Source organism: Staurois parvus, unplaced genomic scaffold (assembly GCF_062004578.1).
Source record: "Staurois parvus isolate SC_StPar_1 unplaced genomic scaffold, SC_StPar_1.0 ptg001352l, whole genome shotgun sequence".
Classification (NCBI taxonomy): domain Eukaryota; kingdom Metazoa; phylum Chordata; class Amphibia; order Anura; family Ranidae; genus Staurois; species Staurois parvus.
Genome location: NW_028319148.1, coordinates 1,139,982 through 1,274,098, shown reverse-complemented (window position 1 = coordinate 1,274,098; position 134,117 = coordinate 1,139,982). Strand labels below are relative to the sequence as shown.

Here is a 134,117-nt window from a genome sequence, read left to right as displayed (position 1 = left end):
TGGAGCTCCGTTACCCTGGAATGATCACACGACACTCTAAGGCTGGTTGCAACTCACATAAGGGCGGCTTTAGGCTCCGCTCTCTGTTTTATTAAAAATACACACATGCCCCCCACATGAATAAAGTCAAACCCTCCCACCGAACAATACAATGGGGATTGCCTATACAGAGGATATACATTCCAATTGGAGCATAGCCTTTGCTATTATCTATCACTGGTCCTCCCCCATGAACCTTCTGAGGTCAGCAGACTTCCTCCCCTTCCCCCCTATGAGCCATCTGAGGTCATATTTCCTGTCCTACTAGCTTCTATTGGTATGTAAAATTCTCTGCACAAGCACTCCCTAAAAATATCAGTCTGTACCTGGATGGGCCCGATACGATCTTTATTAAAACACATCCATCCAAAGTACAGTTCAGATTAGTAATGGGTTGTAAGATATGCATAAGCCTACACGTGGAGTTCACACCGCTTGCGCATTGCGTTATGAAGCCCACGTGGTACCATGCTGCTGATATGTGGATACAGGCCCGCGTGCTACTGACAGCAGCATTCGCATGGAATGCCGTGGTGGTATACATGCCGGTCTATAAGCGCAGATCTGCCATCTCATCCATTACCAAGCTGAGTACTGTAATACATACATTGTACATGCGCATGGCCCAATTGCAGCCTTCAGAGCTTTAATTAAGCCACACGAGAGACATATGAATAACACGAATATATGACACATTTAAAGTTCGACCAACAATACAAAATTTCCATGACAGGTCCAGTACATATGTCACATTTACCAGCCCCTTCCTTTCCTGAATGAACACAATGAGTGATCGATACCCATTGCTCACTATGTTAATTCATAACTGAAGCATAGTAAACTGTTTTGGTTTTTTTTTGGGGGGGGGGGAGGGGGCCCTGTCAGGTTACCTCTTGTTCTGGAGACAACTCTAAAATTTTGCATTTCCCCTCATTTTGTTTCAGTACAAATTGAAGGGTGAATCTCTCAAATTGGAAAACCTGAGTGAACTAGAGCGTCTAACCCTCCACAACTCTACCCAAAACTAGAAATAAAGTTTTGCATAGATATAAACATTAGGTTTTTAAAAATGCTTGGTGATAATGCATGCTAGATATCATGGGCAGCACAGTGGCTAAATGGTTAGCACTTCTCCCTGGCAGTACTAGGGTCAGTGTTTCGAATCCCAACCACAGCACCACCTGCCTAGAGTTTGCATGTTCTCCCTGTGCCTGCGTGGGTTTCCTTCGGGTACTCCGGTTTCCTCCCACCCTCCAAAGACATGTTGGTAGGTGAATTGGCTTCTGTCTAAATTGTCCCTAGTATGTGTATGTATGAATGGGAGTTAGGGATCATAGATTGTACGCCCCTTGAGGGTTAGGGACTGATGTGAATGTGCAATATATATACTTCTAGATTGTAAGCTCGAAAGAGCAGGGCCCTCAATCCCCTCATGTTTTGCGTTGTATTGGTATTGTTCTGTCACATGTTCTGTCCCCCTTTGTAATGTACAGCGCTGAGAGAACTATTGGCGCTTTATAAATACTGTATAATAATAATAATAATATATGTAAAGCAATGACAAATAAAAGCAGCACAAGCAAGATTGTAAGCTCTAACGAGCCGGGCCCTTTGTTTCCTCTTGTACCAAATTGTATTGTAACTGTAATGTCTGCCTTCATTTTGTAAAGCTCTGCGCAAACTGTTGGCGCTATATAAATCCTGTATAATAATAATATATAAATCCTGTATAATAATAATAGCAAAGTGATAAAGTCAGGTGACAAAACACGTGTCAGGGTCAAGCCATACAACATATTCTGTAATGAAGCATCCACCTTCCATCCCCCACCGGAAGTGACGTATTGCTCGCGAGGAGGATCGGGTGAGACACGTGCTCCATATGATATACAGATACCCATTGTGGATATTTTGGCATGTTTTCATTTATTTTATGTGAGTGCAATACTTTCTATCCAATAAATGTTTTTTAGTGGATTCACGCTATGAGTTTCCTTTCACATCTTTCCCGGATTACGGAGTGTAATAGTTTGGAGGATGTCCCGCCATCATATCAGTCTGTAATTGATGAAGGGCTGGTTGATTGATGATCTGTACTACGCTGACACTCACCACAAATGCTATTACCTATCAGGTTTGGATGGGCCACGGTATCTGGTGAGTGCCACTGATTGGGGGAGGTTTTCCTCTGGAGCACGTGGCGATATCTGAGTGCATTTTATGCAACCAATCAACGTTACATTGTTCATGTGGTGATCTTGGTGGATCAATTAGGACTTTGTACTTCATCAAAATTTTCATTTTTCAGTTGGTGGACTTATGTCAAATGATTTAAATATTTGTGTATATTTATTGAAGTGTTATATTTCGCGTTATATTTTCACTTTGCTATTGTGTTTTATTTATTTATTTATTTTTTGCGCTGCTTTTATTTGTCATTGTTTCATGAGGTGATTATTGGATTATTCACTATTAGGGCAGCTGCATGCTTACACATTTTATGCACTCATTTATTTATTTAGGTGAGTAATTTATTGTGCACTTTCTCAGGTGTTAGGTTTTATATATATTCACATCACATTTGCTGGGTGAATATACGTTTTTTTATATATATGTAAAGTGCTGCATAAATTGATGGCACTATATAAATACCTGAAATAAATAAGGAATGCCTGATATGATAAAGTGGTTAATGCATTTTGAAAGCTTTCACCTTCACAAAGTTAAGTCAGCCAATAAAGGGTATTGCTAAACTCCAAACTTTATCCTGTTATTTATTATTCTGCTAAATATAAACCATTAGGCCTTGTTATATCATGGGTGTAAAGAACATGGAACATTGACACTTGTATCGCATTGCTGAAGTTCTCCAAATGCTTTTCAAAGTCAATGCTTCTACTTCACACTGGGAGCAAACTGTGCAGTACATATTTAAAATTTGCAGAAAATTTGCACCTCTTTGCATCATTTGCAGTTGCTTTACGTTGATTTTGAGTTTGGCAGTTATTGGCAACTTTCAAAGATTGCCAAATGCCTCAATTCAAGTCAATGGAAGCATGCTATAAAGCATAATTTAAAAAATAGCTTACAAATAAATGACAAATGACCTATCGATTACTAAAGACTATCTTCTGCAGTAAGTGGAAGCCTCATACTGGTTCTTGCTCGCATCAAGCATGGTCTTTGTATTTCCAGCCAAGCATTAAAAGTTGCCACTCTTAGGGCTTAGTCATATATTCCCTATACTGCCACCCCTCTGAAAAGCAATTCTTGCTGAATCACATTTTGAGAGCATTTGACAGGCAGAGAGCAAATGATATGTCAACTCTTCACGACCTGCTGTAGCCCTCCAAATACTTATTCACTATGCCACAACTGCATGTATTGCATATGGTTGCAGGGCTGTTTTAGTGCATTCACTTGAATAGGTCATGTTCGGAGGCAGTAGAGCCCGCTGAATGCAATATGTTATTTCATTTTTTCAGCACCCATAAAGCAAAGTATTGTAGCTGTAGTATGGGTAGAACCCTTAGTGAATGTTCATAAAGTGACAGTTCGCGCTAGGGTGCCAATCACAGCTGTAGATTACTTCAATAGTCAGTGATGTGCCCAAAAATGTGGTAAAAATACGCACTCACCAGATACATATTATAAATACGCATGTATTATGTATAATCAGAGGTCCCCTTTAAGGATGGATGATGTAAGCCAGGTACGGAATCTCCTCCCTCTGGATGGTGTACAGCCCAACGGATATCTCCTTGATACTCAAGGAACTAATCCTGCCAGAGGTCCCCTTTAAAGATGGATGGGTGTTTGCAGCCTGAGATGGAAGCTCCCTCCTCTGGGTCCTGTGGGATACTGCAGCTAACTTCCAGGGTGGGCTCTGCAAATTAATTAGCTTTTCACCCAGCACCAGGCTCCCACAGCTGCTGGTGGAAAAGAAAGAGAGTGAGAGAGAGCCTTGATCTTCAGTCAGCCTAGGCTGACTAATCTCTAAAACCATTTTTGATTAACACCCATTAATCAATTAACCCAGAGAAACTAACAAATGTTCAAAATAACCAAATTCTTAATGATTTCCTACCAGTGTATGGCCAGCATAAGTCTCTGGGAGCCAATAGGATACATTCGGCACTGTCAAAATGTCCTTCTTCCATTGGGTTGTTTGATCCATAATCATCTTTACCACCAAAGTAGATAATTTGACACCATAGTGTTATGGAATTACTGGGAACTCAAACCACTGCAAGGAATGTTCCTTCTATTGTCACCTCTCTATCCAGGATTGCCCCCATCTTCAGATCGGGGAATCTTCAAACAAAATAAAAGGGTGTAGAGTGCAGTACCAAAAACTTTTTATTAAACATTAAAACAAGTGCATACCCACAATGGCCGTAGATAAAATCTTTGATGTACATAGACCCAAGTGGCAAGGTGGCCCTTGATTTGAGATGAAATTCACACAACTCTGACATCAATCAGACTTGCCGGCTGATGCGTTTCAAGGGACAAGCCCCCTTCTTCAGAGCAAAACTAGTCTGTGTACCTCATCTCTTTAAATATAACTCCTCCCATAAAGGGAAGGGGATTATCAATGTACAAGAGACCAAGGGACCAGCCCCCAGCATTCAGATCAATCATAATCCATATATTTTTCAATATTGCATAACTCATGCATTCTTCAAGTTATAAATACATAAAAAAAAGAATAATATAATCTAAAGAATGTTAATAATACTCCCTCATTGATGCCACAGATACATAGTTACATAGTTAGTCTGGCTGAAAAAAGACAAAAGATCATCCAGTTCAACCATTAAAGAAAAAAAAAGTTATAATCCTATCCCCACAGTTGATCCAGAGGAAGGCAAAAAAACAGCAAAGCATGATTCAATTTGCTCCTTCCTGATCCCCCGAGAGACAATCGGATATTCCCTGGATCAACTTTACCTATAAATGTTATATCCAGTTATATTCTGTGTATCTAAGAAAGAATCCAGGACTTTTTTAAAGCAATCCACTGAGCTGGCCAGAACCAACTCTTGAGGGAGTCTATTCCACATTTTCACAGCTCTCACTGTAAAGAAAACTTTCCATGTTTGGAGATTAAATCTCTTTTCCTCCAGACGTAAAGAGTGCCCCCTTGTCCTCTGTGATGACCTCAGGGTGAATAGCTCTACACCGAGTTCACTATATGAACCACTGTACTATTTGATACATACTGTATGTTACTGATTGCATGAAAATATACAATAGGTAGAGTGGACTGAGTCCCCTCAGTCACTCTCCAGTTCCAGTTCCTGGTTCAAGTTATTCCACAAGGGCAGGATATACTACACACTCCATGTGTAGGTCTTTTTTTGTGCATGTGTAGCACACCCAGTGCTTCTGACATTCGGCCAATGAAAGTTTTATAAATAGACCATTGGACAGCCTTTCCTACTCTAAAAACTTTTGTAAGGAGTTGAGGCTATAAATACACTCTAAGGCTTTTGAAATTTACAAATGCAGCAATTTAGAAAATGGATAAAAGGTTCAGCACTGGGAAACACTTTTTGAAAGATAAATAGTGCATTTTGTATACAACTATATAGATCAGAACAAAATGAGGGACAAATGAGGCAGAAAGAGGGACAGAGGGTCCTTTTTCCAAATCAGGGACAGTCCCTCGAAATCAGGGACAGTTGGGAGGTATGTCCTCACCACTTAATTTAAACCCATGATTGCCATGCAGTGCACATGATTGCGACAAGGTAGTACGGCAATTAGAGGTTTAAACAAGGTGTGAGGAGACGACACTGTGCCTGGTGATCTCTAATTCCTCCCATGTTGTTCAGGTAGATCTCCTCCTCTTTTGGGTTGCCTACCCCTGGTATAAAGTATTGTAAACACTGGACAACATTTTTGTGAAACGGTCTGATAGCCATTAATTGATATTGAAATAAAGCTTATGATCAACTCATGTGGGACGTGCCTTTCAGGACCTAGTTTCTTGGCATTTTAGCCTCCTTTTAAGGCTAATAGACATCTTCAAAAGGTTGAGGAATTTTCTTGGCCAAACTAAAAACACCATTGCCAGGTTAGTGTCCTCCAACAGGGAAATAAAGCACTGCTTCCAAGGACAATTCTTACAAAATTGTCTAGGTCTTATGAACTAGAACCATATATCAGGAAAAGAAGAGAAGTACCCACGTTATTTTGGAGGGTCCAGGAGACAGAACCAACAAGAGCCAAGGGGTCAACCAAGCCACCAGCATACCTCGACCAGCTGCAAACAGCTAAAATGACCCTGGCAGGTAAACAAACGATATCTCTGTATAAGAGAGCAAATATTTACATCTTTTTCTGTCCATGCTGCTTAACACTGCTCCATTGAAGAGAAATCTCTATCTCATTACTACAGAAGTCATGTGAGGGCCAGTTGGAGAATCCACTGAGATTAACCCCCAGAAATATTTGTTTCTCAGAAAACCTAAAGTACAACTAAAGATAACATGTTTTTATAAATGTTGGATAGAGTAAGTTTCGGTTACAACCCCTGTCACTTTGTGCCATCTGTTTCACCATTGGGGATACTATTATTATTATTATACAGTATTTATAAAGCGCCAACAGTTCGCTCAGCGCTTTACATTACAAAGGGGGACAGAACATGTGACAGAACAATACCAATACAACGCAAAACATGAGGGGATTAAGGGCCCTGCTCTTTCGAGCTTACAATCTAGGAGGGAAGGGATGGTGGCACAGGAGGAGATAGCTGTGGGGGATGGAGTGGTAGGAAGAGTGGAGGAGGTCAGCAAGTTAGCAGGCGATGGGGTAGGCTTCCCTGAAGAGATGGGTTTTCAGGGTGCGCCTAAAGGAGAGGAGAGTAAGTGATAATCTGATGGGTTGGGGCAGGGAGTTCCAGAGAATGGGTGACACCCTGGAGAAGTCCTGGAGGCGGGCATGGGAGGAGGAGACCAGGGAACTAGAGAGAAGGAGGTCTTGTGAGGAGCGGAGTGTGCGTGCTGGGCAGTACTTGGATATTAGGTCAGTGATGTAGTTCGGGGCAGTATGGTGGACAGCTTTGTACGTCAGTGTTAGGATTTTGAATTTGATTCGTTGCGCAATCGGAAGCCAGTGGAGGGATTGGCAGAGGGGGGTGGCGGAAATGGAGCGGTTGGAAAGGTGAATGAGTCTGGCAGCCGTATTCAGGATCGACTAAAGCGGGGATAGCCAGCGGCAAGGCAGATGGGTCTGAGGTTGTTCGGGTCACTGGGGTCCAGGGAGGGCTTTTTAAGTATGTAGGTGATGTGTGCATGTTTCAGAGGGGAGGGGAAAGTGCCGGAGGAGAGGGAGAGATTGAAGATGTGGGTAAGGGAGCGTAGGGTGGAGTGGGAGGGAGGTCGTAGGAGTTGTGAGGGGATAGGGTCGAGGGGGCAGACGGTGAGGCGGGCATCAGAGAGGATCTTGGAGACTTCCTCGATGGTAGTAAGGTCAAAGGTGCGGAGTGTTGGGGGGGCTTCAGTATGAGGAATGTAGGGTGGGGTGGAAGTGGAGGTCAGAGCAGTGGTAGGGACGTGGGAGAGGGGTGATGAGGGGGTAGCTGAGTGAGGGGGAACGGGGTTGGAGGGAGTTTGAGCAGCGAAGAAGTCCCTGCGGGTTATGTCAAGGGGGAGGGGGAATGAGGGGGTAGCTATGTGAGAGGGGACGGGTTGAGAGGGCGTGTGAGTTGCGGCGATGTCCTTGCAAATTGTGTCAATCTTGTTTTTGAAGTGATTGGCAATCTCAAGGGCAGTGAGTGAGGTGCTGGGTGGAGGTGGGGGTGGCAAGAGTAGAGAGTTGAAGGTGGAGAAGAGTCGGCCAGGATTGGAGGAGAGGGCCTTGATGAGGGTCAGGAAGTAGGCTTGTTTGGCTGCGTGGAGGGAGGAGGTGTAGGTGTGGAAGGCAGATTTGTAGTGGATGAAGGCTTGTTGGGATTTGGTTTTGCGCCACAGTCGCTCCAGGGCACGACTGTGTGCCCTTCAGTTCCTGGCCCAGAATCACAACTGGAGAAGAACTCTCTCTAAAGTGAGTAAATCTTTGGTTTTCACCAGAACTGCTGTCAGCATTGGAAGATTTTCCCTCAGTAACTGTTCAAAAGGACAACCCTTGAGATTTTCTGTCACTTTTTCTAATATTGGTAAATATGAAAAAAAGAAGGTGAATCTCTCTAAGAGGAGCACAGAAAACCTGTTCACCTGACACCTTCTCGACTATCCAAAACTAAAAAACTGACTTTATTTATACTTTAAGAAGAAATCTTCTCTTCAGTTGTGTGGTGTTTGGCAGCAAAAGTATTTATTCTCTTTTTCCATAGGGATGTCTTTTTATATTTTTTTGTTACCTGGAATGGCCATTTTAAGCCTAATCAGCTCTAATTAACTCATTTCTTGCCTCCTCCTCAATAGCCATTTCTTTTCTTTTTTTTCAGCTTTTTACTATTCATATGCAGTGAGGAACAGAAGTATTTGAACACCCTGCGATTTTGCAAGTTCTCCCACTTAGAAATCATGGAGGGGTCTGAAATTCACATTGTAGGTGCATTCCCACTCTGAGAGACAGAATTTAAAAAAAAAAATTCAGGAAATCACATTGTATGATTTGTAAAGAATTTATTTGTCTTGCACTGCTGAACATAAGTATTTGAACACCTAAGAAACAGCAAGAATTCTGGCTCTCAAAGACCTGTTACTGTGCCTTTAAAAAGTCCACCTCTACTCCACTCATTAATCTAACTTAGTAGCACCTGTCTGAGCTCTTTAAAGACATCTGTCCACCCCACAGTCAGTCAGACGTCAACTACTACCATGGGCAAGACCAAAGACACCAGAGACAAAATCGTGGACCTTCACAAGGCTGGAAAGGGCTACGGGGCAATTGCCAAGCAGCTTGGTGAAAATAGATCAACTGTTGGAGCAATTGTTAGAAAATGGAAGAGGCTAAAGACGACTGTCAGTCTCCCTCGGACTGGGGCTCCATGCAAGATCTCACCTCATGGGGTATCACTGATGATAAGAAAGGTGAGGAATCAGCCCAGAACTACAAGGGAGGAGCTGGTCAATGACATGAAGAGAGCTGGGACCACAGTTTCAAAGGTCACTGTCGGTAGAACACTACGCCCTCATGGTTTCAAATCATGCATTGCAAGTTAGGTTCCCCTGCTCAAGTCATCACATGTCCAGGCCCATCTGAAGTTTGTCAATGACCATCTGGATGATCCAGAGGAGGCATGGGAGAAAGTCATGTGGTCAGATGAGACCAAAGTAGAACTTTTTGGTCTAAACTTCACTCGTCGTGTTTGGAGGAAAAAGAAGGACGAGTTGCATCCTAAGAACACCATCCCTACTGTGAAGCATGGGGGTGGTAACATCATGCTTTGTGGGTGCTTTTCTGCGAAGGGGACAGGACAACTGCACTGTATTAAGGAGAGGATGAATGGGGCCATTTATTGTGAGATTTTGAGCAACAACCTCCTTCCCTCAGTCAGAGCACTGAAGATGGGTCGTGACCGGGTCTTCCAATATGACAACGACCCGAAGCACACAGCCAGGATAACCAAGGAGTGGTTCCGTAAGAAGCATATCAAGGTTCTGGAGTGGCCTAGCCAGTCTCCAGACCTAAATCCAATAGAACATCTTTGGAGGGAGCTGAAACTCTGTGCTGCTCAGCGACAGCCCCGAAACCTGACAGATCTAGAGATCCGTGTGGAGGAGGGGGCCAAAATCCCTGTTGCAGTGCAAACCTGGTCAAAAACTACAGGAAACGTTTGACCTCTGTAATTGCAAACAAAGGCTTCTGTACCAAATATTAACACTGATTTTCTCAGGTGTTCAAATACTTCTGTTCAGCAGTGCAAGACAAATACATTCTTTACAAATCATACAATGGGATTTCCTGAATTTTTTTTAAATTCTGTCTCTCAGAGTGGGAATGCACCTACAATGTGAATGTCAGACCCCTCCATGATTTCTAAGTGGGAAAACTTGCAAAATCGCAGGCTGTTCAAATACTTCTGTTCCTCACTGTATATTCTTTTGCTGTTCTAATACTTTTTCATTTGTTTGCTTTTATATCATGTGCAGTAAAAAAAAAAGTGTTAAGCTGTCTATAAACTAGTACAGTAGAAGTTAGTTAGAAAAGTTTTGTTTGTAGAACGCTCGTTCAAATTTCTAATTGTTAGTGAAATCAAAACGATGTTCACTTTCTGACCTCAGTGACAAGGAAATTTGAAGGAGCAGAATGGAAAATGTTTCTTGGTAAAGTGAAAATCATCCCCTGTCATTTAGCAAAAATAAATGACGGTTTTGACAAGGATGTAGTGTTGAAAAAATGTTTTCAGTCTTATAGGTTACTATTATTACAGCTTATTAGTATTGCAACTTTATTTTATTTTTTTTTAAAATAACAATTTTTATTGATTTTCAAAAATATACAAACAGTATGTTTAAGAAAAAAAAAGGATAAAAGAAAACAAGCAAAACAGAAAGGTACATCGATGGCAAAACTGCGTAAGGACAGGACCAACAAAAACATAAAATAACAGTGTGAAGGTTATCAGGACCTTACATTTTGGGCCGGCATAGAGGAAATGAAGGTATCCCATGGGAGCCAAATCATCTCAAACACAGCAAACGAACAATTATGTAGTGCAGTCAAGTATTCCATCTGTCTAACATCAGCAATAAGTTTGTACAGAATCGACATTGAAGGAGGGGTAGAAGACAACCAACACATAGGAATGCTTCTTCTAGCCGCGGTCAGAACATGTACAGCAAGTTTTCCGGATGGTTTAGGTAGACCCGGAAATGGTAGACCTAGCAAAAAATGTAGTGGATCAAGTGGGAGAGAGGTACGCATTAGTGATTGTAACAGGGAGAGAACATCTTTCCAGAAAGGAGTAATGGAGCTGCATGTCCAAAAGATATGATAGAGAGAACCCTGGTCTCCACCACAGCGCCAGCAGGCAGGAGAAGCATTCGGATTATAAGCATGAAGAACTTCAGGTGTTTTGTACCATAACATCATAAGCTTGTATATATTTTCCTTAAAAACCACACAAACAGAAGATCTAGATGCATTTTCCCAAATTTTCTTCCACGTTAAAAGATCAATATCACAATGTACGAATTGAGACCACCTACGCATGTAAAGGTGAGTGTCATTGGATAATGAGGGGGCATCTAGAAGTAGTTTATATGTGTTAGAAATAATACCCCTTTGGTGGGGACCCTGCATACATAAACGTTCAAAGGAAGTAGGCTTCCCCAGGGTTAATGAGGGTGATAAGGTGGAAAAGAAGTGGCGTATTTGAAGGTAAATATATAGGTGTTGAGAAGGTAGAAGAGCTTTTTTCTGGAGATCTGGGAATGAGTGTAACTTACGAGTCACCGGGTGTACCAAGTGACGCAATTGAAAAAGGTTAGCTACTACCCAAAGAGACATCCGGGACATGGCCATATTATCTGGAAGATTAGGGTTATGGAGGATATTTGTCAGTGGGGAGCAATCAGAGGCCAGTGTAAATTTAGCCTTACATTTCTGCCAAACAGCCAGAGAAAAGTGCATGGGACCAAGGAGTAGGTGGCGAAAAGAAGAGACATCCACTGCTGAGGTCGACCAAAGGAGGGAGCATGGATGAGCCGGAGACAATTGCAAAGATTCGATCTCAGCCCACGTGTTGGGAGGATAGTGAGTAGACCATGACATGAGAAAACGAAGATGAGTGGCATAGTAGTATGTTATTATATCCGGTGCCCCCAAGCCCCCCCTAGAACACGGAGAAAGCAAAACAGAACGTGCAATCCTGTGCCGCTTGTTGTGCCAAATAAAATGCAGGAAAGATTTCTAGAGGGAGTGAAGTTTGGACATAGGAACGGGAACGGGGAGAGTCGCAAACAGGTATAACAGTTTGGGTAACACGGTCATTTTTAGTACGTTAATGCGTCCGAGAAAAGAAATGGGCAGGGCATCCCAGTGTTTCAAAGAGCGAGAAATTGCTATAAATAATGGGGGGAAATTGGCCTCGTATATGGATTGGTAAGAGGAAGTCAGATTAGTACCTAAATATTTTAAAGAGTGGGTGCACCACCGGTAGGGAAAGGCTTCCTGAAGCGAGGATAAAACGCCAGAAGGGACATGTATCGGGAGTGCCTCAGTTTTAGACGTGTTAACTTTGTAGCCAGATATGGCCCCAAATTGTTTCAAGGTCTTATGCAAAATCGGTAGGGAGGTATGGGGACTCACAAGCGTGAGGAGGATGTCATCAGCAAACAGCGATAATTTGTATTCATGGTTATGGGATCGTATCCCGCGAATATCCGGATTCGACCTGATGGCGATGGCTAATGGTTCCAGACAAAGAATGAACAGTAAAGGAGAGAGTGGGCAACCCTGACGTGTACCATTTGACATCTGAAAGGGGAGTGAAAAAAAAGAGGCTAATCTGACCTCGAAAAGGGGGAAGAATAAAAGGGCCTTCAAGGCTGCTACAAATGGACCCCTGAAACCAAATCTTTCCAAGACCATGAACATGTAAGGCCAACTTAAACGGTCAAAAGCTTTTTGAGCATCTAAACTTAATAATATAGCGGGAGTGGAGGATCGGTTAACCAAATCTACCAGATCAATGGATCGCCTGGTGTTATCTGCAGCGTGTCTGGCAGGTACAAAGCCCACTTGGTCCCTATGTATGAGTTTGGAAATAATTCCAGACAGTCGGTTGGCCAAGATTTTAGTGAAAATCTTGTAATCGGAATTAAGTAGAGCAATGGGGCGGTAGTTGTCTACTATAGAGTGATCTTTATCGGGTTTGGGGATAACCGAGATATATGCTCGGGAGAATTCAGTCTGGGGTGTGACCCCCTTGAAAAGATCTCGATAAAAGGAGAGGAGATGAGGAGCCAGGATACCAATAAAAGATTTATAGTAGGAGTAGGGCAATCCGTCCGGTCCCGGGGCTTTACCAGAGGGAAGATGTTTAATTGTGTCAAACAATTTCTCTGGCGTAATATCAGCGTTAAGGGTGGCAATGTCTGAGGGTGAAAGACTCGGAAGTGACAGGGGGTCAAAAAAATTATCAAAAGATAACTGTGTGAGGGGCGGGTGAAGGTCTGGGGTCAAACAGTTATAAAGATTCTTATAGTATGAGCCAAAAAGGGATGCCATGACCTGAGGGTCATAGGTAGGGCTTCCATTCGGTTGGATTAAAAGATCAGGCATCGTGGAAGGAGACTGAGCTTTGAGTCGATTGACTAACATACGATGAGGTTTGTTGGAAAATTCGTAAAATTTTTGCTTAACCCATAGGAGGGATTGCGCAGACTTACTAGAGTCAAGAGTTTTAATTCGGTCACGTAGAGATGTTACCTTCCGGAGCCCAGAAATGGACGGCTTGGCCAACAACCGTCGTTCTGCCAAAGATAGTTGATGGATAAGAAAAGCCCTAGCACTCGCTGAGGATTTTTTTAAACGAGAACCCATAGAAATACAGAGTCCTCGAAATACCGCCTTATGAGCCTCCCATAGGGTTGAGGAAGAAGCTACGGAGCCAACATTGTGGGTGAAATAGGTATCAAGTCCCCGTGACAGTTCATCCCTAAGATGTTCTGTGGAAAGAAAGGTCTCATTAAGGCGCCAATGACATGGTTTGGGTATAACAGGAGGGAAAAAAAGGTTTAAAGTCAGAGAGGCATGGTCAGACCAGGTAATGGGGTTGATTTCAGAGGAGACCAGGAGTGGAAGAAGTGGGGCAGAGATAAAAAAATGATCTAGGCGGGAAAAACTACGGTGAGGGGTGGAGTAGAAAGTAAATTGTTTATGGAGGGGGTGTTTAATCCGCCAGGCGTCGAAGAGACGATGCTCCCTTATCAGTCTACGGAAAGATTTTGAAGAGGAGCACTGCCGCTTCGAGGGTGTGGACTCGAAAAGAACTTTCCTGTCTTTATGGGGGGAAAAAACCAAATTGAAATCACCCCCAACAATCACATGCGAAATGGAAAAGGAATCTAAGTTGGCGAGTGTTTGTGAAAGAAATTGCAATTGACCCGAATTTGGGGCATACAGATTCAACAAAACAAGGGGAGTGTCACCAAGCATACATTCCAAAATAATAAAGCGACCCTGTTGGTCAACCCTGGAGGAAACAACCCGAAGGGAGCAGTGTGACCTAATAAAAATTGCCACCCCAGCCTTTCCGGAAGGATCAAAGGCCGAATAGGCTTGGGAAAAAAATCTCGAGGCAAAACGGAAGGAGCCAGTTGATTTGAAATGGGTCTCCTGGACAAAAATAATGTCTGCTCCTGAGGATCGAAATTCCCGCAAAGCCATCCAACGTTTTTGAATGGAATTGAGACCCTTGACGTTATATGACAAAAACCTCAAAGCCATTATAAAATAATAATGAAATAAGCACATGTATTAGCATGAGAAACGAATAATATACCATCGATGTAAAAGAATGGAGAACAAAAAACATTAAACTAACACAAGAAAAAACAAACACAGTAGTTGACATAAGTATCCGCAAGGATATAAACTTGGGAGCAACAATTTGGCCCAAGTCGTCTAGGCCTATGGCTAGACAAAATCGGGAGCAACACGACAACCAAGACATCAGGAAGATCGCCAAACCCGGCCAGAAAAAACAAAAGTGAAAAAAAAAAACACCCAACAATGGTTCGGCCGGCCAGAAATGAAAAACCTGTGGAAAAAAACATGTATAAACCAGGAGAGAAGGATCGGCACCGAATTCACATCGGAGAATCACCCCAGGGAATCATCAGACAGGCGGATCAGTTGTCCGAGGATGTCGTGGACGTTGTGGGGTACGTGAGAGCCTCCTCCGGCCTCTGCGGACTGGAGTCCAGATCTTGTTGGGGGTGGCAGATGGACGGGCTGGAGTGGGTGGCAGAGGGGTCACGTCATCTGACAAAGGTGGAAGTCCCAGGCGCTTAAAAAAAGAATCCGTCTCATGAAGATCACGGAGCACAACTTGAGTATTGTCCCTAGTTACGATCAGCCTGAAGGGGAACCCCCACCGATAAAGGACACGGTGTTGCTGAAGGTGTGAGGTGATCGGCTTCAGAGCTCGCCGCTTGGCCAGGGTAATCGGGGACAGATCGCAGAAGAGTTGAAGTCTGTCACCTTTAAATTCCAGAGATGGCTTGTGGCGAACTGCTGATAAGGCTTCCTTGCTTTGAAAAAAATGGAAGCGAACAATGACGTTGCGAGGTCTGGTGCCTTCAACAGGTTTTGGGCCCAGGAGCGATGAGCCCTGTCCATACGCCAATCCGCTTCTGGAACCAAGGGAGCAGTTGCGGTGAAAAAGGATAATAGGTGACGGTGTAATTGTGCATCATCAATAGATTCGGACATACCGCGTATACGGATATTTTGGCGCCGTTCCCTGTTTTCCAAATCCTCTTGTTGGAGCTGCATTTGGGACATGGAATGTTTCAAATACGCGTTGTCCTCTTCCAGAACATGAACGTATTGCACCAAATTATCAAACTCATTTTCCAATTTATCCGTGCGGTCTCCAATCTGCGCTATTTCCCCTCTGAGATCCAACGCCAGTTTTCCAATTTCAGTGGAAATGGATGCGGTGATATTGCGTAAGAATATTTGCAATTTATCATCTAGCGCTGAAATTGTGAGAGATGATGATGTGACGGCGTGCTGGGAAATCTGGGTGGAGGGGTGTTGATTCCCTGAGGCAGGGTGAACTATTGCCCCCCCAGTTATAATCTGGGGATCATGATCCTCCATCTGGGGCTGGATCAGGGCAGAGGCAGGCAGAGGAGCTGTGATGCTGGAGGATGCAGTACCCTCCGTGACCACCGGGGGTCCGGGATCGCTCCCTGGGTTCCTGGACATGCCAGAGGCCGGGGATTGCGGCCTGGATAAGAACCGCCAGAGCTGTGACGGCCGTGGATCCTGCAGCTGCGGGGGAGGGGGGCTTCCAGCGCCCTATCTTCCCCATAGAGGACTCGTTCTGGTGCCGTGCCGGGTGCAGAGGGTGTATGACTCACCCGGAGCTGAAGGAAAGCAGTGGCGCGTGGCGGGTGAGTCCGCGCTGGCCGGGGATGAGCGGAGCTCAGGGACTACACAGCCGCCATCGTCCCTGGTCGCGCATGCGCCTTCTTTTATTTATTTGATTTATTATTTTATGTATTACAGAGGTAATACTTACTTATTTACCACTTGCCCTCCTGAGGATTTACCCCCCTTCCTGACAAGGCTTTTTTTTTGCTATTCGGCGCTGCACTATTTCAACTGGTAATTGCGCGGTCATGCAATGCTGTACCCAAACTAAATTTATGTCCTTTTTTTTCACACAAACAGAGCTTTCTTTTGGTGGTATTTGATCACCTGTGCGCTTTTTATTTTTTGTGCTATAAACAAAAAAAATCAAAAAGGGCATGGATAGCGTCACTAACAAAACATCTAATAAACCAAAAATATGACAAATCTTAATGAAAAAGCAGCTAAAACCTCACCCTCAAATGAGGTAAAAAGTGACAAAAAAATAGAAAAAAAGGTAGCGCTCTAACCAAATAATCAATAATCATAAAAAACCATCATCAAATAATAATAAAAAAATATATATACATAAAAAGTGAAAAAAGTGTATAAAAAAAACAAAATATAATCTCAGTTGCCAGTATAAACTTATTTAATCAAACCAATAAATAATCCAGTGTCATAATAAAAATATAAAATTTATATGAATTTAAAAAAAACAATAAAAACATCAAAAAAGTGTCCAATAATAGTGTCCTTTAGATATAAAAAATATATACATGAAAAAAATCTTTTTATAAATCAATCAAATTCCGATGTGCAATATAATAAAGAAGGCGTAAAACTTAAAGTTCAGTGCTCCAAACGTATTAATACGCAAAACACCGTGAAAAATCCACCACCAGATGAATTAAATCAACTCACCAGAGAAAAATGCCGGTCAAATTATAAACCAGCACACACGCTTTCACACTGGGAGCAACGATCTGCAGATTGATAGCCGGCAATAGGGAGGCGATTCAGTGAATATTAATATCTTCTTGACAGAAAACTCATAAAGGAAGAGAAAGGGAAACTAATAGTGTAAAATCGTACGACAACCTTATTCATAAAAACAGTCCATGTGTTACACTCACATTCCATAGTGTCAAAGCCGACACTAGCTTAATCAGCGTATCTAACACAAATAAAAAAAATCGTGCTTCGGTGTCAGCTGACGCCGACAACTCGCTGTGCGTGGTGACGTCACTCCAAAGCTCCACCCTACATGTTTCGTCACTTGACGTCCTCACGGAGTGGAAGGACATGAGTCACCAAACATCAGCAATTTATACCCCACACGATATAAAGTATGGAGGTAAAATAACCCAGGAAAAATATATTATATTCTTTGCAACCTAACAGCTACATTCTAATTCACTAATAATGCCTCAACAACAATACGAAAAATAAAAAACTACTATTAATACAAAATAAAATATTTAAAGGGCCAATGCATGTTAAAGAAGGACTCCAATCTCACAACAAGCGCTATAAACCAGCAGCCGATGTTGAAACCGGATTTCAACCATCACATATCACAAATTATACAATATCCAAATCAAATTCCAACAATAATTATAAAACAATATACATATAAAAAATATATATGAACATATAAACATAATCAATAAAATTAGCATATGAATATGCATACTAAATAACACAGCGCAATGGTTTAGGTACATTGGTTCACTCCATCAATACACTAAAGCATAACTCCGCAAAATGCAAAAGTTTTGACAGAGGAAACAAACATACCCAACTACAATCTCAACAGTGGTATATTAAACTAGAAAGCACAGAGAGGTAAGTGAGCGCTAAAAACAACTGAGCTGCTGAAAACACCAAAAAGGTACCAAAAAGACCTCCAAAGCATCAATATAAAAATGGGTGCAGCGCTAAATGCATAACATAATACGAAGTGTCAAAGTGCAAAAATCACAGATAAAATTAATGATGAATATATATATAAATATTCAATTCAAAATAAAGTGACCAGTGATGTGTAACAAAGTGATATTGTAACAACAATAAAGTGACTTAGTGGCAATTTTCAATCTCCAAAGTAGAGATGTACAGAAGATCCAATGACGATCTTCAATTGCTGGTGATCTATAACATCTAACCAATAGTATGGTGATGTGTCCCGTAATGTAAAGATTGCGCACTCACCAGATGCGCAATCAAATAGCGCATTTAGAGATAATACTCTCAGTAGATCAACTGGAGACCCCTTTAAAGGTAAGTATGCAAATTTTAGGATTATTTTATTATATTTTATATAGTTTTTAATTTTTATTTTCATTTTATTTTTAATATTTTTTAATAAAGTTTATTAATTTATTCCATTTAATATTTTTAGAAATTAGGAGTTTATATATATATATTTTTATCCATCTGACCGTTTATTATTCATCATTATATATTTTTTTTTTTTTATACTGTATATATTGATATTGACCATTTTGATATTTATCATTATTATTTAAATGTCTATGCCAGTATTCTCACCAGTTTTATAGATTATTATTTGACTTGTTTGTCTCTATATAACTTTGTACGCATCCACTTTGATGCAGGATTTACTGATTGATGTATATTTATATGTAAGGCGTTTTATATACTTAGCCTTACATATTTAGGTACCTGGGATCCAGCGCGCATGCACTGTGGTTATTCCCCATGGGTAATCTATTTAAGTGGAGATATAATGCCCCCATTAATACTATAAATAGTATTCTTGCTTACTTTATCCAATCAAGCGCTGAGTAAATTGACGGCGCTATATAAGAACCTGTAATAAATAAATAAATAAATCGATGTGGATTGTAACCTGTTTTGGGCGATTAATATACATATTTTCTTCCTGGTGATCTATATGGCACTGACTTTGTTATCCTACGTGGAAATGGCACCAGCGCGTGCGCCGATGGATATGATTATGTGCAATAGCACGAAACGCGTCATGGAGGAGCTACAACGTTGTGACGTCACACCGCTGGCACCACGTGGGTCCCGGCGGCCATCTTGGATTTCTACACATGGTCAGTGTTTTTTGTTTTGCATCTGCGATATTTGCAATAAATATACATCATTTAAGCAGTATTACACTTTTGGCCTCCTCTTTTTGGGCTGTTCATGAGCTTTCACAACCCACAGAGCTGCATTAGGAGAACCGCAGAGCCATTGCTGACAGCAGAGGAAGCAGTGAGGGAACTCTAGACCAGACCATACTTACCTTTAATGGGCCTCCAGTTGATCTACTGAGAGTTTTATCTCTAAATGCGCTATTTGATTGCGCATCTGGTGAGTGCGCAATCTTTACATTACCGGACATCATTGGATCTACTGTACATCACTTTTTGGACATTGAAATAATTATACTAGCACTTTATTAAGCACCATTGGTCAGTACATAGTGACAAAGTTAAATGTTGCCACTAAGTCACTTTATTTTTGTTACAATATCACTTTGTTACACATCACTGGTCACTTTATTTTGAATTGAATATTTATATATATATATATATTCATCATTAATTTTATCTGTGATTTTTGCACTTTGACACTTCGTATTATGTTATGCATTTAGCGCTGCACCCATTTTTATATTGATGCTTTGGAGGGTCTTTTTGGTGTTTTCAGCAGCTCAGTTGTTTTTAGCGCTAACTTACCTCTCTGTGCTTTCTAGTTTAATATACCACTGTTGAGATTGTAGTTGGATATGTTTGTTTCCTCCGTTAGAACTTTTGCATTTTGAGGAGTTGTTCTTTAGTATTTTGATGGAGTGAACCAATGTACCTAAACCATTGCGCTGTGTTATTTAGTATGCATATTCATATGCTAATTTTATTGATTATGTTTATATGTTCATATATATTTTTTATATGTATATTGTTTTATAATTATTGTTGGAATTTGTTTTGGATATTGTATAATTTGTGATATGTGATGGTTGGAGTCCGGTTTCAACATCAGCTGCTGGTTTATAGCGCTTGTTGTGAGATCGGAGTCCTTCTTTAACATGCATTGGCCCTTTTAAATATTTTATTTTGGTTAATAGTTAATATTAATAGTAGTTTTTTATTTTTCATATTGTTGTTGAGGCATTATTAGTGAATTAGAATGTAGCTGTTAGGTTGCAAAGAATATAATATATTTTTCCTGGGCTATATTACCTTCACACTTTATATTGTGTGGGGTATAAATTGCCGGTGTTTGGTGACTTATGTCCCGCACCGTGAGGACGTCAAGTGACGAAACATGTAGGGTGGAGCCTTGGAGTGACGTCACCACGCACAGTGAGTTGGCGTCAGCTGACACCAAAGCGGGCTTTTTTTAATTTGTGCTGGATATGCTGATTAGGCTAGTGTCGGCTTTGACACTACGGAATGTGAGTGTAACACATGGACTGTTTTTATAAATAAGGTTGTCATACGATTTTACGCTATTAGTTTCCCTCTCTCTTCCTTTATGAGTTTTATGTCAAGAAGATATTAATATTCACTGAATCGCCTCCCTATTGCCGGCTATCAATCTGCAGATCGTTGCTCCCAGAGCGAAAGCGCGTGTGCCGGTTTATAATTTGACCGGCATGTTGCTCTGGTGAGTTGCTTTAATTTAACTGATGGTGGATTTTTCACAGTGTTTTACGTATTAATAAATAATTATGACACTGGATTATTTATTGGTTTGATGAAATATGTTTATACGGGCAATGAAGATTATATTTTAGTTTTTGATACACTTTTTGTGTATATTTTTTTTATTATTATTTGATGATGGTTTTTTATGACTATTTATTATTTGGTTAGAGCGCTACTCTTTTTTCTTTTTTCTGTCACTTTTACCTCATTTGAGGGTGAGGTTTTAGCTGCCTTTTCATTAAGATTTATCATATTTTTGGTTTATTAGGTGTTTTGTTAGTAGCGCTATCCATACCCTTTTCTAATTTTTTTGTTTATAGCACAAGAAATAAAAATCGCACAGGTGATCAAATACCACCAAAAGAAAGCTCTATTTGTGTGAAAAAAGGACATAAATTTTGTTTGGGTACAGCATTGCATGACCGCGCAATTACCAGTTGAAATAGTGCAGTGCCGAATAGCAATAAAAAGACTTGTCAGGAAGGGGGGGGGGTAAATCCTCAGGAGGGCAAGTGGTTAATAAGTATTACCCCTGTAATACATAAAATAATAAATTATAATAATTTAAGTCATAATATCATAATAATAAGCTTTATCTCAATATTAATTAATGGCTTTCAGACCATTTCACAAAAATGCTGTCCAGATTGTACAATACTTTATACCAGAGGTAGGCAACCCAAAAGAGGAGGAGATCTACCTGAACAACGTGGGTCGGAATTAGAGATCACCAGGCACAGTGTCGTCTCCTCACACCTTGTTTAAACCTCTAATTGCCGTACTACCTGGTCGCAATCACACGCACTGCATGGCAATCATGGGTTTAAATTAGGTGGTGAGGACATACCTCCCAACTTTCCCTGATTTGGAACAAGGACCCTCTGTCCCTCTTTCCGCCTCATTTGTCCCTCATTTTGGTCTGATCTATATAGTTGTATACAAAATGTACTATTTATCTTTCAAAAAGTGTTTCCCAGTGCTAAACCTTTCATCCATTTTCTAAATTGCTGCATTTGTAAATTTCAAAAGCCAGTATAAAGGAACAGTAGAGGTAAAAAAGAAAAACCCACTTGTGAGTTTAGCTGATATAAGAGGTGGAGTGCAGTTGGTATCATTCGGCATGGGGCAGGAGCCGGCACTGCAAAGGAGGCATCGGCTTACGCAATTCTTGCTCCTGACTACAGCTTCGACTTTATAAGTAGTTCCTCTGCATTGCACTCTGTTTGATGCTCTGGGATGGCGGGTCAGCAAAACCAGACCGCGATCTACCAGTCACCTGGCCACAATCTACTGGTAGATTGGGATCTATGGGTTGCTGACCCCCGCTGTATACCCCTAATGGCTAAGCTGAAAGGTTCCTTTGGTGAAATTTATGTAGTATATACAGTTGTGTTCAAAATAATAGCAGTCAGACATCACTAACCTGATCAATCACTGTTTTTTGGTAGAAATTATATTTCTACATGGCAAATAATTTACTAGCAGGTGTAGTAGAGTAATAGAAATCCAACAGACCCAACAGTCATGACATGCATGCTGCTGATTCTGTGTCATTGAATCACTAATTGAAAGGGGCATGTTCAAAATAATAGCAGTGTGGAGTTCTATTAGTGAGGTCATTCATTCTTTGAAAAACAGGTGGCAATTATTGCCCTTATTTAAGGAAGGAAGGCAGCAAATGTTGTACATGCTGGTTACAGTGCATTTCTCTCTGATATTCTGAGGAAAATGGGTCGTTCCAGACATTGTTCAGAAGAATAGCGTACCTTGATTATAAAGTTGATTGGAGAGGGGAAAACATATAAAGAAGTGCAGAAAATGATCGGCTGCTCAGCTAAAATGATCACAAATGCTTTAAAATGGCAACCAAAACCTGAAAGACGTGGAAGAAAGTGAAAAACTACCATTGGAATGGATAGAATAGCCAAAATGGCGCGGACTCAGCCAACAATCAGCTCCAGGAAGATGAAAGAAGGTGTGACGTTACCTGTGAGTTACAATTAGAAGATGCCTATGTGAAGCCAAGCTATCTGCAAGAAGCCCCCGCAAAGTCCCACAGTTGGAAAAAAGACATGCTGAAGAGGTTACAATTTGCCAAAGAGCACATTGACTGGCCTAAAGAGAAATGGCGCAACATTTTGTGGACTGATGAAAGTAATATTGTTCTTTTTGGGTCTAGTGGCCGGAGACAGTTTGTCAGACGACCCCCAAACACTGAACTCAAGCCACAGTACACTGTAAAGACAGTGAAGCATGGTGGTGCAAGCATCATGATATGGGGATGTTTCTCATACTACGGTCTTGGGCCTATTTATCGCATACCAGGGATCATAGATCAGTTTGAATACTTGAAGAGGTCATGCTGCCTTATGCCGAAGAGGAAATGCCCTTGAAATGGGTGTTCCAACAAGACAACGACCCCAAACACACCAGTAAACGTGCAACATCTTGGTTCCAGACCAACAAGATTGACGTTATGGAGTGGCCAGCCCAATCCCCGGATCTTAATCCAAGAGAAAACTTGTGGGGTGACATCAAAAATTTCTGAGGCAAAACCAAGAAATAGAGAAGAACTGTGGAATGTAGTCCAATCATCCTGGGCTGGAATACCTGATCACAGGGGCCAGAAGTTGGGTGACTCCATGCAACACAGATGTACAGCAGTTCTCAGAAACAGTGCGACTACAACCAAATATTCATGAAGTCATTCAAAGGAAAGCAAAATCTTCAAACATTTCTCAGTTTATATAGTGAATGTTTGAGTTTGTAAAGAAGAATACAAACACTGCTATTTTTTTTAACAGTCTAATATTCACTTTTTTTCCATTTTTTAGAGGAACAACACAAATTTGATCTATTTTCTTCATGTTTTGATTTGGAATGGAATGTGTAGTGTTCCCAATGCATTTGTGTGGATGGAAATAAAAGCTATTAGAAGGATTTTGAGCTTTATTCACTTTTTTCAACACACTGCTATTATTTTGAACACAACTGTATATGAAGCTCCCTTTCAAAATGATTGACATTGCAATGGTTCACCTCCTTGTGTACAGATGTACAGTACATCGGTTCCATGACTCAAGCTGGCTGGAATGCTGTTGCTGTAATTTATATATATCCATCTTTAACTTTTTATATGACCTTCACTCTCTTTCTCTTGCTTAATTTATGGATGTTCACAGATGCCTTAGAGTGTATTTATAGCCTCAACTCCTTTAAAAAGTTTTTAGAGTAGGAAAGGCTGTCCAATGGTCTATGTATAAAAATTTCATTGGCCGAATGTCAGCAGCACTGGGTGTGCTACACATGCACAAAAAAAGACCTACACAGGGAGTGTGTAGTATATCCTGCCCTTGTGAAATAACTTGAACCAAGAACTGGAACAGGAACTGGAGAGCGACTGATGGGACTCAGTCCACTCTGTCTATTGTACTGTATATATTTTCATGCAATACAGTATGTATCAAATAGTACAGTGGTTCATATAGTGAACTCGGTGTAGAGCTAATCACCCTGAGGTCATCACAGAGGACAAGGGGGCGCTCTTTACGTCTGGAGGAAGAGATTTAATCTCCAAACACGGAAAGGTTTCTTCACAGTGAGAGCTGTGAAAATGTGGAATAGACTCCCTCAAGAGTTGGTTCTGGCCAGCTCAGTGGATTGCTTTAAAAAAGTCCTGGATTCTTTCTTAGATACACAGAATATAACTGGATATAACATTTATAGGTAAAGTTGATCCAGGGAATATCCGATTGCCTCTCGGGGGATCAGGAAGGAATTTTTTTTCCTGAAGGAGCAAATTGGATCATGCTTTGCTGGGGGTTTTTTTGCCTTCCTCTGGATCAACTGTGGGTATTGGATTATAAATTTTTTTTTTTTTTGCTTTAATGGTTGAACTGGATGATCTTTTGTCTTTTTTCAGCCAGACTAACAATGTAACTATGTATCTGTGGCATCAATGAGGGAGTATTATTAACATTATTCTTTAGGTTATATTATTCTTTTTTTATGTATTTATAACTTGAAGAATGCATGAGTTATGCAATGTTGAAAAATATATGGATTATGATTGATCTGAATGCTGGGGGCTGGTCCCTTGGTCTCTTGTACGTTGATCTTCCCCTTCCCTTTATGGGAGGAGTTATATTTAAAGAGATGAGGTACACAGACTAGTTTTGCTCTGAAGAAGGGGGCTTGTCCCTTGAAACACATCAGCCGGAAAGTCTGATTGATGTCAGAGTTGTGTGACATTCATCTCAAAATAGAGGGCCACCTTGCCACTTGGGTCTATGTATATCACTGATTTTATCTACGGCCATTGTGAGTATGCACTCATTTTAATTTTTAATAAAAAGTTTTTGGTATTGCACTAGGCCTCTATGCCAGAGGGGTGGCAGTATAGGGCATATATGACTAAGCCCTAAGAGTGGCAACTTTTAATGCTTGGCTGGAAATACAAAGACCACGCTTGATGTGAGCAAGAACCAGTATGAGGCTTCCACTTACTGCAGAAGATAGTCTTTAGTAATCGGTGGGTCATTTGTAATTTATTTGTAACCTCTTTTTTTAAATTATGCTTTATAGCATGCTTCCATTGACTTGAATTGAGGCATTTGGAAATTTTGAAAGTTGACAATAACTGCCAAACTCAAAATCAACGTAAAGCAAATGCAAATGATGCAAAGAGATGCAAAGAGGTGCAAGTTTTCTGCAAATTTTAAATATGTACTACAGTTTGCTCCCAGTGTGAAGTAGAAGCATTGACTTTGAAAAGCATTTGGAGAACTTCAACAATGCGACACAAGTATATAATAAAAGAGTGAGCGCTAATCCAAGAAAGCAGCTAAGCACTCTAAGTAACCAATAAATACTTGAACAGAGTAATATCAACAAAAGTGCAGCGCTAAATAAAAAGTCAGAAAAATGTCCACTGTGAGTCTGATTCATAAAAACGTGCCAGATGACAAGTATAAATCAATGGTGGTGATCCTTGAAGAAAAGCAGAAATGCGCACTCACCAGAAGACAGATATAAGTAAGCGGTATGTATCAAAGCCCATGGATCCTCAATCGAGGAGAAAATTGGTCTGGTCAGAATGGGTTGATCTTCCCTCAAGGATGCAGAGCTTATCCAAAAACAGATCCAGGTAGCCAGATGTCTCCTACAGCTGGATGGACGGAAGGGGTCACCTGCTTACCGGGGGTCTTCCTCCTCTTGGTGAATGCCTGAATTCTTGGTAAAAGACTGCAAAAAGGTATTCTTCTCAGGGAGTCAGGGAAGGACGCCCATAGTGTAGTATTCATAGAATCAATTGCTTTATTAAGGACAATAATATCAACTGTGAAAGACATGTATCATCCAGGTGTAAAGGTTAAACTAACCCTAGAAGATAGAATGATGGCTGCCGGGCCTCCACGTGGCTCCGGCGGTGTAGCGTCTCGACGTCCAGGCTCCTCCTAAAGGAGAATATGAATATATTGTATGGCTTGACCCTGACATGTGTTTTGTCACCTGACTTTATCACTTTGCTATTGTGTTTTATAAAAAATTTTTTTGTGCTGCTTTTATTTGTCATTGCTTTACATATATATTGCACATTCACATCAGTCCCTGACCCTCAAGGGGTGTACAATCTAAGGTCCCTAACTCATATTTATACATACACATACTGGGGACAATTTAGACAGGAGCCAATTAACATACCAGCATGTCTTTGGAATGTGGGAGGAAACCAGAGTACCTAGATGAAACCCATGAGAACATGCAAACTCCAGGCAGGTGGTGCCATGGTTGGGATTCGAAACAGTGACCCTAGTACTGCCAGGCAGAAGTGCTAACTATTTAGCCACTGTGCTGCCCACAATATCAAGCATGTATCAGAACCAAGCATTTTTAAAAACCTAATGTTTATCTTTATGCAAAACTTTATTTATAGTTTTGGGTAGAGTTGTGGAGGGTTAGACACTCTAGTTCACTCAGGTTTTCCAATTTGGGAGATTCACCCTTCGATTTGTACTAAAACAAAATGAGGGGAAATGAAAAATTTTAGAGTTGTCTCCAGAGCAAGAGGTAAGGGGAAATCTTCTGATGGGAACCTGGTGGGGGTTTTAACCTTTCCCTATTACAGTATATCCAAACCTAGAAAAAGATGTCAGGACATAAAAGTGGTCACAGTCTCCAAACGTTTTACTCTGATTGATGGCAGACAAGGTGAAACACCAGTATTGTGGAGATTAAAGAGATACAGGTGGAAAACCCAAGGAAGGCTCCATGATGTAATGGCTAATAAGAAAGGTTGGCATTTAAAAAAAACAAAAAAACATATGTTTCTTTTTACTTTGTCTGCTGATGGTAGGATACTCAATTATCATGAAGTTGTTCATGTACTTTTTCTGGGGAACTGGCTAGTCAAGTGTAGCGCTACCTTTTTGAGGGCCGCTGTGTTTCTGAGGTCCCTTAAGCTCCGCACAGCCAGGCAACACACATTTTCCACACTTGTTTCCACAGTCAGTGAACAGTCCATGAGCTTGTTTTTTGTTATTTTATTATGGGAAATAACTTTGATAAGATAATAGGGATTACAGGACGCCCAACTTGACTGAATCAATGCATGGGGAAAACTTCCTTCCCATTTACAGAAACAGATCCTGGACTGTTTCTCCTTGAATGCGGTCAGTCATTACAGATCTGTAGCAACTGCCCCTTATGGGATAGGGCAGGGCTGCTGTTAGAAATCACGGGGCCCAATACAGTCAACCTGACAGGGCCAGGTGGAGAGGAGAAGAAGCCGGCTATCAGCTGGCTGTAATTGCCCCCCCCTGCTGTGCCAATCACCCTCCCTGCCCACATCTGGCTGCCTGGGCCCTGCCCACCCAGCTGCCTGGGCCCCCCTGCTGGCCTGGGCCCCATACAGGAGGACTGGTGGTACCCCCTTATCCACGGCCCTGGGATAGGGTCTCGCAGCCTCTCTGAAAATTAGTTTAGATTGTTGCAGCTACATGCAGAGATGTTTCTTCTCCCCTGTAGAACTGCTCCCAGCTCCACAGCCTGCAGACACTACCAGCCCTCCTGGCTGCTCTGAAGATCAAGGACAAGGATAAAGGGTTAAAGTGGAACTCCACCCAAAAGAGGAAGTTCCGCTTTAAGCCTTTGTCCCCCGCTCCCCCTTAAGGATTGGCACCTTTGGGGAGCGGGGGGGGAGAGCGGGTATCCGAATTTGACAGGTACCCACTTCTGTTGTGATCACCTAGGCGATCGGAACCGGAAAGTGTCCTCCTACCCTCCCTCCCCGTAGTCTTCTGGGACACGTGACAGGTCCAAGAAGACTACGGGGCCATTCACAAAGCACAGCGCTTCTCGCACATGCACAGGGGGCACCCAGCTGTGAAGCTGCAAGCTGTCACAGCCGGATGCCCACACTGAAGTTGCCAGTGCAGGGGGAAAGAAGACGGTCAGTGAAACCAGCGGTGGTGAGGACACAGTTGAACCGAGGGACAGGTAAGTGGCTGTACTTTAGAAGTCAGTAGCTACAGTTTTTGTAGCTGCTGACTTTTATTTTCTTTTTCCAGGTGGAACTCCGCTTTAAGCACAGCGCTTTCCTTTAAAAGCTTGCTACATGTGATTCCCTGTGTGTGCTGATGTACTCACTCTGTCCTCCTTGCTCCCAGGCATTGATCCTGTTCATACCGTGATGCTGAAATGACCCTCTTGAACTAGCCTGAGCCCAGCCTGGAGGCCAGCCCCCCTAGACCTAGGGGACCCCTTCCAGGCCACCTACAGCCTCCTCAGCACTCCATTTTCCAGCATGGATCTCTCATATTTATTTTACAAGAAAAATCAAAGGTAAACCTAGACATTAGTAAAGTCACACCAGAGTTCAAAAGTAATCAGTACCTATGAAGATGATCCAAGAAGTCATTTTTGAAAGTATTTGTAGGTATCATGCTAGCATGCTATCAGTTCCTCCACCCTCATCATTCGGCAAACTGCTCTGGAATAGTCAGATACTGTGCCAGTGTTAAGTGGTCCTGCCAAAAGGGATGAGGTACAGGTTGGCAATGGCAATTAACAGTTGCATCATTAGGGGTCACCATGGGGAGCTGCTCTACCTTGGAAGGCATATGGATGTAGGGACAATGGGGGCCATAGTGGTCATCATTGTGCCCATAACAGTGCATGAATAGGGGTGATAGTTTCTGCCCACTCCTCTACCATAGCCCAGAGTCTTTTTGTTTGGTCCCTGCCCATCAATGCCCTCTTGCACAGTGTATTGATGTGATAATGGTGGGATTAAGGCTGTAGGATGGGACTAGAGCTGGGTGACAGGCTTCTCCTGGAGGCACTTCCTATGGAATGGAACCGACCTGTTTTTCAAATACATGAGTTTCACAGTTAACAAAGTATACATAAAAAGCTAAAATACACAGCACTGTTTCTACGATACATATGTTCTTATAAAAAAGGATATATTCCGTTTTGTTGGATTCCAGACAAATAAAAAAAACAAAACTGCAAAAAGTCCTGTGATTTGATAAAATCACATCAATATAATCAATAAAAGTACTGGTATATTTTGCCAGAATTTACTATTTTTTCTTATATTTCTAAAATAACATTATTTACTGAAAGTATGTTATCAATCTAAAGCACTATATGTTCCCATTAAACAATGTCAAGGTTGACAAAAAAAAAGAAGCAATTGTTGTATCAATTTGATTTTCCTCATCAGGTGGATCACTTGTTGGTTTTAGCTCTTCCATATACACAGCCCAGGGTCAGTAGAATGACAGCGAAGAAGAACTTTACAGCCACATATGCTGCTAGTATTAAAGTTTCTTGACCATTACTGGACATCAAAGGTGTTTCTGTAATCAAAGGTGGTTCTGTAAAATATTGAGTAAAACAATGAGGATGCATGAATATATAGTTGATCCACATACAATATAGTCAGGTCATATTCAAACTCAATTTTCACAAAAATAATAATGTAACACATAGAATATAGAAAAGTGATGGCAGAAAAAGACAAAGTGGTCCATGGAGTCTGCCCTTTTTTGTGTGTGTGTGTGTATTTTTTTTTTCTGGGAGGGAGGGTTTTGGGTTTTTTCTTTTTTTTAACATTTTTGTCTGAGTATAGTTTGTCCCAAGCATGTTTGAAGCTATTTACTGTTGACTGGCTCACTACCTCTTCTGGAAGTCTATTCCAAGCATCAACTGCTCTTTCAGTAACATAATACTTTCCGAGATTAGTTTTGAACTTTCCTCCAGTTAGTTTTAGGTCATGTCTCCGTGTTCTTCATTTTGATTTTGTGTTGGAAATCCTGCCCTCCTGAACCTTATTCACCCCCTTGATGTATTTAAGGGTTTCAGCCATGTCTCCCCTTTCCCTTCTTTCCTCCAGACTGGACATGTTAAGTTCCTGAAGTCCCTCTTGATATATTTTATCCCCAGACCTTTCACCATTTTTGTTACCCTTCTCTGAACTCGTTCTATCTTATCAATATCTTTTTGTAAGTGAGGTCTAACTAAAGATCTATATAGAGGAATCAGGACCTCCTTCCTCCTGCTGGTGACCCCTCTAGTGATATAAAGATCTATATACAGGAATCAGGACCTCCTTCCTCCTGCTGGTGACCCCTCTAGTGATATAAAGATCTATATACAGGAATCAGGACCTCCTTCCTCCTGCTGGTGACCACTCTAGTGATAACTAAAGATCTATATAGAGGAATCATGACCTCCTTCCTCCTGTTGGTGATCCCTCTAGTGATATAAAGATCTATATAGGGGAATCAGGACCTCCTTCCTACTGCCGGTGACCCCTCTAGTGATATAAAGATCTATATACAGGAATCAGGACCTCCTTCCTCCTGCTGGTGACCCCTCTAGTGATATAAAGATCTATATGGAGGAATCAGGACCTCCTTCCTCCTGCTGGTGACCCCTCTAGTGATATAAAGATCTATATAGAGGAATCAGGACCTCCTTCCTCCTGCTGGTGACCACTCTAGTGATAACTAAAGATCTATATAGAGGAATCAGGACCTCCTTCCTCCTGTTGGTGATCCCTCTAGTGATATAAAGATCTATATAGGGGAATCAGGACCTCTTTCCTCCTGCCGGTGAACCCACTAGTGATATAAAGATCTATATAGGGGAATCAGGACCTCCTTCCTCCTGCCGGTGAACCCTCTAGTGATATAAAGATCTACATAGAGGAATCAGGACCTCCTTCCTCCTGCTGGTGATCCCTCTAGTGATAACTAAAGATCTATATAGAGGAATCAGGACCTCCTTCCTCCTGCTGGTGACCCCTCTGGTGATATAAAGATCTATATAGAGGAATCAGGACCTCCTTCCTCCTGCCGATGATCCATCTAGTGATATAAAGATCTACATAGAGGAATCAGGACCTCCTGCTGGTGACCCCTCTAGTGATATAAAGATCTATATAAAGGAATCAGGACCTCCTTCCTCCTGCCGGTGACCCCTCTAGTGATATAAAGATCTACATAGAGGAATCGGGACCTCCTTCTTTCTGCTGGTGACCCCTCTAGTGATATAAAGATCTATATAGAGGAATCAGGACCTCCTTCCTCCTGCTGGTGACCCCTCTGGTGATGCATCCAAGAATTCTATTCGCTTTCCCCACTGTCTAGCCACACTGTTTGCTCATTTACAAATCATCTGAAATGAGTACCCCCAAATCCTTTTCCTCTGTAGTGCTGGCCAACAATGTACCCCCAATGTTGTTCTCTCCCAAGTGATTCTTTTTCCCTAGGTGCGTTATTTTACAATTAGAAACATTGAACTGCAATTTCCACGTTTTTGACCAATCTTCCAGCAATGCCAAATCATATTTCATGTTACAGACACCTTCAGGGATATCAACCCTGTTGCACACCTTTGTGTCACCAGCAAAAAAACATCCCTTACCCAACAAACCTCTAGTTATATCACTTAGATATAGATTAAATAATATTTAATTCCTTTTGGGATAAAGGTTTTACATGAATAAATAAAAACTGATCATTGTCAGTGTTGTATGGTTTTTCTCATCCCTATAACAGCCCTCTGCAGGAGAGCTTGTTGTTTTGAAAAACAACAGACTTACTGGCTGGATCACCAGGTGAAAAAAGCCTAAAAAAGAAAACAAATGCAGCCATCACATCTAAGAATTGGTAAGCTGCAATATAACAAATGTTTGTTTTTAGGTTTAATACGGATTTAACTCTATAACAATAAAATCAATTAGACATCTACTAGGGAATTTGAGATTCTCATAATAGCCACTGTAGATGGGTACATTTGAAAAATACTAAGAAAACTCCTTACCAGTTTGTTAAGTCCTCTAGCATCTAAAATTAAATATTGGTTTTGGTCGGATCAGTGCTTACAAAAGAATGTATAGTGGTTTATATACAGGATTTTCTAACCTTAGTTACTAATGTCTGGATTAAGAAAAAAAGGCAAAAAAAGACTTTGAAAGATTGCATGTGAAAATACAGAGATTTTTTTTAGAGATTTTAGAGATTTTGTTATGCTTCCTAGACTCTACTTATCTGCTTTGATAAAAAAAAAAAAGCATGTTGTTCACAAATATCAATACCTCTAGTCAAAGCAGTAACTCTTCCCACCTTCTTCAAGCCTGTCTCCTAAGACAACTATGTATGAACTTTCAATCAGACAGAGATTGTTCACATGGAAAAAAATCAGTATTTTTTGCTAGAAAATAACTTTGAACCCCAAACATTATATATTTTTTAAAGCAGACACCCTGGTGAATAAAATGGTGGGTGCTGCAATTTTTTATGTCACATAGTACTCGCACAGCGATTTTTCAAACGCAATTTTTTTTTTAAAATACACTTTTTTACTTTTAATGCACAAAAACACAATATATTGGCCAATTATTTGGTAAGATATTGTCATTGTCATATATTCTTTTTTTTTTAAATCTGGAGTCTATCAGACTTTAGATATCGCCTCTGCCCTTACATGATCTAATCTCACCAGGATCGGTGTGATCAGATGCTTTCCCAATTTACAAATGGCGCTGTTTATATCCTGCGAAACTGAAGTGATGAAATGCTCGTAGCTTCCAATTTCTTAGACTATAGAGATGATTGGCACCACTCTGGCCTCCAATCAGCTCTATGGTCAGCTGGCAGAAACACTGGCTGCATTCTCAGGATCCCCCAATGGCACAGGACTGCCCGAGAAGGCCATGGAAGGCAGAGCGGGAGGGGGAGGGGGAGGGGGGAGCATCTTCTCCAGCTGCTTCTAAAAGCAATTCTGAAATTAATTAGCAACTAGGACTGCTTTTAGATGAAAGCCGATCACCGGCTGAAAAAAACAGCTGCAGGCATCATCCTGGTATAACCACTCAAAGTCCAGTGATGTACCAGTACGTTGCTGGTCCTTGTTGGGTGTACATGCTCTTTTTTTTTAATGTGGCTGAATGAAAAAATGAGAAGAAATCTCTGCCAGAAAAAGTGTGTGGTATGCCCACCATTAGAATATACCACCCTACATCCACCCGCTTCTAATGTGCCAAAAAATATTATAAAATATATATAGGGGCCATCCACCCTCTGGTCACCCCAGGCCCCAATGCTTAGGCATTTATGCTCTTTTTTTAACTGCGGATGAAAAATCTCATCCAACTGCGCTGCCCACACCTATTTATGTATATTCTGAGAGGAAGACCCTGTTGCTGTCAGAACAAACAAGTCGGTGCTCCAGCAGAATGACATCCTCATTTCTAAGGCAGGCTTTTTCCCCCTTTCTAAGATGGGTATTTACAAGCAGTTGGGGGAAAGCCCTGGTGATAAGGTCGCACGGTGCCACATGCCCCAATTCCAAGTTTGTACAAATGTCTAAATAGTGGCACGCTTGAATAAAAATTGTCCTAGTATAAGTGGTACCCCATATGAAAAAAGGATGACACCAAGTCCCAAACTATCTTGTCACTATTCCCCATGTAGTCTGGGCATCCGGGGGGCTCCAAGTGACTATCTTTTCCCTCGTAAATCCAAAACTTATATGTATAACCTGTTGCCCTCTCACAGGTCTTATACATCTTGACCCCATATCTGGCACGCTTGCTGGGGAGAAATTGAATGGAAGGCGGCCAGAAAAATTAGTGAGGGAATCATCAACGCAGATGTTTTGCTGGTGAGTATAGACATCTGCAAATTTTTGGTTAAAGTGATTTACAAGGGGATGAATTTTGTGGAGCCGGTCAAATTCAGGGTAAACTCGAGGACGACAGAGTGTGCTGTCGTTGAAATGCATAAAACACATTATATTCTCATATCTATGTCTGGCTATGGCAGCAGAGAACACGGGCATATGATGAATCGAGTCTGTGGACCAATACAACGGCAATTCAGTATTTTAGTAATGCCCATGTGGAGGGTAAGGCCCAAAAAAACTTTAAATTCGGAAACCGTAATGGGTTTCCATGCGAATGGTCTGGCAAGGTTTGAATTTGTGTTGGCGGCAATAAATTGTTGTGCATATAAATTGCTTTGATCTACAATCAACGCATACAGATATTCCGTGAACAACAGCTCCAAAAAAATCAAGGGGAGTATTTAAATTTTCTGTTTCCACCTGAATTCCGGTTTGGGCAGTGAATGGGGGAAGTACAGGTGCTGCAGAATTTGTGGGCTGCCAATCGGGATTTGCAAGCACATCCAGGACACTAGGTGCTCTATGGGCCTGTGTGCGAATGCTCGGTGGCTTCGGGACACTACTTGTGCTCGCCACCGCACCAGCTTGTACTGCACTTATGGGACTGGCCACGGAGCACTTGGCTATCAGGGACTGCTTGAACCGCTACCAATAATTTACCGGCAAGTGCTAACAGAGATCAGGTCTGATTCTGCCAACACTGCCGTTTTGTGTGCAATGTATTAAGTGACAGGGACCTACTGACACTGCACTTGCTGGGGGAGAAGGGGGGGGTAAGCGTAGGGGCTAAACGCAGGTGCTGGCAGGTGCCGGGGCTGATCCCGCTAATGCTGCATTTTTGGGGACACTATACTAATGTGAATGTAGGTATAGTGCTCATCTGATCAAAGATATTGATCCGTTCAGACACTATACTAGCAATGGAGGTTTATTGTGTATGAGTGTCTTCCTGGCAATCAAGGGGTTAAATGTGATTACTGGTGTACTGACGGGCAATCTGACGCTATCTGAGACGGGCGCAAAAAACGCGGGTGCACGAATGCTTACTACGTGTGAAATCTGTGAATGATCACAGAGGTCACATGGTACAAGGCTATTCACAACAGCCTTGTACCATGTGACAAGCTTTGACCAATCACAGCTCTCACAGTATTTCTCAATGGCTGCAAGAATGCAGCCAAAGAGAAGGAGAAATGATTGCTTTTACAGCCTTTATGGGTGTAAAAGCAATCAGTGTAAAAAAAAAATCTTCATCACCCCTCAAAAGTAGTACAGTGTCACTATGGTGATACTGTACTGCTAGGGTGATGGTATGTTAACCTCCTTAGCGGTTTTCCCGAGTGTAGCTCGGGGTAAAATTTCTATACCAAGAGCGGTAACCCTGAGCTACACTCGGGCTTACCATGTGGTGTTGCTCAGGGGGTCCCTGCAGCACTTACCTTGTCCTTCGCTCCCGCGATGCGTCCCCTGCAGCGTCCCCGGCCATCTCCTCCGGCCGATGCCGGCATCCGGCTTCCGTGTTCCGGTCCCTGTGACGTCGGGACGTACGGGAAATTTGAAATTTTTAAAAAATTTCGTTTTTGCTGTCATTGCTGTTTCAATGCATTTCACATACATTTTGTCCCGAGTGCTTTGTCCTGCGTCCTGCCTGCATTTTGACTGTTCTTTCTGCCTGGAAACTTAGAAAAGTCCATGGCGTCCAAAAAGCGTCCCTTTACGTCAAAAGCAGTTTTAGAACAGCGATAGTAAATTAGAACCACTTGCAGAATTGAGTGATAATGATTCGTGGGGAAATTCGTCATCAGACACTGAAAACGATTTTGCGACTTTGCTCAGCGAATTTGCCTCTGCATTTCAAATTTCAGTGTTTTTGGTTTGATTATATTATTGAATTAAATTTATTATTATATTATTATTTTTTATGATTATTTATTAAATGATAATTTATGATTTTGTGTTTCAAGTTTTATCATACCCGGAATGTTTACTAGACTCTTGTTCGTACAGATTTCAGTGAGTTATTCCTAAAAATTACAGGCCTACAATAAAAAACTACATATTTACATGCAAAAAAATGGTACCGCTTTCAGCACAAAAAATCGGAAAGAATCATACCGCTGAGGAGGTTAAAGAAAAGAAAAACATAAATAATAATATAAAAATTAAATACAAATGTAAAAAAAATTTTGAAAAATTATAATTTTTGGCTATAAACTAATTTGGGTTATTTTTTTTACTAAAAAGATAACTGAATACATTTTGACCAAGATTTATGAAGAAAGATTATTTATTTGCAAACTTTTGAAAGAAAAGCACTTTTTTCCAAAATTCTTGGACTTTTTCTTTTATATAGCAGAAAAAATAAAAATCCCAGTGGTGAATAAATCCTACCAAAATAAAGTTTTGTCTAAAAAAAAATTCACATGGGTACAGTGTTGCATGACCGCGCAATTGTCATTCAAAGTGTGATAGCACTGAAAGCTGAAAATTGGCCTGGACTCGAAGGTGGCGAAAGGGTCCGGACTTGAAGTGGTTAAATCAGAGAGAAAGGGGTTGATTTACTAAAACTGGAGGGGTTTTTTTTTGTCAAAGCTTAATTGAACAAGCTGGTTGGCTACCATCCATGACTGCATCCGATTTTGCACTCTCCATCTTAAGTAAATCAGCCCCAAAGAGTCTGAAAGCAAACAGCTTTTTCTGTGTTTAGAAAAACTATAATGTTCATTTGGAGCACGACTGAGCCATGGTAAACCAATGATTTTATTTAAATGGATTGTAAGCTCCAAGGATCAGGGCCCTCCTAACCCCCTTGTATTGAACTGTATTGTTGCTGTATTGTCTCCCGTTATATTGTAAAGCACTGAGCAAACTGTTGGCGCTATATAAATCCTGTATAATAATAATAAATGAGTCCTGTATAATAATAATATATAAATCCTGTATAATAATAATAATATATAAATCCTGTATAATAATATATAAATCCTGTATAATATTAATATATAAATCCTGTATAATAATAATAATATATAAATCCTGTATAATAATAATATATAAATCCTGTATAATAATAATATATAAATCCTGCATAATAATAATGTTTAAAAAAACGTATAGATGTAATAAAACTTAGAATAAAACTGACCAAACCCATTAAAGCTTCGCTTTAAAGCAATTTTGCAAAAACCTTCATAAAAATGAACAAGCCCTGTACTAGAAAATTGTTTATTGTTACACTTAATGATTAGTTTCAGATGTATAGTGAAATTAAGAATTCCCCCGATACCCCTTACCTTTACCACTGATGATAAGTCTGGTTCCTCCTCCGTACCTAACTTTATCTTCATATTTGTTGTCACCTGCACACAGCTTGACCACCACAAAGCAGTGAAATGAAGTATTGTCTGTCTTTTTCACATCCTTTATCATTAGATCAGTCATTCCTGCTATGTTTGTCCGATGTCTATATGCAGAATGGACCATTTCCCGGTAGGGGTGGTAGGCGTACGGTCCGGTTACATTCCCCACCCTCCAGTATACATTGACCCGCACAACATCTCTCTCTGTAAACCGACCACTAGGAAGGGTGTAGGAGCAGGTAAGGATCACTGAATGTCCTTCTTGTACTGGGATTTCATTAGCTGGCTGATTCCAAGATGGCTGATGATCTAGAAGAAAAAAAAGATTTCAAAAATTTTCTCTAATACAAAAAAAAAAAAAGAAGAGGAACCAATCCACATACACTCACCGGCCACTTTATTAGGTCCACCTTGCTATTATCAGGTTGGACCCCCTTTTGCCTTCAGAACTGCCTTCATTCTTCATGGCATAGATTCACCAAGGTGTTGGAAACATTCCTCAGAGATTTTGGTTCTGATTGACATGGGTCACTGTTGCCTTTCTATCATCTTGAACCAGTCTGCCCATTCTCCTCTGACCTCTGACATCAACAAGGCATTTTCCTCCACACAACTGCCGCTTACTGGATATTTCTCTTTTTCGGACTATTCTCGGTAAACCCTAGAGATGGTTGTGTGTGAAAATCCCAGTAGATCGGCAGTTTTTTTAAATACTCAGCGCAGCCCATCTGACACCAACAACCATGCCACGTTCAGTCACTTATGTTTTATGTCATATGCATGTAACACCCTGCTAAAATGCAAGCTGCAGGATGTTAAGAGAAACACAGGATGGCAGTGTCCTGCAATTCAGTGGCACTCACACTCTGTAGAACAGCCCCATGGGTCTTGTATGCTGAATCGTGGGACTTTGCTGGGGAGCAATGTATCAGAGGACTACATTTCCCAGAAGAGCTGGTGTGTGGGAGGTGGAATTTAGATACAGAGGCCTGGGAAACTTGATAGGAAGTGAGAGGGGAGAGAGCTGGAGAGCAGAAGTGGAGAGAGAGTTGTGTTGACTGCCGGAGTACCGGACTAGGCTGCAGAGCTAGAAAAGTAAGGAGTTGTTGACTGCCAGCCTTGACACCCTGTTCAGCAAGATATTCTGTCAGCAGGTGACCTGGAGTGCAGTGCCCAGACAGAACGCTGCAAGTATGTCCGGAGAACCTGTGGAGGCCCCCATCCACAGAGAGTGAGAGACAGGTGGGATCTGAGTGATGCCACAGATTGGGTGAGAGACCCATACACCAGCCAAACAAGAGAACACTGACATTCCTGCAAAATCTGCTACTTTCCTGCATACAGTTGCGGCAATTTCATTTAGTTAGCATGTGCTGCTGACTAGTTCCCCTGGCTGCCTCTGTTGAACACATTTACAGCATAGTTCAATCATCAGAGCTGACCACAGTGCACACCTTCTGCAGGCCAATCCATATAATTTCTCTTAACCATTGTCCTACCCTCTTAAATACATATCTATTACCACTGCTACTAGTCATTTCATTCCAGAAAAGAGTTGCCCATTGCCAGCAAGTGCTTCTGATAACTTTTGACACCCTTTCTGCCTAGAATTTGAAAATTACTTAGTGCATTAAAGGAACTCCACCCAAATTAGGTTCCACTTAAACAGATAGTTGTTGTCCTTCCTTCTTCTTGTATTAATTTTTTGAGGGACTGTCACCTTCATTTCTTCCTACTTAAAAGGTCTGGATCGCTGTAGCGCACCAACTGGGCCCCAACAAGCACGGAGAATATTCCTCACTGCATTTAAAGGGACATTGACTACCCTAATTAAAGAGCTCTTTCCTATCTCAGATTTAAACCTGGCCATCAGATCCTGTGGAGACAAAATGAGCTAGTTCAAACTTTGATAGTGTCCTTGCTCACTAGGGACTTGAAATACCTCAGGTTTGGAGGTTTTGGGTTAACATCTGAATAGCAGGCCTGCCAACACTGATTGAGGTTTTGCTGTATGAGTTGTTTTCTTTGCTTAGAGTTGCTAAAAGTGAGGATTGCCAATACATACACATGCAGTATATCACATTTTGCTGTTTGATCGAGCCTATAGTCTTTTAATATAAACATATCAGTTCACTTCAATCTGTGTTTGAGTCTAATTTCATGTGATAGTTTACTCTGGTCAGAAGAGTACTGTGGTGTTAGCAGGGATAGGCTTTCATAAAGGGGTCCAGAGCAATAGAGAACCTGAAAATAACTCAGCGACTCCTAAGGGGGTAGTGCTACATGCAAGTAAGTGTTAATTGGTTTTCAATTGGCTGGAGTTTCCAAGACTTTTTACTCATACAAGGCATTCCTCATCTACCGGCACAGTCTACCATTAAAGTGCCACTTGGTTGTGGTTGATCCCCAGGCCAAATTGCCAGTCTTCCCCTAGAAGCACTTGGTATCATTGGGTATCATTGGCTCCTGAGGGTTTCAGAAGCTCTTTTCAAATATGCAATAAATTAACCCTCATTAGCCTCTTGGCTAACAGTTGCTTCCTTCCTTCTGAAATGCTAATTGAATGGCAGTTATGTTGACTCCCTTGCTTTAAGTCCTAATTTACAGGCATTTAGATAAAGACTTCTGACTTTCCTGACCTGCCTACCTATTCAGGGAGTCATTGACTTGGAAACGACTAAAGGCAATGGGTGAGCACAACAGCAAGTATTTCAGATGGAACTCGGGAAGGACAGGCTCCATATTTCTTTTAGTACACACTGACCTTAAAGTGTTCTTCCAGTCAAACTGTATGTGTTTTGGATAAAACGGGAAAAGATTAGATTTTGTCCTCACTTCCTGTACTGCCTACAGCGCTATTACCAGACTGGGAGTGACAGAAAATCTGCAGCAGGAATATTAACAAGAACAAGAAATACAAATCTCTTAATCTACAATAGAATCAATCAGTGCCACACACTGAAATATTCCTTGTCCAAAGTAAGGTTTTGTTCCAAACATCAACTGGACACAACATTCAGCTGCTGGTCTTGGTAACAATCGTTGTTACCCAAATCAGCAGTTGAATGTTACCGAGTTCCTCTTTTTACAAAATACCACCTTCAAATTATATGTTATTCCAAGTTCGCTTGAACGGTCCTCTTTATTTCACATGCCCTGATGAAGAAGGTGATATGTAACCCTTAAGAAAGGCTCTCATACATTGTATCCAAATGATGTTTAGAATAAAACCTTGGACCCTAATATTTCAGAGAGGCTGTCAGGACCTGTATCTGAACCCAGGATTATTGCTGTGCCTAGTAGTACCACTTCTTGCAGAGCCACCTGAGATGCTGGAGGGCTACCTGTCTGATCCTTTAGACAATTCTGCCTTGTACTTTGTTGTTTTTGAACCTTGAATCCTTTACTCCTCCCATGAACATCCTAATTGCACTTCTTGCTTGCCAGATTGTTATGCTCTCTCCAGCCAATATCTCATTCTTGTCACCCCTGCTACCGTCTGTATCTTTGCTACCACTCGCTACCAACTTTAGCTTGTTCCTCAACTGTACTTTTGCTTGATCCCAACCTGCAACCATTTGTCACTGACCTTGGCTTGATCCTTGAGTATGTTTCCACTTGATCCTAACCTGTTACTGGCGTCTGGCTTGTTACTGACTATGCTTCTTCTTGATCCCTACATGCTACATCTGCAACCGACCTCCAGCTTGCTCAGATCTTGGTGGGGCTATCCTGAGGACTGTGATCTGGCACTAGCACACAGCACAACCAATTTACACCATCAGCAGCTCTGGGGAATAGCTAGTTCTTAGACCCCACACCTCAAGTGACTTTGAGTGATCTGCTTATGTATTTATCCTGCTGGTCCATGGGAGCCTCTCTACTGCTATAACTACTGGTCTCCAAGCCTGACCCTTGATTGTGACAGTGACGCTTTGATTCTAGATACAATATAGTCTTCACACCCCAAGGTTATTGTGTTCCTTCCTCAGGGCACAGTAGCTGCCCACTCATCCCCTTTATTACCATGATGCCCTACAGTGTCAGCACTACATACATTTTGAGTAACAAAGTGTCAATCACCATTATTTTAAGGTTTCAGCACTACTGCTCCAAGAAATACAAATCTGAGAGAGGTTCTAACCTACCTCTACTTTACTAAAGTACTTTTATTCTGTCTATGTTCCTGTTTGAGAGTTCCCCTCACTTCCTGTCCAGTGAAATGTTTTCAGCAAAATCTCTCTAAATGAGACTAAAGACCTGGCAAGGGTCCTCATCCTTCCACACTCTGTTGAAAACAATGAAAAGAGTTTTGGCTGCACATACACTTTAATCAGAGATTAGAAATAGAAGTTGAGTGTTCTGCATTTGTACCTGCAACAAGCAGCCTTGTAAATTGTTTGCTTTCCAGTGCTGCTCTTGTGGTAGAGGTAGATGTAGAGATGACACAGCAATAACTTATCTGATCATATAAATCAATTCTTTGAATATGCAATGAGACGTCTTGAGTGAAATTGACCAAAGAGAACCGGCCACGTTGAGCTGCAGTATTCCATTCGTATATGCGTGTATCAGCACAGTAATTCTTTTCTATGTCAGGATAATACCAGGTGACCTTTCTAATATTCGAGGTGTCCTTGGAGTAATAACACGGGATGATGACCTCTTCACCTGAAACAGCCATCACTTCATCCAGCTGGGTGACATATTCTGTATCTAAACAAAGAGAAAGAGATAGCGGGGTAAGTATGTATATGTATGTATCGGGGTCTAAACTGAGAGGATTACATTTTTGTAAATAGCAGTGTCTACCCAGAGATTGCTGAAGGAGTCCTGGGATTGGTACCTGTGGAGGGAGAGCGGCTAGCTCCAAGTTCCAGTTATCCTTTCCTGCCGAGAGGTGGGCAAACCAAAGTTGACAGAATTAAATTTGTTCACTTTCATGAACTACCTGTAATAAAAGGGGGAGCATGCTTAAAGTATAACTAAGGGGCAAACTTTTATTTTAGTTTTTGGAGAGAGTGTAGAGGGTTTAGAACCCATGTCAGATTCTTTTGCTGTCTGTGGCCCCGTTAACACGATTCACCCTCTCTATTTCCTGTTTTCCATTATCACTGAGAGTGAATGAAAGTAAAAGAAAATTTGGGGCTGACACCAGAACAGTAATAGGGAAAATCTTCCAATGGGGACACTGGCAACCTTGGTGACACTTCGGGATTCCCTCACTTTGGAGGGATTTCCTCTCACTTTCTGTTATGGCCATGGGACAGGAAGTGAAGGGAGATTTTTCTTATGGGACACATATGGGGAAGAAAAATAGAGGGTTTATAACCCACCCTTACTCTATCCAAAATGCAAAAAACAAAAAAAAATTGCATTTAGTTCTACTTTAATATTCTACTGGCCCGTTTGTGGAAATAGAGAGAGGAAGGGATATAATACAGTGCCGACATCCCTAACAAATACAAGGGGGGGAAAGTACTCTTTTCTAATGGAACTTTAACGGCACAATTTACTTGTATGATAAATTTCAACAATTCAAAAGAGATTTTGTATAAAAACAATATGAAAAGTTTTACAATCTTCAAAAATAAATATAAAGCTACAATACATATTGCGGCGGTGACACCAGAGATGGTATTGCAAATCTAATTATGGATCATGCATGGTTCGCACTTGATGCGTTTCGAGATCAACAAAAATCGCTTCTTCAGAAGTGCTCAAGAAGAAATGGCCTCTATAACAAAGATATATATATCAATATACATGACACAATCAAATTATTGTAAACAATTTGATACTTTACAATATGGTTATACACTTACATGATTCCATGTGAGGTAAAAACCACCAGGAAATATTATTATTATTATACAGGATTTATATATTATTATTATACAGGATTTATATATTATTATTATTATACAGGATTTATATATTATTATTATTATACAGGATTTATATAGCGCCAACAGTTTGCTCAGCGCTTTACAATATAACGGGAGACAATACAGCAACAATACAGTTCAATACAAGAGGGATAGGAGGGCCTGATCCTGGGAGCTTACAATCTAGGAGGGAGGGGCTAGTGGTACAAAAGGTAATAACTGTGGGGGATGGACTGGTTGGAAGAGTAGAAGATTCCATTATTAGCTGAGGGCAGGATAGGCTTCCCTGAAGAGATAGGTTTTCAGAGATCGCCTAAAAGTGTTCTTAAAGTGTTATAAATGGATTTATACGTTATTGTTAATGTTTTGAATTTTATCCGTTGGGTAATGGGAAGCCAGTGGAGGGATTGGCAGAGAGGGATGGAGAACACTGAGTGGAGGCCAGTGGAGGGATTGGCAGAGAGGGGTGGAGGACACTGAGTGGAGGCCAGTGGAGGGATTGGCAGAGAGGGATGGAGGACACTGAGTGGAGGCCAGTGGAGGGATTGGCAGAGAGGGGTGGAGGACACTGAGTGGAGGCCAGTGGAGGGATTGGCAGAGAGGGATGGAGGACACTGAGTGGAGGCCAGTGGAGGGATTGGCAGAGAGGGATGGAGGACACTGAGTGGAGGCCAGTAGAGGGATTGGCAGAGAGGGATGGAGGACACTGAGTGGAGGCCAGTGGAGGGATTGGCAGAGAGGGGTTGCTGATACAGAATGGTTAGTAAGGTGGATAAGTCTGGCAGCAGCATTCATGATAGACTGAAGAGGGGATAGCCTGCGATGAGGTAGGCCAATGAGGAGGGAGTTGCAATAGTCAAGGCGAGATACAACAAGGGAGTGAATAAGGTACTTAGTGAACAAGAACAAATTGTTATGTGAAAACAGCCACGGATGTCTCATATATCTCAGGCAAAATGAAATGAAACAAAAATTAATAAAGAAAAAAATGAGACCAGTGGATGAAAAATGCCATCCAAACACCTCCTGTAGGGGCCCCGCCCAAATGCACCGTCAACAAGATTACCTGCTGGTACTGATAGGGCAGTGCTGCAATGTGAATAATAAAAAGCAATATTATTGTCAATTGGATATCATAAACCCTCGAGAAATTTTAAGTTTAATCTCCATAGCGGTCTGATTATGTCCATATTTCTGTGCTCAAAGCGGTACATTCTTTTGCATGGAAATATGTATTTTTTTTATTGTAGGCCTGTAATTTTTAGGAATAACTCACTGAAATCTGTCCGAACAAGAGTCTAGTAAACATCCCGGGTATGATAAAATTTGAAACACAAAATCATAAATTCTAATTTAATAAATAATCATAAAAAATAATAATAATAAATTTACTTCAATAATATAATCAAACCAAAAACACTGAAATTTGAAATATAGCGCCATGGTCACACATCACTGAGCAAAGTCGCAGAATCGTTTTCAGTGTCTGATGAGGAATTTCCCCCACGAATCATTATCACTCAATTCTGCAAGTGGTTCTGATTTACTATCGCTGTTCTCTAGCCGGTCTAAAACCAATTTTGACCTAAAGGGACACTTTTTGGACGTCATGGACGTTTCTCAGTTTCCAGGCAATAAGAACAGTAAAAATGTAGGCAGGGCGCCGGACAAAGCACTCGGGACAAATGTATGTGAAACGGTTTGATACAGGAATGTTATACTATGTGATTTTAGTGTATTTAGTGAATGTCACTTTTTGCCATTTTCAAATTTCCCGCCGTTCCGTCCCTGTATGTCCTGACGATGCAGGGGTCAGAACCCAGAAGACAGATGCCGGCATCGGCCAGAGGACATTGCCGGGGACACTGCAGGAGGGACATCGCGGGAGCGCAGGACAAGGTAAGAGAAGAACAGATCCTGGAGCAGCGCCGCATGGTATGCCCGAGTTTAGCTCGGGGTTACTGCTTCTGGTACTGAAACTTGACCCCGAGCTACACTCGGGGATACCTCCAGGGAGGTTAAAAACTAAACGTACCTACTATGAGTGTGATTTTTAATTTTTGATAATAATTTTTTTAATTATTAACAGTTTGTTTTCTGTTTTTTTTTATCACTACTATAATGGTTTGCACACATTTTCTTTTTTAGGTATATTGCCCCATATTGGGCTGTCTTTCACATCTCAATCCTGATTTTTATCAGGTCATCAACACTTTCTCACGCAAATTCCTTCTGGTCATTGCTTCACACTCAATAGTAGGTGCATTTAGTTTTTAAACTTAAAATTTCTTGAGGGTTTATGATATCCAATTGATATTAAATATTGCTTTTTATTATTCACATTGCAGCACTGCCCTATCAGTACCAACCAGCAGGTAATCTTGTTGACGGTGCATTTGGGCGGGGCCCCTTCAGGAGGCAATTGGGGGGCATTTTTCATCCACTGGTCTCAGTTTATTTCTTTATTAATTTTTGTTTCATCATTTTTTGCCTGAGATATATGAGAAATCCGTGGCTGTGTTCACATAACAATTTGTTTTTAATATCTCCTGGCGGTTTTTACCTCACATGGAATCATGTAAGTGTATAACCATATTGTAAAGTATCAAATTGTTTACAATAATTTGATTGTGTCATGTATATTGATATATATATGTTTGTTATAGACGCCATGCCTTCTTGAGCACTTCTGAAGAAGCGATTTTTGTTAATCTCAAAATGTGTCAACTGTGAACCATGCATGATCCACGATTAGATTTGCAATACCATCTCTAGTGACACCGTCGCAATATGTATTGTAGCATTATATTTATTTTTGAAGATTGTAAAAATAAAAATAAAATTTCATATTGTTTTTATAAAAAAAATCTCTTTTGAATTGTTGAAATTTATCATACAAGTAAATTGTGCCGTTAAAGTCCCACCAAAAAAGAAGACTTTTCCCCCTTGCATTTGTGGAAATATCTAAAAGGGATTTCCGGCAAGAAGAATCGCGATCAGAAATGCGCATGCGCGCAGGAATGCGCGATCGCGCACGTGCACACAAACGGCGAAGATTGGCGCCAGACAGCCTATTTAAGGAGTGCCTCTGCTCATGTTCAGTGCTGACTGGTCTTCAGCTCCCCCGTGTCCTGCTTGTTTCTGTATGATTCCTTTGTTGCTGACCCGGCTTGTTCCTCACCTGACTCTGATTGCTCTCCTGATACTGGTTCCTGACTTCGGCTCTGCTCCTGACCTTGGCTTTTCTTTCTGATTCTGTACCGTGCTGCCCGACTGTTGATAACCCTGGCTATTCCATGACATTGTTCCAGTCTCTTGTCCTCACTACCTGCCTTGCTCTGGTGCATGCCTGGCAATCTACAAAACCTGCTCTGCCTACTACTACTGTGCTGAAATCAGAGGATCATCAGCCTTCCAAGGTCATTATCTGCAGGAGCTGCAAACAACAACTACTGGCGCTCTTGTTCCCCTGGGTCTTAGACTCCCTCTGTTCCAACTCCAGTGGGGTCAGGGCTAGTGACACAAGTGAGGCCAACCTCGTCATTTCAGTCTCCCATCAGGTACGTGACAATATCACATCATTCACTGCTCTATGACTGCTGCAGTTATTCTATGAGTTGAATACCTGTTTCCTGCACTGCATTAGTTCTTGTGGTGATGTACGGGCTGGCGGGAGAAATCAAACCCGGCGTATGGTGGCAGATTAGGTATTCCACACAGTGGGTAGAGTGGAATACGTGCAGCCACCAGGGAAGCATTGCAACAAATAGACCACTGGATAAGTAAGTGCATTCCCCCTTCTTTTATTACGGGTATGTCATTCTGTATAAGTGACCCTTTACTGACAGGATGACTTTAAAACATCGGTTTGTGAAGGATTTCTATTGGAAGTGGCCATCCTAGATTTAGTGGATCCTGAGGACAGCCATGGGCCTAGTGTTCCTCCACATGCTAATGACAGGAAATAGATAGATAGATAGATAGATAGATAGATAGATAAATAGATGGATAGATAGATAGACCGACCAATCAGCCATAATATTATTACCAATGACAGGTTGTCACGTACCTGAATAGTGAGCCTGACGTGAAGAGGCAGGCTTCCCGTCCAACTCCGGCTCAAGTACTGCTGATGGTGAGACAGCGGTCACATGGGCATGGTAGGGTATGAGTGCCTGTGATCAGTCCAGTAATAGCTGATGAGTTGTAGGCAGGGAGCAGGGTTCTGATGTAGCCGTGCAGGATTGATGGATGGATACTCAAGCGCAGGGTGCTGAGGATGCAGGGTCAGATGAGCCGGGTTCGGTATTGGTCATGCAGATCAGGCTTACAGTGGCAGGAGAAAGAATAGTCAGGTCACAGGCCAGGTCCGCAATGGAGGATCAATCAGACAGGAGAGGAGACAGAAGAATAATCCAAAGACAAGCCAGAGGTCAGGGCAGGAAGCAATCAAGCGGAGGTCAGGAACAGACTGGTTCGGTATCAGGAGACAATCACAGGAATCAAGGAACAAGAGCAGGGAAAATACCATACGGCAATGGGACAACTACTGCAGTCAGTTTAAATAGCCCTTTTGGCACCAGCATTAGTGACAGGCGCGTCCCTTTATGTGCGAGTGCACGTGTGCGCGCCAATATCTAAGTGCCTGCACATCTGTTCTGCTCGCAAGGACTCTGCGCATGCACATATTTGTGCGCCGTGGAACTTCACCTGCACTATGGGCAGTCCTTTCCTGACACAGGTAAAGTGAATAAAATTGATTATCTCAGTACAATGGCACCTGAAAATGGGTGGAATGCAGTATATTAGGCAGCAAGTGAACATACTGTCCCTGAAGGTGATGTGCTGAAAGCAGAAAAAATGGGCAAATTAAAGATATGAGCATTTCTGATAAGGGCCAAACTAATGGCTAGATGAGTGGTTCAGAACGACTCTAAAACTGCAGCTCTTGTGGGATGTTCCGGGTCTTTAGTGGTCAGGACTAACCAAAAGTGGTCCAAGGAAGGAAAACCAATGAACTGGAGACAGGGTCATGGGAGGACAAGGATCATTGCTGCACATAAGGAGTGAAGGCTGGCCTGTGTAGTCCGATCCAATAGAAGGGCTACTGTAGCTCAGATTGCTGAAAACGTTAATACTGGTTCTGATAGAAAGGTGTCAGAACACACAGTGCATCACAGTTTGTTGTATAAGGGGCTGTGTAGCCACAGAACTGGGTGCCCATGCTTACCCATGTCCACTGGAAGTGGACCATGAAGCAATGGAAGAAGGTGGTCTGGTCAGATGAATCATGTTTTCTTTTACATCATGTGGATGGGAAAGCGATGGCACCAGGATGCAGTATGGGAAGAAGGCAAGTTGGCGGAGGCAGATACCACAGCGTAGAGAGAGCAAAGCTTCAGAGGTCTAGTGGAGTCCATGCTTCAATGGGTCAGGACTGTTTTGGCTGCAAAAGGGGGACCTGCTCAATATTTAGTGGATGGTCATAATGTTATGGCCAATCAGTGTAGATAGATAGTTTAGATATTTACCTGGAAAGTGCAGAAGAGTACCATGTATATTGTTCTTAAATACGTAATAATATCTAATACTGTATAGCTGGCAGCAAAATCTTTGTCCATCTGTTGATTTCAATCCCATAAATGTAATAAATTCAGTCTGATTTCTGTTGGGATCCTTCTCTCTGTAGAGTCTTCCCTTATATTCCTCTGTAACGTTTCCAGAAGGCAAAATGATTCTCTCAGCAGATGAACAATAATCTCCATTTGTCTTCCCCCAAATGACGCGTATGTCTTCATCTGGTTTCCCAGGGTTGGGGTATGAACATGGAATGGTAACAGATCCTCCAGACTGTACTGTACGAGTTTGCATCTGATAAACACACCCGGGAGATCCTGTGATCCCTAAAATGTGCAGACAAGGTGATTTATTGTCAAAACTTTACAAAGGATATATATATATTTTAGAATGATTTCCTAGACATCCTAGAAGAGATCAGCTTGATGTAAATAATCTCATGATAATGTGTAAAACCCTTTACCAGGAGAAATATTTGCTTAGTAAATACTCGATCTTGACTACCTGCTCTGCAATGCTACACGATGGGGTTCTTATACTAAAACTGAAGCAAAATCTGATGCAGCTTTGCATGGGAGCCAATCAGATTCTAATTTTAGCTTGTTCAATTAAGCTTTGACAAAAACCCTGAAAGCTGATTGGTTTCTATGCAGAGCTGCACCGGATTTTGCACTCTACATTTTAGTAAATCAACCCAAGTAACTGTTTCACTGCTCCAAAATTTAGATGATGGAATTCCATAGCAAAATGTTGATGCCCCCCACCCCCAGCAAGCTGGTAGTGTCAAATGTCATGAGTATTAACATAAAACACATGCCTAAATCGAGAACCAATATGGAGATACAGTACACCGATTAGCCATCGCACTATGACCACCCACCGTAACATTATGATTACCCATCTAGTATTGAGTAGGCCCCCCTCCTTTTCCACCAAAACAGCCCTGACCTGTTGAGGCATGGGCTCCACTAGACCTGTGAAGGTATGCTGGGGTATCTACCACCAAGCTGTAAGTAGATCTTTTACGTACGGTGGGGCCTCCATTGGTTTTTCTTCACATCTCACAGATGCTCGATTGGATTACGATCTGGAGAATTTGGAGGACAAGTCAACATCTCAAACAACTTCCATTGCTCTCTTGTTCAGTCCTGATGCACACGTGCCCATTGTAAGCCCTTATGTCTGTGGACAGGGGTCAGCATGAGCATCCTGATTGGTGTGCAGCTATGCAGCCCCATACACAACAAACTGCAAAGCACTGTGTTTTCTGGTAGCTTTCTATCAAAATCAGCAGAAATTTGAGTTACAGTAGCTCTGTTGATCATTGCATGGGCCAGCCTTTGCTCCCCACATGCATTAATGAGCATTGGCCACCCATGACCCTGTTGCTGGTTCACCAGATTTCCTTCCTTGGACCACTTTTAATCAGTCCTGACCATTGCAAATTGGGAACATCCCACAAGAGCTGCACTTTTGGAGTTGCTCTGACCCAGTCATTCTGCCATTACAGTTTGGCCCTTGCCAAAGTCACTCGAATCCTTACGCTTTCCAATTTTTTATGCTTTCATCAAATCAACTTCAGGGGATAACATGTTCACTTGCTGCCTAACATATCTCACCACTTTCAGGTACCATCGTCATGAGATAATCAATGTTATTCTCTTTACCTGTCAGTGGCCATATGGCTGATCGGTGAAAGTTGTTGGGGAAGAGCAGCAGTACAGGGAATTTTTCATTTTAACTTACAGTAGTATAGAACCATCAGCATTTTTAGTTTAACACATTGAGCACAATAAACTAAACACTTACTAAAATTCTCACCTCAGCACTTGCAGTTTACAACTTTCTATGTTGCTGGCTCCTGCTCTCTCAGTGCTTCCTCCCTGAACTTCTGCACTTCACAGGAAAGACTTAACAGTTTGCAGTGCAGTCTCCAGCCAGTCTGTGAGTTTGGAGAAGGAAGGTGAGGGGTAGTTAGGAGCAGGGGAATGCATTGTCATCCTAGGCTATGGGTCTGTGCATTTCCACTGATATACACAGTGTAGAGAGATACAACTCTAGTCCGTTCATGCAAGGGTGGCTCCATACGTTGCTGCAAGAGACAGGAGCCACCCTGAAGCAAGAAACCTGGGCCAGTGATCATGGCACCAGTTTAATCTGGAATATAGGCAAGGATTAAAAGATGAGGCTGCATACTCAGTAAGTGATTAACTCAGCTGCTGAAAGTTCTTAAAAATTGAGAGTGGAATATCTTTTACGAAGCAGCATGGATGACCATCCCCTCCTCAAAAAACTCCACTCTCTTGGCCTCTGAAACTCTGCTCTCTCCTGGTTCTCCTCCTATCTATCGCAGCGCTCCTTCAGCCTTACCTATAAATCAGTCTCCTCCTCTCCACTTCCTTTTTCTGTAGGATCCCTCAAGGTTCTGTCCTTGGACCCCTTCTCTTCTCCATCTACACCTCCTCCGTTGGTTACTTGATAAACTCCCATGGCTTTAAGTACCATCTCTATGCTGATGACACACAAATCTATCTTTCTACCCCTCACCTCATCCCTTCAGTCTCCTCTCGCATTACTAACCTACTAAGCGACATATCGGCATGGATGTCACTCCACTTCCTCAAACTCAATCTTTCTAAAACTGAGCTCTTAGTATTCCCTCCAGCCCGTGCCCCCTCCCCCGATTTCTCCATCAAGATCAATAACACACCCATCAGTCCCTCCCCTCATGCCAGGGTACTAGGTGTAATCCTAGACTCTCATCTGTACTTTCACCCCCAAATCCAATCGCTGTCCAAATCTTGTAGACTTCACCTCCGCAACATCTCCAAGATACGGCTGTTCCTAACCTCGGAAACCACTAAGCAACTTATTCACTCCCTGGTTTTATCTCGCCTTGACTATTGTAACTCCCTCCTCACTGGCCGACCTCATTGCAGGCTATCCCCTCTTCAGTCTATCATGAATGCTGCTGCCATACTCATTCACCTTACTAACTGTTCCGTATCTGTCACCCCTCTTTGCCAATCCCTCCACTGGCCTCCACTCAGTGTCCTCCATCCCTCTCTGCCAATCCCTCCACTGGCCTCCACTCAGTGTCCTCCACCCCTCTCTGCCAATCCTTCCACTGGCCTCCACTCAGTGTCCTCCATCCCTCTCTGCCAATCCCTCCACTGGCCTCCACTCAGTGTCCTCCACCCCTCTCTGCCAATTCCTCCACTGGCCTCCACTCAGTGTCCTCCACCCCTCTCTGCCAATCCCTCTACTGGCTTCCCATTGCCCAATGGATAAAATTCAAAGCATTAACAATAACATATAAAGCCATTTATAACTCTGCCCCAAATTACATCACCGATCTTGTCTCCAAATATCACCCAAACCGTCCTCTCCGCTCCTCCCACTACCTCCTGCTCTCTAGCTCCCTTGTCTCCTCCTCCCATGCTTCAGGGAAGCCTATCATGCCTTCAGCTAATAATGGAATCTTCTATTCCTCCTATCAGTCCATCCCCTACAGTTATTACCTTTTGTACCACTTGCCCCTCCCTCTTAGATTGTAAGCTCCCAGGATCAGGGTCCTCCTATCCCTCTTGTATTGAACTGTATTGTTGCTGTATTGTCTCCCTTTATTTTGTAAAGCTCTGAGCAAACTGTTGGCGCTATATAAATCCTGTATAATAATATATAAATCCTGTATAATAATAATAATATATAAATCCTGTATAATAATAATAATATATAAATCCTGTATAATAATAATAATATATAAATCCTGTGTAATAATAATAATAATAATGACTGCCAGGATTCTTTAATATGATTAAATAATTAATTGTTAATGCTCCTACACACTAGGGATGAGCCATACTGCCTGGGTTCTCCTCAAACAGGGTTCAGTGAACTTCAAAGAAGTTTGGACGTCAAACCCGAACCCCATTGAAATCAATGAGAGTCAAATCTTTCAAATCAGAAATGTCAATTTTCTGAGCCGATAGGCAAAAGGCTGTCAATAACACTGCATGGGGGAGGGGGTGCATTGCCTGGGGAACATGTACCAGTGCAAAATACAAATATAGTAAAATTTCCATTTGGTCGGGAACAGTGATCTTTTTGTAAAGTGCCGACATTTACAAAGGAAACATGGTTTTGAATTGCCAGCAAGTGACATTTCCTGTCTTGCAATTATTTAAAAAAACTCACAGACTTCTACAAAGGTCCCCCAAAATATTGGTGCATCAGCAATGTAATTTAATTTTCCGGCATTTTAAACTGTATTGTTATCTTTGTAAACATCACTTTTGCTGTGGTACATCCTACAGCAAGAATTGAAAAAATCCTGGTCTGGTATAAATGTTAGGGGAATCCATGCCAAAACAAAAAGTGTGAGGACTCCCTAAAAAAGACCAAGCATGCAGCCTGGCTGGCTATGTAAAGGTAGGGGGGGGGGGGGGGGGTTGGGGTGAACCATACCAGGCCACATGCCCTCAACATGGGGTGTGTCTTGCCAGGTGGGACTCCTTGCGCCTGGCAAAGCACCTTGTACTTACTGGCCAGTGGTTGTGTAGGTCTGCTGGCAGGGGCTTACCAGAATCTGGAAGCCCCCTTAAAAATAAGGTAGCTCCTAGATACCCTCCTCCACATTTATAAGTAATGGTAACATAGTACCCCTACTCATTCAAAAAAAATGTAACCTAGAAATAAAGACACCCAAAAGTCCTTTATTTAAAAAATATATTTCCCCAAATTGTCTCTTGTTGTAAATCCAGCATCAGTTATGAAATAAAAACCTCATATGCACAGCTCACGATTCTGACAATACTCGCAGAGCTGTCATCAGCTATAAAAAGGGAAGTGGCAAGGATAGTAGTATAGTATGGCCATAATCATCATCCAAAATGGAATAGATTATATAAAAGAGGCCAACGGGCTGCTCTCTGATCACAATACATATCAGAAATTAAACTACAACCCTTTACCATCTATTTCCAATGAAGCCGCGGTCCTTATTAATTCAGCATTGGAGAATAACATTATTACAAACATGGAGGCTTCTTTTTTGAGAAAGGATTTTTACCAGAACCCCCTACTTTTACCGCCTCCCAAAAATGCATAAGGATCTAAAACATATACAAATTGCTGTAGCGCTCATACATAAAATATGAATAAATAATCATAAAAAATACACAGTGATAAATAAATATAAATATATAGTGACCTGATCCCCACTGGGACCTTAAAGTTACAAAAACAGTGGGTGGAAAACTAAAAAATCATGGTCCCAAAATGGACCCAATGTGGTAAATCTACACACAAAGTGCTCACAAATACCCAGATCCTTAATTAGGATCAGTTGCTGAACACAGCCTAGCAATCAACTAAAATAAGTGACACATACAAGTGATCCCAGCACTGGGGGATGTATCTTCTAAATACAGTGAATAGTGCTCAGTGAAAAAAACACCAAAAATTCCCCACATAACATAGAACATCACAATCTCCTCCCCATAACATATACCTCAAAATAAAATCCCAAAATATTTTCTAAAAATCGTATAATGAAATATACAAATAACCACATCTAATGTAAAATGAAAAAAAGTCCAACACAAAATGTGCGTATAAACCCAGTGTTCCACAGATATTTAAAAGGGGTCCAAGGGTGATCCCAAAAGCGGTTTGGCCCATTGGGTCACGGTAAGGAGGTGAGGAGGCCATTCATCCATTTTTTGGATTCATCCCCAGCGGCTGCAATGCACATCCACAGCACCACCTGCATGTTTTAAATATCTGTGGAACACTGGGTTTATATGCACATTTTGTGTTGGACTTTTTTTCATTTTACATTAAATGTGGTTATTTGTATATTTCATTATACGATTTTTAGAAAATATTTTGGGATTTTATTTTGAGGTATATGTTATGGGGAGGAGATTGTGATGTTCTATGTTATGTGGGAATTTTTGGACTGTTTTTTTCACTGAGCACTATTCACTGTATTTAGAAGATACATCCCCCAGTGCTGGGATTACTTGTATGTGTCACTTATTTTAGTTGATTGCTAGGCTGTGTTCAGCAACTGATCCTTATTAAGGATCTGGGTATTTGTGAGCACTTTGTGTGTAGATTTACCACATTGGGTCCATTTTGGGACCATGATTTTTAAGTTTTCCACCCACTGTTTTTGTCACTTTAAGGTCCCAGTGGGGATCAGGTCACTATATATTTATATTTATTTATCACTGTGTATTTTTCATGATTATTTATTCATATTTTATGTATGAGCGCTACACCGATTTGTATATGTTTTAGCACTATCCACTTATAAGTATTAAGTTGTGGGTGTCAGCAGCCATCATTTTGATTTGTTTTTCACTTCCTAACGCAGGAGTTTTATACCAGCTATTTACATAAGGATCTACACAATCCCCATTGTGGCAGCTATGGACAGCATCACCAGTGGTTTCTGAATATATGTAGACTATTTTTTACAACCACTGGCCCAAAACCTACCGTCGTATATCAGAGACGGTATACACCTTTTAGATATGCTTCTGCCCTATAGTTGGGAACCCACATACTTATGGGTTTCGTTGGATGTCACGTCCCTATATACATCCATCCCCCATGAGGTAGGCTTCTAAGCTGTCCAACATTTCCTAGCAGAAGACCCCCTGATGAACCCTCGACAAGCTCAGTTCATCCTGGAAGCCACCCAGTTCCGCATCCGCAGGTGCAGGACTCTTTTTTGGTCTGCACTGGAATCGGATTGCATTGGTATTCACACCTATGCGATCCGATTCTGCACATCACACCGCATTTTGCGAATCTATTTCGGGGTGTTGTTAACTTAGCATACACACCCGCAGCGGTTCGCGTGAACGGTGTGAAATTTGCACAGAAACCGCTGCGAATTCCGCACCGCAACAGTGTGAACCGAGGCTTAGTGTGAATCTGTGCTTTGTCCACGCAGGATTGATTTATCCCTTTATCATTTCCCTATTATAGTTATATATTTATTTCAGAAAAAGAAATACCGAAAGTATACCTATTAAATATAATTCTTTGATAAATGATGAATATTATACAGGATTTACTGTATACAGCGCCAACAGTTTACGCAGTGCTTTACAACACAAGGGCAGCCAGTACAGTTACAATACAATGGAATACAGGAGGAATCAGAGGGCCTGGCTCAGTAGAGCTTACAATCCAAGACAGGGGCGGACTGACCATTTGGAAAATTGGGCACTGCCCGAGGGACGGGGTCAGTAAGGGGCCCCATGAGATGCCTCTGGTACCATTTTCATAGGCTTTTTTGAGTTTGGGCAAGGACACAGGGGCCCCATGATCCCCTATTGCCCAGGGGCCCCATAAGTTGTCAGTCTGCCCCTGTTCCAAGAGGGATAGATAAACGTTTCGAGGCTGTAGGCTGTATTGCACTTGTGGCAGGTCACACTTCTGGGAAGATGAGAAATTTGCAGACGTCACAGCTTCTTTTTATTTGCTGCAAACCCCAAATTCTGCCAATCATATAATTATGTGCCTCTACTATGGGGGATCTCAAAATTTGTATAGTTATGGTCCACAAAATATTGGGGTGCCGTGACGTGGCTCTGTGGCTTACGTATGTATTTGCAAATGTGTGCTAACTAAACCCCTGTTTTTAACACACACTGTTAGACAGGGTAATTCGGTTGTTGGCAAGCTGGCTGGCAAGTTGAGCTGGGAACTTTTACTTCCCTTTTTGTTGACATGTGTTGCCCATCCATGTGTCCCTTGCTGCAATAGCCAGTTATAGACTGGGGCAGTGGTCATTTTTTGTACTGTTCAATCATGATATCTCCAGTATACACACTGACACACACACACTTGCTAGTAATAATAAGTTCCAACATTAAAATGTATCCAGTTGTAGCACTTACCTAGAAAGGACAGACTGATCAAGGCGAAGAGTCTCATCGCTCCTTCCATGGTGCAGTAACTGGACAGCAGAGGATGTGTTGTCACTGCTGTATGGTCTGAGTGTATTTTAGTTTAAAGGAAGAGGAAGTGAAGATATATGAAAAATTGTTTTACAGATTGATTTTTTTTTAGATCACAGAAAGCTGATAACATTTAGGTTTCAGTTTAGTGCACAAGACAAGGGCATGAACACTGAAAATGTTCTTAGCCCAAAAAAGAAAACTAATGCAGCCAACATGGTAATCTGCAATATATTAAATATTTGTTCTTTTGTTTAGATATTCTTTAGCACAGGGATCTATTAATGAATGTGCACAGGGCCCCTTCATACATCATACAAATACCTTGGACTACAGAACTACATACTCAAAGAAGCATTGGGAAATGTAAGACTTGCATGTGTAGTCAGATAAAGGAAATCTTCAAATAAGCTCAATACTCTGGCAAGGTGGCTCCCACATATGAAGGCTTTCCTCCATGGCCACCCAACAGAAGCTCAAACCATAGAAGTACAGGAAGAGGCACCAACCAAAAGCAGATGAAAGAGTCCAAGATAAAATCATATAAAAACAACCAACACAGTTCAGGAACAAAACTCCTCCTCCTTCATCAGGGCTCAACATAGGATACAACTTGGCCGGAGAGAACAGGAACTTCACAGATCTGTAATAGAACCAGTATTGGCCTCTCCACATGGAGGAACATGGAGGAACAACTTGACAGCAGTTGATGAGCAGTATGCCACTGAGACCCTAAAAGCCTGGTACACGCTACTAATTTTTTTTCCTTCAACCCAGCGGGCTGAACAAAAAAAAAACTGACAGCTCAGGAGGAACCGCTGTACTAAGTATCTGATGTTAGTATAGCAATCTGTGTATTGTGTTCTGACAGGGGAGATGCCCCCCCCCCCCCACCAGAACACTCTGGTCAGCGGTCTTGGCCATCAGCTGAGAAGCCTGATTGGTAGACATTTTTCGATCTTGCCCCATTCAGCCGGCTTCTGTCAGACTGGCTGCCGTGCACACGCGCCAAATGTCTGCTGGTTTCCATTGAACTGGCCGATGCCGGTGTAGGGGGGCAAAGCAATCAATATACACTTATTGCGATTTTGTTTACCAAAAACATGTAGCAGAATACATTTTGCCCTAAATTTATGATGAAATTTTAGTTTTTTGGATATTTTTTATGACAGAAATGAGAATATATTGGGGGTTTTTTTTTCAAAATTTCCAGTCTTATTTTCTTTATAGCGCAAAAAGTGAAAAGCGCACAGGTGATCAAATACCACCAAAAGAAAGCTCTATTTGTGAGAAAGAACACAAATTTCGTTTGGGTACAGCATTGCATGACAGCGCAATTACCAGTTGAAATAGTGCAGCGCCGAATAGCAATAAAAAGCCTTGTCAGGAAGGGGGGTAAATCCTCAGGAGGGCAAGTGGTTAATAAGTAAGTATTACCCCTGTAATAAATAAAATATTAAATCAAATAAATAAAAGAAAGTTGCAATACTAATAAGCTGTGATAATAGTAAACTAAAAGACTAAAAACATTTTTTCAATACTACATCCTTGTCAAAACCATCATTTAATTTTGGTAAATGACAAGGGATGATTTTCACTTTACCAAGAAACATTTTCTATTCTGCTCCTTCAAATTTCAAAATTAGAGCGCTACCTTTTTTTCTATTTTCTATAAACAATAAAAGACCAAACATTTTGAAAAAAAACTATATTTTTTACTTTCGGTTATAAAAAATATATAGTAAACTCAAGGTCAGTCATAAATTTAGGCCAAAATGTATTCTGCTCCATGTTTTTGGTAAAAAAAATCCCAATAAGTGTATATTGATTGCTTTGTGTGAAAGTTATAGCGTCTACAAACTATGGTATAGATAATGGAATTTACACCATTTTGTGCTATACAGCGCTGCGCTACTTTAACTGGTAATTGCGCGGTCATGCAATGCTGTACCCAAACAAAATTTATGTTCTTTATTTCACACAAATAGAGCTTTCTTCTGGTGGTATTTTATCACCTGTGCGCTTTTCATTTTTTTCCGCTATAAACAAAATAAGACTGGAAATTTTGAAAAAAAAAACCAATATTTTCTCATTTCTGTCATAAAGAATATCAAAAAAACTCAAATTTCATCATAAATTTAGGGCAAAATGTATGCTGCTACATGTTTTTGGTAAAAAAATCCCAATAAGTGTATATTGATTGCTTTGTGTGAAAGTTATAGCGTCTACAAACTATGGTACAGATAATGGAATTTATACAGCTTTACTTTCTGACTGCCCAACACATTTCTTGAGCTGCTAAAATACCAGGACAGTACAAAGACCCCCAAATGACCCCTTTTCGTAAAGTAGACACCCTAAGCTATCTGCTGAGAGGAATATTGAGTCCATGAAAGATTTATTTTTTTCCACAAGTTTTTGGAATATGACAAAAAATGTTGTCACTTAAATGATATATTGCTCACACAAGCCATGGGTATATGTGGAATTACACCACAAAATACATTCTGCTACTTCAACAGAGTATGGGGATACCACATGTATGAGACTTTTTAGGAGCCTAGCCACATACAGGAGCCTGAAATCCAATGACTACTTTGAAAGCCTGAAGGTGCGTAACTTCCTCATTTCACTTCTTCACTACCTATCACATTTTCGGAGGCCATGAAATGCCAGGATAGCACCAACCCCACCCAATGACTTTTTGGAAAGCAGACACCCCAAGGAATTTGATAAGAAACATAATGAGTATTTTGCAGATCTAATTTTTTCTCGCAAGGTTTTTAAATATATATATATAAAAAAAAGAAAAAATATGTTTTTGCGTTCTTTCTTCATTTTCCAAAAACTTGATGCAACGGACAAAATCTGCAAAATACTCACCATGCTTCTTATCAGATAACTTGGGGTGCCTACTTTCCAAAAAGGGGTCATTTGGGGGGGGGGGGTTTGTGCTATCTTGGCATTTCAAGGCCTCGGATAAATTGTGATAGGTAGTCAGGAAGTGTAATGAGGAAATAAAGCCCTTTACAAGCCAGAAGGTGCTTATTGGATTTTGGGGTCCTGTAGTTGGCTAAACTGTGGTACCCCCATACTCGGGAGAAGTAGCAGAATGTATTTTAGGAAGTAATTCCACATATATCCATGGCATGTGTGAGCAATAAATCATTTAAGTAACAATTCTGTGTAAAAAAAAAACATTTTTTTTGTTATTTTTCAAAAACTTGTGGTAAAAAAATAAATTACACTATTGACTCAACATGCCTCTCAGCAAATAATTTGGGGTGTCTACTTTCCAAAAAAGGGTCATTTGGGGTGGGTGGGGGCCTTTTATGCCCAGCATAAGACGTTTATGCCACACATGACTCACTCTTCTAACCACCTGAAGACCAAGCCTTTTCTAACACTTTTTGTTCAAAACTGATGAAAAAAAAATATTTTTTGCTAGGAAATTACTTTGAACCCCCAAACATTATATATTTTTTAAAGCAGACACCCTAGTGAATAAAATGGTGGGTGCTGCAATTTTTTATGTCACATTGTACTCGTGCAGCGATTTTACAAACGCACATTTTTAAAAAAAAAAACACTTTTTTAACTTTTAACGCACAAAAACACAATATATTTATAAAATAAATAGATACCAAATATGACATACTTTAACCATTAGCCGCCCGGCCAATGGCCGTTTGGCGGCTTCAAAAGTGCTTCAGCATTCTGGGTGCACGCCATTTGGTGTGCTCCCGCACATGCGCAATTTGCGCTAATGCAGAGCCGCGCAGCGGCGCGATCTGTCACCGGCCGTGTACCTCGGACACGGCCGATGACAGATCTGAGTACCGGCCCCCGTTGCTGGTACCATGTGACCTGCTGTGACCAATCACAGCAGGTCACATGACAGTTGTATACAATGGATGGCTTCATTCATGATGCCATCCATTGTATACTAGTGCCTAGCTGTGAATGGTCACAGCTAATCACATGCACATGTCATGTGATTAGCTGTGACCAAATCACAGCTAAGCACAAAAAAAAAACCTGAATGAATCGATTTAATTCAGGTAAATGCTTGCTTATAGCAAAGTAATTCTTTGCTATAAGCAAATTGTGTAAAAAAAAAAAAAAATACTGATCACTTCCCCAAAGTAGTACAATGTTACTATGGTAACATTGTACTACTTTGGTCATAGTAAAATATGAAAAAAAAATCTTAAAAAAAAATAAAAAAATGTAATAAAAAATAAAAAATAATAAAAAAATAAAAATAAATAAAAAAATATATATATATTTTTTTTTTTCATACTGTCACCAGTCAGTGTCCCTGTTCACCGCCATGCCAGTTATATGATGACGCTGTACTGCACTGGTGACAGTATGTAAAAAAAAAAATAGTGAAAATAATTTTTGTTAATTTTTTCATTTTCCGAAAAATTATGACAAAAAAAATACAACTTCAAAAAACTCGCCATGCCTCTTATGAAGTACGTCAAACTGTCCACTCTGCAAAAAGGGGTCATTTGGGGATATCTGTACTATTCTGACATTCTTGGACCTCAAGAAATTAGATTGGCTGTCAGTACTTCAGGATTGATCAAGTTTCAGATCTATACCATAGTTTGTGAACTCTATAACTTTCCTACAAACTAAATAATACATCCTAATTTGGGTTATTTTCACCAAAGACATGTAGCAGAATACATCTCGGCCTAAATTTATGAAGAACAATTATTTATTTGTAAACTTTTATAACAGAAACAAAGAAAAACGTGGGGTTTTTTTTCAAAATTTTTGGTCTTTTTTTGTTAATTTAGCAAAAAATAAAAACCCCAGCGGTGATTAAATACCACCAAAAGAAAGCTCTAGTTGTGTGAAGAAAATGATAAAATTTTACTTTGGGTACAGTGTTGTATGACCGCGCAATTGTCATTCAAAGTGTGAGAGCGCTGAAACGTGAAAAATGGCCTGGGCAGGAAGGTGTAAAATTGCACGGTATTGAAATGGTTAAAACTGGGCATGTCCCCTGCAATGGCAATAAACTGCATACATTTTTAATATCCATAGGCAACACTTTAAAAGCCTTTGCAAGCTACCATTTTAGATTTACAGAGGAGTTCTAGTGCTAGAATTACTGCCCTTGATCTGACATTCGCGGCGATACCTCACATGCATGGCGCAACCGCTGTTTACATACTGGCACAGGGTCAGGTGCATAAGCGCAAGGGGATGAGGGTGGTTTTTTTTTAAGTAATTTTGATTTTTTTAATTATTTTTACACTGTACCTTTCATTTTTTTTTATCACTTTTAATGCTATCACAGGGAATGCAAATATCCGCTATAACTTCAATGGGCATTGTCATATATTCTTTTTTGAGAAATCTGGGGTCTATCAGACTCTGGATATCTCCTCTGCCCTTTCATTATCTACTCAAACTAAAATCAGTGTGATCAGATGCTTTCCCAATTTACAAATGGCGCTGTTTATATCCTGCGAAACTGAAGTGATGAAATGCTTGTAGCTTCTGATTTCTTAGACTATAGAGATGATTGGCACCACTCTGGTCTCCAATCAGCTCTATGGTCAGCTGGCAGAAACACCGGCTGCATTCTCAGGTTCCCCTGATGGCACGGGACTGCCCAAGAAGGCTGTGGACGGTAGAGGGGGAGCATCATCTCCCGCTGCTTGTAAAAGCAATCCTGCAGCTAATTAGCCACTAGGATTGCTTTTACATGAAAGCCCATTGCCGGCTTAAATGATACCAGGATGATGCCTGCAGCTGTAGGCATCATCCTGGTATAACCATTCAAAGTCCAGTGATGTACCAGTACGTCGCTGGTCCTTGTTGGGTATATATGCTATGTTCTATTTTTTTGTATGCAACCTGTGGACTAAATGCAAAAAAGAGAAGAAGTCTCTACCAGAAAAATTGTGTAGTATGCCCACCATTAGAATATAGTGCCCTGCATCCACTCACTTCTAATGGTGGGCACACATTAGGCCGCACGCTGCCACATGCGCCAGTTCCAAGATTGTACAAATGTCTAAATAGTGGCACGCTTGAATAAAAATTGTCCACGTATAAGTGGTACCCCATATGGAAAAAGGATGACACCAAGTCCCAAACTATCTTGCACTGCATCCCATGTAGTCTGGGCATCCAGGGGGCTCCACGTGACTATCTTTTCCCTCGTAAATCCGAAACTTATATGTATAGCCTGTTGTCCTCTCTCAGGTCTTCTACATCTTGACCCCATATCTGGCACGCTTGCAGGGGAGAAATATTTTGAATGCAAGGCAGCCAGAAAAATTAATGAGGGACTCATCAACGCAGATTTTTTGCTGGGGAGTATAGACATTTGCAAATTTTTGGTTAAGGAGATTTACAAGGGGCCGAATTTTGTGGAGCCCGTCAAATTCAGGGTCAGCCTGAGGACGACAGAGTGTATTGAAGTTGAAATGCATAAAACACATTATACTCTCATATCTATGCCTGGCCATGGCAGCAGAGAACACAGGATATGATGAATCGGGTATGCGGACCAATACAACCGCAATTCATTTTTTTTAGTAATGCCAATGTTGAGGGTTAGGCCCAAAATAACCCTTTAAATTCAGAAACTGTAATGGGTTTCCATGCGAATCGTCTGGCAAGGTTTGAGTTTGGGTTGGCAGCGATAAATTGTTGTGCATATAAATTGCATTGATCCACAATCAATGCATACAGATCTTCTGTGAAAAACAGCTCCACTAAATCAAGGGGAGTAAACATTTTCTGTTTCCATCTGAATTCCAGGTTGGGCAGTGAATGAGGGAAGTACGGGTGCTCCAGAATTTGTGGGCTGCCAATTGGGATTTGCAAGCATATCTGGAAGGATACTAAGGGCTCTACAGGCCTGTGTGCGAATTCTTGGTGGTTGCGGGACAATACTTGTGCTCGCCACCACACCAGCTTGTACTGCACTTATGGGACTCGCCACGTCACCAAGTAATACTGCAGCGCTGGTATGTGAAAGACCAGGATGTACTAGGCCGCTGGTGCTCGCTAATTCACCGAAAGGTAGAGCGGCACTGGTACTGGCACTCTGCTGCATATGAGAGTCATCATGCGATTATAACATCTCATCAACCTGGGAACGGGGTCGGGTAAACCTGACCTTAGCAGGGACCTCTTCTCCATCGTCCGAGCTATCTGTCAAGGTACCGCTACTGTCTGCAGGTTCGTATTCTGAGGCGGATTGTGTCAGTGAGTCTTCCCCTTCACTCTCATCTGACATGCTGAGAATCCTGTAGGCCTCTTCACTAGTGTACCTTTGGTTTGACATTTTAGCCACTAAATTTATAGGTACCTAGTGCAACTCACGGGAAAAAGAGCACCTGGCTGTCAGGGACTGCTTGAATTGCTACAAAAAAAATTACCAGCTAGTGCTAACAGAGATCAGGCCTGATTCTGCGAACACTGCGGTTTTGTGTGTAATATGTATCAAGTGACAGTGACCTATTGACACTGCATTTGCTGGGGGAGAAGGGGGGGGGTAAGCGTAGGGGCTAAACACAGGTGCTGGCAGCTGCCGGGGCTGATCCCGCTAATGATGCTTTTTTTGGGGACACTATACTAATGTGAACGTTGGCATAGTACTCATCTGATCAAAGATATTGATCCGTTCAGACACTATACTAGCAATGGAGGTTTATTGTATATGTGAGCATCTTCCTGGCAACCAAGGGGTTAAATGTGATTACTGGTGAACTGACGGGCAATCTGACGCTATCTGGGAGGGGCGCTAACTGAGGCTGAAGCTATCTGAAGTCGCAGGTGACACTAATACAGTGGTCAGCAAAAAAACTGGACACTGTACTAATGACACTGGTGACAGGGCAGTGAAGGGGTTAACTGAAGGGGGGGGGGGGCGATCAAGCGGTTAAATATGTCATAAAGTGTTCTGTGTGCAAGTGTGCTGCTTGTACTCACTGTGTCTTCTTTTTTCTCTCTCTGGGATGGAAAGTGCCCAGAGAGAAATTTCATCACAGCACAGCACAGTGGCTACATGGTTAGCACTTCCGCCTGGCAGTAATAGGGTCATTGGTTTGAATCCCAACCATGGCACCACCTGCCTGGAGTTTGCTTGTTCTCTCTGTGCCTGTTTGGGTTTCCTTCAGATACTCCAGTTTCCTTCCACACACTGTACCAGTATTTCTCCTACAGGGCGGCTGGAAAGCGGCTAAAGTGGAGCTTCACTCTCTCAATCAACACTGATAATTTCTATTTCTTACACTGCTAGCATTAATAAATAGATAAGAAAGTATATCATATTTACTTGTTTTAGACTTTTTTTTTTACCATTTATTCATTTGCTTCTAGGTTTCCAGGGCTTGGCAAATGATGTCATACATCACAGGAGTCTTAATGAGAGGAGGTGTGGCTTTGCCAGCTAAGCACGCCCTCCTGCCTACATGCCTGGGCTAAGAGCAAATGGAATCCAAGAAGTAAATGCAACATGAATAATCTGCCCTTTCTCAGTCAAATAAGGCATGGAGGCATGGATGGATGGGGGAGTTTGCTTTGAATATTAAAAATAAATAAATAGCATTTTTGGTTGAGAGAGAGAGGGAGAGAGAGAGAGGGGGAGAAAAGGGGAGAGAGAGAGGGGGGGAGGAAGAGAGAGGGGGGGAGAAGAGAGAGGAGAAAGAAAGGAAAAAGAGAGAGAGAGAGGAGAGAGAAAGGAAGAGAGAGACACAGCCGGTGACAGATCGTGCTGCTGTGGGGCCGTGTGAGCAGCTTTTACTGATGGGATGTCATATGACGCCCAGTCAGAAGGAGGCGTGTCCTACCCGGCTGTCAATCTGCTATAGACTGGGCGGGAAGGTGTTAATACTTGGTATAAAATACTTTGTTGGTAATGACAGATTCAAGATGCCTCCTGTATGGAGAAACAAATTGCTTGCATTGCTCAGGTGTGATTTTGGCCGATTCTTCCACACAAACAGTCTTCAAATATTGAAGGTTCCGTAGGTCTCTTCTATGAACTCTGATCTTTAGTTTTTTCCATAGGTTTTCTATTGGATACAAGTCAGGTGATTGGCTGGGCCATTCTAGCAGCTTTATTTTCTTTCTATGAAACCCTTGGCTTTGTGTTTGGGATCATTGTCATGCTGAAATGTCCTCCCTCGTTTCATCTTCATCATCCTGGTAGATGGCAGCAGATTTTTATCAAGAATGTCTTGGTACATTTTTCCATCCATCCTTCCTTCAATGAAAACGTTTGCCAGTACCGTATGCTGAAAAACAGACCCACACCACGATGTTCCCACCTCCATGCTTCACTATTGGTATGGTGTTTTTGGGGAGGTGTGCAGTGGCATTTGACCTCCAAACATGGTGTGTATTATGGCATCCAAAGAGTTAAATTTTGGTCTCATCTGACTAGATTATATTTTCCCAGTATTTCACAGGCTTGTCTAAATGTTATGCATTAAACTTTAAACGAGCTTCAACATGCTTTTTCTTCAGCAATGAAGTCTTGCGTGGTGACGTGCATACAGACCATGGCGGTGCATTACTTATTGTTTTCTTTGAAACAATTGGACCTGCTAATTCCAGGTCTTTCTGAAGCTCTCCACAAGTGATCCTTGGCTCTTGGACAACTCTTCTGACAATTCTTTTCATTCGTCTGTGAGAAATTTTGCGAGAAGCACCTGGTTGTGGCCGGCTTGTGGTGAAATGATGTTCTTTCCACTTCTGGATTATGGCCCCAACAGGGCTCACTGGAACATTCAGATTTCAGTTTAGAAATACTTTTGCCAAAACCATCAGTATGCAATAATGAGGTTGCAAAGGTCTTGAAACAGCTCTTTGCTTTTACCCTTTTACCCATCATGAGATGTTTCTTGTGTAACACCTTGGTAATGAGATCCTTTTTTATCAGTTGAGACTCAACCAGTTGATATTACTTTGCTCTGACAAGGGGCAGGATTGCTTTCTAATTACTGATAGATTTCAGCTGGTGTCTTGGCTTTCCATGCCTTTTTTGCACCTCCCTTTCTTCATGTGGTCAGTACTTTTTCCTGTGTCATTCCATTTTATTACACAGTCAGGTCCATAAATATTGGGACATCGACACAATTCTAACATTTTTGGCTCTATACACCACCACAATGGATTTGAGGGTATTTACATCTAAATCAGGTGAACGGTGTAGGAATTACAACAGTTTGCATATGTGCCTCCCACTTGTTAAGGGACCAAAAGTAATGGGACAGAATAATAATCATAAATCAAACTTTCACTTTTTAATACTTGGTTGCAAATCCTTTGCAGTCAATTACAGCCTGAAGTCTGGAACGCATAGACATCACCAGACGCTGGGTTTCATCCCTGGTGATGCTCTGCCAGGCCTCTACTGCAACTGTCTTCAGTTCCTGCTTGTTCTTGGATCATTTTCCCTTCAGTTTTGTCCTCAGCAAGTGAAATGCATGCTCAATCGGATTCAGGTCAGGTGATGGACTTGGCCATTGCAGAACATTCCACTTCTTTCCCTTAAAAAACTCTTTGGTTGCTTTTGCAGTATGCTTTGGGTCATTGTCCATCTGCACTGTGATGCGGCGTCCAATGAGTTGTGAAGCATTTGGCTGAATATGAGCAGATAATATTCCCGAAACACTTCAGAATTCATCCGGCTGCTTTTGTCAGCAGTCAAATCATCAATAAATACAAGAGAACCAGTTCCATTGGCAGCCATACATGCCCACGCCATGACACTACCACCACCATGCTTCACTGATGAGGTGGTATGCTTAGGATCATGAGCAGTTCCTTTCCTTCTCCATACTCTTCTCTTCCCATCACTCTGGTACAAGTTGATTCCAAATGCAAATAGCACACTTGAAATGAACTGTGGACCTTTTATCTGCTCATTGTAATTGGGATAATGAGGGAATAACACACACCTGGCCATGGAACAGCTGAGAAGCCAATTGTCCTATTACTTTTGGTCCCTTAACAAGTGGGAGGCACATATGTAAACTGTTGTAATTCCTACACCTGATTTGGATGTAAATACCCTCAAATTAAAGCGGTCAGTCTGCAGTTAAAGCACATCTTGTTCGTTTCATTTCAAATCCATTGTGGTGGTGTATAGAGCCAAAAATGTTAAAATTGTGTCCATGTCCCAATATTTATGGACCTGACTGTATGTTAATTTCTGAATGTATTTGTTTTGTTTTCTTTGTATGTATGGATTGAATGGGTTGTTACCAGCATGTGGTAAACATTTCATGTCAATAGCACCTTTAGAAATATTTTAACCTAGAAAAATGGTGACGTGTTCAATACTTTTTACCCGCTGTACATTTTGTAAGAAATTAAGGAGTGTAGTATTTGTTGGTTAGCAATGTGGTAAACAAGCAGAAGTTGTGACATTTGTATGACTTATGTCTTAGTGCAAAGCAAAAAGTCCCCCCTCCCCCATCTGAACATTTCCATCTTCCTCTCACTTCTCATTTTCTGTTCAGCTGCCAAATGCAAAGAGAAGAAAGCCTTTGTTAGATTGCAGCTTAAGGACTCTCTCTCTCTCTGCCCCCAGTTTGAAGCACCAATGCTGCCCTATGGGAAGAAGGGTAGTAAGCCACATGCTCCCCAATATCTGGAAGTACTGGACGGTTCACTTCTGGAGGCCACATGGTGTGCTGAGGGAGTATTAGTATGTGCAATTGGAGTGGGGGCAAGTCATGGATGGGCAAAACACGGGTCCACCTCAAGCTCATTAATAAAGCAGGGGCTATTTCCAACCTACTGAAAGCAATATACGAAAAATTAGGTGTTAAGCCTGGTACTCACGGCCGAATGTTGGGCGGCATCGGCTGGTTCAATAGAAACCGGCAGACATTTGGTCCGTGTGTACGGCAGAAGCCGGCTGAATGGGGCAAGACCGAAAAAGGTCTACCGATCAGCGTTCTCAGCCGATGGCCAAGACCGCTGACCAGAGTGTTCTGGTGTGGGGGGGCATCTCCCCTGTCAGAATACAATACACAGATTGCTATACTTGCTATACTAACATCAGATACTTAGTACAGCGGCTCCTCCAGAGCTGTCAGTTTTTTTTTTGTTCAGCCCGCTGGGTTGAACGAAACAAAATTAGTAGTGTGTACCAGGCTTTAAGGGTCTCAGTGGCATACTGCTCATCAACTGCTGTCAATTTATTCCTCCATGTGGAGAGGCCAATACTGGTTCTATTACAGATCTGTGAAGTCGCTGTTTTCTCCGGCCAAGTTGTATCCTATGTTGAGCCATGATGAAGGAGGAGTAGTTTTGTCCCTGAACTGTGTTGGTTGTTTTTCTATGATTTTATCTTGGACTCTTTTATCTGCTTTTGGTTGGTGCTCCGTCCTGTATTTAATTCTTTAAGCTTCTGTTGGGTGGCCATGGAGGAAAGCCTTCATATGTGGGAGCCACCTTGCCAGAGTATTGAGCTTATTTGAAGATTTCCTTTATCTGACTACACATGCAAGTCTTACATTTCCCAATGCCTCTTTGAGTATGTAGTTCTGTAGTCCAAGGTATTTGTATGACGTATGAAGGGGCCCTGTGCACATTCATTACTAGATCCCTGTGTTAAAGAATATCTAACCAAAAGAACAAAAATGTAATATATTGCAGATTACCAGAACTTCAACATGTTGGCTGCATTAGTTTTCTTTTTTGGGCTAAGAACATTTTCAGTGTTCATGCCCTTGTCTTGTGCACTAAACTGAAACCTCAATGTTATCAGCTTTCTGTGATCTAAAAAAAAATCAGTCTGTAAAACAATTTTTCCTATTTCTTCACTTCCTCTTCCTTTAAAATAAAATACATTCACACCATACAGCAGTGACAACATATCCTCTGCTGTCCAGTTATCACACCCTGGAAGGAGCGATGAGACTCTTCGCCTTGATCAGTCTGTCCTTTCTAGGTAAGTGCTACAACTGGATACATTTAATGTTGGAACTTATTATTACTAGCGTGTGTGTGTGGGCAGGGGCGGACTGACCATTTGGGAACTCAGGCACTGCCCGAGGGCCCGGGGTCAGTAGGGGGCCCCATGAGATGCCCCTGGTACCTTTCATAGGCTTTTTTGGGTGTGGTTTGAGTGTGGGCAAGGACACAGGGACCCCATGATCTCCTATTGCCCGGGGGCCCCATGAGTTGTCAGTCTGCCCGTGCGTGTGTGTCAGTGTGTATACTGGAGATATCATGATTGGCAGAATAGTTTGCAGCAATAATAAGAAATAATAAGAAGCTGTAATGTCTGCAAGTTTCCCATCTTCCCAGAAGTGTGACCTGCCACAAGTGCAATACAACCTACAGCCTCAAAATGTTTATCTATCCCTCTTGGATTGTAAACTCCACTGAGCCGGGCCCTCTGATTCCTCCTGTATTCCATTGTATTGTAATTGTACTGTCTGCCCTTGTGTTGTAAAGCACTGTGTAAACTGTTGGCGCTGTATACAGTAAATCCTGTATAATATTCATCATTTATCAAAGAATTATATTGAATAGGTAAAGTTTCAGTATTTTATTTTTCTGAAATAAATATGTATTTATAAAAGGGAAATGATGAAGGAATAAATCAATCCTGCCTGGGCAAAGCACAGATTCACACTAAGCCTGGGTTCACACTGATGTGGTGCGGAATTTGCAGCGGTTTCTGTGCGAATTTCGCACCGCAGCAAAATCGCACCCCGTTCATGCGAACTGTTGCGGGTGTGTATGCTAAGTTAACAACACCCTGAAATAGATTCGCAAGGCCTACCTCATGGGGGATGGATGTATATAGGTACGTGACATCCAATTAAATGCATAAGTATGTGGGTTCCCAACTACAGGGCAGGAGCAGGGGCAGACTGAACATTCGAGCACTCGGGCACTGCCCGAGGGCCCGGGGTCAGTAGGGGGCCCCATGAGATGCCCCTGGTACCTTAAATTGGCTTTTTCATAGGCTTTTTTGGGTGTGGGCAAGGACACAGGGGCCCCATGATCCCCTATTGCTCGGGGGCCCCATGAGTTGTCAGTCTGCCCCTGGGAAGAAGCATATCTAAAAGGTGTATACCGTCTCTGATATACGACGGTAGGTTTTGGGCCAGTGGTTGTAAAAAAATAAGTTTTCATTTATTGAGAAACCACTGGAGATGCTGTCCATAGCTGCCACAATGGGGCGGCCAGGTGGATTGTGTAAATCCTTATGTATTTTCGGGAGGCGGTAAAAGTAGGGGGGTCTGGTAAAAATCCTTTCTCAAAAAAGAAGCCTCCATGTTCGTATTAATGTTATTCTCCAATGCTGAATTAATAAGGACCGTGGCTTCATTGGAAAAAGATGGTAAAGGGTTGTAGTTTGGTCAATGATGTCACTAATATCCTTGCCACTTCCCTTTTTATAGCTGATGACAGCTCCGAGAGTATTGTCAGAATCGTGCATATGAGGTTTTTATTTCACTGAGTTGCTGGGGGTCTGTCATCATGATTGATGATGGATTTACAACAAGGGACATTTTGAGGATATATATATATATATTTTAAATAAAGGACTTTTGGGTGTCTTTATTTCTAGGTTACATTTTTTTTTTGAACGAGTAGGGGTACTATGTTACCCTTACTAACAAATGTGGAGGAGGGTATCTAGGAGCTACCTTATTTTTAAGGGGGCTGCAAGATTCTGGTAAGCCCCTGCCAGCAGACCCACACAACCACTGGCCAGTGAGTACAAGGTGCTTTGAAGGGGCAAGGGGTCCCACCTAGCAAGACATTCCCCATGTTGAGGGCATGTGGCATGGTATGGTTCACCCCAACCCCCCCCCCCCCCCCCTTCCCTTTTCATAGCCAGCCAGGCTGCATGCTTGGTCTTTTCAATTAGTCTTTTTTAGGGAGTCCTCACACTTTTTTGGCATGGATTCCCCTAACATTCTTACCAGACCAGGATTTTTTCAATTCTTGCTGTAGGATGTACTACGGAAAAAGTGATGTTTCCAAAGATAACAATACAGTTTAAAATGCCAGAAAATTAAATTACATTGCTGATGCACCAATATTTTGGGGGACCTTTGTAGAAGTCTGTTAGTTTTTTTTAAATAATTGCCAGACAGGAAATGTCACTTGCTGGTAATTCAAAACCATGTTTCCTTTGTAAATGTTGGCACTTTAAAAAAAGATCACTGTTCCCGACCAAATAGAAATTTTACTATATTTGTATTTTGCACTGGTACATGTTCCCCAGGCAATGCCCCCACCCCCTCCCCCATGCAGTGTTATTGACAACCTTTTGCCTATTGGCTCTGAAAAGTGGCATTTTTGATTTGAAAGATATGACTCTCATTGATTTCAATGGGGTTCGGGTTTCACATCCAAACTTCTTTGAAGTTCACTGAACCCTGTTTGAGGAGAACCCAGGCAGTATGGCTCATCCCTAGTGTGTAGGAGCATTAACAATTAATTATTTAATCATATTTAAGAATCCTAATAGTCACTATTATTATTATTATTATACAGTATTTTAAATAGCACCAATAGTTTGCTCAGTGCTTTACAAAGTAAAGGGAGACAATACAGCAGCAATACAGTTCAATACAAGAGGGAAAGGAGGGCCCTGATCCTTGGAGCTTACAATCTAAGAGGGAGGGGCTAGTGGTACAAAAGGTGATAACTGTGGGGAATGGACTGGTAGGAGGAATAGAAGATTCCTGAAGGCAGGATAGGCTTCCCTGAAGAGATAGGTTTTCAGAGATTGCCTAAAAGTGGGCAGAGTAGGCGATAGCCTGATAGATTGAGGTAGAGAGTTCCATAAAATTGGGGAGGCTCTGGAGAAGTCCTGGAGATGAGCATGGAAGGAGGAGACAAGGGAGCTTGTGAGCAGGAGGTTGTGGGAGGTGCGGAGAGGACGGTTTTGGTGATATTTGGAGACAAGATTGGTGATGTAATTTGGGGCAGAGTTATAAATAGCTTTATATGTTATTGTTAATGTTTTGAATTTTATTCGTTGGGCAATGGGAAGCCAGTGGAGGGATTGGCAGAGAGGGGTGGAGGACAATGAGTGGAGGCCAGTGGAGGGATTGGCAGAGAGGGGTGGAGGACACTGAGTGGAGGCCAGTGGAGGGATTGGCAGAGAGGGGTGGAGTACACTGAGTGGAGGCCAGTGGAGGGATTGGCAGAGAGGGATGGAGGACACTGAGTGGAGGCCAGTGGAGGGATTGGCAGAGAGGGATGGCAGATATGGAACGGTTAGTACGGTGGATGAGTCTGGCAGCAGCATTCATGATAGACTGAAGAGGGGATAGCCTGCGATGAGATCGGCCAATGAGGAGGGAGTTACAATAGTCAAGGCGAGAGATAACCTGGGAGTGAATACGTTTCTTAGTAGTTTCAGAGGTTAGGAACAGACGTATCTTGGAGATGTTGCGGAGGTGAAGTGTACAAGATTTGGATAGTGATTGGGTTTGGGTCTGAAAGGTCACACCTAGTACCCTGGCACGAGGGGAGGGACTGATGGTCGTATTATTGATCTAGATGGAGAAGTCAGGGGAGGGGAATGGGCTGGAGGGAATAGTATGAGATCAGTTTTAGAAAGATTGAGCTTGAGGAAGTGGAGTGACATCCATGCCGATATGTCGCTTAGTAGGTTAGTAATGCGAGAGGAGACTGAAGGGGTGAGGTGAGGGGTAGAAAGATAGATTTGTGTGTCATGAGCATAGAGATGGTACTTAAAGCCATGGGAGCTTATCAAGTGACCAAGGGAGGAGGTGTAGATGGAGAAGAGAAGGGGTCCAAGGACAGAACCTTGAGGGATCCCTACAGAAAGAGATAGTGGAGAGGAGGAGACCGACTTATAGCTAAGACTGAAGGAGCGCTGCGATAGATAGGAGGAGAACCAGGAGAGAGCAGAGTTTTGGAAGCCAAGAGAGTGGAGTTTTTTGAGGAGGGGATAGTCATCCATCTTTTAATCCTCGCCTATATTCCAGATTAAACTGGTGCCATAATCACTGGCCCAGGTTTCTTGCTTCAGGGTGGCTCCTGTCTCTTGCAGCATCATATTGAGCCACCCTTGCATGAACGGACTAGAGTTGTATCTCTCTACACTGTGTATATCAGTGGATATACACAGACCCATAGCCTAGGACAACAATGCACTCTCCTGCTCCTAACTACCCCTCACCTGCCTTCTCCAAACTCACAGACTGGCTGGAGACTGCACTGCAAACTGTTAAGTCTTTCCTGTGAAGTGCAGAAGTTCAGGGAGGAAGCACTGACAGAGCAGGAGCCAGCAACATTGAAAGTTGCAAACTGTAAGTGCTGAGGTGAGAATTTTAGTGAAGTGTCATCAATCAGCCATACGACCACTGACAGGTAAATAGAATAACATTGATTATCTCATGACGATGGCACCTGAAAGTGGTGAGATATGTTAGGCAGCAAGTAAACATGTTAACCCCTGAAGTTAATTTGATGAAAGCATAAAAAATTATAAAGTGTAAGGATTCGAGTGACTTTGGCAAGGGCCAAATTGTAATGGCAGAACAACTGGGTCAGAGCAACTCCAAAAGTGCAGCTCTTATGGGATGTTCCCAATTTGCAATGGTCAGGACTGAATAAAAGTGGTCCAAGGAAGGAAAACTGGTGAACCAGCAACAGGGTCATGAGCGGCCAATGCTCATTAATGCATGTGGGGAGCAAAGGCTGGCCCATTCAGTGATCAATAGAGCTACTGTAACTCAAATTTCTGCTGATTTTGATAGAAAGGACACACAGTGCTTTGCAGTTTGTTGTGTATGGGGCCGCATAGCTGCACACCAATCAGGATGCTCATGCTGACCCCTGTCCACAGACATAAGGGCTTACAATGGGCACGTATGCATCAGGACTGAACAAGAGAGCAATGGAAGTTGTTTGAGATGTTGGCTTGTCCTCCAGATTCTCAAGATCCTAATCCAATCGAGCATCTGTGAGATGTGAAGAAAAACCAATGGAGGCCCCACCATACATAAAATATCTTCTACTTACAGCTTGGTGCTAGATACCCCAGCATACCTTCACAGGTCTAGTGGAGCCCATGCCTCAACAGGTCAGGGCTGTTTTGGTGAAAAGGGGGGGGCCTACTCAATACTAGGTGGGTAATCATAATGTTACGGTAGGTGGTCATAGTGTGATGGCTAATCGGTGTACTGTATATCCATATTGGTTCTCGATTTAGGCATGTGTTTTATGTTAATACACATGACATTTGACACTACCAGTTTGCTGGGGGTGGGGGGCATCAACATTTTGCTATGGAATTCCATCATCTAATATTTTGGAGCAGTGAAACAGTTACTTGGGTTGATTTACTAAAATGGAGAGTGCAAAATCCGGTGCAGCTCTGCATAGAAACCAATCAGCTTTCAGGGTTTTTGTCAAAGCTTAACCCCTTGGCGCCAGCACTGCCTGGCCCTTTAAGGGTTTCAGAAGCCGGGAGTCGGGGTTTTAAGGTCATGTGACCACCGTGATTCGCAGTCACATGATTGGGAAAGGTCCCGATCGAAAGATGAGATCGGGACCTTTCCGTGAGTACCGGACATGTGTGCTGGGAGCACGCAGGGCGCGCGCTCTCAGAACATATGGTTTTGTTAATTGCACGCAAATGTGCGACCGCTCGGCGTCATGGCCCAGACACCCAGAGGTCGCACATTTGCACGCGGCCGGCATGAAGAGGTAATTGAACAAGCTAAAATTAGAATCTGAGTGGCTATCATGCACAGCTGCACCAGATTTAATTCCAGTTTTAGTAAAAAAAAACCATTGTGTAGAATTGCAGAGTACGTAGTAAAGATCGAGTGTTTACTAAGCAAATATTTCTCCCGGTAAAGGGTTTTACACATTATCATGAGATTATTTACATCAAGCTGATCTCTTGTAGGATGTCTAGGAAATCACTCTAAAATATATATATATCCTTTGTAAAGTTTTGATAATAAATCACCTTGTCTGCACATTTTAGGGATCACAGGATCTCCCGGGTGTGTTTATCAGATGAAAACTCGTACAGTACAGTCTGGAGGATCTGTTACCATTCCATGTTCATACTCCAACACTGGGAAACCAGATGAAGACATACGGGTCATTTGGGGGAAGACAAATGGAGATTATTGTTCATCTGCTGGGGACAGAATCATTTTACCTTCTGGAAACGTTACAGAGGAATATAAGGGAAGACTCTACAGAAAGAAGGATCCCAACAGAAATCAGACTGAATTTATTACATTTACAGGATTGGAATCAACAGATGGACAAAGATTATGTTGCCTATTATACAGTATTAGATATGATTACATATTTAAGAGTAATTTACATGGTACTCTTCTGCACTTTCCAGGTAAATATCTAAACTATCTATCTACACTGATCAGCCATAACATTATGACCATCCACTAAATATTGAGTAGGTCCCCCTTTTGCAGCCAAAACAGTCCTGACCCATTGAAACATGGACTCCACTAGACCTCTGAAGCTTTGCTCTCTCTACGTTGTGGTATCTGCCTCCGCCAGCTTGCCTTCTTCACATGCTGCATCCTGGTGCCATCGCTTTCCCATCCACACGATGTAAAAGAAAATGTGATTCATCAGACCAGACCACCTACTTCCATTGCTTCATGGTCCACTTCCAGTGGACATGGGTAAGCATGGGCACCCAGTTCTGTGGCTACACAGCCCCCTACACAACAAACTGTGATGCACTGTGTGTTCTGACACCTTTTTATCAGAACCAGTATTAACGTTTTCAGCAATCTGAGCTACAGTAGTTCTTCTATTGGATCGGACTACACAGGCCAGCCTTCTCTCCTTATGTGCAGCAATGATCCTTGGCCTCCCATGACCCTGTCTCCAGTTCATTGGTTTTCCTTCCTTGGACCACTTTTGGTTGGTCCTGACCACTAAAGACCCAGAACAGCCCACAAGAGCTGCAGTTTTGGAGTTGTTCTGAACCACTCATCTAGCCATTAGTTTGGCCCTTGTCAGAAATGCTCAAATCTTTAATTTGCCCATTTTTTCTGCTTTCAGCACATCACCTTCAGGGACAATATGTTCACTTGCTGCCTAATATACTGTATTCCATCCATTTTCAGGTGCCATTGTACCGAAATAATCAATGTTATTCACTTTACCTGTCAGTGGCAATAATATTATGGCTGATTGGTCTATCTATCTTCCTATCTATCTATCTATCTATCTATCTATCTATCTATCTATCTATCTATCTATCTATCTATCTATCTATTTCCTGCCATTAGCATGTGAAGGAACACTAAGGCCCATGACTCTCCTCAGGATCCACTAAATCTAGGATGGCCACTTCCAATAGAAATCCTTCACAAACAATGTTTTAAAGTCATCCTGTCAGTAAAGGGTCACTTATACAGAATGACATACCTGTAATAAAAGAAGGGGGAATGCACTTACTTATCCAGTGGTCTATTTGTTGCAATGCTGCCCTGGTGGCTGCACGTATTCCACACTTCCCACTGTGTGGAATACCTCCTCTACCACCATACGCCGGGTTTGATTTCTCCCACCAGCCCATACATCACCACTGGAACTAATGCAGTGCAGGAAACAGGTAATCAACCCATAGAATAACTGCAGCAGTCATAGAGCAGTGAATGATGTGATATTTCCACAAACGAGCCAGTGGAATGTTAAAGTAGAACTAAATGCAAATTTGTTTAATTTTTGCATTTTAGATAGAGTAAGGGTGGGTTATAAACCCTCTATTTTTCTTCCCCATATGTGTCCAATAAGAAAGATTTCCCTTCACTCCCTGTCTCATGGCCATAACAGGAAGTGAGAGAAATTCCCTCCAAAGTGTGGGACTCCTGATGTGTCACCAGGGTCACCAGTGTCCCCATTGGAAGATTTTCCCTATTACTGTTCTGGTGTCAGCCCCAAATTTTCTTTTACTTTCATTCACTCTCAGTGATAATGGAAAACAGGAAATAGAGAGGGTGACTCGCTTTAAGGGGCCACAGACAGCAAAAGAATCTGACATGGGTTCTAAACCCACTACACTCTCTCCAAAAACTAAAATAAAAGTTTGCCCCTTAGTTACACTTTAAGCGTGCTCCCCCTTTTATTACAGGTAGTTCATGAAAGTGAACAGATTTAACTCTGTCAACTTTGGTTTGCCCAACTCGGCAGGAAAGGATAAGGGGAACTTGGAGCTAGCCGCTCTCCCTCCACGGGTACCAATCCCAGGACTCATTCAGCAATCTCTGGGTAGACACTGCTATTTACAAAAATGCAATCCTCTCAGTTTAGACCCCGATACATACATATACATACTTACCCCCCTATCCCTTTCTCTTTGTTTAGATACAGAATATGTCACTCAGCTGGATGAAGTGATGGTTATTTCAGGTGAAGAGGTCATCATTCCGTGTTATTACTCCAAGGACACTTCGAATATTAGAAAGGTCACCTGGTATTATCCTGACATAGAAAATAATTACTGTACTGATACACGCTTATACGAATCGAATACTGCAGCTCAACATAACCGGTTCTCTTTGGTCAATTTCACCGAAGATGTCTCATTGCATATTCAAAAAATTGGTTTATATGATCAGCGAAGTTATTGCTGTGTCATCTCTACATCTACCTCTACCACAAGAGCACCACTGCAAAGCAAACAATTTACAAGGCTGCTTGTTGCAGGTACAAATGCAGAACACTCAACTTCTCTTCCTAATCTCTGATTAAAGTGTATGTGCAGCCAAAACTCTTTTCATAGTTTTGAATAGAGTGGGGAAGGAATAGGACCCTTGCCAGGTCTTTAGTCTCAGTTAGAGAGATTTTGCTGAAAACATTTCACTGGACAGGAAGTGAGGGGAACTCTCCAACAGGAACATAGACAGAACAAAAGTACTTTAGTTAAGTAGAGGTAGGTTAGAACCTCTCTCAGATTTGTATTTATTGGAGTAGTAGTGCTGAAACCTTAAAATAATGGTGAGTGACACTTTGTTACTCAAAATGTATGTTGTACTGACACTGTAGGGCATCAGGGTAATAAAGGTGATGAGTGGGCAGCTACTGTGCACTGAGGAACGAACAAAGTAACCTTGGGGTGCGAAGACTATATTGTATCTAGAGTAGAATCAAAGCGTCACTGTCACTATCAGGGGTCAGGCTCGGAGACCAGTAGTTATAGCAGTAGAGAGGCTCCCATGGACTAGCAGGATAAATACATAAGCAGATCACCCAGGCAGATGACTAAAAGTCACTTGGGGTGTGGGGTCTAAGAACTAGCTATTCACCAGAGCTATATGTAAAAAGGGGGGGTTCAGCGAGCACTTGATAATAATATAGCAGCTAAATGCACCATAAGAAGGAACCATTCACCTTCAAAACAGCATGTAAAGAAATATAAAAGTGCAGCACTATGATATCATAAAATTATCACAAAATTCACCACTGATGAAATAAATATAAATATAAAGTGCTAGATGTATCAATATTCCAAGAAATGAATATGAAGTGAAATAAATAATCTGGAGTGGACTGGTGTGTGATTATAATAATAAATCAATAATATTAATAAATAGATAATAAATGATAGTCCCAATGAGGATGTGCATATTGTCCTTTAGTGATATAGAAACTGATCCCGAAGTGAGGAATAAAATATTCAAATATTCCAATAACTCATATAAAGATGATTCAGTGACATGCGGAAGGTGATAAAAATGTAAACTCACCAGATGCGCATTTTAAATGCGCAGTATACACAACATGTTGGAATCAGCCAGAGGTCCCCTTTAACCACTTGCCGCCCTGCCACTGTGTATATACGTGTGCAGGGCGGCAGTGGAGCGCAAAACCACGTTTTAAAACGGGTTCCGCGCTCCCGACACTTTCGCCGGCAGGGGGCGCGCGCGCGCGCTCCCGCCGACCCGCGGGTGACACGATTTGATCCAGGAGGGATCAATCATTAGATTTCAGCCAGTGATTTCTGGCTGAAATCACATGATCGGTCCCTGTCCTATCCTGTCCTGTGTTGACATATACACAGGGCAGGATATGATGTCATTCTTCTCTGCCTGGACACATTCCGTTCCAGACAGAGAAGAAGACACAGTAAAAGTGAGTACACAAGCACTACACTACAGTTAGAACACACCTAGGTCACATTTAACCCCCTGATCGCCCCCCCCCCCCCTAAGTTAACCCCTTCACTGCCCTGTCACCAGTGTCACTGATCAGTGAACCAATTTTTACTGATCACTGTATCAGTATCGCTGGCAACTTCCGATAGTGTTAGCGCCCCTCCCAGATAGCGCCAGATTGCCCGCCAGTACACCAGTAATCCCGTTTAACCCCTTGATCGCCCCCCCAGTTAACCCCTTCACTGCCCTGTCACCAGTGTCACTGATCAGTGAACCGATTTTTACTGATCACTGTATCAGTGTCGCTGGCGACTTCCGATAGTGTTAGCGCCCCTCCCAGATAGCGCCAGATTGCCCGCTAATACACCAATAATCCTGTCTAACCCCTTGATCGCCCCCCCCTGAGCTGACCCATTCACTGCCCTGTCACCAGTGTCATTGATCAGTGAACAGATTTTTACTGATCACTGTATCAGTGTCGCTGGCGACTTCCGATAGTGTTAGCGCCCCTCCCAGATAGCGCCAGATTGCCCGCCAGTACACCAGTAATCCCGTTTAACTTCTTGATCGCCCCCCCCCCCCCCAGTTAACCCCTTCACTGCCCTGTCACCAGTGTCACTGATCAGTGAACCAATTTTTACTGATCACTGTATCAGTGTCGCTGGCGACTTCCGATAGTGTTAGCGCCCCTCCCAGATAGCGCCAGATTGCCCGCTAGTACACCAGTAATCCCGTCTAACCCCTTAATCTCCCCCCCCCCAACAGTTAACCCCTTCACTGCCCTGTCACCAGTGTCACTGATCAGTGAACCGATTTTTACTGATCACTGTATCAGTGTCGCTGGCGACTTCCGATAGTATTAGCGCCCCTCCCAGATAGCGCCAGATTGCCCGCTAATACACCAATAATCCTGTCTAACCCCTTGATCGCCCCCCCCCGAGCTGACCCCTTCACTGCCCTGTCACCAGTGTCATTGATCAGTGAACAGATTTTTACTGATCACTGTATCAGTGTTGCTGGCGACTTCCGATAGTGTTAGCGCCCCTCCCAGATAGCGCCAGTTTGCCCGCTAGTGCACCAGAAATCCCATTTACCCCTTGATCGCCAAGGTTAGTGACAAATGGTTGCAGGTTGGGATCAAGCAAAAGTACAGTTGAGGAACAAGCTAAAGTTGGTAGCGTGTGGTAGCAGAGATGGTAGCAGGGGTGACAAGAATGAGATATTGGCTGGAGAAAGCATAACAATCTGGCAAGCAAGAAGTGCAATTAGGATGTTCATGGGAGGAGTAAATGGTTCAAGGTTCAAAAACAACAAAGTACAAGGCAGAATTGTCTAAAGGATCAGACAGGTAGCCCTCCAGCAGCTCAGGTGGCTCTGCAAGAAGTGGTACTACTAGGCACAGCAGAAGTCCTGGGTTCAGATCAAGGTCCTGACAGCCTCACTGAAATATTAGGGTCCAATATTTATTCTAAACATCATTTGGATACAATGTATGAGAGCCTTTCTTAAGGGTCACATATCACCTTCTTCATCAGGGCTTGTGAAATAAAGAGGACTGTTCATGAGAACTCGGAATAACATATAATTTGAATGTGGCATTTTGTAAAAAGAACTCGGTAACATTCAACTGCTGATTTGGGTAACAACGACTGTTACGCAGAGCAGTAGCTGAATGTTATATCCAGTTGATGTTTGGAACAAAACCTTACTTTGGACAAGGAATATTTCAGTGTGTGGCACTGATTGATTCTATTGTAGATTAAGAGATTTGTATTTCTTGTCTATGTTCTTGTTTATATTCCTGCTGCAGATTTTCTGTCACTCCCAGTCTGGTAATAGCGCTGTAGGCAGTACAGGAAGTGAGGACAAAATCTAATCTTTTCCCGTTTTATCCAAAACACATACATTTTGACTGGAAGAACACTTTAAGGTCAGTGTGTACTAAAAGAAATATGGAGCTTGTCCTTCCCGAGTTCCATCTGAAATACTTGCTGTTGCGCTCACCCATTGCCTTTAGTGGTTTCCAAGTCAATGACTCCCTGAATAGGTAGGCAGGTCAGGAAAGTCAGAGTAAAGTCAGACGTCTTTATCTAAATGCCTGTAAATTAGGACTTAAAGCAAGAGAGTCAACATAACTGCCATTCAATTAGCATTTTGGAAGGAAGGAAGGAAGCAACTGTTAGCCAAGAGTCTAATGAGGGTTAATTTATTGCATATTTGAAAAGAGCTTCTGAAACCCTCAGGAGCCAATGATACCCAATGATACCTAGTGCTTCCAGGGGAAGACTGGCACTTTGGCCTGGGGATCAACCACAACCAATTGGCACTTTAATGGTAGATTGTGGCGGCAGATGAAGAATGCCTTGTGTGAGTAAAAAGTCTTGGAAACTCCAGTCAATTGAAAACCAATTAACACTTTATTTGCATGTAGCACTACCCCCTTAGGGGTCGCTGAGTTATTTTCAAGTTCTCTATTGTTCTGGACCCCTCTCTGAAAGCCTAACCCCTGCTAACACCACAGTTCTCTTCTGACCAGAGTAAACTATCACCAGAAATTAGACTCAAACACAGATCGGAGTGAACTGATATGTTTATATTAAACTTGACTGTACGCTCGATCAAACAGCATGAAGTGATATATGTGTATGTATTGGCAATCCTCACTCTTAGCAACTCTAAGCAAAGAAAACAACTCATACAGCAAAACCTCAATCAGTGTTGGCAGGCCTGTTATTCAGACGTTAACCCAAAACCTCCAAACCTGAGGTATTTCAAGTCCCTAATGAGCAAGGACACTATCAAAGGTTGAACTAGATCACTTTGGCTCCACAGGATCTGATGGCCAGGTTTAAATCTGAGATAGGAAAGAGCTCTTTAATTAGGGTAGTCAATGTCCCTTTAAATGCAGTGAGGAATATTCTCCATGCTCGTTGGGGCCCAGTTGGTGCGCTACAGCGATCCAGATATTTTAAGTAGGAATAAATGAAGGTGAAAGTCCCTCAAAGGATTAATACAAGAAGAAGGAAGGACAAGAGCTATCTCTTTAAGTGGCACCTAATTTGGGTGGAGTTCTTTTGATGCACTAAGCAATATGCAAATTCTAGGCAGAAAGGGTGTCAAAAGTTATCAGAAGCACTTGCTGGCAATGGGCAACTCCTCACTGGAATGCAATGACTAGTAGCAGTGGTGGTAGATATTCCTTTAATTGGGTAGGACAATGGTTAAGAGAAATGATATGGATTGGCCTGCAGAAGGCGTGCACTGTGGTCAGCTGATGATTGAACTATGCTGTAAATGTGTTCAATAGAGGCAGCCAGGGAAATAGGCCGCAGCACATGTTAACTATATGAAATGTCCACAACTGTGTGCAGGAAAGTAGCAGATTTGGCAGGAATGTCACTTGTTCGGCTGGTGTATGGGATGCTCTCACCCAATCTGTGGCATCACTCAGGTCCCACCTGTCTCTCACTCTCTGTGGATGGGGGCCCCCACAGGTTCTCCAGTCCTACTTCCAGCGTTCTGTCTGGGCACTGCACTCCAGGTTACCTGCTGACAGACTATCTCGCTGACAGACTATCTCGCTGAACAGGGTGTCAAGGCTGGCAGTCAACAACTCCTCCATACCTTTCTAGCTCTGCAGCCTAGTCCGGTACTCTGGCAGTCAACACAACTCTCTCTCTCCACTTCTGCTCTCCAGCTCTCTCCCCTCTCACTTCCTATCAAGTTTCCCAGGCCTCTGTATATAAATTCCACCTCCCACACACCAGCTCTTCTGGGAAATGTAGTCCTCTGATACATTGCTCCCCAGCAAAGTCCCACGATTTAGCATACAAGACCCATGGGGCTGTTCTACAGAGTGTGAGTGTCAGTGAATTGCAGGGCACTGCCATCCTGAGTTTCTCTTAACATCCTGCAGCTTGCCTTTTAGCAGGGTGTTACATGCATATGACATAAAACATAAGTGACCAGGGGCGGAATGACAACTCATGGGACCCCGGGCAATAGGAAATCATGGGGTCCCTGTGTCCTCTTGCACACTCAAACCACATCCAAAAAAGCCTATGAAAGGTACCAGGGGCATCTCATGGGGCCCCCTACTGCCCCAGGGCCCTCAGGCACTGCCCGAGTGAATAAATGGTCAGTCCGCCCCTGTAAGTGACTGAACGTGGCCCAGTTGTTGGTGTCAGATGGGCTGGTCTGAGCATTTAAAAAAACTGCTGATCTACTGGGATTTTCCCGCACAACCATCTCTGGGGTTTACAGAGAATGGTCCGAAAAAGGGAAAATATCCAGTGAGCTGCAGTTGTGTGGAGGAAAATGCCTTGCTGAGGTCAGAGTAGAATGGGCAGACTGGTTCAAGATGATAGAAAGGCAACAGTAACTCTTATCAATATGGACCAAAATCTCTGAAGAATGTTGAATCTATACCACGAAGAATGAAGGCAGTTCTAAAGGCAAAAGGGGGTCCAACCCGGTACTAGCAAGGTGGACCCAATAAAGTGGCCAGTTAGTTCATGTGGATTGGTTCCTCTTTTTTAGAGAAAATTATTGAAATCTTTTTTTTCTTCTAGGTCGTCAGCCATCCTGGGATCAGCCAGCTAATAAAATCTCAGTACAAGAAGGACGCTCAGTGATCCTTACCTGCGCCTACACTCTTTCTGGCAGCCACTATACAGAGAGAGATGTTGTGCGGGTCAATGTATACTGGAGGGTGGGGAATGTAACCGGACCCTACGCCTACCACCCCTACCGGGAAATGGTCCATTCTGCATATAGACATCGGACATATATAACAGGAATGACTAATCTAATGATAAATGATGTGAAAAAGACAGACAATACTTCATTTCACTGCTTTGTGGTGGTCAAGCTGTGCGCAGGTGACAACCAATATGAAGATAAAATTAGGTACGGAGGAGGAACCAGACTAATCATCAGTGGTAAAGGTAAGGGGTATCGGGGGAATTTTTAATTTCACTATACATCTGAAACTAATCATTAAGTGTAACAATAAACCATTTTCTGGTACAGGGCTTGTTCATTTTTATGAAGGTTTTGCAAAATTGCTTTAAAGGGAAGCTTTAATAGTTTGGTCAGTTTTATTTTACAATTTATTACATCTATGCGTTTTTTAAACATTATTTATATCATTTCAATAAAATCTTTGTTTCACCAGGGCTCAGTCATGACATTTCTCTAAATCAGGGGTCCTCAAACTTTTTAAACAGGGGGCCAGTTCACTGTCCCTCAGGCCGTTGGAGGGCCGGACTATAGTTTTTTAAAAAAAACTATGGTCATCTCCTGTACTGTGTCCGCATTTGTTCAGAGACTGCAGACATACAACGGCGGCGGGAATACTGGGCTGGCCGCTCCAAAAGACGCACAGACATTTCCCCCCAAGTGTGTCTTATGGAGTAAAATAGTGTCCCATCATTGGTGTTAGTGGGAGGAATAGTGCCTCATCATTGGTGTCAGTTTGAGGAATAGTGCCCCATCATTGGTGTCAGTGGGAGGAATAGTGCCCCATCATTGGTATCAGTGGGAAGAATAGTGCCCCATCATTGGTATCAGTGGGAGGAATAGTGCCCCATCATTGGTGTCAGTGGGAGGAATAGTGCCCCATCATTGATGTCAGTGGGAGGAATAGTGCCCCATCATTGGTGTCAGTGGGAGGAATAGTGCCCCATCATTGGTGTCAGTGGGAGGAATAGTATCCCATCATTGGTGTCAGTGGGAGGAATAGTGCCCCATCATTGGTGTCAGTGGGAGGAATAGTATCCCATCATTGGTGTCAGTGGGAGGAATAGTGTCCCATCATTGGTATCAGTGGGAGGAATAGTGCCCCATCATTGATGTCAGTGGGAGGAATAGTGCCCCATCATTGGTGTCAGTGGGAGGAATAGTATCCCATCATTGGTGTCAGTGGGAGGAATAGTGCCCCATCATTGGTGTCAGTGGGAGGAATAGTGCCCCATCATTGGTGCAAGTGGGAGGAATAGTGCCCCATCATTGGTGTCAGTGGGAGGAATAGAGCCCCATCACTGATGTCAGTGGGAGGAATAGTGCCCCATCATTGGTGTCAGTGGGAGGAATAGTGCCCCATCATTGGTGTCAGTGGGAGGAATATTGCCCCACCATTGGTGCAAGTGGGAGGAATAGTGCCCCATCATTGGTGTCAGTGGGAGGAATAGTGCCCCATCATTGGTATCAGTGGGAGGAATAATGCCCCATCATTGGTATCAGTGGGAGGAATAGTGCCCCATCATTGGTGTCAGTGGGGGAAGGAATAGTGCCCCATCATTGGTGTCAGTGGGGGGGGGCAATAGTGCCCCATCGTTGGTGTCAGTGGGGAGAGGAATAGTGCCCCATCGTTGGTGTCAGTAGGGGGAGGAATAGTGCCCCATCATTGGTGTCAGTAGGGGGAGGAATAGTGCCCATCGTTGGTGTCAGTGGGGAAGGAATAGTGCCCCGTCGTTGGTGTCAGTGGGGGGAGGAATAGTGCCCCATCGTTGGTGTCAGTGGGGGGAGGAATAGTGTCCCATCGTTGGTGTCAATGGGGGGAGGAATAGTGCCCCGTCGTTGGTGTCAGTGGGGGAAGGAATAGTGCCCCATTGTTGGTGTCATTAGGGGGAGGAATAGTGCCCCATCGTTGGTGTCAGTGGGGGGAGGAATAGTGCCCCATCATTAGTATCAGTGACACCAATGATGGGGCACTATTCCTCCCACTGACAGCAATTACACTTAACTAGCTGACCCCTGTTCCAGCATGGTGCTGCTGCAGCCAGTATCCCTGGTTGCAGTAGCACCATCTGCACGGCTCACTTACCGGGCGGTCAGCTGTCCTCCTTCCTTCACTCCGGCATCTCCCTCACTTGATTTTCGCGGGGCCGCTCGGCTCCACATCCTTGCCGGTGATTGGCTGCCTTTGTGCCTTTCCTGAGCTACAGTACTGGCGCCCAATCACCGGTGAGGAGGCGGAGCCGAGCGGCAGCGCGGACATCGAGTGAGGGAGCGGCCGGAGTGAAGGAGCAGCGCATCCTGGACTGGATCGTCGTGGGACTGGGACCGGAGCCAGGTAAGAGACAGCAGCCCCCTGCTCGCCCCTGTACTTAGTGTCCCCTGCCGGCGGGCCAGATGAATGTGCTCAGTGGGCCGCATGTGGCCTGCGGGCCGTAGTTTGAGGACCCCTGCTCTAAATGAACATTATAGTTTTTCTAAACACAAAAAAAGCTGTTTGCTTTCAGACTCTTTGGGGCTGATTTACTTAAGCTGGAGAGTGCAAAATCGGATGCAGTCATGCATGGTAGCCAATCAGCTTGTTCAATTAAACTTTGACCAAAAAAAAACCCTCCAGTTTTAGTAAATCAACCCCTTTCTGTCTGATTTAGCCACTTCCAGTCCGGACATTTTCACCCCCTTCCTGTCAGGCCAATTTTCAGCTTTCAGTGCTGTCACAATTTGAATGACAATTGCGCGGTCATGCAACACTGTACCCATATGAATTTTTTTTGCATTTTTTGTAAGACAGATAAAACTTTATTTTGGTGGTATTTATTCCCCACTGGGATTTTTATTTTTTTTGCTATATAAAAGAAAAAGTCCAAAAATTTTGGAAAAAAGTGTTTTTCTTATAAAATTTTGCAAATAATCTTTCTTCATAAATCTTGGCCAAAAGTATTCAGTAATCTTTTTAGTAAAGATAATTAGTTTGTAACCAAAAATCATAATTTTTCAAAGAAAAGTTTTACATTTGTATTCAATTTTTTAATATTATTTATGTTTTTTTTTTAACATACTGTCACCCTAGCAGTACAGTGTCTCCATAGTGACACTGTACTACTTGTGGGGGGGTGATGAAGATTTTTTTTTTTTTTTACACTGATTGCTTTTACACCCATAAAGGCTGTAAAAGCAATCTTTTCTCCTTCTCTCTAGCTGCATTCTTGCAACCATTGAGAAATACTGTGTGAGCTGTGATTGGTCGCAGCTTGTCACATGGTACAAGGCTGTTGTGAATAGCCCTGTACTATGTGACCTCTGTGATCATTCACAGATTTCACACGTAGTAAGCAATGATGTCAGAAGTGACATCTTGCTTACTACTATTCATGTGATCACTGATTGGCCAATCAGTGATCACATGATCGGGACCTCACACAGAGGTCCCGTACAGCAATTGGGGTTCACGGTGCTGTACGCTCCCAGGGAGCGCGCACAGGCTAAAATAGCGGGCGCAATTTCTGAACGGCAAACGCTCCTGCATTGCCCCCGCCTGGCCGTTTATGTACATGGGTCGGATGGGAAGTGGATAAAGTTCATATAGAGTTACTTTAACCCCTTCCTGCCCAGGCCATTTCTCAGCTTACAGAGCTGTCACAATTTGAATGACAATTGCGCGGTCATGCAACACTGTACCCATATAACGTTTTTATAATTTTTTGTCGCACAAATTGAGCTTTCTTTTGGTGGTATTTAACCACCGCTGTTTTTTTTTTTTTTTTGTTAAATAGATTAAAAAAGACCAAAAAATGTTGAAAAAACTAGTTTTTCTTCGTTTCTGTCATAACATTTTGCAAATAAATAATTGTTCTTCATAAATTTGGACCCAAATGTATTAAACTACATTTCTTTGGTGAAAATATCCCAAATCAGTGTTTAATACTTAGTCTGCAGGAAAGTTAGAGTCCAAAAACTATGATATGTATATCTGAAAATTGATCAACCCTGATGTACTGACAGCCATATCTTCAAGTACCAAAACACCAGGAGAGTACAGATATCCCCAAAATGACCCCTTTTTGGAAAGTAGACAGTCCAAGGTATTTAGTAAGAGGCATGGCAAGTTTTTTGAAGTTGTAAATATTTGTAATTTTTTAGGGAAAATTAAGAAATTAAAAAAAAAACATATTGTCATAGTGTCGTACAGCGTCATCATATAATTGTTGTGGCAGTGATAAGGGACACCGACTTGTGACAGTATGTAAAAAAAAAAAAAAAAAATTTTTTAAAAATTTTAAACATTTTTTATGATTTTTTTTTTTTTACATACTGTGACCAGAGCAATACAGTGTTACCATAGTAACCATTTTTTTTACACATTATGATTGCCTATAACACTGTTATAAACAACCATTTTTACTGAATGAAATGAATTCATTCAGTGTGTATTGTGATTAGCTGTGCCTGGCACATGGTAGAAATGGGCTATGATTGGCCCTGTCTGTACCATGCAATCACTGTGACCAATCACAGCTAGCAACACAATTGTACACAATAAATGGCAATGAATCAAAGGGTTTACAATTGTAATGTGACCTGCTGTGATTGGTCACAGCGATCACATGGTACCGGCAGCGGGACGGTACACTGATCAGTCATTGGCTGTGTCCAGTGGACACTACCGGTGACAGATCACGCTGCATTTCATCTTAAAGTGTATTTTCATGTTTGTAGACAAATACAAAGGCAAAGGATAACGCCTACATTATATCTGATACATGATCTCTTTAGGATAGCGTAACGTAAAGCTGAATTCCAACTGCATGACATCTCCTGGGCTTGTCTCTATTTTTTACATTTGAAAGGTTTATTGCTCTGCCTAGGGGTGTTTTATAAAATCAGTGGGCCCGTGTGCAGGATCATAACTTGGGGGCCCTAGACACAGTGTGCGCTGCAACGCAAGGTGTGTGTGGTTTAAATTGCGCTTAATATTGGGTGTGACCAGGGGCGGACTGACCATTTGGAAACTCGGGCACTGCCCGAGGGCTTTGGTTCAGAAGGGGGCCCCATGAGATGCCCCTGGTACCTTTTTCATAGGCTTTTTTGAGTTTGGGCAAGGACACAGGGGCCCCATGATCCCCTATTGCCCAGGGGCCCCATGAGTTATCAGTCCGCCCCTGGGTGTGACCCTACAGGTCATAATGGGCCTAGAACTATTGCTGTTATCCCTGAGTGCGCAACAAAATGTAACATGTTGTCAGGCTCCGCCCAACGGGATCTCTAGTGATCCACAGAACGGGATTCCCCAGGAAGCGGAGTCTAAGTCCCAGTCTGCCTTTTCACCAGGGCCCCTGATGGTGGGGATTGACTTGGTGCAAGACTGGAACCAGGTCGCGACCCCTGGGTGCACCCAACTACGGTAGAGGGGTCCCACTGGGGGTATGTGCCAGGGGTGAGCCTGCTGTGAAGGGGTTAACAGGTCCAGGTCCCGAGCGGGATGGATGGATGACAGTCAGGAGAGAGCGTGGTCAGACTAGCCGGGTCGGTAACAGTGGAGGCGGATAGGTACCAAACAGCAGACCGAGAGTAGCCGGGTCACAAGCCAAGGTTCAGCAACGGGAGGTCCAAATAACAGTAACGACAGGCAGAGGAATGGTCAGGGATGAGCCAGGGGTCAGAGCAGGAGAAGGTCAACACGGATCAGAACAGGCAGGGTCGGCAACAAGGAACGCACTACAGGAACACAGGTAACAGGAACTAGACCTTGCGGCAATGTGAACACTGCCTGGCCAGTTTAAATAGTGCGCCCTGCACCGTCATTGGTGCCAGGCGCGCCCGCGTGGCCGCAATTGCTGCCACGGACGCCCAGGTCCTAATGCCTGCATATTGATACGCCTAGGCGATCCGCGCATACGCAGATTCGTGCGCCGCGGCGAACCCCGAGGTCCCTGACGCATGTAGTACAAGCGATGTTTTCATTAACCACTTACCGTCCGCCCCGTTGGGCGGCACAGGTGTGCAAAATCACATATATATACGTGCTTACGCATTTCCAGGTAGGAGGTGCGCACCCTAGCCGCCGATCGCGGCCCCGGGTGTCAGTCACTGAGTCCCGGACGATGATTACACATCGGTGCCTGGTGATTGCCGAGGATCACTGGCAGGGAGGAGGGCTGCTTTGTTTACCAACAGTCCTCCTCCCTGTCAGCTTGGGCACACTGCTCTGGATTGCTGAGCAGAGTCATCCAGAGCAGTGTGCTTTACAGTGAAGCACATCTTCCACCCCCGACCCCACCCCCTAGCAAAACACTCCCAGCACCCAGTTACCCTTTGATCACCCCTCATTGTTAACCCCTGCCTGCCCAGTGCTATTAGTACAGTGTCAGTGCTTTTGTTTGGCACAGATCACTGTATTGGTGTCACTGGGGATGTCAGTGACACCAAGAAAGTTCCCCCCAGTGTCAGAATGTCCTCCTCAGTCCCGCTACAAGTCGCTGATCACCGCCATTATTAGTGTAAAAAAAAAATTCCAGTATCTATACTGCCTTTGTAAACTTTCAAGTAAACCAATTCATTTACGCGTGTTGGGATTTTTTTTTTTAGCAAAGACACGGAGCAGAATACATTTTGGCCTAAATTTATGAAGAAATTAGATTTTTAATATTTTTTTTACTGGATATGTTTAACCGCTTCTGCACCGCCCTATAGTAGAAATACTGCTACAGGACGGCACGGGTGCGCAAAAATATACGTGATTCGTGCTTCCGCGGTTTTCGCACCCCTCTCAGATAGCATCAGATTGCCCCGTCAGTACACCAGTAATCACATTTAACCCCTTGATCTCCAGGAACATCCTCATACACAATAAACCTTCATTGCTAGTATAGTGTCTGAATGGATCAATATCTTTGATCAGTACAGCAGTATACCAGCATTCACATTAGTATAGTGCCCCCAAGAACGCAGCGTTAGCGGGATCAGCCCCGACACCTGTCAGCACCTGCGTTTAGCCCCTACGCTTACCCCCCCTTCTCCCCCAGCAAGTGCAGTGTCAGTAGGTCACTGTCACTTGATACTTTGCACACAAAACCACAGTGTTGACAGAATCAGGCCTGATCTCTGTTAGCACTTGCTGGTAAATTTTTTGTAGTAGTTCAAGCAGTCCCTGACAGCCAGGTGCTCCATGGTGAGTCCCATAAGTGCAGTACAAGCTGGTGCGGTGGCGAGCACAAGTGTTGTCCTGCAGCCACCAAAGACTTTGAATACAGGCCCATAGAGCCCCTAGTGTCCTTCCGGATGTGCTTGCAAATCCCAATTGGCAGCCCACTAATTCTGCAGTATCTGTACTTCCCCAATTCACTGCCCACCCCGGAATTCAGGTGGAAACAGCAAATTTAACTACTCCACTTGATTTTTTGGAGCTGTTTTTCACGGAAGATCAGTATGCATTGATTGTGGATCAAAGCAATTTATATGCACAACAGTTTATTGTTGAAGTGTAACTCCACATATACCCATGGCTTGTGTGAGCAATATATTATTTAAGTGACAACTTTGTGTAAAAAAAAAACAAAAAACAGTTTTATCATTTTCCAAAAACTTGTAGAAAAAAAATAAATCTTCCATGGACTCAATATGCCTCTCAGCAGATAGCTTAGGGTGTCTGCTTTCCGAAAAAGGGTCATTTGACGATGTTTGCACTATCCTGGTATTTTAGTACCTCAAGAAATATGAAGGGCAGTCAGAAAGTAAAGGCTGTGTATATTCCATCACCTATACCAGGGGTGGGCAAACTTTTTGACTTGAGGGCCGCAATGGGTTCATATATTGGACCCGGGGGCCGGACCAAGAGTAGATGAATGATGTGTATGTGTCATCCATAGTAAGTATAGTAATATTCCCCCATAGTAAGCATAGTAATTAATCCCCCATATAGTAATTCATCCCCCATAGTAATTCATCCCCCATAGTAATTCATCCCCCATAGTAATTCATCCCCCATATAGTAATTCATCCCCCATAGTAATTCATCCCCCCTATAGTAATTCATCCCCCATATAGTAATTCATCCCCCCTATAGTAATTCATCCCCCCTATAGTAATTCATTCCCCATATTAATTCATCCCCCATATTAAGTCCCCAAGTCCCCCCTGTGTCAATTTACTTACCTTTGCTCCGCGCGTTCCTCTCGCCGTGTTCCCGCGCCGTTCCGGTCTTCAGGGCGGACTGTGAAAGGAGCCTAGCTCCCCTCACGTTCGTCACGCTGCCCCGCCTACACACATCCTGACAGCCATCCTGACAGTATCACGCTCCGCGGGCCGGATTAAAAGGTCCGCCGGGCCGTATACGGCCCGCGGGCCGTAGTTTGCCCATTGCTGATCTATACCATAGTTTGTAGACACTATAACTTTCACACAAAGCAATCAATATACACTTATTGGTATTTTTTTTACCAAAAACATAGCAGAATACATTTTGGCCTACATTTATGACAAATGTAAGTTTTTTGGATATTTTTTATGACAGAAATGAGAAAATATAATTTTTTTTTTCAAAATTTCTGGTCTTTTTTTGTTTATAGCGCAAAAAAATAAAAAGTGCACAGGTGATCAAATACCATCAAAATAAAGCTCTATTTGTGTGTAAAAGAGAACATAAATTTCATTTATGTACAGCATTGCATGACCGTGCAATTGTCAGTTAAACTAACGTAGCGCTGTATAGCAAAAAATGGCGTAAATTGCCGTATCTATACCATAGTTTGTAGACGCTATAACTTCCACACAAAGCAATCAATATACACTTATTGGGATTTTTTTTAACCAAAAACATGGAGCAGAATACATTTTGTCCTAAATGTATGACTAACTTTGAGTTTACTATATATTTGTTATAGCCAAAAGTAAAAAATATTGGGGGTTTTTTTCAAAATTTTCAGTCTTTTTTTGTTTAGAGTGCACAAAATAAAAAGCACACAGGTGATCAAATACCACCAAAAGAAAGCTCTATTTGAGTGAAAAAAAAAGTAATGTTTGGGTACAACATTGCATGACCACGCAATTACCAGTTGAAACAGAGCAGCGTTGAGTAGCAAAAAGAGGCCTGGTCAGGAAGGGGGGTAAATCCTCAGCATGGCAAGTGGTTAATCGCTCTCCATCCACCTACCCGCAATGAACTGTGGACGGACGGCAGCTACAGGACCAGCGACATACCTGAGCATTGTAACATTTGTACTACTCTGATGAAAGTTTTTTTTTTCCTTTAAATTGTAAAAAAATAAAAAAAAACTCTATTTTTCTTTTTCTAAACATTATTTTTCTAACTACTTGCCAACTGCCCTATTGTTTATTTTTTCACACTTTTTTATTTTTTCACTAAAACTAAATTCCCCTAGGTGATATGACGTTGTTATGATACGTTTTCTTTAAAGTGGAGTTCTGTTCCCCCCCCCGCCCCTGCTAGAAGAAAGTACAATTCAGCAGCTAAAAATACTGTAGCTGCTGACTTCATATTAGGGCACCTACCTGTCCAGGGATCCAGTGGTGTCCTCACCCCGAGCATATTCTTTAATCGGCTGTTGGGTTCTGTCCTGAGACACCAGCGGTGAAGCCTTGCAACCTCAGCCGGTTTGCTACTGCGCATAATGTCCCAGAGGGCTGCAGGGGGCCCGAACTTCCAGATCAGTTCGCTGCGATGAACGGAGTCGGAAGTGGGAGTGGGTACCTGTCAAACCCAAATATCCGATCCCCCCCAAAAGGTGCCAAATGTGGCAGTGGAGAGGGGGAGGAGGCAGATAAGCAGAACTTCCACTTTTGGGTGGAACTCCTCTTTAATGAGACATAATAAGTCTTTTTTTTTTTTTTGCCTCACATGCCCGTCATTGAAGCTAAAAATCAGATTGCACTCCATTAGCTTCTGTATTGCAAGGAAACTGCAGCAGGCAGTGTGAAGGGAGTTTTAAGGAGGAAGGGGGGGGGGGGTTCTAAGGAGGAGAGGGGGCTCTAGGAGGGGGGGTCTGTGGAGTAGAAAGGGGAGCCCTGAGGATCTTGAGAAGGAGAGGAGAGTCTGGGGGGGGGGGTATGAGGAGGAGAGGGGAGGTCTGGGGAGGGGGTTTGATGAGAGGGGAGGTCTGGGGAGGAGGGGGAGGTCTGGGCGGTCTGAGGAGCAGGGGGAGGTCTGGAGGGACTGAGGAGGAGGGGGAGGTCTAAGGGGATCTTAAGAGGAGAGGTCTGGGGGGGTGTCTGATAAGGAGAGGAGGGTTCTGAGGAGGTGAGTGGAGGTCTGGGAAGAGAGGGGGCCTGTGGGGGGCTCTGAGGAAGAGACGGGGGTCTGAGAATGAGGGGGTTCTGAGAAGAAGGGGGACCGGGGAGATGAGGGGGAAGGTGAGGGGCAGTCTGAGGAGGTCAAGGGTGACATGAGGAAGAGGGGGCAGTCTGAGGAGGAGAAGGAAGGTCTGTGGAGGAAATGGGCAGTCTGGGAGCATCTGAAGTGAAGAGGGGGGCCTGAGGAGGATAAGGGGGGGGGGGTCTGAGGAAGGATCTGAGGAGAGGGGAGGTCTGGGGAGATGAGGGGAGGTCTGGGGGTTTGAGGAGGAGAGAGGGGGGTCTGGGGAGAAGAAGAGGTGTCTGAGGAGGAGAGAGGGGTTTGAGATGGAGAGAAAAAGTGGTCTAAGGGTCTGAGGAGGAGAAGGGAGTCTGGGGGGGTCTAAGGAGAGAGAAGGTCTGGGGAGGAGAAGGGAGGTCTGGGGGGGTCTGAAGAGAAGGGGGGGTCTGAGGAGGAGAGAGGGGATCTGAGGAGAAGAGGGGGTGTCTGAGGAGGCAAGAGGAGAGGTCTAGGGGTCTGAGGAGTGTGGGGTCTGAGGAGGAGAGGTCTGGAGAGTCTGAGGAGGAGAGGTCCGGGGGTGTCTGAGGAGGAGAGGGGGGTCGGAGGAGAAGAGGGGGTGTCTGAGAAGGAGAGGGGGGTCTGAGGAGAAAAGGGGGTGTCTGAGGAGAGGGGGTTCTGAGGAGAAGAGGGGGTGTCTGAGAAGGAGAGGGGGTCTGAGGAGAAGAGGGGGTATCTGAGAAGGAGAGGGGTCTGAGGAGAAGAGGGGGTGTCTGAGAAGGAGAGGGGTCTGAGGAGAAGAGGGGGTGTCTGAGAAGGAGAGGGGTCTGAGGAGAAGAGGGGGTGTCTGAGGAGAAGAGAGGGTGTCTGAGGAGAAGAGAGGGTGTCTGAGGAAAAGAGGGGGTGTCTGAGAAGGAGAGGGGTCTGAGGAGAAGAGGGGGTGTCTGAGAAGGAGAGGGGTCTGAGGAGAAGAGAGGGTGTCTGAGAAGAGGGGGTGTCTGAGAAGGAGAGGGGGGTCTGAGAAGAGGGGGTGTCTGAGGAGGAGAGGGGGTGTCTGGGGAGAAGGGGGGGTCTGAGGAAGGGGGGTCTGAGGAGGAGAGGGGGTGTCTGGGGAGAAGGGGGGGTCTGAGGAAGGGGGGTCTGAGGAGGAGAGGGGGTGTCTGAGGAGAAGGGGGGGTCTGAGGAGAAGGGGGGTCTGAGGAGGAGAGGGGGTGTCTGAGGAGAGGGGGTGTCTGAGAAGAGGGGGTGTCTGAGGAGAAGGGGGAGTCTAAGGAAGAGGGGTGTCTGAGGAGAAGAGGGGGTGTCTGAGAAGAGGGGGGTCTGTGGAGGAGAGGGGGTGTCTGAGGAGAGGGGGGTCTGTGGAGGAGAGGGGGTGTCTGAGGAGAGGTGGGTCTGAGGAGAAGAGGAGGTGTCTGAGGAGAAGAGGGGATGTCTGAGGAGAAGAGGGGGGTCTGAGGAGAAGAAGGGGTGTCTGAGGAGAAGAGGGGGTGTCTGAGAAGAGGGGGTGTCCGAGGAGAAGGGGGGGCTCTGAGAAGAGGGGGTGTCTGAGGAGAAGAGGGGGTGTCTGAGGAAAAGGGGGGGGGGGTTCTGAGGAGGAGCAGGATGGACGGAAACTTAGTACTTGTACTTACAGATCACACTCTGAGGTAGCTGCTTCTCCCTTCTCTCTCCAGTCATGTGACATGACAAGGGGGGAGGGGAAGCACAGCAGTCTGCAGTTCTCAGCCCCTGCTCTCTACTGCCACCTGCAGGCTGGAGGGAGAAAATCCCCTCTCCAGCTGTAACTCTCGGCCACTGTTCTTTCTGTCAGGAGTGACAATCGCTCCTGTCAGTGAGAAGCAAATGAGTTTCCCCATAGCCATGTCATCCATGTGTGCAGTGTGTGTCAGGGCACAGTGGGCCCCCTTTTCTTTGGGGGCCCCGTGTGTACCACACACCCTGCACACATGGATGACACGCCACTGGCTCTGACACTCCAGGATCTGAGAGGAGAAAAGCACACAGGGCAGCTATGCCCACCCCTCTCCTCTGCTGCCTGTTCACAGAAACATTGATATTTTGATAAAATGAATAAACTCTTTGCCCCTGGATCATATCCTCAGTCTGTATGGTGCAGCTGCTGAGCATCTCCCGCTGTCATTAAGGACACTATACAGTGCAAACAATGTCATGTATTCTGCAATATGTCAATCTTGTGCAATTTCATACAATAAAGTTCTTAAATGTTTGTGCAACATCCTGAATGAATGAATCATTAGCTAAATTAATAAATTACTCAAATGGATGAATCCAATTACAATGTGAATCAGTGTATATACACTGCTCAAAAAATGAAAGGAAGACTTTTTAATCAGAGTAAAGCACCAAGTCAGTGACACTCCTGGGATATTGATCTGGTCAGGTAAGTAGCAGAGGGGGTTGTTAATCAGTTTCAGCTGCTTTGGTGTTAATGAAATTAACAGGTGCATCTAGATGGGCAACCATGAGACAACCCCCAAAACAGGAATGGTTTTACAGGTGGAGGCCTCTGACATTTATTTTCCCTACTCATCTTTTCTGACTCTTTGTCACTAGTTTTGCATTTGGCTAGGGTCAGTGTCACTACTGGTAGTATGAGGTCATACCTGGACCCTACAGAGGTTGCACAGGCAGTCCAACTCCTCCAGGATGGCACATCAATACGTTCCATTGCCAGAAGGTTTGCTGTGTCTCCCAGCACAGTCTCAAGAGCATGGAGGAGATTCCAGGAGACAGGCAGTTACTCTAGGAGAGCTGGACAGGGCCGCAGAAGGTCCTTAACCCATCAGCAGGACCAGTATCTGCTCCTTTGTGCAAGGAGGAACAGGATGAGCCATGCCAGAGCCCTACAAAATGACCTCCAGCAGGCCACTGGTGGGGATGTCTCTGACCAAACAATCAGAAACAGACTTCATGAGGGTGGCCTGAGGGCCCGACGTCCTCTAGTGGGCCCTGTGCTCACTGCCCGGCACCATAGAGCTCGATTGGCATTTGCCATTGAACACCAGAATTGGCAGGTCCACCACTGGCGCCCTGTGCTTTTCACAGATGAGAGCAGATTCACCCTGAGCACATGTGACAGACGTGAAACAGAGCGCACTGTCCTTGTGCATTACTATGATAATATGAAATTTATTATAAAGATACATAAACATACTCACAAGCCAAAAAGGTAATAAAAACAGAGACAAGAAGTCAAAGGATGCCAATCGTGGTCAGCATAGGTCATTTGGTAAAGTTCTAACGCGTTCTAAAGTTCTAACGCATTCTAAAGTTCTAATGCATTTCAGGAGTCGAACTCCCTTCTTCAGAGCAATAGAAGAAGGGAGTTTGACTCCCGAAACGCATCAGCACTTTACCCGAGGACCTGTGCTGTCCATGGTTGGCATCCTTTGACTTCTTGTCTTTTTTTTTTTTTTTTTTTACCTTTTTGGCTTGTGAGTATGTTTTTGTATCTTTATAATAAATTTCATATTATCACGGTAATGCACGAGGAGAGTGCGCTCTGTTTTGTTCTTTTCTGAGAGGAGCCCTAGAGGCGAGTGTATTCCTTTATTCCAGCCTGCTAGATGAGGCACAGATTTGTCACTGTGCAATAGTAACAATTGGATGAAAGAGAAATTAGCAGATAATATTCCTCAACTGCAACTTCGGAGTTAAAGTTGTCTGCGTGCAGAGTCTATACACCCATATGGAAGAAAAATATATTTGAAATATATCTTAAAAATATTCTTCCCAAATATATTGACATATATTTGAAATGCTACAATTTTGGCCGTATTCAAAATATATTTCAATAATTGAATAAATATAAATTATATATATATATATTCTGCTTTCCAGACACACTTCCCACTCTGTCAGTAGGAAATTAAGTGTTTACTCTGCACTGAACACTAGAGGGGAAGAAAGGGAATCTCAGTCTGTGCAGCAAACGTCCCTGATTTACAGAATGACATAGCCTGAACCCGGCTACATAAGGAACCAACTTCCATGCACATGTGCAGGCATTTAATCTTTAACCCCTTCACGCCGATGTAACACAAATGTGCGGCCTCGCAGAACTGGGCTTTTTTCCTTTGGGCCGCATATTTGCGTACCTGTTTTTGTGCTGGGAGCGCGCCGCATGCCGCGCTCCCAGCACAAAGACCGTGGTGTCACTGAAAGCACCAGCTCCCGTTCTAATGATCAGGACCCGTGACACCCGATTCCGGGTCACGTGATCGCTGTGATAGCCTCTGATTGGCTAGCACAGTGATCAGTCACTGTACAGTCTGGCCCCCTTGTTTGTTTTTTTTCTCTTTCTATGAATGAAGGAGAGAGATACATTGTATCTCTCTACTTCCTGGCATAGAGGGAAAAAAAATTTTGCAAAAAAAAGATAAATATAAAAAAAATAAATACAAAAAAATTTAAAAAATATCTAGATCAAGGTTTGATCTAGTTCAGTGCCAGGGTTAGTGTTTGGGTCAAGGCCAGGGTCAAAGGTCAAAAGGTCAGGGTCAAAGGTCAGGATTTTAAAAATAATGTATCAGTGTCAGTGTCAGTGTGTTTTAGGTAAAAAAAAAAAAACTAAATAAAATGCGCGCTATTGTTTCTGGGCTGTACTACAAACAACAAATAACATACACATATTTGGTATCGCTGTGATCGTCAAGAGCTGGAAAATTTATTTTGGGTTGTTTGGTGGTAGGTTATAGTCGTAACAAGAAACACAGCTAAATGAAAATTTTTTTTTTTTTTACTATTTTGAGCCAGTTTTCCTTTGATAATAACAAAAAAATCAGGAGATATCCATTGCCATTTACCACCAAATGAAATCCCATTTTGTCCTGAAAAAAAAACGCGGTATAATCCACCCGGATGTACAAAGTAGTTGTGATGATATGGACGGTTTTACTAACACATTGCAAAATTGTGCTTAGGCATTTAGATTTGTTTTACCCTTAGGTGTGAAGGGGTTAAAGACGATGTCAGAGGAAGAGGACATTGAATTGCTCGAGGTATCCACTATGTGAAGTAGTTCTGCCAAACTTGATGTGTACTTTATGGTGTAAGCTCTGGGGTCTTCTACTGTATTGAAGTTCTGTTTAAAGCAGCTTGTATTGTAGGTTTGCTGACCACATTATATTTATTTATTGCAGTATTTTTTAACTTTTTGCTTTTCTTTTTTTTTCCTGGTCAGATGCATCTTCTGAAACAGAATCCACCAGTAATGGAGAAAATGGGAAACTTTCCTACCAAGACCTCATAATCATTGTTGTCATCTCCTCAGTAACTATCTTGATAGTCTTTATAGTGATCATTTTGAAGGTAAAAGGTGAGTAAACCTAATGTCACCTCTTTTGCTTTTAAGACAATTTAGATTTTTAAAGAGGTCGGTATTCACAGGCCTAACAAAAGGCCATCTTTCTAACCCTAAACAATGCCCATCCGTCAGTTATCCACTATGGCCTCTTTTACATGGATGTTCCGGTCGGGTCCACCTACCGTTTTTCAGGTGGACCTGATCAGGTCCTGCATTCTCCTCTATGGAGCGGTGGATGTAAATGGACATGTGTCCATTTACACCCTCCGATATACAATCTGATCTGACCCGCAAAAAAGGGACGAATGGGGATCCAATTCCCCTTCCGTATGTCGGATGGAAATGGAGAGGTGGTCTGTTACCATCCGACAGCCCATTGAGGAGCTAATGGAGAGATTTTCCTTCATTTCCTGTCTCATAGCCAAAGCAGGGAGTGAGAGCAAATCCCTCCAAAGTGAGGGAATCTCTGGTTATCCCTGGAACTAGTGTCGCCTCTATTCCTGTTCTGGTGACAACCCAAAATGTGGGATTTTCTTTCACTCACAAGTGATAACGGTAAACAGGACAAATAGAGAAGGTGATTCTCCCTAATGGAGGCACAGACAGCAATAAAAACCTGACAGGTGTTCTAATCTCTTCTCTAAAAATATTTTGCCTTTAATACTCTGGATTTGCAAGTTAAATATAGTGCATGCTTGCTTACTTGTGTAGCGCCCTCTATAGTGATAGGCTTTGTCATTTTGTTAGAGGCTGGGTAGGTGGCTGGGATGAGTCAGCCTGGGAAAGAGGTAGAGTGAGTTCACCTCAGAACAGGCTGGGAGGCTCTACAGGTCAGGGTTTCTGGAGCCCTCCCACCCTTCCAGAAACGAGAACTTTCTGAAAGAGGGGCGGGGGAGGAGGCCCAGATTTGCATATTTGGGGGAACTTGGCCAATCCCCAGGCAGAAGGCCAGGCATGGTGGCTAAGGGTTACCCTTAAATGTTGTAGAGCCTGTGCAGCAGGGGAGTTGTTGCTGGAGTCGGGTGGAAGATGGATTGAGAGGAGGCTGGAGTGTGAAGCCTGGCAGGGGGCCCCAAGGAGGGGAGCCTACCTACAGGCTGGATGCTGGACAGAAGAATCTCCACTGCCCAAGATCTCCTAGGGAGGACAACCTGTTATCCAGGAAGGAGCCAACCCAACATAAGGCCTGAAAGCAACTGCAACCCATCAGGCTAATGGGATAGGACAGTGAGAGTACTTCTACACCCCCTGGGCCAGACAAAGGGAGAGCTCGATCAGGTGCCAGACCCAACTAATTCCAATCCGGGATTGCTTAAACCAGAGCTTTACCCAAAAGGGAAAGTTCCACTTTAAGGCTTCGTCCCCCATGCCCAGGATTGGCACCTTTGGGGAGTTGGGGGGGGGGTTTACCTGAATTTGACAGGACAGTGTGAGTACTTCTACACCCCCTGAGCCAGATAAAGGTAGAGTGCGATCAGGTACCAGACCCAACTAGTTCCCATCCGGAACTACTTAAAGCGGAGCTCTACCCAAAAGGGGAAGTTCCGCTTTAAGGCTTCGTCCCCCACGCCCAGGATTGGCACCTTTGCGGAGTTGGGGGGGGGGGGTTACCTGAATTTGACAAGACAGTGTGAGTACTTCCGCAATCAGGTACCAGACCCAACTAGTTCCCATCTGGGACTACTTAAAGTGGAGCTCTACCCAAAAGGGGAAGTTCTGATTTAAGGCTTCATCCCCCACGCCCAGGATTATCACCGTTGGGGGTGTTACCTGAATTTGACAGGTACCCGCTCCCACTTCTGCTGCAATCGCCTAGGCCATGGATGTCAAACTGGTGGTCCTGCAGCTATTGCCAAATTACAAGTCCCAAGCATGACTCCCAAAGGCAGAGGCATGATGGGACTTGTAGTTTGGTAACAGCTAGAGGGCCGCCAGTAGTAACACCTGTCTTCTGCCCTGCCAGCAGTAACCCGTCTTCTGCCCTGCCAGCAGTGACCCCTGTGCAATGCCCTGCCAGTAGTGACCCCTGTCTTCTGCCCTGCCAGCAGTGACCCCTGTGCAGTGCCCTGCCAGTAGTGACCCCTGTCTTCTGCCCTGCCAGCAGTGACCCCTGTGCAATGCCCTGCCAGTAGTGACCCCTGTCTTCTGCCCTGCCAGCAGTGACCCCTGTGCAATGCCCTGCCAGTAGTGACCCCTGTCTTCTGCCCTGCCAGCAGTGACCCTTGTGTAATGCCCTGTCAGCAGTAACCCCTGTCTTCTGCCCTGCCAGCAGTGACCCCTGTGCAATGCCCTGCCAGTAGTGACCCCTGTCTTCTGCCCTGCCAGCAGTGACCCCTGTGCAATGTCCTGCCAGTAGTGACCCCTGTCTTCTGCCCTGCCAGCAGTGACCCCTGTGCAATGCCCTGTCAGCAGTAACCCCTGCCTTCTGCCCTGCCAGCAGTGACCCCTGTGCAATGCCCTGCCAGTAGTGACCCCTGTCTTCTGCCCTGTCAGCAGTGACCCCTGTCTTCTGCCCTGCCAGTGGTAACCCCTGTCTTCTGCCCTGCTAGCAGTAACCCCTGCCTTCTGCCCTGCCAGCAGTAACCCCTGTCTTCTGCCCTGCCAGTAGTGACCACTGTCTTCTGCCCTGTTGACCTCCCACCCTCTGCCTCCCCCTGACATTTTTTACTGCACCCCCACATTGGACAGGCTAGATCTGGCCCTGATATAATCCAGGTTATTGGAGAGGGGTGCACATACGTCTGCTATTCTATGGCTTGATGGAGTTCATCATTAAATAGGCAAGGTTAACCAGCAACAGCTTATCGTAAATGTTACCATTCATTCTTTCAGCAGCCAACCCTACCTGACATCCTCTATTACTGTTGGTGTATACCACAGGATCACTTGCTTATGTAAGACATGTTTCATCAATGAGTTCTCATAGAAAGTGAAAAAATATAAACGCAAACTTCACAAATGTTATATTTGTATGTGGATATGTATGCTTTTACTTTTGGTGGATTCTGTTTAACCTGTGTAAGGTTACTGGTCAATGTCATGTCATTGTCATGGTCAGTGGCACTGCCAGTGCTCTCTTTCATCTACACAACACGTCTTTCATGTTTTTAAAACTTTTTTTTAAATTCTGTCTGTTCATTCCTTGTAGGTGTCATTTGTAAAAAGAAAACATATCTGTAAGTATGACTTTCGCAGATCTTCAATCTCCTACAATTACATTTAGTTTTTCTTAACTTACAATGATGAGCCATATGTTACCCAAATACTACCCTACCCGTGCCCTCCGCTCCTCACAGGACCTCCTACTCTCTAGCTCCCTGGTCTCCTCCTCCCACGCCCGATTGCAGGACTTCTCCAGGACTTCCCCCATCTTCTGGAACTCACTACCCCAATCCATCAGACTGTCACCTACCCTCCTCACCTTCAGGCGCACCCTGAAAACCCTCCTCTTCAGGAAGCCTACCCCAACTTCACCTAACACCCGACCTCACCTAACAACTAACCTCCTCCACTCCACCCACCACTCCATCCCCCACAGCCATCTCCTCCTGTACCACCTTCCCCTCCCTCCTAGATTGTAAGCTCGAAAGAGCAGGGCCCTCGAACCCCTCGTGTATTGTATTGTTACTGTCTTCTCTCATGTCATGTCCCCCTTGCTACTGTACAGCGCTGAGCATACCCTTTGGCGCTATATAAATACTGTATAATAATAATAATATTTTGTAGAACAATTATGCTTTCAAGTACCCTTGTCATTACACAAATTGTTTAAACCCAGGCATACCTGTGTAGCACGACCCCCTTAACCACTTCAAGTCCGGACACTTTCCCCCCTTCCTGTTCAGGCCAATTTTCAGTTTTCAGCGCTGTCACACTTTGAATGACAATTGTGCGGTCATGCAACACTGTACCCATATACATTTTTTAGCATTTTTTTGAGACAGATAAAACTTTATTTTGGTGGTATTTATTCACCACTGGGATTTTTTTTTTTTTTGCTATATAAATGAAAAAGTCCAAAAATTTTGAAAAAAGGTGTTTTTCTTATAAAATTTTGCAAATAAATAATCTTTCTTCATAAATCTTGGCCAAAATGTATTCAGTTATCTTTTTAGTAAAACAAAATAACCCAAATTAGTTTATAACCAAAAATTATAATTTTTCTACATTTATTTTTACATTTGTATTTTACTTTTTTATATTATTATTTATGGTAACACTGTACTACTTGTGGGGGGTTGTGAAGATTTTTTTTTTTTACGCTGATTGCTTTTACACCCATAAAGGCTGTAAAAGCAATCATTTCTCCTTCTCTCTGGCTGCATTCCTGCAGCCATTGAGAACTACTGTGTGAGCTGTGATTGGTCACAGCTTGTCACATGGTACAAGTCTGTTGTGAATAGCCCTGTACCATGTGACCTCTGTGATCATTCACAGATTTCACAAGTAGTAAGCAATGATGTCAGAAGTGACATCTTGCTTACTACTCTTCATGTGATCACTGATTGGCCAATCAGTGATCACATGATCGGGACCTCACAGAGAGGTCCTGTACAACAATCGGTGTTCCACTGTGTCCAGAGGACACAGCGGGCACCGGATCGCGGTGCTGCGCACTCACAGGGAGTGCACACAAGCAGTGGGTGGGGAGACCTTTTATAAACGGTCACCCGACCCTGCACTGCTCCCATCCTGCCATTTATATACATGGGCCGGACGGGAAGTGGTTATGGGTCGCTTAGTAATTTTGGGTTCCCTGTCAATCTGGACCTCTTGCTGAAAGCCCAACCTCTGCTGACACCACCGTGCTCTTGTGATCAAAATAAATCACGACTATAAAATGGACTCACATACAAGTTAGTATAAACCACTATAAAGTTTATATCGGAATTAAAGGTAACTTGGTCAAAAAAGAACAAAATGACATTGGTATATACAATCACTCTTGGTAATTGTGAGCAAAAGTAACAACATTCATCGTAAAGCAACAATAACTGTTAGCAGCCTGCTTTTAGAAATAATCCACTGTCTCCAATCTGAGGGGACTACTGAATCTCAAGTGAGCAAGAACAACTATCAAGAAACGGGAAAGCTCACTGTGGGTCCTCAGAACTAGATGACAAGGATTAGATGTGAAATAAAGAGAATTCTCATAAAAAATTAAGCAATGCCCCTTTAAGAGCACTACAGTGTCTTCTGCGTGCTTGTTGGGGCCCAGTTGGTATGAAATTGAGTTGAGGTGTGGAATATAGTTCCTCAGGATGGTAACACAAGGATAGTGAGGGAAAAGAGGAGATTTAACACTTTTCCTCTTGGTGGTAGAGAATTAGTGTGGGGTCCCCTTTAAGGCACTAAACATAGGGCGGGCTTGAAGTAATGAATAGCAACAATTGGCAACAGTGTCTGTTGACAAAGACAACTCCCTCTGAATATCAAGGCAAAATGAACAGTAGTAGGAATCCTGCTTTGTTGAAAAGGGGAAACTTCTTGTTTCATTTGGCACTGCTGTATCCTGGCCTGCAACTGTATGCCCTGCGGTCAGCTTGTACGAGAAACTGTAATGCAGATGTATCCCAACGATGGCGGCTGGGAGAACTAGGCCACAAACTGAGGCAAGTATATGTAATGTTCACAATCAGGGGTGGACTGACCATTTGGAAACTCGGGCACTGCCCGAGGGCCCGGGGTCAGTAGGGGGTCCCATGAGATGCCCCTGGTACCTTTTTCATAGGCTTTTTTTTGAGTTTGGGCAAGGACACAGGGGCCCTATGATCCCTTATTGCCTGGGGGCCCCATGAGTTGTCAGTCTGCCCCTGTTCACAACTATGTGCAGGTAGATAGTAGAGGTGGCAAACTGTCAGTATTCACTTGGCTAGTGGGTGCATGGGTCTCTCTCGCCCAAACAAAGTAGTCCTACCGATCATAGCAGTCTCTTTCCCTGCAGATAGGGTCAGTCCACGGACTCTTCGGCTCAGACTGGGTGGTCAGTAGGCTCTCACCACTCTTCCTCTCTCCAGGCCTGGCTCTGAGGCCTAATTCAGCACTTCAGCCATCAGCACTTATCCTTCAGTCTCTCTCCGCGCTCCCCAGGCCAATGTCCCGGTCTTTGATATTTATATGCCCCTTCCCACACACTACCTTTCTTGGGAAATGTAGTCCCTGACCCCCCTGCTCACCAGCTCCTGCTATTCAGCGTACAAGTTCCAGAGGGCTGTTTTGTCCATGTGACCCTGAATGGCAGGCCACCGCCAATTAATGTCCATCTTAATGTACTGCAAGTAACACTTCAATGGGTTACACCAGTAGAAAAAAAGTGTACATATCAGGGGCGGACTGACAGCTCATGGGGCCCCTGTGTCCTCACCCACACTCAAACCACACCCAAAAAAGCCTATGAAAAGGTACCAGGGGCATCTCATGGGGCCCCCTACTGACCACCGGGCCCTGGTACATACTCAGTATGATGCCTATGCACCGAATTCCACTCCATTCCTGAGAAATATTCTACTAATGTCCAAAGGGAAGCGGGTCACTACGGGAGTGTCAATTTCCAGGGACTTCTAAAGCTCTCACCGGTTCCTCCATCTGACTTACAGGATACATAAGTAATGTGGAGGTCAGCAGGAGAAACCAGAGAGAACTACGGGGGACCTGGGAGAGCTTTGTAGTGTTTGGTGGTACAGGGAGCAAGAAAGGTGAGTATGTACATTGTTCTTTATTATAAATGTATTGACTTAAACAATTTCATATCACAATGGGTTTCTTTTAAAGGAGAAGTACATCCAAGGCTCTTTTGGCTGAACTTCTCCTGTGACCCGTTTTCGGCTGACAGTGGGCTGAAGCTGGTCCAGGCTGGGGAAAGATCCCGACTTTAACCACTTCAATACCGGGCATTTATACCCCCTTCCTGCCCAGGCCAATTTTCAGCTTACAGCGCTGTCGCACTTTGAATGACAATTGCGCTGTCATGCAACACCGTACCCATATGACATTTTTATCATTTTTTCACACAAATAGAGCTTTCTTTTGGTGGTATTTAATCACTACTGAGTTTTTTTATTTTTGATAAATAAAACAAAAAAAAAACTTTTGAAAAAATATGCACTTTTCTTCGTTTCTGTTATAACATTTTGCAAATAAATAACATTTCTTCATAAATTTAGGTCAAAATGTATTCTGCTACATTTTTTTGGTGAAAATAATAATAATAATTGAATTTGTATTTTTTTTCAAATGTTTCTATTATTTTTTTTAATTTGTTTATTAATTTTTTTTAGTATTTTATTTTTCAGCACACTGTGACCAAAGCAATACAATGTTACCATAGTGACATTGAACTACTCTGGGCAAGTAATTGGGATTTTTTTTAACACATTATGATTGCTAATACCAATGTATTTAATTGATATTTGCAATCATTGTTACTGAATGAAACTGATTCATTCAGTCTTTTGTTGTGATTAGGTGTGATTGGGCAAAGCTGATCACATGATACAGATCGGCTGTGATTGGGCAAAGCTGATCACATGATACAGATGGGCTGTGATTGGCTCTGTCTGTATCATGTGACTGCCTTGACCAGTCACAGCTAACAACACAATTGTATACAATGAATGGCATGAATGGAAGCCACCCATTGTATACTATTGACATGTGATCTGCTGAGATTGGTCACAGCGATCACATAGATATTAACATATCGCAGTTAGCATAGCCCTACCTTTTTATGATTTCATACTTTGTTTGGTTGGGTTCCAAACAGGGGCGGACTGACCATTCGAGCACTCGGGCACTGCCCGAGGGCCCAGGGTCAGTAGGGGGCCCCATGAGATGCCCCTGGTACCTTTTTCATAGGCTTTTTTGGGTGTGGGCAAGGACACAGGGGCCCCATGATCCCCTATTGCCCGGGGCCCCATGAGTTGTCAGCCTGCCCCTGTTTCCAAAAGTTTGGCAGCAGCGCTTTAACACTTTTTCATATTATTTTTTTTTTCTTCACATTCTTATTCATTTCTTTCACATGGGAAATAGATGTCTGCATTAATTATCACAATATATATTTGTAGGTCACTTTATTTTGCACAATGAAGAACCTGCTGTGGCGCAGTTCATCAAAAAGTTTTTTTTGTCATATTAGAAACACATATAGTGTGTGACCTGCTAAATGTTCACATTTCAATTTATTTTGATTCTTGCACTACATGCTCTGCGATCTTTTGTACAGAATCTAAATAATTGTCTTTTTTCATCCTAGTTCAGAACATCAGATGGACAGCATTCAGGCTGCAGGTGAGGGTACAGCAACTATCTACCGAAATAGTGATCATTTAACCCCTCGCCCTCCAGAGGCTTTCCCCCCTTCCTGACCAGGCCATTTTTTTGCGATACGGCGCTGCGTTACATTAACTGACAAATTCAGTTGACTGACAACGTTGCGCTGTCATGCAACGTTGCACCCAAATTAAATTTATGTCCTTTTTTCTCACAAATGGAGTTTTTTTCAGTGGTATTTGATCACCTCTGCATTTTTTATTTTTTTACGCTATAAACAAAAAAAACGACAATTTTGTAAAAAAAAAAAAAAGTTTTTGAATTTTTGCTATAAAACATGTGCAGTAAAAAAATTTTAAAAATCACATTTCATCATAAATTTAGGCCAAAATGTATTCTGCTCCATTTCTTTGCTAAAAAAAATCCCAATATGTGTAAATTAATTGGTTTACCTGAAAGTTATAGAGTTTACAAATGGCGGTATAGATACTGGAATTTTTTTTTTTTTTATAATACTAGTTATGGTGGCGATCAGCGTGACTGCGGCAGGCATTCTGACACTGTGGGGGGGAACTGACTTGGTGTCACTGACATCTCCAGTGACACTAATACAGTGAACAGTGCTAATAAAAAGCACTGACACTGTACTAATGACACTGGGCGGGAAGGGGTTAACATCTGGGGCGATCAAAGGGTTAACTGTGTGCTGTTTTACTATGTAAGCATGCTACCGTGCAGAGCAATACAAAGCAGCATGCTGGAGCTGACAGGGGAGAGATCTGTGTTGTTTACATACAGACCACTCCCCTGTCAGTAAATCTCAGACCAGGACCTGGTGATTGACAGTTGTAGTCGCCAATGGCGCACGTGCGCTTCCTACCTGGAAATACAAAATCATGTATATTTATGTGATTTTGCACTGCCCTGCCACCCTGTTGGAGTATTTGCGCTATAGGGCAGCGGGGAAGCGGTTACAGCAGTATTAAACAAAGATATCATATATTGCAGCTTACCAATCCTTCGTTGTGGTGACTGCATTAGTTTTTGTTTTAGGCTTTTTTCCCTTCATTGTGCTTTTCTGTACACGTTCCTGGAACATAGTACTTTTTTGTGTGCGTAGTGAAAACTCATAAAAAAGTGTGAAAATGTGCGCGTTCACACAACATGCACATGTGACTGGGAACTTAGGGTTCTTTAACATGTGCAGCTAGGACTGGCACTCTTCTGATAAGAGATTCACACTTTCAGAGAAACTACCATTTGCAGTGTTGCCCTCGTTCACTTGAATGGGTCATGATTGGCAGGCGGTATGGCCGGTGAACATGGCCTTCCTTTATCCATTGCTATATATGCTCCAACTTGGAAAAGCCCATATATTAGAGTTAGTGCCCCGCAAGCACAGAACAGCAACACCGGCTGTCCACATACACTCACCGGCTACTTTATTGGGTCCACCTTGCTAGTACCGGGTTGGACCCCCTTTGCCTTCAGAACGGCCTTCATTCGTCATGGCATGGATTCAACAAGGTGTTGGAACCGTTCCTCAGAGGTTTTGGTCCATATTGACACGAGTTACTGTTGCCTTTCTATCATCTGAAACCAGTCTGCCCATTCTCCTCTGACACCAGCAAGGCATTTTCCTTCACACAACTGCCCCTCACTGGATATTTTCTCTTTTTCGGACCATTTTCGGTAACCTTAGAGATGGTTGTGCGTGAAAATCCCAGTAGATTGGCAGCTTTTGAAATACTCAGACTAGCCCGTCTGGCACCAACAACCATGCCACGTTCAAAGTCACTTAAATCTCCTTTCTTCCCCATTGTGATGCTTGGTTTGAACTTCAGCAAGTCGTCTTCACCTCGTCTAGATGTCTAAATGCATTGAGTTGCTGCCGTGTGATTGGCTGATTAGCAATATGTGTTACCAAGCAATTGAACAGTGTACCTAATAAAGTGGCCGGTGATTACATGTGGCAGCATGGCTCTAAAGCCCATCGCTGTGCCACCATATACTTGCATACAGCCAATGAGCATGAAGAACATTAAATACCTTTTTATTTTCTTCTTTTTTTTTTAATTGCTTTCTCCTTTAAATGATTGAATAAATAATTTTAAGAATGAAATAAACCAGCAATTTAGTGAAGACAATTCATTGAGCTTCTTAACCTTTTTCAGGTGAGGTGACAAGTCAAGAGGCACCCTACTGCGAGATCATTACAAAGGTGAGAGCCTGGAATATTCTTTGAGCTCCGGTTCCATCTATGCGGGTGGTGCTGCTGCGGATCCACATGAAAATCCGTGCAGCCGCACCACCCGCACAAAGAAATGCGGACCCCTGGACGGGTGCCATTAGTTCTAATGGCATGTCGCGCGGTCATTGGAAAACGCAACTGTACTGGGAACGAAGTTCGAGTGCGGGACGCAATTTTAGTAACATTGCAGGGACTTTTTCCCTACGTGTCATGGGCACTGGAGTCCATTCAAATGAATGGGCTCTCGTGCCCATGCAAAATGCGGCCCGCACAGCCTCATAGATGTGAACCGGGGGTAAGCCAAAATGACCAAAAAACTCCTGGATTATGTGAAAAGTATAGCCAACTGGTGTTAAAGGGTTACTCCACTTTTGTGGAAAAAACATAGCAACCCCCAAAAAATAATAATATAGCCTATATACCCACATGGAAGAAAAATATATCTGAAATGTAGTTTAAAAATATTCTTTCCAAATATATTGACATATATTTGAAATGCTACAATATTGGTCATATTCAATTTATTTCAAAATATATTTCAATATATATATATATACTGCATATTGAAATGCATTTTTATTACAAAATATATGAAAAATATTTCTAACAATACATTTCAAATATTCTGTATGTCTTTAAAAATACAAATCTACATTTTTGGAATGCATTTACAAATATATGTAAAAATATCTGTTAAAATTACTTTTTTATATGTTAAAAAAAAATCTGAAGAATTTATTTAAAAAATATATATTTTTAAAAATATTTTTCATGTATTTTGTAATATATAAAAAACGCATTTCAACATGCATTGTATGTATAGATATATGATGTGATCCCGGCTGTTACACTTCCTCCTTGGCAGAGCTGATGCTGTTATCTTACAGAGATGAGGTCTTGAGAATTAATTTAGACTTTTCTCATAAATAGTAGATTTTCAAAATTGTATTAACTGTTTAGTGTTTTCTGTAGGGGGGTGTATTAACTGTTTAGTGTTTTCTGTAGGGGGGTGTATTAGCTGTTTAGTGTTTTGTGTAGGGGGGTGTATTAACTGTTTAGTGTTTTGTGTAGGGGGGGTGTATTAACTGTTTAGTGTTTTGTGTAGGGGGGTGTATTAACTGTTTAGTGTTTTCTGTAGGGGGGTGTATTAACTGTTTAGTGTTTTGTGTAGGGGGGTGTATTAACTGTTTAGTGTTTTCTGTAGGGGGGTGTATTAGCTGTTTAGTGTTTTGTGTAGGGGGGGTGTATTAACTGTTTAGTGTTTTGTGTAGGGGGGGTGTATTAACTGTTTAGTGTTTTCTGTAGGGGGGTGTATTAACTGTTTAGTGTTTTGTGTAGGGGGGGTGTATTAACTGTTTAGTGTTTTCTGTAGGGGGGTGTATTATCTGTTTAGTGTTTTGTGTAGGGGGGGTGTATTAACCCATTTAGTGTTTTGTGTAGGGGGGTGTATTAACTGTTTAGTGTTTTGTGTAGGGGGGTGTATTAACCCATTTAGTGTTTTGTGTAGGGGGGTGTATTAACCCATTTAGTGTTTTGTGTAGGGGGGTGTATTAACCCATTTAGTGTTTTGTGTAGGGGGGTGTATTAACCCGTTTAGTGTTTTCTGTAGGGGGGTGTATTAACTGTTTAGTGTTTTCTGTAGTGGGGTGTATTAACTGTTTAGTGTTTTGTGTAGGGGGGTGTATTAACTGTTTAGTGTTTTCTGTAGGGGGGTGTATTAGCTGTTTAGTGTTTTGTGTAGGGGGGTGTATTAACTGTTTAGTGTTTTGTGTAGGGGGGTGTATTAACCAGTTTAGTGTTTTCTGTAGGGGGGTGTATTAACTGTTTAGTGTTTTGTGTAGGGGGGTGTATTAACTGTTTAGTGTTTTGTGTAGGGGGGTGTATTAACCCATTTAGTGTTTTGTGTAGGGGGGTGTATTAACCCATTTAGTGTTTTGTGTAGGGGGGTGTATTAACCCGTTTAGTGTTTTGTGTAGGGGGGTGTATTAACCCATTTAGTGTTTTGTGTAGGGGGGTGTATTAACCCATTTAGTGTTTTGTGTAGGGGGGTGTATTAACCCGTTTAGTGTTTTGTGTAGGGGGGTGTATTAACCCATTTAGTGTTTTGTGTAGGGGGGTGTATTAACCCGTTTAGTGTTTTGTGTAGGGGGGTGTATTAACCCATTTAGTGTTTTGTGTAGGGGGGTCTATTAACCTGTTTAGTGTTTTGTGTAGGGGGGTGTATTAACCCATTTAGTGTTTTGTGTAGGGGGGTCTATTAACCCGTTTAGTGTTTTGTGTAGGGGGGTGTATTAACCCATTAGTGTTTTGTGTAGGGGGGGTATATTAACTGTTTGGTGTTTTGTGTAGTGGGGTGTATTAACTGTTTAGTGTTTTGTGTAGGGGGGGTGTATTAACTGTTTAGTGTTTTGTGTAGGGGGGTGTATTAACTGTTTAGTGTTTTGTGTAGGGGGGTGTATTAATTGTTTAGTGTTTTGTGTAAGGGGGTGTATTAACTGTTTACTGTTTTGTGTAGGGGGGGGTGTTTTATATGTTTAGTGTTTTGTATAGGGGGGTGTATTAACTGTTTAGTATTTTGTGTAGGGGGGTGTATTAGCTGTTTAGTGTTTTGTGTAGGGGGGTGTATTAACTGTTTAGTGTTTTGTGTAGGGGGGTGTATTAACTGTTTAGTGTTTTGTGTAGGGGGGTGTATTAACTGTTTAGTGTTTTGTGTAGGGGGGTGTATTAACTGTTTAGTGTTTTCTGTAGGGGGGTGTATTAACCAGTTTAGTGTTTTCTGTAGGGGGGTGTATTAACTGATTAGTGTTTTGTGTAGGGGGGTGTATTAGCTGTTTAGTGTTTTGTGTAGGGGGGGTGTATTAACTGTTTAGTGTTTTGTGTAGGGGGGTGTATTAACCAGTTTAGTGTTTTCTGTAGGGGGGTGTATTAACTGTTTAGTGTTTTCTGTAGGGGGGTGTATTAACCCATTTAGTGTTTTGTGTAGGGGGGTGTATTAACCCGTTTAGTGTTTTGTGTAGGGGGGTGTATTAGCCCGTTTAGTGTTTTGTGTAGGGGGGTGTATTAACCCATTTAGTGTTTTGTGTAGGGTGGTGTATTAACCCATTTAGTGTTTTGTGTAGGGGGGTGTATTAACCCGTTTAGTGTTTTGTGTAGGGGGGTGTATTAACCCATTAGTGTTTTGTGTAGGGGGGGTGTATTAACTGTTTAGTGTTTTGTGTAGGGGGGAGTATTAACTGTTTAGTGTTTTGTATAGGGGGGTGTATTAATTGTTTAGTGTTTTGTGTAAGGGGGTGTATTAACTGTTTACTGTTTTGTGTAGGGGGGGTGTATTATATGTTTAGTGTTTTGTATAGGGGGGTGTATTAACTGTTTAGTATTTTGTGTAGGGGGGTGTATTAGCTGTTTAGTGTTTTGTGTAGGGGGGTGTATTAGCCCGTTTAGTGTTTTGTGTAGGGGGGTGTATTAGCCCGTTTAGTGTTTTGTGTAGGGGGGTGTATTAGCCCGTTTAGTGTTTTGTGTAGGGGGGTGTATTAGCCCGTTTAGTGTTTTGTGTAGGGGGGTGTATTAGCCCGTTTAGTGTTTTGTGTAGGGGGGTGTATTAACCCATTTAGTGTTTTGTGTAGGGTGGTGTATTAACCCATTTAGTGTTTTGTGTAGGGGGGTGTATTAACCCGTTTAGTGTTTTGTGTAGGGGGGTGTATTAACCCATTAGTGTTTTGTGTAGGGGGGGTGTATTAACTGTTTAGTGTTTTGTGTAGGGGGGAGTATTAACTGTTTAGTGTTTTGTATAGGGGGGTGTATTAATTGTTTAGTGTTTTGTGTAAGGGGGTGTATTAACTGTTTACTGTTTTGTGTAGGGGGGGTGTATTATATGTTTAGTGTTTTGTATAGGGGGGTGTATTAACTGTTTAGTATTTTGTGTAGGGGGGTGTATTAGCTGTTTAGTGTTTTGTGTAGGGGGGTGTATTAACTGTTTAGTGTTTTGTGTAGGGGGGTGTATTAACTGTTTAGTGTTTTGTGTAGTGGGGTGTATTAGCTGTTTAGTGTTTTGTGTAGGGGGGTGTATTAACCCATTTAGTGTTTTGTGTAGGGGGGTGTATTAACCCATTTAGTGTTTTGTGTAGGGGGGTGTATTAACCCATTTAGTGTTTTGTGTAGGGGGGTGTATTAACCCATTTAGTGTTTTGTGTAGGGGGGTGTATTAACCCATTAGTGTTTTGTGTAGGGGGGTGTATTAACCCATTTAGTGTTTTGTGTAGGGGGGTGTATTAACCCATTAGTGTTTTGTGTAGGGGGGTGTATTAACCCATTAGTGTTTTGTGTAGGGGGGTGTATTAACCCATTTAGTGTTTTGTGTAAGGGGGTGTATTAACCCATTAGTGTTTTGTGTAGGGGGGTGTATTAACCCATTTAGTGTTTTGTGTAGGGGGGTGTACTAATGGTTGATTTTCTTTTTTGTTGCTTAAACCGAAGTTCTACTTTAAAAATATAATTCCTGTTTATATAATTTCTTATTCTATGTTTTACCTCTTGTACTATTCTGAAGGTTAAATTCCAGGAACAGAAAACTCCCCCCTTGCAGCAGGTCGCCCTTCCCATTGAGCTCATTTAGCTAGGGGATTATGATGACGTTGATATACTTCCCTTATTGATCATTCCTGCAGACTTCCTCCCCTTCATGTAACCGGTCCTTCTAGGCATCTTCCCTTTGCTACCGGAAAGCTCTCAGAAGTCATTCTGTACAATGCAGGATTTGGGGTGGGATGGGAGGCAATAGAGGACCTACTGACATTGAGGAGTGACAGACCTCGGAGGAGAGCATGGGCTGCCAGAGGAGGGAGGCATTGTGTAAATATATGGCATTATTCATCATTCCCTGGGCAAGATGAGTAGTCCCCCTCCCTACTGCAAGGGTGAAGGGTTTTTTTGGCCCCAGAGTTCACCTTGATGGAGTCAATTCTGCTGCCTCTGAGAGTATCCTCAAGCAGGTTACCCATTATATCTAAAGACTTGAGAACTGACTATGTGATTTCAGAAACCAGAGGACATCCAAGAAGCTGGAACTGATGAAAAAGAAAAGACAGAGATGGAAAGTGGCCAGATGGAAGATGGAGAAGAGGTAGGTACCTGGAGATGGATGAGAATGAGGAAAATTATATTACTAAAAACTATTGGGGCCCATTCACACCATAGTGGTGCATTCATTCACTTTCGTTGTGCATCATGCCATGCATCAATGTGTGTGTCAAGGCAGTCCATTGAAAATTAATAGGCTGCCTTGGCACCAAATTTAATATGTATGTAATCATTTTAAATCTACAACGTCAAAATTCGTTCATGATCCTGCCATTAAGGTCTATGGGCAGACACAAGGAGTACAAACTCTGTCCCTGCCTCCCAATCGTTCTCCTTCCTTGTCACTCTGTTACATTCTACCCAATGAAGACTTCATTCATGTTCCACCATTGTTACTATCAAGCCACCCATCCTGATCAATGATCTGCAGTTCCCATATGGCAGAAAAATATATTTGAAATATATTGTAAAAATATTCTTCCCAAATATATTGACATATATTTGAAATGCTACAATTTTGGCCGTATTCAATACATTTCAAAATATATTTCAATATATATATATATATATATATATATATATATATATATATTGTGGCAGTGCGGTGTTCTGCCACGGTCAAACTCAAGTTGAAAACCCTGGATTCTCAACCAGGCAGGTTGAGGGGCTCCAGAGAGTTAATGTATTGCAGAGGAAACTGACTTTTCAGTTTCCTCATTTATTCATAAAGTTTGTTTTGGGATCTGGAGCCTGGAGATTTCAAAGAGATCTGGGAGGGATGAAATCTCCAATCCAGGGTCCGTATTTTGAGAACCCCCAGCACACTGATTGCACAGGTGTGTGCAGGCCTTTTTGTAGAGGCCCAACCATAGTTCTGGGCTCCACCCCGGCAAACGGAGTCAGGAGGGCTCCACCCCGGCAGACGGGAGGTCTCTGCCTTGGAGTCAGGTGGAAGCCAGACTAGCTGTGTGCTAGTGCCATATTTTGGGAAGAGTCTGCAGGAGGCAGACTTAAAACTGTGTACAAGCCAGGAGGCTGAATATGATTTGCTTGATGTTGGATACCCCTGCGTGGGAAGCATTTGTGTTTCTTGAACTTTCTTGTAAATAAAAGTGGGCAAAAAAGCCCTTAAAAGAAGCGAGTTGCTGTGTGCTTTGAAGAAGCTCTACCACGTTGAAGCGAGCTCCCACAATATATATATAAATATATATATTATTCCCTGGCCAGGCTGGATCTCCTGCATGGTAGGGGTTGGGGAAAGACCTGGCCACCTACCTTGTACAATAATTGCTAAGAGAATTCATGGAAAAAGTTGCTTATTAATGACCATGCAATCGCCAAGGGTTGGATACGACTGAATGGAGATATATATATATATATATATATATATATATATATATATATATATATATACACAGTTGTGCTCAAAAGTTTGCATACCCTGGCACTGATATTGAAAATATGACTGATCATGCCAAAAAATGCTCTTTTATTGAAGGATGATGATCATATGAAGCCATTTATTATCAAATAGGTATTTGGCTCCTTTTTAAATCATAATGATAACAGAAATCACCCAAATGACCCGGATCAGAAGTCTCCACCCCCTGGAATTTTTGGCCTTGGTACAGACACACAAGGTGACACACACGGGTTACAATGCCAATTAGAGGTTAATGTCCCACATCTGTGGCTTTTTAAATTGCAATTAGTGTCAGTGTACAAATAGTCAATGAGTTTGTTAGCTCTTACATGGAAGCACTGACTAGGTTAGATACTGAGCCATGGGGAGCAGAAAAAAACTGTCAAAAGTCCTGCGTAACAAGGTAATGGAACTTTATAAAGATGGAAAAGGACATAAAAAGATGTCCACAGCCTTGAATATGCCAATCAGTACTGTTACATCACCTATTAGGAAGTAGAAACTTCGGGGATCTCTTGATACCAAGCCAAGGTCAGGTAGACCAAGAAAGATTGCAGCCATAACTGACCGAAGAATTGTTCGGGATACAAAGGGAAACCCATAGGTAACCACAAGAAAAATACAGGCTGCTCTAGAAAAAGACAGTGTGGTTGTTTTGAAGGAGCACAATATGATGACACTTGAACAAAAATGAGCTGCATGGTGGAGGTGCCAGAAAGAAGCCTTTACTGCATCAATGACACAAGAAGGCCCAGTTAGGCATGTCAAGGTGTTGTCAGTCATATTGTAACCACTCTTTTTTGTGACATTGGTGCAGTAAAAGCTTCTTTCTGGCACCTCCACCAAACAGCTCATTTTTGTTCAAGTATCACCGTATTGTACTCCTTAAAAACAACCACACCGTCTTTTTCCAGAGAAGCCTGTATTTCTTTTGAGGTTACCTGTGGGTTGTTCTTTGAGTCCCGGACAATTCTTCTGTCAGTTGTGGCTGCAATCTTTCTTAGTCTACCTGACCTTGGCTTGGTATCAAGAAATTACGCGGTGATTGAAATCTGTGGGCGCGAATGGCGGTGCGGGTACGGCGCTCGCCTCCTACCCGGAAATGTATAAGTGATTCTGCGCACAGGTGCCGTCCTGTAGCAGTATATCTGCTATAGGACGGTCCTTAAGCGGTTAATAATATTTTCCCTTTTACCAATTTTTTTTTCCAACACATTCCCCAAAAGCCCTGCAGAGGGGAAGAATAACTTGAATGGTAAAAGAAAAGGGGAAAATAAGGGTACCTTTGTGTTATGGGACTGTGGCAGGGTGATAAGTATCCAAGTCTTGAGTGGCACAGTGGCTTAATGGTTAGCATGTCTGCCTTGCAGTCAATGGGTCATGGGTTTGATTCCCAACCATGGCACCTCCTGAATTGAGTTTGAATGTTCTCCCTGTGCTTGCGTGGGTTTTCTCTGGGTGCTCTGGTTTCCTCCCACACTCCAAAGACATGCTGGTAGGCGAATTGATTTCTGTCCAAATTGGCCCTAATATGTGTATGCATGAATGTGAGTTGGGGACCTTAGATTGTACACCCCTTGAGGGTTAGGGACTGATGTGGATGTACAATATATATGTAAATTGACAGCTCTATATATGTACCTAAAATAAATCCCCCCACTGTATATTTACAGAGGGGGAACATTCTAGAAGGCAGGAGAGTTTTCAATTCCCCCAACTGGCATGAGGGGAGAAAAAACCATTAGAAGTTTCAAGTCCCCCCCATGGTATATCAATGGTGAAGCTTCTGGAAAAAAAGTAGTTTTATTATTATACAGGATTTATATATTATTATTATTATTATTATTATTATTATTATACAGGATTTATATATTATTATTATACAGGATTTATATATTATAATTATTATACAGGATTTATATATTATTATTATACAGGATTTATATATTATTATTATACAGGATTTATACAGCGCCAACAGTTTGCTCAGCGCTTTACAATATAACGGGAGACAATACAGCAACAATACAGTTCAATACAAGAGGATTAGGAGGCCCTGATCCTGGGAGCTTACAATCTAAGAGGGAGGGGCTAGTGGTACAAAAGGTAGTAACTGTGGGGGATGGACTGGTTGGAAGAGTAGAAGATTCCATTATTAGCTGAGGGCAGGATAGGCTTCCCTGAAGAGATGGGTTTTCAGAGATCACCTAAAAGTGGGCAGATTAGGTGATAGTCTGATAAATTGTGGTAGAGAGTTCCAGAGGATGGGGGAGGCTCTGGAGAAGTCCTGTAGATGAGCATGGGAGGAGATGACGAGGGAGCTAGAGAGCTGGAAGTCATGTGAGGAGCGGAGAGTACGGTTTTAAGTCCCCCATTACACCTGTGAAGTTTCAAGTCCACCCCAGGGTATATGATATAATGAGGAATATTCCAGAAAGGGGCAATTTTTAGCCCCCCACTGCACCAGGACAATCCTGGAAGGTAAAATTGACCAATGAGGTAAAGAGTTTGAAGGAGGAGAGGGCTATATAAAGGGGGTCTGCTAACAGTCATCATCAGTATCCTGGGAAGCATCTCTGTGGTGCTCCCTCCCGCCCATTTTGTTGCGGCCAATTATTATTGGTAAGTATATTATTCAGTATAGAAAATGTAATCAGTGAGCGCTTCAGATAATAGCATCTATAGCACGCAAGGTAACCAAAAACTAAACCTTATAGATACATATATATAGAAAGTGCAGCGCTAAAAGAAATATGTATGGTATATATATGTATGGTGTGTGTATATATATATATATATATGCTCCAAAATTATATCAGTATACCACAATAAAGTGTTAAAAACAATGACTAGACGAATAGTGACAGTTTGTGATAGGTGAACTATTCAGAAGTTGATAGTGACTTTTCCAATCCTGTGGTCTGGTGACAAATAGTGAAAATGCGCACTCACCAGATGTGTATTTTCAATACGCCTGTGATAAATAAACCAGAGGTCCCCCTCATGGGATGGGATGGATGAGCTGGGCCGTTTAGCGGACTCTCCTTCCTCTGGGTGTAGAGCAGCCAGACTGTTACCTCCCTCTGGTAAATGGACAGGATACTGGGCAGCCTACATCAGGGCGTGCGTCATCCTTAGAGCGGTATCAGGTGTCACAGGCTTATGATGGCCATTCCTTTCTGATGATGTGCTATTGCACGAAACGCGTTAAAGGGGCCTGCATGCCATGACGTCTATTTGCACATTTGGTCAGTAATTGTTTTTACTTGCTTTTATTTATATCTGAGTTATTTTACCACGTGGATTAATAAATACCAATTTTAAAACTACTACACTATGAGCTATTTCTTGCTGGCTCTGCAGTGAGCCCCATATCCATTCTAGAGCCCGAGCATCATAAACCTGTGACACCTGATACCGCTCTAAGGATGACGCACGCCCTGATGTAGGCTGCCCAGTATCCTGTCCATTTCCCAGAGGGAGGTAACAGTCTGGCCGCTCTACACCCAGAGGAAGGAGAGTCCGCTAAACAGCCCAGCTCGTCCATCCCATCCCATCCCTAGAGGGGGAGCTCTGGTTTATGTATCACAGGCGTATTGAAAATATGCATCTGGTGAGTGCGCATTTTCACTATTTGTCACCAGACCACAGGATTGGAAAAGTCACTATCAACTTCTGAATAGTTCACCTATCACAAACTGTCACTATTCGTCTATTCATTGTTTTTAACACTTTATTGTGGTATACTGATATAATTTTGGAGCATCTGTATATATATATATATATATATATATATATATATATATATATATACCATACATATTTCTTTTAGCGCTGCATTTTCTATATGTATATATTATTCAGTGCAGCTTGAGTCGTAGTGACTAAGCTCAGGTTTTGAGTGCTATGATTTAAGTTAATATGTATTAATGAAGTGTTATTAGAATGGATATTTGCTACTGGTATTTATTATTTACAGATTACGAAATCAAGAAAGTATGGACATTTAAAATGTTGTATACTTGCTGAGTATGGGAGATAAGTGTAGTTTGTTAACCACTTCAAGTCCGGACACTTTTACCCGCTTCCTGTCCAGGCCAATTTTCAGCTTTCAGCGCTATCACACTTTGAATGACAATTGCGTGGTCATGCAACACTGTAACCATATGAATTTTTTAGCATTTTTTTGAGACAGATAAAGCTTTATTTTGGTGGTATTTATTCCCCATTGGGATTTTTATTTTTTTTGCTATGTAAATGAAAATGTCCAAAAATTGGGAAAAAAAGTGTTTTTCTTATAAAATGTTGCAAATAAATAATATTTCATCATAAATCTTGGCCAACATTTATTCCGTTATCTTTTTAGTAAAAAAAAAACAACCCAAATTAGTTTATAACCAAAAATTATAATTTTTAAACTTTTTTTTTACATTTTTATTTGATTTTTTTATATTATTATTTATGGTTTTTTTTTGTTTTACATACTGTCACCCTAGCAGTACAGTGTCACCATGGTGATACTATACTACTTGTGGGGGGTGATGAAGATTTATTTTTTTTTTGCACTGATTGCTTTTACACCCATAAAAGCTGTAAAAGCAATCATTTCTCCTTCTCTCTGGCTGCATTCTTGCAGCCATTGAGAAATACTGTGTGAGCTGTGATTGGTCACAGCTTGTCACAAGGCTGTTGTGAATAGCCTTGCACCATGTGACCTCAGTGATCATTCACAGATTTCACACGTAGTAAGCAATGATGTCAGAAGTGACATCTTGCTTACTACTCTGCATGTGATCACTGACAGGCCAATCAGTGATCACATGATCGGGACCTTGCACAGAGGTCCCGTACGACGATCGGTGTTCCACTGTGTCTGGAGGACACAGCGGGCACCGGATCGCAGTGCTGAGCGCTCCCAGGGAGCGCACCCCAAGCAGGGGGCGGGGAGGACGTTTATAAACGGCCACCCGCCCCTGCACTGCCACCGTCCGGCCGTTTATATACATGGGCCGGATAGAGGTGGTTAATAAGTGCAGCTTGAGTCATAGTGACTAAGCTGGGATTTTTGAGTAATACATCTTTAAGTTTAAAAAGGTTTTACAATGATTAGTAAGTCGATATGAATAAATAAAAGTGTTATAATAAAAATAATATTTAAACCAATAATCAAAGTTGGCACCAAACAACAAACAACAAGAAGAGTTGTGCTCTTTATTTTATTGAATAGAGAATACTGCCTACAGTCCCATACCTTTGTGTCTAGTTCAGGGGCGGACTGACCATTCGGAAACTCAGGCACTGCCCGAGGGCCCGGGGTCAGTAAGGGGCCCCATGAGATGCCCCTGGTACCTTTCATAGACTTTTTTGGGTGTGGTTTGAGTGTGGGAGAGGACACAGGGGCCCCATGATCTCCTATTACCCGGGGGGGCCCCATGAGTTGTCAGTCCACCCCTGGTCTAGTTGTCACGTTTTCGAGTCGATTTGTTTCCTCGTATGATGAATCATGGAATTTATGTTTTCCTAATTCCAATTTCTCCCCCCCCAGGGTAATCTTGTTTATGCCAAACTGAACAAAACCAAACTGAAAGAGAAACGTCCAGCCGAGCATCCGGAGCAGAACGAAGAGGTTGTCTATGCTGCTGTGGCCAAAAACAACACCTGAATAGGGTTCATGTCACGTGGACGGCATTCTTAACCCCTTCGCGCCGGCACCTCCTGGCCCTTTAAGAGTTTCGGAAGCCGGGAGTTTAGGGTCATGTGACCGCCGTGACGGCAGTCACATGATCAGGAAAGGTCCCGATCGAAAGAGGAGATCGGGACCTTTCTGTGAGTAGGGCCCGCACTTTTGGCACATATGTCCTTTTTTAATAGAACGCAAATGTGCGGCCGCTCGGCATCTAGGTCCAGATGCCGGGAGGCCGCATATTTGCGTTCGGCTGGCATGAGGAGGTTAAAATGCAAGTAAGCCATAAAAATGGGTGGCACATTGGCTAAGCGGTTATCACTTCCACCTGGCAGTACTCGGGTTGTTGGTTCAAATCCCAGCCACAGCATCACCTGCCTGGAGTTTGCATGTTCTCCCTGTGCCTGCGTGGGTTTCCTCCGGATACTCCAGTTTCCTCCCACACCCCAAAGACATGCTGGTAGATTAATTGGCGCCTGTCTAAATTGTCCCTAGTATGTGTATGTATGAATGTGAGTTAGGGACCTTAGATTGTACGCCCCTTGAGGGTTAGGGACTGATGTGAATGTACAATATATATGTAAAGTGCTGCGTACATTGATGGCGCTATATAAGTACCTGAAATAAATTATAATAAACTTCAATTATTTGCCCTCCCTCTTCCTTGGATGTCAAATGCTTATATCATCTGTCTAAAGTTTATTCTGTTTATAATTTCCACCTTTGCCCCCCCCCCCGCTCCCGCTCATTAACATGCAATGAAATTATTAAATAAAGACTTTCCATTTGCATTTTAGACCTGCTAATGTTATCATTGAGTCTCTTTGATTCTCTATGCAGTGCAGGCAGATCGTGGCTGGTGGGAGGGGCTGTACATAGCTTCCTGAAAGCATCACAGCACCCTGCCTCAGTACTCGTACTCAAGAGCCCTCAGCCCTGATGCAAGGAGTGGGCTGGCCTTTGGGAGGAGTTATGTAAGTAAATGACATGATAGGTGGATGTCAGCCTGGAGCAGTGGGAGTTGGGACAGACTGTATTTGCATGCGGGCCACCCTCGGTAACGCCCATATGTGATGCTGAACCTTCATGATTAATGCAGGCCATACACGGGTCAAATTCCAAACAAATTTTATTTAGACAATCGGAAATTTCGTGGGTTTTGCAATCCGATGGCGCCACCATTGATTTCGAAATTCGACCAACCAAACCTTTCATTGAACCTCGTGTTGCTACAGAAAAGATTTTTCGTGGCCAAGAATTTTCTTTTCTTTCCAGATCGCAGCTCAGGCTCATTTCTTTTTCATTTACATTTCTCACACAATTCTCCCCTCATTGATTAGAAATTTGTTCGTTTTTCAAAAAATTTCCAACATGCCCGATCACTCAAATTCAATGGTCGCTCGAAAATCGGTCATTGCTGTGCCTCCACTAATGGTGCGAAATTCGAACAAAAATTCTTATAAAAAGATTTTCGAAAGAAAATTATTTCAGAATTCGACCCGTGTATAGCCAGCTTAAGGCCAGGCTCACACCCAGGGGCGGACTGACAACTCATGGGGCACCGGGGCAATAGGGGATCATGGGGCCCCTGTGTCCTTGCCCAAACTCAAAAAAGCCTATGAAAAAGGTAGCAGGGGCATCTCATGGGGCCCCCTACTGACCCCGGGCCCTCGGGCAGTGCCAAATGGTCAGTCTGCCCCTGCTCACACCTGTGCAGTTTTTTATGTGTTGTAGGAACGCAGCGCATGCCATTTATCATGATTTCCTATGGGTCATGTTCACATCTATGCAGTTTTTGTGGGCGTGTTTTTTGGAAAGGGTCAGGGACTTCTTTTCCCATAGGAGTTTGTGTTGTTAGTCCAATAGACTTCAATGGAACCGTATATAAAATGCAAGTGCTGCGTTTTATATGTGGTGTTTAACTATACTCCTCCTTTAAAATACTTTCATTGTAAATGGGAGATGGCATTTATTTTAAAAAAGCCAACCAAGCTTGATATCTAGCCAGTCCTGAATAGGGAAAATCTTTTGCAAAGTTCATTCCTTCAAATTATTGTCTTCGGTGAGTCAGCTGACAGGGGCAAAGGCTATGCACTGAATTCTAGTTTTTCCATACCCATATGGAAGAAAAACATATTTGAAATATATTTTAAAAATTTTCTTCCCAAATATATTGACATATATTTGAAATGCTACAATATTTTCAATATATTTCAAAATATATTTCAATACATTTTTTTAAATATTTTTTTTAAATATATTCTTCAGATTTTTTTTTAACATATAAAAAAACTAATTATAACATATATTTTTACATATATTTGTAAATGCATTCCAAAAATGTAGATTTGTATTTTTAAAGACATACAGTATATTTGAAATGTATTTTTAAAAATATTTTTCATATATTTTGTAATAAAAACGCATTTCAGCATGCAGTATTATATATATATATATAATTTATTGAAATCTATTTTGAAACTTATTGAATAAGACCAAAATTGAAGTATTTCAAATAGATGTCAATATATTTGGGAAGAATATTTTTAAAATATAATTCAAATATATATTTCTTCCATATATGTCTGACTGCTAACTTGCAAAGTTGTCAGCCAAAAATTAGGTATTTGCAAACTTCATGAAGTTTGGGTCTAGTATGTCTTTTTCAGCAAAATGAATCTACTTTTTTATTTTTTTTGCAAGGGCTTTTATAGGTGAGGTTTATTTATTTATAGTAATGTAGTGCTCTTTGCATATGTGATTTCTTCCCTTTTTCCCTGTGTGATGTTTATTTGTATTGCTTTTTGACTTTATTTTCCTGTATTTTATCTCTGTGACTCCAATACATTTTACCAAAATGTCAAAAACTTTCCAATTTTTAAATATTTTTTTTTAAGGAATGAAAATTCTCATATTCAATCATTAATGTTCTTCACCCCACCTGTCTCTTTGCCATAACAAAGGGCCTGACTCGCCCCAGTGATTTTTTTTTTTTCTGTTATTCAATCATATGAAGAATTTAACCCCTTGACGCCGATCGCACGCAAATATGCGGCCTCTCGGAGTCAGGGCATTGACGCCGAGCGGCCGCATATTTGCGTGAAATAAAAAAATACACACAGCCCTGCACGCTCCCAGAACATATGTCAGCTACTACTGGAAAGGTCCCAATCTTCCCTTTTGATCGGGACCTTTTCCGATCATGTGACCACCATGACAGCGAATCACATCGATCACATGACCCTAAAACCCTGCCCCGCCTCCCGGCTTCTGAAACTCTTAAAGGGCACCAAGAGGTTAAGCTAAACTTTTCGCACAAAAAGTTTCCTATAAATATATTCTTCGATAGATATCAAGGATATAAATCCATTGTATGCCTTTGCAAACCCAGATATTACCTTATGCTTGTGTGTTGTACACAGCCGGTGCAAAGAGCAAAGCTGTGGGAGGACCTAGCAGCTCCACCCACTACAGGATGCATGCAGAAAGCTACAGGAGGGGGCGGAGACAAGACCAGTCACAGTGCAAAAGGATAGAGAGCAGCAGTGACGGGTCTTTATTACTGGATTACTGAACAGATCTGGAAGAAATAAATCACACCAAGATTGAAGGGAGAATACACAAGACTCTTGTAGTCAGGCAATATGCATACATAAAACATAACATTTAACATATAACTGAAAAAAGCAGGGAAAAGATAAATAATCCACCTCTTTTATTTACCATGGTCAAGACATAAAATAAAAATGTTAGAATTTTATTTTTTTACTTTAAGTAAATAGGAACTATTGCATATGTATATTTTGGTATCCAAATATTTTATATAAATAGTGAAAAATCAAAAACATAAAACATCATTTTGGGGCCATCTTAGCACCGAAGCCCTAAAGTGAGCCTGTGTTTAGGCTATAGACATTCAAGTATTTTTTTTTCTTAACAAGCAGTCAAATAACTTTAAAATAAGCCCCCACTGACCTATGTAGCTGCAGCCACTGTGGAGTAATTCCTCTTCAAAGGTCACGGCAGTCATTCAAATCTTTTTTTTCCGAAGCTTGGCTTTTCCTGTAAACGTTTATCACTGATTACTCTACAGTGGCTTCAACTATAGGTGAGTAAGGGCTTTTTTTATCATTTTACTGTTTTTTATAACATGTTAAAGCATGGCTGTCCATAGCCTGCCCACAGATTAATTATATGAGCTAAGGATTCAATGGTCAACTCAACCCATTGATAGCCACAAACAAAATCTCTCTGGGCCATCAATTTGATAAGAAGCAGGTGCGTCCAGTGTTTTCCTTGCTAATTATCCGGATTGAAGATGTCATCAGTTTTTCTGGATGTAGACAAGGGCCAGTATGAAGAGTGCAGTGAGGAGGATGAACTTCAGCGCAGAACAGGCCACTATTATGATACTTTGTAGACACAGAGGTAAGGTGGTGACACCATCTGAAGCATCTGAAGGACCTGAAAGACACAGGAGTAGAGATTGAAAAATAATTCTTATTGTATTGTTAAATATATATATATGGCCACAAATTATCCATTTTGCCATTTTCCATTTGCTTATTGAACGCTGAAGAGTCTAACATGGCCGTATCTCTTCAGTTAAGATGAGAGAACATCCAGGAACCACCAGAAACTTTAATATAATACCTTTTCTATTGCAGGGTTGACTTTTTGGGTTGGTCAACAACACTTTCACTTTAAGGTTTAGGGCAGGCATGTCCAAAGTCCGGCCCGCGGGCCATTTACGGCCCGGGGGTCGGTTTAATACGGCCCTCCAACAGCCCTCCCTGCTCTGTGTAATGTGGCCCTCCCACGGCCCTCCCTTCTATGGCAGACAGTCTTCTGCTTGAGAGCAGGGGGCAGTGCGCATGCCTGACTGCGGCGCGTTCTCCCTGGTCTGTGTAAATGCGGCTGTGGCACGGCCCTCCCTTCTGTGGCAGACAGTCTTCTGCTTGAGAGCAGTGCGCATGCGTGACTGCGCCGCGCTGGGAGCGACAGAGGGTGGTGACGTCAGGGCCGGGCTTCCAGCGTGAAGTGTGTTTCTCTTCCCCTCCCGGCTGCCGAGCAGAGACTTCAGCTCCAGCTACCTTTTTCACCCTTCACATTAGTGCAGGTAAGTTTTTTTTAAATTTATTTTCAATACATTGTGAAAACTCAGCTGTCAGTTGATCTTAATGTTATGAAATGAAAAGTATGTCGTTTGCAATTAACTTGGCATAAAATAATTTATTTGCATTTAATTGTAATGGTTCAAAGAATGTTCGGAAAAATGTTCGGCCCTCCACCATGTTCACTTCATCCAATCTGGCCCTCTTTGAAAAAAGTTTGGACACCCCTGGTTTAGGGTGATGTTGGGGAGCTAGCATTAGGGATGTACTTATTAGAAATCCTCCTGCGCTTCTATGGAATCCCCTCCTACTTTAAAGCCGCTAACACTCAAACTGATACCTATAACAGTGCACAATGATAAATCATAAATATAAATTAGTGTAGCGCTAAAAATAAACAAACTATTGTAATCCAATATATTGACTTCGTGATAAATACTCTCAGTGTTCTTAAATGCCACTTACTACATATATGTATATTCCAAATCCCCAAAAACCATACAAAGCACGCTAAGACGTAACTTCCGGTATCCGAAGTGTCGCACTTCCGGTGCGGGACGCCATTTTCCTGGTTATCAGGAAGCTCAAATACATGTGTGCAGTTTGCAAATATAGGGACAGAAGAATCGCTGTACAAACACATGTAAGTTACCTTATGTTATATCTACAATTAAACCCTGGTTATTGGAAATACTACACTATGGAGGATCTCTGTTTTTGACTCACTATTTGTGAGAGAGAGTTTGCAGAGAATCGCTGGTGAGGATCCTATGAGGCACAGCAGTGGAGGTGTGGAGGAGGCCAAATAGGAGGAATATCTGAGAGGTACCAAACCAGGATTCTTGAGGATCCAAAATGATCCTAAAGGCTTGTGGGCCCTTAGGGGTCACTGAAAGGAGGTGAGTGGGCATTGCAGCTGAAGTGGAAAGAGTGTGGTTTATTCACGAGTGGCACTTGATATATAAAGACACATTGCATGTATTTAAATATCACTTGGAATAGATTCGTTTGGATTTGGACATTGGACGTTGAATTAAGTTGAAGTGGCACCATCACATGATATTGATTTATATTGTTTTGAAGCGGCACTATCACATTATTTATATGTTTATTTGATTAATGCAATAGGAGTTTGTATGGTTTTTGGGGATTTGGAATATACATATATGTAGTAAGTGGCATTTAAGAACACTGAGAGTATTTATCACGAAGTCAATATATTGGATTACAATAGTTTGTTTATTTTTAGCGCTACACTAATTTATATTTATGATTAGGGATGTACTGTATGTTAACTAATTATACAAGGTTATACTGAAAGGACCACCTGCGCTGCTATGTACAACTATAACTAAAAGCCGCTAACATCCAAACAACATCCCCTTCAGATGAATCTGATCAATACTAAATGATTTAATGATGCAGCGCTAGAACATTAAATACCTCTACACAAACAAATAAGTGAAACATATAAAAGTGAACAGAATCTAGTAAAGTAAATCCCTTAGTGCAATACGTGCAAAAAAAAAAAAAAGAAGTTCAGTGGAATAAAGTGATTTCAGATCAATATTCCCTTCAGGGAATTAACCATTAGGTGTTTCCCTAAATAGGGACAATAATAATCAAATAGGTGACGTGTGCAAACAGATCTCAATATATCATAGATCCAGCAAAATAAATAAATAGTCCATCAATAATAATTTGCTGTAGAATCACATCAATCATGCAATTTTCAAACGTGATGATGCGTTGGTGATAAGTGTAGTGATATCCAAAAATGGCAGGCATGCGCGCTCACCTTCACATTGCGACCCCAAAGGGGCCACAACACTTTTTGGATCCCCCGGATCCTGCTAGTAATCACTGGGTGAGGTCAGGCTCTGCAATCCTTAATAGTATCTCCTTCTATCTCTTTTATGCCTCCATCCACAGTAGATAATAGATCCGCTCAGGCCAGTACATAGTATAAAAATAATAACCAAAATACACAGACTTCTCATCATTGAGATACGTGTGCTGCATACACCCTGGAGTTCAAAAGATGGCGCCAATCCGGAAGTACGTCACCACGCCGCCTCCACGCGTTACGCCACACCCACATGGGCGTGGTGACGTACTTCCGGATTGGCGCCATCTTTTGAACTCCAGGGTGTATGCAGCACACATATCTCAATAATGAGAAGTCTGTGTATCACCACAAGTCTCACCAAATTTAGAATGGGATTTTTTGCTCACTGTTTTTCTTGCTGGAGAGGAAGCTGTACCGAGGGATCTTCATTGCAAGAATCTCCCCGCTTCTGCTTCTTCAATTTGATGGATCTGTGCTTCTTCATCTCCTGTTGCTTGTTGAATATGATCCCACCAGTCATCAAGGGAGCGGTTCTGAGCTCAGGAAGCAAAGTCCTGCTCTTCTACCAATATGTCTGCCTACACATAGAAACACGGGGCAGGCTGTTCCCTTTTTCAAGGGAAGTTGCACTTTCTTATTTTCCTTGCATGTGACTGGGTATTATTTGAAAAGTATTTTCTCCGCATTCACCAAGCTCTGGGGATACTTCCCATGCAAAGTGAACAGCTTATTTGCCTTTATTAAATAAACCTCACAGTGCAGAACGAGACAAGGTAAGTCAGTAAAGGGGAAAAGATGTTCTGCAGGGAGACCACAAGGAATACTGATCATTAGTCCTATGCCTTTTGCTTGCCTTTTTGAACACTGCTTTATTAGATCAGGTCTTCCCACTTGTGGGCCAGAAACATATCAGTATGTAGCTGGACTTTGAGTGGTTATACTGGAATGATGAAGGTAAATTCATGAATGCATGAAGGTAAAAAACGTTCAGCCTTTACAACCAATTTAAAGCTGAACTCCAGGAAAAGTAAAAAATCTTCCCTTACAGTAGGGCTGCCCCCACACTGCTAGGGTTAAAAGCTTGTTTAGGTCGGGGGGAAAAGAGAAGCAGTTTTGGTTGAGAGAAGCAGGTGGGTGTGAAAAGTGGACTATAAAAACCTTGGGAAAGAGGTACCGTGGTCATCTTCTCTAATGGGGAGCTATTAAACTCATGTTAAGTAGTTTTGTGCTGGAGGTCAGAGACATTCGAACTACTTTCAGAGTTACTGAGCTTAAATATGGAACAAGCGAGGTGAACTCCTGATTTTCTTGTTTGTTTCCACTCAAAGACTCACAAGGAATTAAAGCCCCTGGGTACATACCTTTCACATTGTAGATTCTCAGGAGAGTCCCGGGTCCTTCCTCCATTATAATTTCAGCCCTGACAGATCCACATCGTTGTATCATCACCCTGCAGTAGAATATGGTGTTGTTTAGTCCATGGAAGTCTTGTAGAAGAAGATTGGAGTCATCCACCAGTCTGCTCTTTCCTTTGTAATCTGGGTGTATGTAGTCCAGGCTTGGATGGTACACATAGTCCTCTCTTGGGTCTCCGATCATCCAGTAGACCTCCATTCGTACCATATTCCTGTACTGTGGTATTGTGAAACTGCAGTTGATGATGACATTCTTCTGAAAATCAGTTTCTTGTGGCTGAATGATATTGAATGTTGAATTTGTTTTCTCTGTAAAATACCAACTTTTTGTGAAGTGTCATCAAAGGTACATGCCAGCTAAAATTGCCAGTTTAACTTTAAAGAGAACCTGTGGCTTTGACCATTCAGGACATCATAACAATAATCCTCTGATACAGTGAAGCCGGCTACTGGGTAACATCCATTGACACAATTCTTTATTGGCTCCATAGCAGGATACAGTAGTTACCAGCTAACGCATTTTGGCCAAAGCCTTACTCATAGCTATACGTGTTCTGTCCTTGCTACACGTTTCCCTGTGTGCAACTTGACATGCAGCTAAACCCTCCTATTCTGCAATAAGCCAGACTGAGTTTAATCTTGAAGCTTTATTAACAAAACAGATTGGGCGAAACTATTAGGAAAAAACAGATGAGGAATAAATGCAATCAATGTAAGAACATACAGAAAACACAATGGATAGGCTATAGATGGCGAAAAGTACAAGCCTACCAGCGATGCTGCCTTTTTAGAATGCAAATTTAGTACAACATGTGCCATGGTGGCTGGCTCTTTCTCTTCCAGCTTCTAAGATGGAGTCTGATCTCCCAAGATTAATCTATTTTCTTTCTCTCAGAATGATGGGAATTTTGTTTTAACTCTTATCTAAACAGTCTCTAGTTCCAGGTCAGCACAGTGGCTAAATGGTTAGCACCTCCGCCTGGCAGTACTGCTTGGAGTTTGCATGTTCTCCTTGTGCCTGCATGGGTTTCCTACCACACTCTAAAGACATGCTGGTAGGTTAATTGGCTCCTGTCTAAATTGTCCCTAGTATGTGTATGTATGAATGTGAGTTAGGGACCTTAGATTGTACGCCCCTTAAGGGTTAGGAACTGATGTAAATGTACAATATATATGTGTAAAGCGCTGCGTAAATTTATGGGGCTATATAAGTATTTAAAATAAAGAAATAATAAAGCGTTGCATAAATTGATAGCGCTATATAAGTACCTGTAATATATAAAAATAATTTCTGTAAAACAGTAAATGTATTACCACTGTAATACTATGTATTACCAATATATCACCAGCTTCATCTAGTGGTCAAATTTGATATTGCAGGTAGCATTGGCATAATATATTCCCCTGCTGGAGGCAGATTAATAAATAAAGTTTCGACCAAACACATTAGCTTGTTACTACTGTATCCTGCTATGTAGCCAATAAAGGATTGTTCCAATGGATGTTACAGAGAGCCAGCTTCTCTTTATCAAACTGAAAGAAGGTAGAGTTTTAAAGCAGAAGAGATCCTGCATGCTAACAGAAGAGATAAATTTAGTTGGCTCACGTTAGTGAAGTGAGCAAGCTTCTGGCACCTACATCTGTCTTCTAGAAGATTCTAGAAGCTAGTGGGAGGAAGGGTGGAGACCAAGATCTGCATATTCATGGGAGTTTGACCAATCCCAGGCAGAAGGCCTGGTAGTGTGGTAGATAGGCTCATAAATATGAGAGATCTTGGCCAGCAGGGAAGTCTGGTGATCAGAAAGAAGATAGAGTGTTGAGTATTGTAAGGCCTGGGAGGGGACCCCGGGAAATATGGGGCTCTGCCTCCAGGCTGGAGCTGAGAAGGAGAAAGGAAGGAGAAGAAGTTTAGACAGAGAGAACTGCACTACAAGTCCTATCTAGAGGGTACCCTGCTCAGCATGGAAGACTAGCACAGCTAACAGGCCTGAACAAAGCAGTTTGATGCAAAACTGCAGGACACAAGGGATAGAGTGAGGACCTCTACACCCCCAGGGACTTAAAGGGAGATGGCTGCCAGATGCAATATCCAGCATGCTTTCATGGAGACAATGTCACAGCTAACCTAATCCCTTGCTCTGGGATACTTGCAAAGCAGCCAGGTGGGTTGGAATTTCCTCACCAGCTATTGGGACTGTGTGAGAGTTCACCCAAGAGGACCTAGATCTCCTTAAGTCCTATTGCTACTGAAGTCACATTGCTACTGATCTTTTAAGGGACTGATACCACTCCAGCTGGAGTAATATTCAGGATACATCCTTTTTTGTACATACAGTAAATGCAGGAAGTTTGTCCTCAGTCTGTTCTCTCTAGTCAAGTTGGGCATCCCATAACCCCTAATCCCTATCCAAGTTGTTTTCCCCCTAATAAAACAACAAAAACAACCCCATAGACTGGATTCCTAACTACGTGTGTTTGCCGAAAGTGCGTGTTGCCAGGCATTGCAGAAAATAGGGGAAACCAAAGTACAGCAGCTCCTTAGAAGGTAGCGCTACAGTTACCACTGGATTTCACACTGTGAAAATGTGTTCATGGTCTCTGTCCGGCCTTCAGGGCCAGGAACACAGTTACCCCCCCTTGTGTGCATGTAGGCACCACCGTTATTGATGTTCTGGATTTCATGCTATGGAGGTTGTGGATTTCATGTTATGGAGGTTCTGTATCTCAGGGAAACTTGGTGCTTGC

General features: G+C 42.5%; 3 protein-coding genes across 3 annotated transcripts in view; 1 reads left to right on the top strand and 2 right to left on the bottom strand.

Annotated features, from left to right (window-relative positions):
* Positions 1–29,402: 29,402 nt before the first annotated feature.
* On the bottom strand, positions 29,403–56,751 carry LOC149436677 (uncharacterized). The gene is made up of 5 exons (XM_089661588.1): positions 56,715–56,751; positions 48,750–49,121; positions 41,705–42,046; positions 37,265–37,639; positions 29,403–29,656 (listed from the first exon to the last, which is right to left on the bottom strand). The coding sequence occupies exons 1-5, from the start codon at positions 56,749–56,751 to the stop codon at positions 29,508–29,510; spliced, it is 1,275 nt and encodes a 424-aa protein (XP_089517714.1). The 3' UTR covers positions 29,403–29,507.
* A 12,883-nt stretch (positions 56,752–69,634) lies between these two features.
* Positions 69,635–123,656, top strand: LOC149436676 (uncharacterized). The gene is made up of 10 exons (XM_089661604.1): positions 69,635–69,720; positions 75,769–76,143; positions 78,138–78,479; positions 84,499–84,873; positions 100,171–100,305; positions 103,442–103,469; positions 108,545–108,579; positions 110,736–110,782; positions 115,848–115,931; positions 122,857–123,656. The coding sequence occupies exons 1-10, from the start codon at positions 69,684–69,686 to the stop codon at positions 122,971–122,973; spliced, it is 1,575 nt and encodes a 524-aa protein (XP_089517730.1). The 5' UTR covers positions 69,635–69,683; the 3' UTR covers positions 122,974–123,656.
* A 3,036-nt stretch (positions 123,657–126,692) lies between these two features.
* LOC149436675 (uncharacterized) overlaps positions 126,693–134,117 on the bottom strand; it is a 17,517-nt gene continuing 10,092 nt past the window's right edge. The window contains exons 4-5 of the mRNA XM_089661603.1: positions 131,319–131,681; positions 126,693–127,458 (exon numbers count right to left, since the gene is read on the bottom strand). Of these exons, the coding sequence (XP_089517729.1) occupies positions 127,319–127,458; positions 131,319–131,681 (503 nt within the window). The 3' untranslated portion in view covers positions 126,693–127,318. The remainder of the gene's footprint in view (positions 127,459–131,318; positions 131,682–134,117) is intronic.

Excerpts from the sequence above, each read along its gene's own strand:
- LOC149436677 (XM_089661588.1), bottom strand. The coding sequence starts at position 56,751 with ATGAGACTCTTCGCCTTGATCAGTCTGTCCTTTCTAG. Across the intron at positions 49,122-56,714 it reads GATCAGTCTGTCCTTTCTAG|GGATCACAGGATCTCCCGGG; the intron begins GTAAGTGCTACA and ends TGCACATTTTAG. Across the intron at positions 29,657-37,264 it reads ACTTATCATCAGTGGTAAAG|AACCACCTTTGATTACAGAA; the intron begins GTAAGGGGTATC and ends AATATTTTACAG.
- LOC149436676 (XM_089661604.1), top strand. The coding sequence starts at position 69,684 with ATGAGACTCTTCGCCTTGATCAGTCTGTCCTTTCTAG. Across the intron at positions 108,580-110,735 it reads GGACAGCATTCAGGCTGCAG|GTGAGGTGACAAGTCAAGAG; the intron begins GTGAGGGTACAG and ends AACCTTTTTCAG. Across the intron at positions 110,783-115,847 it reads ACTGCGAGATCATTACAAAG|AAACCAGAGGACATCCAAGA; the intron begins GTGAGAGCCTGG and ends ATGTGATTTCAG.